We start from the raw sequence: 144,179 nt of genomic DNA on the forward strand, positions 1-144,179 counted from the left end.
ACATCAGTTGTGCTACCAGTACATCGTGAAGAAGAAATTCTGGGAATCGTTCAATCTGTTCTTGGGCGGAATGGAAGAGTCCTGGCCTAGGCAAGTTGGAAGTTGTTTGATATCTCTTTTTCACTTGAAGGAAAACTTGAGACGTATGGGAGTCCTAGATGAGTGGCCTACCTGGACTAATTTGCAAGATACTCTCTAGCATTATCATATCACTTGTGTTGCAAACATCTTTTTGGGCTCAATAAAAGAATTGAGGCAAAGAAAATGCACCTTTCAAATTCGAATCCAATCTGACTTTTCAGATTTCTCCGAAAAAACTTGAATGTCAGGAAAGCTGATAACATCTTCAAATTGGTCACTGGACCTCTCCCGTTGACTTATACCTGAACTCGGCAGGTTTAAAGGTAGAACAACACGACCAATCTCAATAAGTTTTCGGCGGATCCGACGCGATTCGCCAAAATGTGACATAATATAAGTTAAATAATAGCAATGTTGGATGGTGTCGCAGCGTTCAGCCGACACGACACTGACAGTCGTCTCGGATGAATGCTGCGACAAGATGCAACATTTGTATTTCTTACCTTATTTTCCGTTGCATCCGATTTGACGCCTGCGTTTTGGCACAGCACGTCGGATTCGCCGAAAACGCATTGAAATCAGCCATGTTGTTCTGCCCTAAGGTGGTGAATAGTCAAATTCGAATTATTCCCAGGGTATAGTTTTGATAAATCTCAAAAGATCTAATTAAAATTCAAATCGAGTTTGGATAATTCACAATCTAAATTTGAGAGTGTAGATAGCTTGGGTGCCTGGATCTGCATGCATCTGCATTCAGCAGTGGCCTAAAAGGGAAGCCTGCATGGAGCCCCACCAGGGGTGTAACTACAGAGGAAGCAGACCCTGCAGCATACCTACCAACTGTCCTGTTTTTTGGTGGGACAGTCCCGATTTTGAGAGCTCAACCTGCAGTCCTGGGTTTGTAACTGAAATGTCCCGGTTTGCTAAACAGCCAGAAAAAGATACAAAGTTTGTAACTTAATTGGCAGAGCCCAGAACAGATACTTAGACACTTTTGTAACAGATAAGAAGGTCTCTTGGGAGAACTTAAGGCCCCTATACACCGGCTGATAAAAGTTGCCGACAGACCGAGTTGGCAGCTTATTGGCCTGTGTGTGGGGCCCTCCGACGGGCTTCCCTGATCGATATCTGGCCGAAAGTCAGCCAGATGTCAGCCAGGGTCTATAAATAGAGGGTCAGCAGCGGGGCCGGGTGCGGATTCGGAGGGGACGGTTAGGGTCAGGTGCGGTTTGATAAATTCTCGACCTGCCCATCACTACTCCCTATGTATGGTTACTTTTAGACTCACAGCTTAAAGGGCAATTCACCTTCATTAGCAACAGAATTCACCTTCATTTCAACAGAAATGTGTTCAAACTTTCATAACCTGTCAAATTTTGTAAATGGTAATTAGGGGGTACGGCCACAAAAAACAGGCGTGGTCTAAATATATTGCCGCACTCCGCTCTGCAAAACTTTTTGTCCCGCTTTCTATTTCCAGAATGTTGGGAGGTATGCTGCAGTTGCAGAGGTAGCCCTGGAGGTATAGATAGGGTTGCCACCTGCCTGGTATTTTCCCGGTAAAAATGATGGCTGATCCCAATGTTATTAATAGGGGGAAAAAGATAAATATATAGGGAGAAAAGGTGGCAACCCTAGGTATGTAGGGTTGCCACCTTTTAATAAAAGTTCCACCGGTCGGTGGAGGGGGCGGAAACAAAGGGGCGGGCCGTGACATCAAAAGGGGCAGCAGAGGGGCACCAGAAAAGGTGGCAACCCTAGGTATAGGGGGCCCCATGAGGCCATAATTAATGAGCAATTTAATAGATATTGGTAAACAGGACAACCTCTGGATTTTTGGGGGACCGTACAATTAATTTGCTGTTATGCCACTGGGCCCCACGTCATTAATGTGTCACTGTTGCTGCTGAGAGCAGGATTTATATACAACGATGTCTGTGTGTTGATGATGCAGATCTCTGTGTGAGATCATTACTGTAACCAAAATAATATTCAATAAACGTGGACCAAACAAACGAATGCTGACAACTTCACTTGGCCCTGGTTTGCACAAATGCTCTTTCCATTTCTGTGGGCCTTCAATGATTCTAGAGGGAATTGAAAACAGAGGGCATGGCGGGAAATCTCTATCGTTTCTGTTCGCTTGTGAAGTGAACTCCCGCGACCTTTTAGCCGCTTCCAACTTGTGTGACGCTGATTTACGTCATGTCGTCATCCCCACCAAGCCGCTGTGTGATGCGTCACCCCGCTCACGTGTAGTAGTGACGCCAATCTCGCGTGATTAGACTTGTGTGGCATTTGGGATTGTAAGGGGAAAAGAACATGCAGGCATCCTAGCAACTGCCCTCCCTTCTGAAGGCTGCGGCTCAATGACAGCTGGGGCTCCGACAATCCAAGTAAGTGCAGGACAGACGGGCACAGCCAAAAACCCACCGGGCCCGGGACGACTGTCCCCCCCTGATGGCGGCCCTGGGTACAGCAGGTTGTGCAGAAGAGAATGATGGGGAGACATAGCAGAGAACAATGGGTGAGGACCAGTAGGGCACCTATAGTCATGTCTTCAGCTTATTACAGCAGGCTGAATGTTTCATTGGGCAGGACAGGGCCTAAGAGCTGAGTGACAAAGAGGCCACAGTGTTGTAGCAGCAGGAGCATTGGTAGAGCAGTGATATCTGTTCTCTCTCTAGTGTTGCTCATGAGGTGTGTGTAGAAGACAACCCTGAGGCACAAGTCAGTGTGGGTCGGTGTTCTACTCTGGATTCTTACAAATCTTCCCATTGGCAGCATTATTTTCAGCATTCTTATCAGTATTCTTATCTGTATAGACCGTTCTGTAGTCGTTGGCAGCTGCTGTATACGGAGTGCCCTTACAACCCCTTGTAAATCTGCTTATTTTTCTTAGAAAACATTTACAGGGCTAGAGGGATCCGTATGCCAGTCCAGTGGGCAATAGAGTCCCTGGATCTTAACCCCCATCCCAAAGGCACAATAAACTAGTAATTAACTATAATTGAACAAAAAATGTATTAGATATTAAACGTTTTACATCCTGACCCCCTGAAGACCCACCTTACGCGTTTCATACCCTTTGGCACAGACACCTATGACGAGGTACTACCGGAGGCTACGAAATGCGTAAGGTGGGTCTTCAGTCTGTAAACCTTTTTAAATATGAGAATCTAATACATTTTTAATTTTATAGTAGGGATGCACCGAATCCAGGATTCAGTTCGGGATTCGGCCAGGCAACCCAGCCAACCGTGTTGCCCCCTCCACCGCGTGCTGATCGACCCATCACCCCCTTCCGGTATGCTCTCCTCCTCCCCTCCTGTACACACACTCATACAAACAGTACGCAGGACTGAAGAGGAGAGGAGCGCACTCAGCCGGACTAGGGGTAGGAAGCGGAGAAAGGTACGTGCCTGGCACCCTCCAAGCTTTGCGCCCTAGACACGTGCCTACTCTGCCTACCACTAGTTCCGGCCCTGCGGGCAGGATTCGGGCTTTTTCAGTAGGATTCGGCCGAATCCTTCCGCCAGGTCGAACCGGATCCGAATTTGCATATGCAAATTAGGGGTGGGGAAGGAAATCACGTGACTTTTTGTCACAAAACAAGGAAGTAAAAAACTTTTTCCCCTTCCCACCCCTAATTTGCATATGCAAATTAGGATTCAGTTCAGTATTTGGCCGAATCTTTCACAAAGGATTCAAGGGGGGTCGGCCGAATCCAAAATAGTGGATTCGGTGCATCCCAATTTTATAGACTTTGAGATACAGGATATTTTTTATTATTCGTCTATTTCTATATTTTCTGTAACTTATTAGTTCTATTTTTTTCACTGAAAATGGAATGATATCCCCTTGAAATGTGGAAAAACTCCATGGCGTTGATGTAATATTATGGAGATTGTTTTACAAGACTATAGTCTTCTATATCAGTTGGTGAAATAAAAGGTATTGATACTGGTCCACTTCTTGTCATAGGGCATTGGGCAGCTTTGAGTGCTAAAAGCGTAACATTTTTTTTTTTTATTGTTTCTGTGAAGCACATAGTCTGGAATCTAAATGATTTCTCCATATAGCTTGGTCATTCTTTTCTGTGTGGGTATGTTTACTGTACAGTAATCCATCGCATATACAGGTTATGGGATCAGTTATACGGTAGCCCATTATCCTGAAAGCTCAGAATAGACTCCGTTTTAATCAAATAATTCACATTTTTACAAATAATATTCTTTTTCTTTGTAAAAATAAACAGTAGGGAGCCCATTTACGAAGGGTTGCAGTGAATTATCGAATTGAAAAACTTTGAATTTCGAAGTAATTTTTGGGTACTTCGACCATCGAATAGGCCAAAATTAGATTCGAATTGGAAATACTTCACAAATTAGACCATTCGAAAATCGAAGTACTGTCTCTTTAAAAAACTTCAAATTCGACACCGCCACCTTAAACCTGCCGAATTGCGGTATAGGGGGACCTCCTATAACCTTTCTGAGTGTTTGGCTAAGTTTTGAGTAGTCAAAGTATTTTTTTGTAAAATCGTTCGAAAACGGACGTTTTCGATCGAAAAAATACTTCGACTATCGAAGTGTCAAATTCGATGGTCGAATTTAGAAGTTTTTTAACTTCGAAATTGAACCCTTAGTAAATGTGCCCCCAGGGGTAATTTATAAAGTTCGTGCAGCACACATTTATTTGCAAATGCTTGTTTTGCCCATGCTTTTTCCTGAACGCTAAAATATTGCACTGCTGTGCCCGTCTTTCCGGTTTTTGCGAATTCGCGCTGTGATTAAATTTTTCCGCGAATGAGACAGGTCTTTGCATGAGTACAGCCACTGTGCGGGGTTTTTGTGTGCAAAACTTAAACAAGAACTTAAATTCGCAATTCGCACGATTCACAATTTTCAATTTTTGTCATATTTAAAAAGCTCTTATAGACATTCGCAGTGTGAAAAACAAGTTTGCAAATCTGTATGCACACTTTTATTCAGCAGGGCAAATATATTCACTGTGTGATCCAATCTGCACCGCGCAGAGTTTATAAATGAGCCCCAGTACCTTTTACTTGATCCTGACTAAGATATAATAAATCTTTATGGGATGCAAAACAATCCTGTTAGGTTTATTTCATGTTTAAGTGGGCAGAGTTCTGCTAGTTTGGCAAACTTAAACAACAATTATCTTCGGCGTATGGTCATCTTAAGTGTCTTCTTGTCAACCATGAAGATTCTGAATCATCAGCCAAGGAAGATAATGTCAATAATGTAGAATCTATGGGGAAAAAGTGTGATTCCTACAATTCACTGTCCACAAGCCATCAGGGAAAGAGCTGCGACTGCAGATGAAATTGCAGTTTTTTTCTGTTGGCTGGGGTCATTTACCAGCCAGTAGTTAAATGTTGGTTCATCACTTAATTTACTTTTAGTATTATGTAGACATTACATAATAACATATGCAGTTGTTTTTCATTTTTTAACTGGTTGCTAGGGTCCAGTTTATCACCTTTCAGTTCTGTTATAGAATGGCCAATTCTAAGCAACTTTTCAATTGGTCTTTTTATAGTTTTTAAATGATTTGCCTTTTTCTTCTGACTCTTTCCAGCTTTCATAGGTAGGACATTTACCCCAATTAAAAAACAAAGGCTCTGTAAGGCTACAGATGTATTGTTATTGCTACTTTTTATTCCTCCTGTTTCTGTTCAGTGCCCTCTCCCCTATTCATATTCCAGTCTCTAATTCAAATCAGTGCATGGTTGCTAGGGTCATTTAGCCTCCAGATTGCTGAAATCGCAATTTGGAGAGCTGCTGCACAAAAAGCTAAATCAATCGAAAAATAATAGAAAATGAAAACCAATTACAAATTGTCTTTCTCAGAATATCACTCTCTACATCATACTAAGGGTCCGATTCACTAACTTCGAGCGAAGGATTCGAAGTAAAAAACTTTGAATTTCGAAGTGTTTTTTGGGCTACTTCGACCATCGAATGGGCTACTTCTACCTTCGATTACGACTTCAACTTCGAATCGAAGGATTCGAACTAAAAATCGTTCGACTATTCGACCATTCGATAGTCGAAGTACTGTCTCTTTAAGAATAAACTTCGACCCCCTAGTTGGCCATCTAAAAGCTACCGAACTCAATGTTAGCCTATGGGGAAGGTCCCCATAGGCTTTCCTAAGTTTTTTTGATCGAAGGATATTCCTTCGATCGTTGGATTGAAATCCTTCGAATTGAACGATTCGAAGGATTTAAGCGTTCGATCGAAGGAACAATCCTTCGATTGTTCGATCGAACTATTTGCGCTAAAATCCATCGACTTCGATATTCGAAGTCAAAGGATTTTAATTCCCAGTCGAATATCGAGATTTTTTTTAATTAACCCTCGATATTCGACCCTTGGTGAATCGGCCCCAACAAGTTAACTCAAAGGGGAACAACCCCTTCAAAGGAGAGACTCAAAGATGAAAAGGAGAGGGCCTGATTATAAAGATAAGTAATAAAGGGTAACAAGGAAATTGTAGACTCACAGTAATAGCTTTATAGCAGCCGGGGTCATTTTGACAGCTGGGAAAGACCTATAATTCAAAAACAATAGAAAATAAATACCATTTGGGAAGTTTTTATGAATAAGACATTCTATAACATACTAAAAGTGATCAAGCTCTTTCAGTGGTGCTGTTTTGTCAGCGACTCTTTCCTGCTGGAGGGCAGTGGTCAGAATCTGCCATGTATGGGACCAGTTATCTGGAAACCCATTATCCAGAAAGCTCCAAATTACGAAAAGTCCTTCTCCCATAGACTCCATTTTATCTAAATAATCCACATTTTAAAAAATGATTTCCCATTTCTCTGTAATAATAAAACAGTAGCTTGTACTTGATCCCAACTAAGATATAATTGATCCTTATTGGAAGCAAAACCAGCCTATGGGGTTTATTTAATGTTAATATGATTTTCAAGTAGACTTAAAGTATGAAGATCCAAATTACGGAAAGACTCGTTATCCGGATAACCGGTCCTATGCCTGTCCTTGTGAACTACATACGTTTCTTCATCACAAGATGGATATTGGTAAAACCTAAGCAATTTTGTTTGTTTCCCCTTTAGTCCATTAAAATTGCTGATCATATTCACTTCTCTTTTATTTCTGCAAGTTGCATGACTAGTCACTGATCCTTACCCTGAATACTGTGAAGCACATGCATACAAAGCACTTTCCTGGAGTCACGTATATGTAAGAGCACAATGCATCAATTCAGCACTCTAACAATTAACAATAACTAGTGCTAATGTGTCTAAACAACTTATATTATCACATGGTTTGTAGTTGATGGGTATATGTTTAATTCTAAAGGAGTGAATTAATTATAAAGTCGTTGCCTTGCCAGATGTTGTCAGATGTTGGGATATGTTAACTGTTTCATTGATTTTCCATGCAGTTTTTTTCCACCTTCTGCTTTAAAAGGGGTGGTTCAACTATAAGATATCGTTTAGTATGTTATAGAATGGTCAGTTCTAAACAATGTTTCAATTGGTCTTTATTATTTATTTTGTATCGTTTTTGAACTACTTGCCTCCTCTAACTCTTTCCAGCTTTCAAATGAGGGTCACTGATCGCATCTAAAAACCAAATGTTCAGTAAGGCTACAATATTGTTATTGCTACTTTTTATTAATCATATTTCAATCCAGGCCTCTCCTATTCATACTCTAGTCTCTTATTCAAATCATTGCATGGTTGCTAGGTTCATTTGGATGCTAGCAACCAGATTGCTAGAAATTGCAAACTGGAGAGTTGCTGAATAAAATGCCAAATAACTAAAAAAAACACAAATAATAAAAAATTAAAACCAATTGCAAATTGTCTTAGAATATCACTCTCTACACATACTAAAAATTAACGCTGAGGTGAATCACCCCTTAACTGCATTAAATGTATTTTTTACAAATAATTTTCTTCTACAAGTGTATTCTCAAATAAAATACATTTTTAAAGCAAATTTAGTACATTAGCAAAAAATAAAAAAACATGTCATGTTGACAGTATACCTTCTACATGCTCTGGAGTACACAGACAAAAATCCAGAATATAAAACCTAGGAATTAAAGAGTAAACCGCTAGCACAAAATTATTCAGTATCAAAAACACATGTTCTCTATAAAACCCAGAGTGTATGTAGTGCAAATACATTTTCATGGCTGATCCCTTCAAGCAAAACTCACATTCCTTGTGTATAATGTGTCATCATAACAGCTCCTAAAACAAAATTTAAACCAAAATACCATATCGTTTTGGAAACGCACAGATTATAAATTCAAAATAGGTAACTATGCTTCTTCCAAAAAATACACTATACAGGTATGGGACCTGTTATCTAGAGTGCTCGGGACCTGGGGTTTTCCAGATAATGGATCTGTAATTTGGATCTTCATAACTTAAGTCTACAAGAAAATCATGTATCATTTTATGATATATATATATATATATATATATATATATATATATATATATATATATATATATATATATATATTATACAAAAATTAGGAGCACACCGGGCACATTGGGAGAAGTTAAAAAAACATAATTCTATGACATAAAATAAGGTTTTTTTTTTTAAATATTTCAAAAATTCTTGGTGTGCTCCTAAGTTTTTTTGAGCGCATCAAGGAAGCACCTGGGTCCTTAATGGATATATATATATATATATATATATATATATATATATATATATATATATACACACACATAAATGTAAAAAACATTGTACATAAGAATATTCCAGGTTGATACTCCAACAACTGCCCTCAAAACACAACTCCTATCCCTAACAGTAAATTAAATTGTAATAACACCCACAGTGCCTTCCATTCATGTCTGTGAGAAAGAAGCTTTTTTTTTTTTTAAATATTTATTTTTAGCTGTGGCCAGGTTTTTGTGAATCGTCCCCATTTAAGGGTTACTGTAGTCAAGAAGTGTTTATTCATGCCAGAAACAACGTGTGATGTGTTTCTCTTCTCTTGGATAAAGTTATTCTAGCATTTAGTGCTTGTGTGTTTCTTGGTCAGAGCTGTCCAGCCATTCACATTCTTATAGTGGTGTGAGCAGAACCTGATGTGCTTGCCTGTAACTTGCCTTGGCTGGGCTTTCCAGGGTTGCAGACAAACACATAGAGGAAATAGTCATAAGTGGTTAATGCCTTCGCCTGGTATGCCTGTGAAATTGTTGCTGGCAAAAAAAAAAAGCATAACAGACACGAGCAAGGCCAGCCCAAGGCAACCGCAGTAAAGATCTGTGTCTCCAAAGATGCCCCAGTAGCTCCCCATCTTCTTTTCTGCTGATTCACTGCACATGCTCTGTGCTGCTGTCACTTACTGAGCTTAGGGACCCACTCACAATATACAGTACACATAGAATATAAATGTCACAATATAAGGCTGATTAGTAATTAATACAGATAATTACTACATGGCAGCACAGAAACCAGTGCAATTAGCAACAGAATTTAGTAATCAGCCCTTTAGCATCATCTTATATTACAGACAAACCTCATTTTCTGCTGGATAATTAGTGACGAGCCCTAAGCTTAGCTTCTCAACAGCTGCTCAGAGCCCACTGAGCATGTGAGTGTCGCAGACACTTTCCAAGATGGTGACCCCCTGTGACAAGTTTGAAGTCCTGGATCATTGCTGCTATTGACAAGCTGAAACTTTAGGCTGGTGCAAAATGTTGAGTATATAAAACATGTTATTTTTAGTTATATTCATTTTTAGGGTTTAGCTCTCCTTTAATTCTTTAGAGTTTTGTTTATCATTGGCTGAGCTTTTAATATATAACATGCCTTATGGAAACAGTAGTATTTCAGCAGTGAAGTTTATTGGATTAACAGAAAATATGCAATTTGCATCATAACAAAATTAGACTGGTGCATATATTTGGGCACCCCAAAAGAGATATTACATCAATACAAAGCAGATTGTTTATGTAAACTTTAGTAGAGTTTATGCAGCAAACACATTACTTTTACCAGTGCAGAGAAACAGTACATTATATCTTAATTACTTTGGTGTTATTGTTCCTTTAAAGAGGAGTCGGGGGTACCATAAACTGAGGAGTCGGACTCGAAGGATTTATTTCTTCACAGCCCTTGCATAAAACCTATTTGGTTGCTGAAGCACAATGGCATCATATGAAATTCATTTTAAATCTGAAAAAAAAAAAGAATTGATGCAACTTTCTCCCTCTCCCTCTGGATCCTTCTCTCCTGATACAGACAGTTTGTTCTTTGGGGCTTCCTTTGTATGGCCTTGACTTCTGTAATGCATATTTTTGTTGTCCTTAACCCATTCCCTGTAATAGGCCAAGAAATCATGTCACACCAAACTGTCATTTAAAGCTATTGAATTACATTTGCAAGGAAAGAAATACTCTCTGCAAAGGGTTAGACATAATTACCTGCAAACCCCTCGGCCCATGTAAATATTTACTCATTGGAGGGCATGTTAGTAGTGTGCAGATCTTTATATTAAGGGGCATATTTATCAAAGGGTGACGTTATAAATCACGCCTTTAAAACTGCTATAGAAATTAATGGAGAGTAGTAGAATTTCACGCTAGTGGACTGTGGTGATTTCTAACTTCAATCTTTGATTAATATTATTGTTAACATGTTTTTATAGCACCGACATATTGGCAGCGCTGTAAAGTAAATGTGTTTATACAACAAAATCACATACATAGAACATATGGAGTTACATACATCACAACCTATACTGGTACAAAAGGTGAGGAAGGCCCTGTGCAAAAGAGCTTACAATCTAATGGGAATACGACACAAGGTGTGGGAAGTGGGCAAGATCAGAAGGAAGTGGGTGAGAGATGTAGTACTGTAAGTGGTGTTGCATTTGGTAGTTAAGCAGAGTGAGGGTAGGCTTCTCTAAATAGGTGCGTTTTAACAGATTTCTTGAAAGCAGAAAGGTTGGGAGAAAGTCGGACAGACCGTGGGAGAGAGTTCCAGAGGAGGGGTGCAGCCCTTGCAAAGTCTTGAATGCGAGCATGTGAGGAGGTAATGAGAGAAGAGTTGAGTAGCAGGTCAGTAGAGGAGCGTAGTAAGCGGTTGGGTGAGAATATAGAGATGAGTTCAGAGATGTAGGGATGGGCAGAGTTATGAAGTGCTTTAAAAGTCAGTGTCATTAATTTGAATTTGATTCTGAAAGGTAGCGGAAGCCAGTGCAGGGATTGACAGAATGGCGAGGCAGAGGAGGAGCGGTTGCTGAGGTGTATGAGCCTCGCGGCAGTGTTCATTATGGACTGGAGAGGTGACAGTCTCTGGCAGGGAAGGCCAATTAATAGAGAGTTACAGTAGTCTAGACGTGATATGAGAGAGTGAATAAGAATTTTGGCAGCATTTTGGGTGATAAATGATGGTATTTTGTATATGTTCCTTAGATGGAAGTGACTGATGATTTAATAAGTGACTGGATATGAGGATTGAAGGACAGGGCAGAATCTAGGATAACCCCAAGGGACAGGGCCTGGGGAGACAGGGTGATAGTGGAATTGTTAATTATGATAGATACTTCTGGGATGTTACTGATGTTAGTTGGAGGAAAGAGAACTATGCCCTAAAGGAAAAAACTAATTATAAGAAAGAAGTAGGCTAAAAATGCTACACAGTATGTTTTGGGTTTCTTTTCGAGCCCAAAGTGACCACAGCTCTTTAGTTCTGAATATGGTGACCAGTAGATACCCTTCTTCTTTTATTTTATATACATAATATATTAAATGCCTATTATTTTGCTCAAACATGAAAACGAAGATTAAGATATTTAAAGGAGAAGTTCACTTTTAAGTTTACTTTTTTTGTTATAGAATGGTCAGTTATAAGCAACTTTTCCATTGGTTGTATAGTTTTTAAATTATTTTCCTTCTTCTTCTGACTCTTTCCAGCTTTCAAATGGATGTCGCTGACCCCATTTAAAAACAAATGCTTTGTAAGGCTAAACATTTATTGTTATTGCTACTTTTTATTACTCATCTTTCTATTCAGTCCCCCTCCTATTCATATTCCAGTCTCTTATTCAAATTAATGCATGGTTGCTAGGATCATTTGGGCCCTAGCAACCAGATTGCGGAAATTGCAAACTGGAGAGCTGCTGAATAAAAAGCTAAATAACTCAAAACCCACAAATAATAAAAAATGAAAACCAATTGCAAATTGTCTCAGAATATCACTCTCTATCTACAGCATACTGAAAGTAAACTGAAAGGTGAACAACCCTTTAAACAGATATTTTTTGTGTGATGATAAAGAGCCCAGAATATTTTAACCTGGTTTGGTTTTAAATAGTTTGTTGAGCTAAGGGTTGACACACGGGCAGATTTGGGGAGATTTAGTTGCCTGGCAACTAATCGCCTCTTCTTCTGGGCGACAATCTCCCCGAACTGCCTTCCCGTGTCTTCCCGCCGCTATAATGAAAAGTCACCTGCGCTAAAGCACACGCACCACTTCGTTTTCAGAAGTCGTGTGCCGCGTGTGCTTTAGCGCAGGTGACTTTTCATTATAGCGGCGGGAACATACGCGAAGGCAGTTCGGGGTGATTGTCACCCCCCCCCAGCAGCCTAACAAAAGAACAATGGGAAGGTAACCAGATAGCAGCTTCCTAACAGCTGTCTGGTAGATCTAAAAACAACACTCAATAGTAAAAGCCAAGTCCCACTGAGACTGATTACAGTTACAAGTAGGTGAAAAAAACAGCCTGCCAGAAAGTAGTTCCATCCTAAAGTGCTGGCACAAGTCACATGACTGGGGCAGCTGGGAAACTGACAATATGTCTAGCCCCGTGTCAGATTTCAAAATTGAATATTAAAATAAAAATCTGTTTGCTCTTTTGAGAATTGAATTTCAGTGCAGAATTCTGCTCGGGCAGCACTATTAACTTTGAAGAAAACATGTTTTCCCATGACAGTATTCCTTTAAAGGAATTGTTCAGTGTAAAAATAAAAACTGGGTAAATAGATAGGCTGTGCAAAATAAAAAATGTTTCTAATATAGTTAGTTAGTCAAAAATGTAATGTATAAAGGCTGGAGTGATTTGATGTATAACTTGTCAGTCTGAACACTACTTCCTGCTTTTCAGCTCTCTTGGTTTACACTGACTGGTTACCCTGGCTACCAGGCAGTAACCAATCAGAGACTTGAGGGGGGGGGGCCACATGGGTCATATCTGTTGCTTTTGAATCTGAACTGAATGCTGAGGATCAATTGCAAACTCACTGAACAGAAATGTACCATGTGGCCCCCCTTCAAGTCGCTGACTAACTCAGAGTTATAGAGCTGAAAAGCAGGAAGTTGGATTCTGGCTGTTTTATTAGACATCTGTTCACTCCAGCCTTTATACATTACATTTTTGCCTAACTAACTATATTAGAAACATTTTTATTTTGCACAGCCTATGTATTTATCCAGTTTTTCTTTTCACACTGAACTATTCCTGTAAGCTGGCAGAATTGAGACTTGATAGGTTTATATAAGATGTGTTGCAGTACCGAGCTGTTCCTGTGGGTGTCAGCGTGACATCCCCCTCTGTCCAGCCTACAGTGACGTTTCTATTTGAAGGTCTGTGGCTGGCTCTTATGCAATGCTGCAGCTTCTTCCGCACACCACGTTAAATAAGCATGCTGTGCCATTGTATAATCAGCCAGACGGGCTGGAAGGGATCACAGACAAGGAGAAACCATCAAAGGAGACACAAGTGCCGGAGTTGAGCAAGCGAACACTACATAGGTGAGAACCAGCTCAAGCTCAGCACCTCCACTCTCCTTCTGCCTTTCATTCTTTCATAAGGAATTCTTTATAGTCGGATCTCATTGATTATTGAGTTAGTCATCCACTCTGGTTTACTACACGGCACCATTCTGTAAAGGCATGCTTCCCACAATCCATTGATAGATCTCCTGTGTGTACTTTGTGCCTCATTTATCTCTGTCTGTTATCTGTGTGTTCTTTTTTTCACGGGGCTCCAGGCAAACGGACTTCCTCTGACACTCTTTCTATGAATTGTCATTTTTGTTTTTGTGTAGCGATACAGTCGCCTAAACTGTCACGGGGGGGGGGGATCTGTATAGGGTTTGTATGTAACATAGTAACTAGGTTAGGTTGAAAAAAGACACACGTCCATCAAGTTCAACCTTTTAACTCTATTTTAACCTGCCTAACTGCCAGTTGATCCAGAAGAAGGCATAAAAACCTCTCCAATTCGCCTCAGAGGGTGAAAAAAAAATCCTTCCTGACTCCAAAATGACCAGTCCCTGGATGTGTTGTCCTTTGTGTGGAAAACGGGAGCTGACAATTTTTTTTCTCCCCCCCACGTATTTATTGTAATAGCTCCCCAAAGCTGTTCCTGCCTAGTGACAATCTTAGAGGAAATATTTATTTATTGTATGTTCCTATGGAAACTCTAAAATGCGGCTATGTGGACCTTTGAAGAACGGGAAGGAAAGTGGGTGTTTGTTTTGTTTTTTTCCCCTTAACTTATGGTATGAAGCATCAAGGAAGGAAAATGTGTTTTATTTATTGTGCTTTAGTAGCAGCGATGAAGTAAAGCAGTGTTTTACTTTATAGACATGGAAGTGAGCTAATAGGAAATCCTGAGCTAACTAGTGTAGTCCCTTCCAGCCAGGGAATATTATTCAGTAGAGATTTTTTTTTTTTTTTTTTTTTTGGTCGAATAGGTCCGTTTTCGATTGAATAGGTCCATAGTCGACTCAATTCAAATCGTATGAATCAAAAGAATAGCGCATTTGATCTAATTCTATTTGATTTTTCAAAGTCCAGCAATTGACTCCAGATCGGTTCTAGGAGGTCCCCCATAGGCTAAAACAGCAATTCAGCAGGTTTTAGATGGCGAATGGTTTTAAAGTCGAATTTTTAAAGAGACAGTACATGGTAAATTTAGATATTCGAATTTTTGAATTTTTTTTAAATTCGAATCGAATTTGGACTATTCCCTATGAATCTGCCCCTTAATCTATGAATGTCCAAATTACGGCAGTGACGGAACTAGGCGGGGGCGGGCCGTGCAGCCGGGCCCCGCCCCCACCATCATCCGTGCGGCTGCAGCCGAAAACGGTGGCGCCCGCAGCCGAAAACAGTGGCGCGCGTGACTGCCGGGGGGCCCTGCGGGGGTGCGGGCCCTGGCCCAATTGCACCCCCTGCTCCCCCGGTAGTTACGCCAATGAATTACGGAAAGATCCGTTACCTGGAAACCCCCAGGTCCCGAGCATTCTGGATAACCGGTCCCATACCTGCATTTGGTTAAAATTTAGTCTATAGGAGATGACCTTCCCATAATTTGGAGCTTTCTGGATAACAAATCCCATACCTATACTCCCGGGAATCCAGTTTAAAGGAGAAGGATTAAAACTAATCAGAAAGGTCTATATAAATACACCAGTAAACCCTCAGTAATGCTGCTCTGAGTCCTCTGTCAAAAGAAACACAGAATGTCTTTACTTTTATTGTGTAAACAGTGGCTTCTGTATCAGACCGGTTTACATCTTAAACCTCCAGGGCTAGGGCTTGAGCATGCTCAGTTTGCTCCTCCCCTCACAGCAGTAATCTGAGCCCAAAGCTATGAGCCAGCAAGGAGAGACTCAGGCAGGAAGTACATTACACCAAGCTAATATGGCAGCTGCTATCCTTACAAACTGAGAACTTCTAGAGCTGTTTACTCAGGTATGGTAAAGCATACTACAGAATAAATATAATCGTATAGCTTGCACTATTGTGGCTAATCTATTGGCAATAAACTGCCTTGGTAGCTTTCCTTCTCCTTTAATCAGGGGAATTGCCTGGTTTTGCATTTAATAGCTATAGTTACATAGTTAGTTACATAGTAAAATTGGGTTGAAAAAAGACAGTCCATCAAGTTCAACCCCTCCAAATGAAAACCCAGCATCCATATAGGGCTACTCTGGATAAAATCAGAGGGTAGTCTATTACCTGAAAAGGGTTTATATAAGGTAGTTAAAGATACGTTTACCGAAAAAGGACAAATGTAGTGTCTGGGCCATTTGGGGCATGTCGGCATAATAACACAAAAGTGTCGATTTTCATAACAAAATCCAGCCCAGCGTATTGGTTTTGTTCCCTTGTGTAAGTACACCAGGAAATGCAATGTGTGAAATAGCCCTTAGGGAGTTGCGTTTTAAACCCACATAATTGCTATCAATTAGTCTAATGCGCTTTTTGTTTTTTGTTGACTCATCATGGCAGGAGTTGATAGAACTGTCGGTAGGGAAGGTAAGAGGTGTGTATTTTCCCTGCCCTGGGGTTGTTGTACTTATAAGCATGTACAGCAGTTCCCCTGCATAATATATGTAAATACAGTGTCTATACTTTATCACATGGCTTTCAAGACGTAAAGTCTCAATTCCTGATTTCATTACATTCAGTTGCATCAATGACGGCTGATTTCACAATAGGTGTGAGCTTCCTTAAGAGCATGGCGTAACTGCCTGGAAGACTGGGATGGTTCAGCCTGATTTGCCTTCTGTAATAATGGCTTAAAGGGGTGGTTCACCTTTAAGTTAATTTTTAGTATGTGATAGAATAGCCAATGCTAAGCAACATTCCAATTGGCCTTCATTATTTATTTTTTAATTTCTTTTAAATTCTGTGTTGTTTTCTTCTGATTCTTTCCAGCTTTCAAATGGTCACCGGCCCCTATCTAAAAACAAATGCTCTGAAAGGCTACAAATGTAGTGTTAAAGGACCAGTAACATAAACATTTTTTTTTTTAAAAAAAAACCACCAAGACACTTTTAACTATAAATTCACAAAGTTTTTATTAAGAAATAACTTACAGATTCTCCGATTGCGCTCCTCTTCAGAAACGGCGACTGCCCTACGATTCATCGTGTGGCGCTCGTTTTCTCCTCCATGGCTATCTCCTATAGAAGGCAGGGAGGAGAAATCGAATGCTGCAAGATGGATCGTCGGCCTGTCGCCGTTTCTGAAGAGGAGAATCTGTAAGTTATTTCTTAATAGAAATTTTGCGATTTTAAAGTTAAATTTGTCTTGGTGGGATTTTTTTTGTTATGTAGAAACAAATTTTTTTTTTTATGTTACATTTAATGCTACTTTTTTATTACACTTCTTCCTATTCAGGCCTCTCCTCTCCTATTCATATTCCAGTCTCTTGTTCAAATCAGTGCATGGTTGCTAGGGTCATTTGGACTCTAGCATCCAGATTGCTGAAATTGCAAATTGAAGAGCTGCTGAATAAAAAGCTAAATCACTCAAAAACCACAAATAATAAAAAAAAAAACACAAATAATAAAAAAAAAACACAAAAAAAAAATTAACAACAATTGCAAATCTCTTGACATCATACTAAAAGTTAACTCCTTTAACTGTGTAAGCGACTGGGACAATATATATATATATATATATATATATATATACACATACATGTATAGGACCTGTTATCCAGAATGCTTGGGACCTGGTGTTTCCCGTATAATAGAGCTTTCTGTTATTTGGATCTTCATACCTTCAAGTCTACTAGAAAATCATGTAAACAATAAATAAACCCAATAGGCTGGTTTTGCTTCCAATAAATAAATAAAATGGAGTCTATGGGAAACGGCCTTTCCGTAATTCGGAGTTTTCTGGATAATGGGTTTCTGGATAACTGATCCCATACCTGTATAGATAGTACATTTAGTGCTCAGCCTTGACAGAGGTAATCAATTGATCTACTGAAGGAGACTATCCTGCCTGTCTTGGCTGTATCTATATATATATATATATATATATATATATATATATATATATATATATATATATATATATATATATATATATATATATATATATATATATATAGTTCTTTAGCTGAAGAAAAAAACTTTACCCCCATCAAGGTCATTTATGCACTTACTAATAATTCCTTTTATGTTGGCTCAGAATTCCTTCTTGGTTCCAAACTGGCAGGGAGATTTTACTTTGGATTAACATTCCTACATAACATAAATGCAATGTCTGTGCAATATGTTTTTTGCCAGTGTTATCCATAAGAAGTAGTACAAGGGGACTGCAATTTCTGCATTACTGGATGTTGTTGCTTCTGCGAGCAACAACATGGCTGTATGTGGCCCTGCAATATTTAGTGGTATTGCTGATCTTTACTACACCTTCCTTAAAGGGGTTGTTCACCTTTAAAGGACAAGGAAAGTTAAACTAAAGAAGTAGCTAGAAATGTTGTACATTATGTTTTGTGCTTCTTTACCAGCCCAAGGCAACCACAGCTCTTTAGCAGTAAAGATCTCTATGCTCTGTGCTGCTGTCACTTACTGAGCTTAGGGACCCACTCACAATATACAGTACACATAGAATAGAAATGTCACAATATAAGGCTGATTAGTAATTAATACAGATAATTACTACATGGTAGCACAGAAACCAGTGCAATTAGCATCAGAATTTAATAGTCAGCCCTGTAGCATCAGCTTATATTACAGGCCAAACTCATTTTCTGCTTGATAATTTGCGACGACCCCTAAGCTTAGCTTCTCAACAGCTGCTCAGAGCCCACTGAGCATGTGAGTGTCACAGACACTTTCCAAGATGGTGACCCCCAGTGACAAGTTTGAAGTCCTGGATCATTGCTGCTATTGACAAGCTGAAACTTTAGGCTGGTGCAATACGTTCAGTATATAAAACATGACATTTTTAGACCTATTCATTTTTAGGATTTAGTTCTCCTTTAAATGAACTTTTATTATGATGTTGAGAGTGATATTCTGAGTTGCAATTGGGTTTCCTTTTTTATTATAGTTATTTAGCTTTTTATTCAGCGGCTCTCCAGTTTGCATTTTCAGTAGTCTGGTTGCTAGGGTCCAAATTACCCTAGCAACCATGCATTGGTTTGAATAAGAGGATGGAATATGAATAGGAGAGGCCTGGATAGAAAGATTAGTAATAAAAAGTAATAATAGCAATAAATGTGTAGCCTTACAGAGCATTTGTTTTTTTTAGATAGGGTAATTGACCCCCATTTGAAAGCTCAAAAGAAGGCGAATAATTCAGAAACTATAAAAAAGAGGGCCAGCTGAAAGGTTGCTTGGAATTAGTCATTCTGTAACATGTTAAACATTATTGTAAAGGTGTTTTCAGCTAGCCAACTTGGTGAGATGGGTCAGTGCTTAGCAACCTGTGGTATTGGTGTGGGACGCTGCCTTGTAGTTGGCCTGCCTCGTGTACAGACGCCAGTTGCAAACATTGACATACATAAGAGATGAATCAGAGTTGGGAAGATCAGCACCAAGGAGAACAAGTCTATAAAATGCATTTTTCTGGAATTTCCAAGGTTTCTCTCAAACACTGCGAATTTAACAGCCCTGAACTGGTGACATGCAGAATGAGGAAAGGCTCGAATTTAAGCATAAAGCCAACGCGCTGTTTCCAAAGAGAAATACGTGATTTATTAGCAGAACTAAAAGCAGGTATTTCATGTTACACTCGCACAAATATGTGAACAATTCTCCAGCTGAGTAAATGAAAGTCAAATGTGGCTAATGATGACTTTACAAAGGGGCTTGCGAATTCATATCTGAAGCGTTTTTACGAAGAACTCGGTAACCCTCCTAGGAGTGCCCTTTGTTTCCTGGGCTATTCACAAGAGCCATTGTTGTTACATGAGGAGAACAATGCAGCCTTCTGAGTTTTTGTTAAAAATGTCTCAATCTTATCATGAGAGAGAAACGGAATCATCGGTGTCTAGAGTAGCCCCATGAGGGTGAAAAAAGCTCTCTTGTAAAGCTGCATGTGCTCATACTGATAAAAAAAAAATTATGAAACAAAATGTTGTATATTTTTTAGTGCCTGTATAGTAACCCAATAACCTGACTGCATGAAGACCAATTGAAAAGTTGCCTAGAATTGGACATTTTATAACATACTAAAAGTTAATTTAAAGGTGAATCACCCATTTAAACCCCCTGAATGCTTTAGCCGATTAGAGCTTTCATGGGCCTAATCCCGAGTATCATGTGTTATCATTGTGAATTTAGGGAAAATGGAAGGCTGGGAATTACAATAGGGTTGCCATCTGTCTAGATTTCACCCAGACAGCCCGGTTTTTGGAAGGACTCTCCGGGTGAAAAGTGCCTGTCCGTATTTCCAAATTAGGAAATCCGAACTGGAGATTGAAGTTAATGAAGTGGCAATCAGCCAATTGCTGATCGCTATGTCATCAGTCCCGCCCCTGAGGTCATCAGTCCCGCCCCTGAGGTCATCAGTGCCGCCCCTGAGGTCATCAGCCCGCCGCCCTGCCCGTTTTCACCGAATGGCGATTATGATCACAGATAAAGTGTTGTGTGATATCGGCATTGGAAAACTGTGGACTCTAAAAGGGTAAGGAATAAAAGGGCACAGGAAACAACCCTGCTTCTAAAACTTTGGACCATATGTTTGACGGGGCAGTATGTTCCCGCGTGCCCCCCTTCCCTGGCTGCAGCCTACTAGGCTGTGAGATAAGGAGCAGCTCATTGTACAGAGGCCTGCTTAGAGGACTGAGGATTTGGTTTATTTGTACACGCATATTTTCTTGTTTTTCGGGAGCTTTTGCGAAGATCAGCAAAATTGACACTTGCACTTCTGTGGAATATTTATGTGTTGGCTCTGTTTGCCAGTTTTTGTTATCTCTGCTGCAGAACACGCATCCTGCTTATAGTGGCCCTGAACTTTATATCTAAATGTGCCGTTCAGTAGAGCCCATGCTATTTACTCTGCTGTGCTCATAGTCTGATCTGAAGAGCTTCAGCAAGGACTGTTTTGTCATCTTTATAGACGTATATACATGAACTGATCGCAGAGCAGCTTAGGAGTAGCTTTGCCTCTGGATAGTTACCTTTTATATGTCTTTGCTGAGCTGCCAAAAAAGCAGAACAAGAGCACCATCAACTATTTAGGCTGTGTCTCTGCTACCAAATTAACATAAGTCAAATCTCAAAATTGTAGACCTGCCGACAGGACCGTAACTATAGAGGAAGCAGACCCTGCGGCTGCAGGGGGCCTAGAAAGCGAGTCCTGGGAGGAACCTATTTGTTAAACCCGACTCGCAGCCAGTGGCGTAACTAGTTGTTACTGGGCCCCATAGCAAATTCAATTTAGGGCCCCAAAATATTTATAAGTTGGCCTATTTTACCAAGATATATTAAAATTGCTAATTAATTAGGGTCTCACTGGGCCCCCTACACTCCTGGGCCCCCCTGCAACCGCAGGGTCTGCTTCCTCTATAGTTACACCCCTGCTCGCAGCCCTAGCCCGCATACTTACCCGCTACCTGATCCGCAAGTACCTTATCCGCAACCCGATCCGCGACCCGCTGACTATCAAGAATCAGGAAGTGCTGACATTGTAAACCGGAAGTGACATCATTAGAAGTTGGCATGATCATAAAAAAAGGAGTAAAACCCGCTATTGATAAGACCCGCAAACCCGGAGAACCCAGTAATATCTATTTATGCCACTGCCTGCCGACTCCTTCCTTCTACTGTAAAGGTGGCCCCTTGACTTTTTAAAAGATCTTTTCTTTATAGTAGGACCAAGCTTATCTTGAAACGATTGTCCATCAACAAAAAAAGCCTATTTAAAGCGATATCGTCTAGTTGAAGCTAGGAAAACTGTGGGTAACTGCCTGCTTGGCGCAGCCAATAATTGAACAATGGATAAATTTCACTGTGACTGATAAAATTTTTTCTAACCTTTCTGTCCAATGTCGGACGAAAAATCGTTAGCTGCACGATTGTTCGGTGCCCACTAACCTTGAGATAATTTGATGGGTTTATTGGATTGCGCTAAAATCGGTTATTATGGAAAGGAACATCTTAATGTCTATGGCCGACCTTTAATAGGCTGCGTTTTCTGGCATTCCCCTTCCAATAATGTCATATAGCAGCACAAACCTGAGGGCCATGCAGACAGCCCAGCACCATGAGCTATGATTGCAGCTTATTAGGGCTACTACAATACATGAGAAACTGGACAGCTGTCTCATGCACTGAGATAGACATTCCAAATATTTTTGGTGCTTTAGATTTCCTTTCAATAGATGTATTTAAAAGTATCCCATAAGTGAAGGCACCCAATAAAATCCATTAGCCTGGGGTGCTTTATTGCAGTCTTGCAACTGAAGATGCTAAAGAGCATTGCAGACCATCCATGGATGAAAAAAAAAAAAATTAAATAAATATATATATTTATATTTAATGAATATGTAAATGAATATGTAAATATAGATTTAAGGTATGGAGATCCAAATTACGGAAAGACCCTCTATCCTGAAAACACCAGGTTCTTAGCATTCTGGATAACCGGTCACATACAGTACCTGTACTCTTCTCTATGTATGTGTTTGTGAATATGAGTATCATTCAGTTGGGGGAAAGGGAGAGTGTTTTTCTTATGGCTGTCTGTCCCTTTGCTTATCACTCGTCATACAAACTGAAAGGATTCTACATGCTCCTCTCCTGATAAGAGTTAGGCTCCAAACAGGCACGCATTTTAAGGGCAAATAGATTTAGTCAAATAGTAAAAAAACAAACCCACCAAGTATGTGACTCCGTTGACATGAACGACTGTAGACAATAGTGATAATTGGCTTTACTAAGACACTACATGCATTTTAGCAGAGGCAATTCTGTCTATGCAGGGTATTTTGTAGCCACAAAAATAGCTGCTACTAGTAGCTCTGTGTGTCTTGACCTTATGTATGGCATATGTTTTGGTCTTTGCTGCTTTTGTCCAATACTTGTCCTGAATTGCATCCATGAACTGGTGTGTAGGCTCTGTGTACCATTGTCCTGAGAGGCAAATAAAGGGGACAAAAAGCTTTGGGGCAGTGGCCAACAGGGAGATATATTGACTGCGATTATTTACGCACAACATCGGTCGACAGATCCCCCAGAAAATGCGTCTCCATTGGAAATAACTGATATTGCTGGTGGTAAAACCAACATCGTGAAGTTGCCCGAAGTTTCCTCCCAAGGCGACTTCGGAAGAACGAATCGATGCGTTGGTTTCACCGACAGCGATTTCAGTTTTTTCCAAGGGAGATGCATTTTCGGAATATTTTTCTCCTCGTTGGCCACTGCCCTAAAGTACATTGGGACCTGTTTCAGGCTGGAAGGGTCATACGGATTGTATAAGACTTGAAACTGGATCTGTTATCCATCTCAAGGAGCTTATTCCTATTTTAGCATAAATCTTTGGAGTAGTCCAGATTTCGAGATTCTGTAAATTCCTTTCAAAGGGGATTTGAGAGTGTGCCTAAGCTGTTTGCGCTACATTTGCTTTAATTATGTTGGTTGCTAGCTCAGTTCAGATGTTAATGGGATACCAGCATGAATTATTAGGCTAATAACACATGTTGTGGTTTCTCTGCCAGCAGCGAAAACTGTGTATGCACCAAGAGAAATTAAATCTGACAGTCACTTGGCACGCAGGGTAGATTCTGCCCTGAAAAAAATACACATTTCAGCACTTTGTGCATACAAGGGTGGATTTGGGCTCCAATCACAGGTGGATTCCAGGCCACCATCTTGGAAAGTGTCTGTGACACTCACATGCTCAGTGGGCTCTGAGCAGCTGTTGAGAAGCTAAGCTTAGGGTTCGTCGCAAATTATCAAACAGAAAATGAGGGTAGTCTGTAATATAAGCTGATGCTACAGGGCTGATTATCAAATTCTAAGGGCTAGTCCACACAAGGAGATTCGGGGAGATTTTGTCGTCTGGCGACTAATCGCCACGTCTTTTGCGTGACTATCTCCCCAAACTGCCTCAGCGTTTTTCCCCATAGGCTACAACGCAAAGTCGCCTGCGCTAATGCACACACGGCGATGCGTTTTCAATAGTCGCCCAAAGTTGCCTCTGAGGCAACTTCGGACGACTGTAGAAAATGCATCGCCGCGTGTGCATTAGCGCAGGCGACTTTGCGTTGTAGCCTATGGTGAAAAACGCAGAGGCAGTTCGGGGATATAGTCACGCAAAAGACGTGGCGATAAGTCGCCAGGCGATAGAATCTCCTCGTGTAGCCTTACCCTAATGCTAATTGCACTGGTTTCTGTGCTGCCATGTAGTAGTTATCTGTATTAATTACTAATCAGCCTTATATTGTGACATTTCTATTCTATGTGTACTGTATATTGTGAGTGGGTCCCTAAGCTCAGTAAGTGACAGCAGCACAGAGCATGTGCAGTGAATCAGCAGATAAGAAGATGGGGAGCTACTGGGGCATCTTTGGAGACACAGATCTTTACTGCTAAAGTAGATGCCTTGGGCTGGTACAGAAGCACAAAACATAATGTACAACATTTCTAGCCTACTTCTTTTGTTAAACTTTAGTTCTCCTTTAAAATCACCAGACATCATGTCTCCCTAATGCAGGATTTGTGCAAAAGGCAGTTATTTTGTTAGATTTTGTTTCTACTGGAATCCGTAATTTGAGTGAGCAATACATCTGCTAGGAAAGGAACCCCCCCATAAGATATATTGAATCTATCTGTCAATGATTATCTGACACCCAACTGTTGCATGGAGACAGAATGAAGAGAAACAGATGCTGAGAGAGGAATAGTGAAGATAAACTTGATTCTTTCAGAAACTAGACAGAATTTTTAATTGATTATATTTAGAAGGTTTCTTACTTCAGTATGAGGAAGCTTATATTAAATTTTAATATAATAGTTCCCCTTTGACTATGTCCTATGCTTCAACACTATCAAGCCGGGATGATTCACTTTCTGGCATTCTGTGATGTCATCGTTGCAGCTATCCTGATAGCCTGGGACTTCGGGAGGGAGCAATAGAACAAAAAGGGCTTTCCATATAGTTTAGTTGCAGAGGGAAATTCCTAGTAGGGAGCAGCACATCCTCGACTTCTCCAGGTGAGTCATAAGGAGCTCTTCGTATGATGTCAGTGAATGAAAGGTCACACAGGGTAGTGCAAATAAAGAGTTTTTGCTGTGTCATCTGTGTTATAACCAGCTTTAGCGATGCGCTTCCTCTATTGTACGTTTATTTCAACAGAGAGAAAAAGAAATATTTGCAGTAGCCGAGCGTGAAAGCATTTTACGAGTACACAGAATGCTGCAGATGGCAACGCACACACTATCCGAAGCAACAAAGTTAGATACTGTGCCATTTAGCTACACGGGACATGTGTCGTCAGTCTTTAGGGTTATCAGTCATTTGAAAAGTACAAAGGGGAAGTTGACTGAGTGTTCCCTTTATAAAGATTATGGGATAAGAGAATCCCTGGTGATACCTCCTGCAGACACGGTTTTGTTAAACCCTTCAAAAGTATTGCCTTAGGCATTGGCATTCATCTTGGTTTGCTGCATTGTCTTCATTCCTGCTTTTTTTTTTTTTTCTTAGAGAACAGCTTTTAATTTTGTGTTAATTAGATCTTTTTTTTCTGTCTCAACCCCCATCCATCTCTTAAGGCAGAGCTGTGGAGTTGCCCTTTAAAACTCTCCAGTCTGGAAGCCCAGCTCAGCACAGTCCTCATTCTGAGTTGTGACGGTGAGTTTGCCAAGAAGCTGCGGAGTGTCTTTGCCAGGCTCAGCCAAGGCACGTCAAGTAGCGACCCCAGCACCAGAGATGGGCATTGGACGGAACCCGTCATCCAAGGCAATGGAATCCACAGACTCAACAGATGGGAAATATGAGGAGGAATCCAAGCATGCTGCTTTTTTTGCCCTGCCAGTAAGTGTCCGAACTCTTTTTTTTTTTTCCCTATGAACAAACCATATGGGCAGGATTTGTAGGCACCAGGGATGCACTGGAGGCATTACAAACCACATAAACAATGGAGACGTAAGTGTAGTAATCACTGGGGCACATTTCTTTGGACAGCAGGAAGGAAAGCATTTTATTTTTTTTGATTTTGTAGACGTTCTATTGTCTAAACAATAAACACGGTTATTTGGGAAACAAGAATAATGTATATACACATATATATACTGTGAGTAAACAATGCAGTGTGGCTTTTACAGTAACGTGCAGAATATTTGACATAGAAACCTCTCTTAAGACCCCCATACATGCGCAGATATAACCTGTCCACAGATTAAGTAAACAGATTATTGGGCAGTGTATGGGGCCCTCTGAGGGGCTTCCCTGATCCATATCTGGCCCAAAGTCGGCCAGATGTCGATTGGGCGGGTTTTTATAAATTCTGTCAGATCAAGGAACGCATTGGTTCATTGATGTGGCCCTCGATCCTCCCTCAGTATTATCCTAGGGCCCACGTTCGGATCAGCCCGATATCGCCCGCCTCAAGGTGGGCATTTTGCGCAGAGATCTGCTCATTTGGGGACGTCGCCAAACAAGCAGATCTCCCTATGGGGCAGATTTACTAAAGGGCGAAGTGACTACTGCTGTCGATGATTTGCCAGTGTTACTGCTTTCAGGCACTTTGCCGATTTACGGGCACAGGCGTAACTTCGCTAGCGAAAGAGACACTAGCGTCATTCACATTCTATCGCCGGGCGAATTTTCGCTCTGGGGAATGGACGTTAAGCAAATTCACTAAGATGCAGATTTTACTGAACGTTACCTCTTTCCCCAGACTTGCCTTCACCAGCTCAGACCAGGCAAAGTGCATTGGAGTACATAGATCATTCTCATTCTTCTGTTACTAACATCATAATTTTAGTGGAAAAAGTTTTTAAGTCCCAAAAAAGTGTCTTTCCCTTTTTTCAGAGTGAGCCTACAAAAGTCTTTAAAATTTTTTGGGTAACCGGGTTCCACCATACATTTTCTAACATATGGAACATAAACTATTCAGTGGGCTCATATATAGGGCAATATAACAACTCTATTTTCTTTATTAAGGTTCCCTGGGAACATATACGTCCTTTCAACTTTATAATTTCCCGTCGTATGCAAATTAGCCTGAGCTAAGACCTCTAACAAAGTTGCGCTAGGCATAATTGAATGCTAGCGTATCTTGATTGCAGAAGTAACGCTATCGAAAAATTTGCCAGTGTCCGTGCCCTGGACGCATCTTCGCATTTTAGTAAATTGCCGATGTCTCCACGAATTTTCGCCCCTCTAAGTGTTGCAATGGCTGTGAAGCTGTCGATGGCGAATTTTCGCTGCTTAGTGAATTTACCCCTATGTATTACCAGATTTACAGTGAATAGAGATTGCACTGAACATGTGTAGTACAGGAAAGCTCCTGATTAGGGGAAGGCCATCTCCCATAAACTCCATATTAATCAAATAATTCACATTTTAAAAAATGATTTCCTTTTTATCTGTAGTAATAAAACAGGAGCTTGTACTTGATCCCAACTAAGATATAATTAATCCTTATTGGAAGCAAAACCAGCCCGTCGGGTGTATTTAATGCTTACAATCCCTTTTCCAGAAAATCCCAGGTCCTGAGTATTCTGGATAACAGGTCTCATACTTGTACCTAGAACTTCTGCTATCACTGGTAAGTTAGTTTTGTGTGTGCAGATGTCTTAAATATTAAATGGGTTGGAATTTACAGTCATTTGTAAAATGACAATTTTTTTGCCGTTAGAGACAACAAATGCTCAGGGTAATGGGACCTGATATGCATTGTTACCTACATGAATCTCCACAAATTGTTCGAAAATACATTTCCATTGATGTCACTGTTAATCACCACCAGCAAAATGTTTAAATATAGTAACCGCATGGAAATGACATTTGATTGAAATGTTTTACTGGCGGCAATTCAAGCTCAGCACAAATGGAACGGTATATTGGGACGTTTTGCTGCTCGCGTTAGTGTACGGTAGATTAAAGGGGTTTTCATTTTATATTATTAGTGGTTTTTGATTTATTTAGCTTTTTATTCAGCAGCTCTCCAGTTTGGAATTTCAGCAATCTGGTTGGCAGGGTCCAAATTACCCTAGCAACCATGAATTGAAGAAGAGACTGGGATAGGAATAGGAAAGATGAGTAAGAAAAAGTAGCAATAACAATACATTTGTAGCCTTACAGAGCATTTGCTATTTAGATGGAGTCAGTGACCCCCATTTGAAAGCTGGAAAGAGTCAGAAGAAGAAGGTAAATAATTCAAAAACTATATTTATAACTAATTTAAAAGATACTTAGAATTAGCCATTCTATAACATACTAAAAGTTAACTTAAATGTGAACCACCCCATTGAGCATGGTTGACAAAACATACCATGTGATAATAAGCTAAAAGTTTATACACATACAGCTATGTTCTAACAGAAATCCCTTCCCCCATATGTTTTTTTTTTGGTCTTTCTGCAATCTTGTCCACTTTAATTGTTTTTTGCTACTTCACTGACCCTACACAGTGTTGCCATATGAATGCACTATGCTATGGTTTTGGTTTTTTTTGTAACTTGGATTTTTATTGAAAAAATTTTTTTTCCACAGGTAAAGAATGAAAACACAAATAATAAAGTGAATAGATACAAAAAAAAAATACAAAGATAGAAAAATAAATCATAGTTTAAAAAAAAATGAAAAAGTTTGTATGATGTCTGTGAATAGAATAAAGAAGTGCAATTATGGGAGGCTCACTATGCTATGGTTTTAAGCAATATACTCCCCAAGTTTACTTTCTAGCAACCTCTACAATCTGTTTCTCCTCCCTGTGCCAGAGGGTTGAAAATATTCAGCTTTTGCCCAATGCCAGCTTATTAAGTAATGCGCCTGAAGAATAGGGAAAAGTTGTGCATCTTAATGGGTTTGAACCCTTTTGATTACCTTTTAGTATGATGTAGAGAGGGACTTTCTGAATATGAATAGGGCATTCTATAACATAGATATGTACTAGTTTTAGTTTCTGTAATTTACTAAAGTTTACTTAAAATTAACCTTTAAATTAACTTTTAGTATGATGAATAGAGCGATATTCTGAGACAATTTGCAGTTGGTCTTCATTTTTTATTATCTATGGTTTTTGAATTTAGCTTTTAAGGTGGCCATACACGGGCCGATAAAAACTGCAGACAGACTGAGCCGGCAACTTATTGGCCCGTGTGTGTGGACCTCCGACAGGGCTCCCCTATCGATATCTGGCCAAGAGTCAGCCAGATGTTGATCGGGCAGGGGTAAAAATCCTGTCGGTTCGGGGACTGCATCAGCCCAATATCGACTGAGCGGAGAGATCCGCTCGTATGGCGAATCGCTAAGCGAGCGGATCTCTGTTTATGGCCACCTTTATTCAGCAGCTCTCCAGTTTGCAATTTCAGCAGCTATCTGGTTGGTAGGGGGCAATTTCCCCTAGCAATCAGGCAGGGGTTTGAATGAAAGTCTGGAGATGGTCTGGATAGAAAGAGAAGTAATTAAAAATTAAAAAAAAAAGAAACAACATTAAAATTGCAGCCTCAGAGAGCAAAAGCTTTTTGGCAGCTGGAGTCAGTGACCACCATTTAAAAGCAGAAAGAGTCAAATAATTTAATAATAATTTGAAAACTATAAAACAAAAATGCCCATTCTATAACTTACTTAACGTTTAAAGGTGGGCTACCCCTTCAAACAACAAGTTGTTTTCAAATAGATCACCAGAAATAACGACTTTTTCCAATTACTTTCTATTTTCCGTTTTTCTAATAATGAAGTTGAACGTGTAATTTTTCACCTTCTAAAGCAGCTCTGGGAGGGGGGGTCGCTGACCCTGCAAACTGTTCTAAATTGATACATTTAGTTGATACATTTCTTATCTTTGTCCCTGCTGAGAAGAATCTCTTGGTTTCATACAGGCAGCTGTTAGAATTAATACAATAGTTGCTGATACTCCAGAGATGATGCTGAGAAATGAATCAACTAAATGTTGCAAAATTGTTTCGAGTCTGCCCCTGAATTACTGAGCTGCCAGACTGAAACACCAGAGACACGAACATTCAACTTAAAACTTAGATTTAGAAAAAAAAATTAAAAATAAATAGTGGAAAGTAATTGAAAGAAATCTGAAAAAGGCTGAACTGAAAAAAGTGTTTGGAAGGTGAGCAACCCCTTTAAGGTACAGAAGTAGAGAAAAGCTTTTGGAAACAGCTGTAAACGGACGATAACACAAAAGCCTTGAGTGATGCGTTGTTACAAAAATATAGAATAAATGGAGGGCACTCCAACTAACACAACAACAAAGGAGCAAACGTTTTATACGAGGTGCAAACAACCCAAGGGTACCCCCACATTTAGTAACCCAAAACTCAATATGGGGTATATTGGGAATGCACACTCAAAATTATCCGCGAAACATTGTTTACCCATAGAAACATAAAGGGAATGGCAGAGGGCCAAGGATATAATTGGACCTGAATGAAAAGGAGCGGCTGGATAAGTAGTAAGCCTTAAACAAATAAAAACAGGGTCATTTAGCAGCCGCAAAGATATGCTTTAATGCGATCAACTTTTTCTCATGATGAGACATAGCCAAGAGAATGGGAATGAAGAGAGACTTATGAGAATGTCTGTGGTTTCTGGTCACACTCACTATAAGGTTTGCCATGTGAGTACTGGAAGCATTTGGGAAGAGAGAGAACAGATTTGCACTTATCTGCACAGACTGGGAAAGGATGGAAGAGCCGGAGACTGGTTCAGTAGGGTGCCATTTTGTTCAGAAAAGGAACAAAGTGATTCAAGTGGAAAATGATTGGGTACATGAGAAAAGGGGTGTATATGGGACAAAAAAACAGGGGACAGCACTTATTTGATAAAGTAGATTAGAGATGTGTTTCTATGTAATGGGATTCCAGAGTCATTTTAATCATGGACCTTTCTGAATGAATACAAGTGTAAGTTAGTATCAAAGGGCTGAGTGTGTGAGGCAACAAAAAGTATTCTGTAGAGCTCTTCTCACTAAATACAAGAAGGGTCTTTTTCTGAGAAATGCTCTGTTCCAAAGTTATTCCATTTCCAACATAAATGCCTTACCCACATGTAAAATCAGCTCTATTGCTGCTGTTCTCTCTGAACCCGTGAAACCGAACTACAAGAAGAAGAAAATAACTTTTCAGGTGAAAAAGGAGAATGTGTCTGTATAGATAGAATTTTTTTTTTCTAAATTCCTTGTAAACAATAGGAAGACAAATTGAGCAATGTTTGCTCTTTTCCTCTTGGTAATGTCTGGAAGAGCTTACTGCCATTAAAATGAGCCGACTTTAAAGAGTTTCCAGTTCACACCCAGTCAGAGTGTCATAGATGCGGCATGTACACTTGTAAAAAAAAGGACATTTGTCTCTTTTATAAGCTGCTTTGTGTGTTGTAATAAACTGTGAAAACAGAGGTTGTTTTGTGGAAAGGCATATAAAATCCTTTGAGTGAGGCGTGAAGAAGGAGAGAGGCTGTAACAGGTTATATAGTGAATAAAGTATCCCCTGTTGTAAAATATAAGGATATTATCAGTTAAAAAGGAGTTTCATGACCATATTTTATACAGGTCATGGAACTCCGAGGTAACTTCTAATATCCATATATTTTGCAACTGGGGGTACTTTATTTATTATGATACACACGTTTCAGTGAGTCATGTGACAGAAATGACATCAGAACTCACCGTTTATAAGTATATAATTTACAAGATATTCATGGCTTTTGTGTATTATATAGTGAATAAAGTACCCCCTCTTGTAAAATATAAGAATATTGAAAGTTACCAAGGATATTATAAGGAGGAGTTCCATGACCATATAAAAGTATGAGTGCTAAGGCCAAGCGTTTTTATACAGGTCATGGAAAACCAAGGTTAACGTATAATATACACATATTTTACAACAGGGGGTACTTTATTTATTATAATACGCAAGTTTCAGTGAGTCATGTGACAGAAATGACATCACTACGCTCCGATTATAACCAATGACAGCACTAAGCACCGTTTATAAGGATATCATTTACAGGATATTTATGGCTCTTGTGTATTAAATCTGATTATAATAAACAAGAGCCATGAATATCTTGTAAATGATATCCTTATAAATGGTGAGTTCTCATGTCATTTCTGTCACATGAATCACTGAAATTTGTGTATTATAATAAATAAAGTACCCCCATTTGCAAAATATGAGGTTATTGGAAGTTACCTCTGAGTTCCATGACCTGTATGAAAACACTCTGCCTTCGGCCTCGTGTTTTTATATGGTCATGAAACTCCTCTGTAACTTATAATATCCTTATAATTTACAAGAGGGGGTACTTTATTCACTATATATCTATTGTCAGTATTTGCACTGTCATGATTTCTGATATACAGTGGGGCTGATTTACTAACATAGGTGCTAAATTTCTCTTAAAGGGCACCTGTTGGGCAAAAATATTATCCCCAACCAAAGGTGCCCGCCGCCAGCGCTAGGATACTTCACCAAGAGGGAGCTCCCGATGTGAGGAGTCATGTTGTACATAGCACACGCACATAATGTGCTTCAGACGTCACACACATGCACATAATTAGCAAGTTGCAGCATTCGCTCATTATATGCATGCGTCTGCCCCAACATGGCCACTCGTTTCAGGAGCTCCCTCCCGGTGCGGGTGGACTAGTGCTGGTGACAGTTTAAATAAAAAACTGTTACCCCCAACTGTTTTAGACCGCACCTTTGGTTGGGGATACTATTTTTGCCAAACAAGTGCCCTTTAACAACCAGATACAGGTATGCGATCCGTTCTCTGGAAACCTGTTATCCAGAAAGTTCTGAATTACGGAAAGGCTGCCTCCCATACACTCCATTTTTTCCAAATAATCCAAAGTTTTAAAAATGATTTCTCTGTAATAATAAAACAGTATGTTGTACTTGATCCCAACTAAGGATATAATTAATCCTTATTGAAAACAAAACCAGCCTATTGGGTTTATTTAATGTTTACAGTATATGATTTTATAGTAGACTTAAGGTATGAAGATCCAAATTATGGAAAGATCTGTAGCATTCTGCATAATAGATCCCATACCTGTATTTGCATTAATTTTTCTGTCACTCCCTTTTTCACAGCGATCCTCCCACTGTCTCAGTCTTTGGAGAGGTCAATGCCCTCCTTTTATTGTTGCTATGATAAGTGGCTTTTTTTTTTTTATTTTTAGAACTGTTATCTCTCATATTTGATATATATCTGTTATCTCATATATCTCATATTTCATTGGTGCTAGTCCTTTAAAGTCCAAGTGTACAGATACCTTTAAGAGTGATTAGCAGTTAGTAGTTTACAATTGCTATTACAGTGACTGTGATTATATTTATATAGGGAATTGTGCAATAGTAGCTCCTGGAATTCTCACACCTGGGGCAAAGATCACTGTGCGAGAGAGACCAACGTAGCCTGCTCTGAACAATGCAGCCTATTCTACGCCATTTATAACCACACCGGTTATCTTACCTGATACCCGATTAAAGATGCCGCTCACTGTTACCTGTTACACATGCTTGGTCACTGATTGACTTCCATTGATTGATTTCATTTTCTTTTTTTTTTTCTTGTGGCCTGTGGTAAATTAGCTTTTTATTCAGCAGCTCTTCAGTTTGCAATTTCAGCAATTTGGTTGCTAGGTTCAAAATTACCCTAGCAACCACACTCTGATTTGAATAAGAGACTGGAATATGAATAGTTGAGGGCCTGAACAGAGGCGAGTAATAAAAAGTAGCCATAAGAAAACACATGTAGTCTTACAGAGATTTTTTTTTTATATAGGGTCAGTGACCCCCCTATTTGAAAGCTGGAAAGAGTCAATGGCCAATTCTATGCAAATAATTAAAAAAAACTATAAAAAGGTCAACTGATAAGTTGCATAGAATTGGCCATTCTATAACATACTAACCCTCATTTGTAATAAAGGCACTAAGGGGCAAATTTACTTACCTCCGAAATTGCGACAGCTTCGCTGACATCATAACACTTCGCCAGGCGTAGATTCACCAGGACAACGCTAATTCAAGAAAATCCGAAGTTGCGTCCAGGGTTCCGAACGCTTGCGAAGTTGCGCTAGCGATAATAAGATAAGCAATTCGAAGTTACGCTATCGATGCCTAATTTGCATACAGCGTGAAGTTAAAGTACAATGGACGTATATGTTGCAGCAAATACATTACACTACACAAGCCCAGGGAACCTTAATAAAATAAAATAGAGGTGTTATATTGCCCTACACATGAGCCCATTGTATAGTTTATGTGCCATATGTTAGGAAATGTAGGGGGGAAGGAGGGAACCCCAAAAAAAAGTTACGCTCTTTTTCAGCCTATCACCCTGTAAAAAGTAAGACGCCAGCATTTTTAGAAAATTTTTCAACTTTTTTTTTTTGAGGAACTCCTATCTACTCTATTGCACTTCGCCTGGTCTGAGGTGGCGAAGGCAAGTCTGGCGCAAGAGGTAACGTTCAGTAAAATCCGCCTATTAGTGAATTTTCGTAGTTACGTCCATTCGCCAGAGAGTCAATTCACCTGGCGTTAGAGTGCAAAGTAACGCTAGAGTCTATCGCCTTTGCTATCGAATTGGTTGCTATTGGTTACTGCTCCCAGGCAAATTTAAGGTGGCCATACACGGGCCGATAAAAGCTGCAGACAGACTGAGTCAGCAGCTTATTGGTCCGTGTATGGCCCGAAAGTCGGCCAGATGTCGATCGGACGGGACTAAAAAAACCCGTCGGATCGTGGCCGCATCTGTTTGTTGATGCGATCCGACCGCCCGTTACCCATCGTTAGGATCCAATTGTTGGGCCCTAGGGCCCATGATCGGATCAGCCCGATATTGCCCACCTCAAGGTGGGCATATCTGGGAGAGATCCGCTCGTTTGTCGACATCGCCAAACGAGCGGATCTCTCCGTGTATGGCCACCTTTAGTGCCTTCTATTGCATAACCCCCTAAGCAAAGGTGAATAGTCACGGATTGAACACTTGCATAACATTCTCATGTCGTTACCATTCCACTGAAACATGTAGTCATTTGACAAGTGACCGTTTTCCATCTGTGCACCCTTGACCCACTAACAGCGGGACTTTCTGAACCCACCAATTCAAGGGTGATCAGTATAAAAAGCAGAAACAGCAATAAAATGAGATTTTATTTCACTGCTTCCTTTTTCTCTTTAATAGTGTTAATTAACTGCAGCTCGTCCTAGATTTATTTCTTTTATCCGAACGTCGGGTTGCTATAGAAACCTCCTCCTTGCTGTTCATTAAAGTAGTATTAATCTCCGTATAGGGAGAAAATGACACCCTGCTCCCCCCCCCCCACACATCTACTGCTCCCATTTTTACACGCTGGAGATTAAAGAGGTACTCTCATCAGAACATCAATGCTGGAGAAGGAGAAACAGATTTGCTGCCATTTTATCTGGCCGTTTCTCGCCTCGGCTCTCTTGTGAGTAGGAAAGGGTTACTGCACTGTATAAACTGCTGAGTCATGTCATGAAGTCACCAAAAGCAATGGGAAGGGAGTGTGACATCGGCTGCTAGCTGGTGACGCCGAGATCTTATGACACTGTTTGGTTAGATTAAGCCAGTGCCACTTATCAACCTCTTTACACCTTTTCCCCCACTAAGGATTCTTGAGCAAAGCAGACTCTGACATACAGGCTTTACCAGCAGATAAGGAAAGCTTGTTTTGCCCTTCCCACACTTATTTGCCAAGATTATTAAGATTACGAAGCATTTCCGACACCCCACTTCTCTTTTCTGTTTTGAGGACATGACTTTGCGCTTACAATCTGTGCTTAGTACAGAGGCTGACATCTCTTATTATGATCAGAGAAAATGTATGTCTGACCCTGTGATTTTATACCACATCCTCTGTGGGCTTCTAGGCCACGCCCCTTCATCTTTCTTTTTTTAAATTAAATTAAAAATGTTTAAAGGCGTGGTACACCTTTACGTTGAATTTTAGTAAGTTATAGAATGGCCGATTCTAACAAACTTTCAATTGGTCTTCATGATTTATTTTTCTAGTTTTTGAATTATTTACCTTCTTCTGACTCTAAACCGGCAAATAAAGAGACGCGAAAATGGCGAAGCTCAGCCCAATCTGTCAGCCTCACCTCTTCCGCCGCAGCTATCATGGGATTTCGGCAACTTCAAACAATAGTTTAACCGCTATCAGCGTTGGCCAACATATCACCGGGAGGCAACAGTAATAATATCAAGGCGGCTTTATTGTGGCATACTTAGTGGTAAATTCTGTAGTGGGTATGCAAAAACGAACGCGTCTTATTTAAATCAGTGCATGGTTGCTAGGGTAATTTGAACCCTAGCAACTGGATTGCAGAAATTGCTAACTGGAGAGCTGTTGAATGAAAATCTAAACTACACAAACACCACAGATATTTAAAAATGAAAACCAATTGCAAATTGTCTCAGAAAATTACTTTCTACATCTTACTAAAAGTTAATTTAAAAGTGAACAACCCCTTTAAAGGAACAGTACCACCAAAAACTAAAAGTGTATCAAAGTAATTAAAGGGATACTGTCAAAATTTTTCAAAATGAATCAGTTAATAGTGCTGCTCCAGTTATGGCCTTTAGATAAAGTTCAGCGACAAAAATAGTAAGGTGAAAGAGGAAGTATACTCTTTGTTCAATACAGCTTCAATGAATAAAGCTTGTGCCGAACATCCTTTTTTTGTGCTTATTATAATATACTGTACTAATGCCTTATTTCATTGGATCTCTGTCTACAGTAGGGATGCACCGAATCCAGGATTTGGTTCGGGATACAGCCTTTTTCTGCAGGATTCAGATTCAGCCGAATCTGAATCCTAATTTGCTTATGCAAATTGGGGGCGGGAAGGGAAATCGCATAACTTTTTGACACTAAACAAGGACGTAAAATGTTTTTTTTTCCCCACTTTTTCCATTCCCGTTCCTAATTTGCATATGCAAATTTGTTTCGGGGATTTGGCAGAATCCCAAATAGTGACTTTGGTGCATCCCTAGTCTACAGGGTGTCATAAAACATAATTCATCTACCAAAAGGCCGCTATGCCTTCATTTAGAAGTTTCCTTAGTATGTATCCAGTGAGAAAAATATATTGATAATAACTGGTATTGGATCCATTATCCAGAAAGCTCTGAATTACAGGAATGCATCTCTCATAGGCTCCATTTTAATAAAAATATTCAAATTAATTTTAAAAAGTTACTTTTTCTCTGTAATAATAAAACAGTAGCTTGTACTTGATCCCAACTAAGATAATTAATCCTTATTGGAAGCAAAACCAGCCTATTGGTTTTCTGTGGCATGGAAAATCGTGCACAGGAAAATCATGCACAGGAATATGTTAGTCATTTCTTTGAAATAATGTGCAGACCCCGCTGTGCTAATGTTATAAAGAAGAGAAAAATGTGCTTTTTATTTAGTGCTAAATATCATGGCCCACCCCTGGGTGGGAGGTAGTCTGTGCCCAAGGCAGTGCTTAGAAGTATACAAATAGAAACAGATGCACAGCAAATGAAACTAACCCACTGTGCCTCTGTTTTTCAGGCGGTGATAAATGGAGGTGCTGCTTCCAGTGGTGATCAGGACACTGAAGATACAGAACTAATGGCTATTTATACCACTGAGAGTGGCATTGCCGAGAAGGTGTGTACATGCTGTAACATGGCACAGTGCTGAAGTGGCTCATCAGGCTGTGGCCCTGAGCAGGAATTAATAAAAAAAAAATCTGTAAAATAGCTGTTCTCAGAAAATAATCCTACATTTGCACTTAAAGGTTGGGGAGGTGCAGATTATAGACTGTGAGGTATTGTATTGTCATAGTAAGCATGCAACTCAGTGCCAAAACAGGATTTTTGCCCTTTGCACAACATTATAATTCATGTTTGTTTAATTCTTTATAAATAATCGTACAGCTAAGATTACAGGGTATGTACAGTTCTGCTGGCGCCACAGTTATACAAGGTGTTAATGGAAAGAGATCAGCACCTGACGAACGCGGTTTTGCCAGATATTCCCAACAAAGTGCTATAAAGGAGATAGGATGGCTTTGCTCTTCAGGGGAGGGTTCCAGCTGTCTATTGACATTGCTAGTACTTATGTATTTAATTATCGTCATAAGTTTTATTTCTTTGGACTTTCCTCCTGTTTGTGTTTACGCTTTTTAAAACACTGTGTACATTGTTAATAGTTGCATACGTTGTGTCCCACGCTCACATAAGTTATGGTGCATTGGTGACACACATTTCTAGGGGTGGCACAATTAAGTGTAGGGTACAATAGTGCTCCCTAAATTACAGTTCTGAAGCACAGCAGAGGTAAGGAGAGGGAGCAAGGGCATCAGGTCTGTAGCGATACAGCCAGAAATGTCCAATTCATATCATAACCTAGTGCATTGTGGGACCACCTTTAACTAATCCTTTGCCTATAAACAGCTTTGTGTGCCATTAGCCTTTAAGTCGTGGTTCACCTTTAGGGTCTGCCACACGAGCCGTTTCGGGGAGATTAGTCACCCCAGCGACTAATCTCCTCTTCTTCGGGGCGACAATATCCTCGATCTGCCTTCCCTCTGCCGGCTAAAATGAAAATCGCCTGTGTGAAGGCACACGCGGCGCTTTGTTTTCCAAAGTCGCACAAAGTTTCCTCGTGAGGCAACTTCAGAAAAAACTTTTTCGGAAAACGAAGTTCCGCGTGTGCCTTCCCCCAGGCGATTTTCATCTTAGCTTGCTGAGGGCAGGGGGAAGGCAATTTGGGGAGATTGTCGTCCCGAAGAAGAGGAGATTTGTCTCTGGGGTGACTAATCTCCCCGAATCTGCTCGTGTGGCCAGACCCTTAAGTGAACTTTTAATTTGTTACAGAATGGTTTTCAAATGGGGGTCCCCATCTAAAAAAAAACAAATGCTCTGCAAGGCTACAAATGTATTGTTATTGCTACTTTTTATTACATCTTTCTATTCAGACCTCTCCTATTCACATTCCAGTCTCTTATTCAAATCTGTGCATGGTTGCTAATTGCTAGGGTAATTTGGACCCTAGTGACCAGATTGCTGAAATTGCATACTGGAGAGCTGCCGAATAACTCAAAAAACACAAATAATAAAATATGAAAACAAATTGGAAATTGTCTCAGAATATACCCCTCTACATCCTACTAAAGGTGTACAACCCCTTTAAAAAGAAATACTTTAGACTGTCTATTTCAGTGAAGATTCCCTTTGCCATACAGTGCTTTCCTCACAACTTGAAGAAGATTTTGCTTTGACTTCTTGTCAGTTAAACTCAGAGGTGTTCAAACCCCCAGTGATTTAGGCCAAACATTTTCACGGTTGCCTGAGGCACGGAGATGTTCAAAAGCCAGAAATCACAAACGTTCGAATGAGACGTTCATCAAAGGGATCTGATCTCTTCTGCTTCATAGAGCTGCCAGAAATTGTTTTCCTTCAGTTTGGTCTTGCCTCTCCACAGAAACCCAACATGAGTCGAGTAATGAGCCCTGTTTAGTTTAAAGGCCTCCCTGTATATGGAGAAGAGCATGTGTGGTGATAGGGATTTGCCAAAATTTGACCGGCAGTCTGTTCTATAGTTTCCATTGTTTCATGTTTTGTTTTTTTCCAGCTGATGAATCTTTAGACCTTGATATATCTGATGCCCTTTCCCTGCAGGGAAAATTTCTGTGACTAAATTATCATAAGACTTGGACAGATGTCTTATTGCTGACCAACAAAAACAAGGAAGCATGCAAAACAACATATTTTTTTATCAACGACATAGATCTAACTTTGCATATTGAGGAAATGGCTACGGGATTGCTTCCATACCAGAGATGATTAATGTAGTAAAAAAAAAATCCCAATTCCTAGTGTGGCCTTCTCCTCTGTAAAGAGATAAACAATGGCCTCTGCCTCATAGAACTGCATGAATAGTGTGTTTTCTCCAAAAAGAAATACTACCTGCTGTTGGTTACAGTGGATTTTACAAGACCTTTCGGGTAATGTTATAAAAGGTATAAAATTTGCTAGTAATCAATCACGTGTGTTTTCAGATAGCTCTCACTGTCCTCCAGGCCCCGACTGGCAATCTGTTAGATTCTGGCAAATGCCAGAGGAGCTGCTGTAAGATGCCATAGTAGACCATCACTATTTATTGGGCTATTTTTACTACAAATTGCCATAATGTAGCACTCCAACTTTTATCAAAGGGATTCTGTCATTTACTTGCAAAGTGCATCCGTTAATAGCACTCCTCCAACAGAGGCCTGCATTGAAATCCATTTTTCAAATGGATTAAATAGATTAAATTATATTTAATTTTGAAAACTGACATGGGGCTAGACATGTTCTTCATTTGCCAGGTGCCCCCAGCCATGTAACATCTACTCACCTATTGGTAGGTATTAGAATAGCACTCAGTAGTAAAACACCCAGCCATGACTCTTTCAGTTACACTGAGTAGGGAAACAGCTTGTCTGAAAGCGGTTCCATTGTACAGTGTTCTTTCTTAAAGCACAGAATCAGGCAAAAATGTCCTGAGATGAAATTATGCAGAATTTATTTTATGTGTTGACCAGTATCCAACTGTTTTTGAGTTACAATCCCCCAGCAGTTTGTATTGACTTTTATGTATATGCATAACTAGGTTGAACAACTTATCAAATCAAGAAGCCTGCTGTTTCTAGTTTAAACATTTTAGTAACTAAAATATAGTTGCATGGCTCTAGATGAAAACTCCCAGCATTTCTCTGGAAATAGCATGTAAAGTATAGGGCACAAAGATTTTCCATTGTGCAGCATCTGGCACATCATATCTTTCCCCCTCTGGTCACAGGGAACACTATTGTCTGTCTCTGTACAAAGTCAATTAACCACTGAAATTGTAAAAGGAAAACTATACCCCCATAACAATGTAGGTCTCTATAAAAAGATATTGCATAAAACAGCTCATGTGTAAAACCCTGCTTCATGTAAATAAACCATTTTCATAATAATATACTTTTTTTTAGTAGTATGTGCAATTGGGTAATCCTAAATAGAAAATTGGCATTTTAAAAAATAAGGGCCGCCCCCGGGATCGTATGATTCACGTTGCAACCAAACAAACCATACTTGTTAGGTCACATGAACCAATTAACAGACAGAGTTCTGTCTTTTGCTTCCACACTTCTTCCTGTTACCGTTAGAGCTGTAGTATTTCTGGTCAGGTGATCTCTGAGGCAGCACAGACCATCACGAAATGGTGGTTCAAGGCAAGAGAAGTAAAAGGGCAATTTACTTAAATATATATTCACGTTTGGTAAGATTCTTTAATATGCCACTTAACTTGATATAACCCATATGTTGCTTAGTATTCATTTTGGGGGTATAGTTTTCCTTTAATGGCACTATGAAAAAAAATTGTAAGTTGTAAAACATTCAAAATGTTGTGCATGAATAAGATCAAAAGGGGCGGGGGGAAGCTTAAAGGAATAAGGTTATTAGTCATATTGTAGGAAGACGAATACTGAAATTGTGTCCTTTCCACTTATAGTGATGGTGGGAATGCAGCAGTTTGTGGAACAGTACTCCATAAATGCCTATGAATGCCAGTGTACAGTAGGCTTATCCAAGATTAGAGCGTTAACCGATCTGGGAACATTCTTGTTCATTTGCAGTCATGGTACATTACTGTGTTCACTTTAGTAGCAGGTACCTGCTGAATATGCCGATTATTATTTATCATCATTTATCTATATAGCACCAAAGATGGGTCTAACAGGGGAATTTAACCCTGAACCAGCTGCCTGTTGTCTTGTGCCACATTTTCCATTGTGTGTAAAGATTCTCTGCAAGGATGGTTTTCTAAAAGCAGACAAAGGCATTGTAGGGTGCTGGCACAGGATAAAGGTGCCAGAGTAGGGCATGGCTGCATGACTATGCGTGATAAAAAACAAGGATCCTACTAATACATTTTTTAGGCAAAACATTTCCCTACAGGTTTGGTTACAGCAGGATCCCAAATTTTATGAAACGTTAATCTGATGATGATGAGGGAGTATTTATTATGGAGTGGAGAAGGATCCCTTCAGCAGAACACTTGGTGGAACTACTTAGATTTTATATATGTGGAATAAGCAAGACTTAAGGTGCCCATAGACGTAACAATTACGATCTTTCTTGGAAAAGATCTTTCCAAGAAACATCGTTCGTTTCAACAAACACACGTAGAGCTGAATCATCAGATATGCAGGTAGATATTCAGGTAGAAACAATAGGATTCTACCTGTATCTGACGATTCAGCACTAACAATGAACGATGTTTGGGTGCCTTCAAAGGCACCCGATCAAAATTTTCCATCCGTACTGATCAATGAGCCGACCGATATCCAAGTCTTCTGACTATATCTGTCGGCTCTTTTCCTACCATACACGCACCAAATATCGTAAGAAAATTAGTTTTGTACGATATTATCTGTGCGTCTATGGCCACCTTTAGTCCTTGTACACATGAGACGTGATTGCCAATATGAAGGTGACCATACAGAATAAACATAGGTTGCCAAACGAGAGAATCTTTCCCCGATATGCTGATGCAGTCCTCGATCGAGTGGGAAAATCAAACCTGCCCCATCGAGATCAGGATGATTTTTGCCCAGTTATCGGTCTGGAAGGCCTGTTGGAGGGTCTCATGCATTTGCAGATAAGCTGCCAAATTAATGCAGACACGCTGCTGTTTTGGGAGATTAGTCGCCCAGCGACAAAACGCTTCTTCTTCGGACGACTAATCTCCCTGAACTGCCTTCTCATCGGCTAGATTGCAAATCGCTGGCGAGATGGTACTCCGATCGATTCGTCTTTTCAAAGTCGCCTGAAGTTTCCTCGTGAGGCAACTTCAGGCTACTTTGGAAAACAAAGTGCTCCGAGTGCCATCCCGCCGGCGATTTACATTCTAGCCGACGGGAAGGCAGTTCGGGGAGATTAGTCACCCGAAGAAGAAGCAGTTTGTCGATGGGCGATTAATCTCCTGAAATAGCAGCGTGTGTCTCTGCACTAAAGGACCCGAATCTTAAATCGTCCCAGGTATATCCAACTTTATGTTGTCTTTGGCTTTCTCTTCTTTAGATCTGTAGCTGCTTCGGTGGCTAGGAATGTGCTTTTTCTCAGATGGCATAGAATGAAGGTCTTGAGTAAAGTATTAGTGGAGGTATATTTGGAATAATGGGTAGTTCAGCTGAGTTTGCAAAATATTTTGAAGTCTGAGCAATATAAAGAGTGTTGAACAGTATTTGGTCCATCAGTTTGGAACCCTTTCCTTGCTTGTTTTGCTGGCTAGCTACAATTTTACACTTCATGTGTTTGTGTCACTTCATGCCTCTGTGGGTCCACTCAGAACAAGTCAGGATCAAGTGCACTTTTGTGATCTGGCAAGAATGCAGTTCCTTTGACAAAAGCAAATATTTTTATAGAGCTGTACAAACTTTGATCAGGTTGCTGATTTTAAGGTCTTAGCTTGGCAGCAGATCCAACCCCAGAATCCTCTGCTGGATTGTTGTCACTGTAAGTTTGGCATGACAAATACAAAAAGGAGACTTTAATTCCTTTTTTTGCAATTGAAATAGTTTTTAAAATAAGATGTTCAGGTTGCAGAGTGTTTGCTTATAAAACATTGCACTTCAGTACTGATACCGCAAGTTCTGATATTACTGATGTTTTGGAGGCCAGAGGGTCAGAAAATGTATTGGAGGGCAGTATCTGCAATGTAAGATTGTAAGCCCTGCACAAGCAGATATTTGGGTCATTTTCCCTTCAGGCAGCCTATGATTAAGTGTCCTAGTGACACGAAACGCGTCAGGCGAGAGATGACTATATAAATAAAGCTTTCATTTTTTTATTTACTACATTTGGTCTGATCAATACGTGAGTTTACCAGTGTGCCCTGCACCAACATTTATGCTTCATTTTCTCTTCATAACTGTATTGAAGTCATTATTTTATTGAATAACTGATCAGCTCTGCATGAAAATCATTTTGGATCCAAGCAACTGAAACAGAGAATCATTAGACTGATAAGCAAAGCACTAAGTACCTATAAAGTGTTCCAGCCTTGGGTAATAGATAACATTTCCAGATGCCTTGATGGGAAACAATGGACGACAACCTTAGATTGCGTATTAAGTGGCATTCACATGCGGTCACGGCGCCTTCTGAAGCTAACGTTTATGTCAGAGCAATGGAACATGTTAAATGCACTCACGTAGAATAAGACGGTACAGGTAAGGAATCTATTATCCGGAAACGTGTTATCCAGGAAACTCTGAATTACAGGAAAGCCATTTCCAATAGCCTGTTACATTTTTAAAATGAGTTTCCTTTTCCCTGTTATAAGAAGATAGTACTTGATCCCAACTGAGATGTAGTTAATCCTTATTGGGAGCAAAATAATCCTGTTGAGTTTTATTTTTGTTCAAATGATTTTTAGTAGATGCTTCAGTGTAGAGATCCAAGTTATAGAAAGATCCCTTCTCCGTAAACCCCCAGTTCACGTGCATGCTGGATAAAATTGGTGAATCGGAAACCCATTATCCAGAAAGCTCCAAATTAAGGCTGTCATCCAATTAATCCAAACTTTGAAAAATGATTTCCTTTTTGTTTGTAATAATAAAAGTACATTGTTCTTGATCCCAACTAAGATATAATTAATCCTGCCTATTGGGTTTATTTAATGTTAACATGGTTTTCTAGTAGACTTAAGGTATGAAGATCCAAATTACAGAAAGATCTGTTATCCGGAAAACCCTAGGTCCCCAGCATACTGGAAAACAGGTCCCATACCTGTATTATTTCTTTGACGTGGAAATACAGCATTTAATGTTTGACTCTGAAAGGCCAGCCAAAGGATCATATTTATCATTCGGAAACAAAAAAGAGGCTGAAAGAAAGGTTCTGTATGTGCCATATTTTAAACCCAAAGTATTAATTAAAGGTATTGTTTTCCCGAGTTACTTCCAGCTTTACTGGTTGCATTTATTTGTGTAGAAGATTATACTGGTGGGAACGAACGTTGAGAATTTGGAGTTGAACACAAAACCTTTATGTTTCAGCTGTAGACAAGTTAAAGCATTTCCCTTGTTACAGGATAAAGGCAACATATTTGTATAGCGGTTATTGTAACTTTCCCTTGGATATCACTCACTTTCTGCTCTTTCTCTACCCCATGCAGAACTCGTTGACAGAGACACTGGATAACACTGACAGTTTCGATCGGCAGCGGCTTGATATGATATACACGGTGGAGGACGTCCCTCCCTGGTACCTCTGCATCTTTCTGGGTTTACAGGTATGTACAGCTCTTTGTGAGTTCCAAAGGCATCCAGCTGGTAGTATCATGCCACTCCTTCCTAAATAAAACTGGGCTGCTGTAATAATTATTGTCCAAGTTATACTTTAACAAACCATGATAAAGTTTTACCCTTTCTTGTCAGTAATAGTTTTTAAACTATAGCAAAGTAACGAATTATAGCGGCCCCCCACACGTTACCAAACACATTGTATAGTGAATAGCGTACCCCCTCTTGTAAAATATAAGGATATTATAAGTTACCAAGGAGTTCCATAACCATATAGAAGCGCAACTGTTCTGATCATGGAACGCTGAGGTAACTTCTAATGTCCTCCTATTTTGCAACAGAAGGTACTTTTTATACACAAGTTTCAGTGAGTCATGTGACAGAAATGACATCACTAAGATCCAATTATAGCCGATCACATTAATAAGCACCGGTTATGAGGATATAATTTAAAGGATATTCATGGCTCTTGTGTATTGTATATATATTGTGTTCATATATTTAACTTCAAATTATCCAAGTGGCTCGGATACGGCTAAGCCCACTCCACCCCATGTGTTTCTGACTGCAAGTGGATATATTCACTGCTATAGTCTAGTGTGTAGAACTATGTAGCACTAATTGTGTCACTGAGTTCCTAATGAACGTTGGCAGGCAGCTATATAAATACTCTCTCTGTAGGTGCACAGAAACATGAGGTCTGGTCAGAAAGACAAAGTAAAACAACAACAAACTTTTGTGCAAGAAAAACCTGAAAAGAAGTTGTCATCGTGTTTGTTTTGTTGTGCAATGTTTGTGCGTCTAGTTATTTTAAAAACCACATATTGGTTTTACATAGAATTATACAAATAAAGTACGTAATAATGAAACAGGTAGACGTCTCCTTTCATTTCTCCCCATATTTTTGCACGTGATCAGCCCTGGAGGGAGATGGGTGGGGGGATATAACAGCCACTTATAGTTGTTGCATTCTGACAAATCCTTTGCCCAAGTGTTTCCCAAATACAAAGACAAGTCACTTGTTTTAAATATGGCCATAACGGTGAGCCAGTGGCTGTTTGTGGGAGACTAATTACCAAGCTGTTTTCTGTTGGGCTTTCGTTGGGGGCATTCCTCGGCTTCTGTAGTGGGTCATTACTTAAGGTTGGCGTTGACACAATGGATCTTTTGTTTGCCAGTGGCATTTGTAGGACAGTTAAATGCATCCAGGAGGTGCCATCCTTGCAGGAGGATCTTGGCAATCTGGCATTTTGGGCAGCTAAGTGGCAGATGAGCTGCAATACAAACATATACACTTGGATTTTAAAAATATGCAAGCTACTTGTACCCTTAATGGTCAAACATCCTTTAAGAGCTTCTGTGAATAGCTTGTTCCCGGAAATTGGCCTTTTGGGGTGTAGATTCTAGCACGGCCAAATCTCTCTAAAATGGAAGAATTGTTGTTAAAGGGCATGTCAAGTCTAAAATAGAATAAGGCTAGAAATGCTGTATTTTGTATATTAAATATAAACATGAACTTACTGCACCACAAGCCTAATCAAACAAATAATTTATGCTTTCAAAGTTGGCTACAGGGGGTCACCATCTTGTAACTTTGTTAAACATCTTTGCAAGACTAAGACTGTGCACATGCTCAGTGTGGTCTGGGCTGCTTAGGGATCGTCATAAACAAAGCTGCTTGAGTTCTGCATGGCTGGAAAGTAAGGCGGGGGCTCCCCCTGCTGTTCATAAGTATGATTGTTTCCCTGCTCAGCAGTTAGGGACCATCTGACAATTCCTATCCACAGCAGTAAATGAAGGGAGAATTTCCCTGCATACAGTCAGGTTTCTTATAAAAACAGTACACATTTTTTACTTAAAGTATATTGGAGATAGGTTTCTATTTGTGCTCCATGGATTTCGGCTGGTAGTTAACATGAAAACTAGCGATTTCTGAATGGGAATTAATTCCACTTTCTTGTCAGGGTTGTCAGTAAAATATTTATATTCTGTTTATATTCTGCATTAAGAGTCTCGTTCAGCTGCATATTTGTATTTATTAAACTAAAAATTCACCCCACCCTGTGCAACTTACGGTAACTGTATTTGTAAAAGTCCTGTAAAACCTGTTGGCACATGTTTTTTTTGTCCACAGAGCCTTATTTATCTGCAATTATTTAAAATTAGAATTTCTGGAGAGTAACTTGATGGTTCTTTGTTCTTCATTAGTGCAGCTAGTTAAATGATGCCCATAGATTCTAGCAGGGTCGAATCTCCCTAAAATGGAAGAATTATTGTTAGGGTCCCTAAGCAAAAAGAATTATCGATTAGTATAAAGTCTGTTTAATATACATGGGAGCTGCTATATTTCAGTGAAGCATTGACCCAGTGGCCAAATGTTATTCCCAGAATACTCCTGTGTTACTCAGCAAGAAAGAACACACATGGCTTCTATTATTTCTCCAATTCATAGTCACTAGGTATAATGTCATCTTTTGTTACTAATCAAACAGTTACATCATGAAAGAGCATAAGCATACAGCAAAAGGTAAAAGTATTGTATAACCCTTTCGTGCTAGAGCAGCTATTCCAGCAATGCAAATTCTATTTAATTTCACAATAAAAGAAAATGCCACACCCTTCGAATGTGAATGACAGCACCTATTACTCTCCTATTGCTATTACCCTTGTATTTGTGACTGTAAGTTATCTACAAGGCAGGGCACAGACACCTTTCCCCCCTTATATAATGCTACACAGGGCTGATTATCTGTCGCATCAGCTTTCTTATGCAGCTGCACACGGAGCCGCAACTTTGACGGTTTTTGGCTCTGAAATGCATGAATATTCATTTTTGCACCAAAATCCTCTCCGTGTGCTTGCACCCAGCCCAACACAGTGACTCCAGGTGCAGGCATTGTGTTTATGCACAGGCTGAGAATGGCATTGTATATGTTTTCATTGGTTATGTTGCCAAACAAGGGCTGGGTGATGTGCCCTTTAGCACCATATTTGATGGGCAGGATACCCAGAGAAGAGCTGCATTTAGCATAGGGCAATCCATTGTCTGGTTACTAATACCTACTGTGTTATTTTCTCCCGCAGCACTACCTGACATGCTTCAGTGGGACAGTAGCCGTTCCGTTCCTGCTGGCAGAAGCCATGTGCGTAGGATTTGATCAATTGGCCACCAGCCAACTCATTGGGACCATTTTTTTCTGTGTAGGAATCACTACTTTGTTTCAGACAACTTTCGGGTGCAGGTGAGAAAACATTTGCATTTGCAGACGTTCAGAGTCGGTGTGATTGGAGCAGCCGCAGCCATTGATGAATCTTTACGGTGGCATCTAAGAGCTTTTAAGACCATGGTCAGACTGCAATGTGTTATCCGCTCTATATAGCTGCACTGACAGGCACAGCTTCCGTCTGAGTGAAGCTATATGGTGTGGAGATCAGCCTGATAATGCCTGCTTTTGTGTTTTGAGGAGGAGAGCAGTAGAGCACTTAGTTCTTGTAGAGCCCCTGCTGTGCAAGGAGACTTCCCCCTGGAAAGGCCCACTCCCTGAAATGAATTAGCCATTTTAATTTTTGTCCTAATTATTATTATTAACGTTCCTTTCGTGATGTTTTTGCAAGTCAGCATCTTATTGACCTGTACCTTTCCATCTGCTTTGTTAACCAATACATGCATCTATTTAGCAGGTTTGAAAACCCTGTCAGGTGAGGACCACATCAGCATGTTGATGCTGTCCTCTCTCTACAGGTCTCACTAGGACAGGGGTGTCCAAAAGTTAGATCAGGATCTACCATTAGCCCTTAAGCAGGTGATCGATAGATCTCAAGACACTGTCAACAAACAGCTTGTCTAAATCACCCTCCTATTTCATGCTTTTCATTCTGATATATATACTACGTTAAAGTTACATAAGAAGTCAATGTTTAAATATGACAAACATTTTCTCATAAATCAATATTTAATACTTTCCACGTAATGAAAATGCTTTTATGGATGTAGATCATAATGGGCCAATATTGCTAAAAGTAGACCTCGCATTAGTAATGTATGGGCACTCCAGCACTAGGATCATCCCAATTTGGCCAAGCCTGTTGGTGGCCTAATTCAGTAAAGATCTGCCACATTCAGATGCAAATATTTCCAGCTCTCACCTGCCTTGTCATTACTGCATCCCCTGAACTTGCTCTCTTGCTATTTCAGGTTACCGTTGTTCCAGGCAAGTGCATTTGCCTTCCTAGCCCCAGCCCGTGCCATTCTATCCCTTGAGAAGTGGAAATGTAATACTACAGGTAAGATTTCAGGCATCATTCATATCTTTATTATGTCTTTGGTTGCAATTGTGCACTTAGTGTGTGAGTTGTATGCAAGGTACACGACACACAGCATTATTCCTCTTGTTGGTACCTGTACTGCTAATCCTTTGTACGCCCTGTGGGGTGTGGGAAGAACACACATAACCTCAGCCTTGGAGCATTCTGGGATTAATCATATGATCTGAGGAAACCCAGTACACCTATTGTGTTAAAAACCATAGCTGCATTTAAGGGATTTATTTTAAAAGCCTATAAATAGAGAGGCTCCTGAAACCTTAGAGGGGCACTTCACTTTTAAAACTTATCAAAATTGAATATTAGAAATAAAGCTTTTTTTTGTTTACAAATTGTTGTTCATTAATTAAGTTTAAAACTCCTGCTAATTGTATTTTCTAAGTGCCTGTTTCTGCTTCTGCTGACGGCCATGTCTCTGGCAGTCTAAAGTATACTGGCACTCCCTGTGTGTGAGCATTTTTCTCCCATGTTGGCTTCACTTGCAGAGTGCACAAATAAAAGCATGAATATGCTGTCGAGCACAGCTGCCTGATTTTTTCATGTTTTGTAACTGAAGAAATTTGCTTTGAATTAGACACATTTTTATTTTTGGGTTTATAATACAGCTGTGCACACAGGGCATATGCACTTTCTGCAATATCAATAAAATGTGGCATGTCATAATTTTATGCAAAAATGGCAAAAGGTAAAATCAGTTTGTAATCCAAAGAGATATCTTGTATAGGAAAAAAGGGCAGAACAGGCAAGTTTCGTAGGTACATTTCCTTATTTTTATGTATCAAGTGTGGGAACTCCCTCAAACGACAGCGACAATACCAAAGGTAGAGACCGCAACACCCTGGGCAACTACAAGCAGGTAATTTGCCTGTGGTTAATTCACAGCAGGGTTTAATATGCATATTTCAATTCACACAACAGACACCTGATACCAGAACAGACTGATCCGCTGGCAGCCTCAAAAGTCTGCATTTTAATAGTGCCACTATTAGGGGCACTAAATCATTGAATATTACATATATAATATTTACAGTCTTACCTACTATCTAGGAGTATTTTCCGCTCCTGAAACTGCACAAGCTCATCCTTTGCTTCCTGGACAGAGAGCTCATAGCCCCACCTGTTTATCACAGACGATGACCCATTTAATCTGTCTTGAGTAAACACAGGTCATATTATTCTCACATCTATGCTGTTTTATAGAGCATTCTGGGAGAGAGATGCCCCCTTGCCCTAGAGCAGGTGTCCCCAACCTTTTTCCACCCGTGAGCAACATTCAGATGTAAAATGAGTTGGGGAGCAACACAAGCATGAAAAATGTTCCTGGGTGGTGCCAAATAAGGGTGATGATTGACTATTAGTAGCCCCTTTGTGGAATGGCAGCCTACAGGAGACTCTGCTTGGCGCTATACTTAGTTTTTATGCAAATAAAACTTGGGAATTCAAAAGTAATCACCTGCTTTGAGGCCACGGAGAGCAACATCCAAGGAGTTGGGGAGCAACATGTTGCTCACGAGCTACTGGTTGGGGATCACTGCCCTAGAGTGTTCCCAGCCGCTGTGCTACACTTGATAATGACAAATGGTCTAGCCATGAAAAATGTCAGTGGATGTGCCTAATAAACACAGAGATTCCTTGGGAGTCTTTCATAGAAATTCATTATGCATTTATGTAGTTGGTTACAGCCTGGGTTAAGCAAACATGGCCCATATTAATGGAAAAAATGCCATGCCATATAAATATATATAGGGGTTATCTATTATGCTTTCTTATGCAATAGTGACATTACTATATTAAGCACACTGAGATTCCTACTCAGCATATTTCCATGGCAAGGAGAAGCCATGTTGGTTTTTTCAGCCGAATGCAGTAGCATAGACAATACAGTCTAAAGCACCATTTATTTATGGCCAATAAAGTCAGCCTGCTAACATAATATATAGATTCTTTAGCCCCAACATATTCACTCAGTCTTTAGGCTAGAACTGAGAGTAGCCAAGCAATACTCATCATTGTGAGCATAATGGCTGTAGTGTCTGCATATGGATGGTAAAATTAAAGGACAAAGATGTGTGAGCTTCTACAACAGGAGTGCCCATACTTTACTAATGTGTGGTCTTCTTTTAGTGATGTTGTCCAATTATGATCTACATCCATAATAGCATTGTTAGAATTTTGTATTGCTTAAATATTATATTGATTTATGGGTAAAGTTATATTGCTATATTTAAGACTGATATTATTTATTATGTATTATTACTATATTATTATATTATTATTAGAATAATAATTATTATTATTAACTATTCCTTATGTAACCATAACACAATAAATATCTGAATTAAAAAGAAGAGTGATTTAGACAAGCTGTACATCTTAAGACTAGACAGTGTCTTGAGATCTACTGATCATCAGCTAAAGGTCTACTGGTAGATCCCGTTCTACCTTTTGGGCACCCCTGTTCTACAAGATTATTGGGTGGAATGGGGGAAAGGGGACAAACATCACAACCCTAACTAGGTTCCCATTCGGTCTTAATCCAGTCCATAATCCGTGTGATACACTGCATATACATAGAATTGGGTCAAACTCCTTTCCTTTAGCCGCAAGAAGACTAAATCTAACCTCAGTGTCCCACTACTGTTTCCTATAACATGTTAGAGCTCCCGGCGTGTCATTTCTCCAGTACACACATGAAATGAAATTGTAATAAAATGAACACTATTAAGAAATAGAGTAAAATATTTAATGTGAAAGAGAGGGAAGCAATAATAAGATATAACATAGTTGGACCAGCAAAGCAAAAAGCCGTTGCTATGGATACAGAGGTCAGCAGCAGAGATAAAATTAAGTTTTTTCCTGGGGGAAAATAAAGAAGCTGCACAACAGAAATATACTGATCATTTCTATTATGCTCTTATTTGCTTCTATATGGGTTTTGCACACTGAGCAGTAGCAGATTAATCTCGCATGCCTTAGTGGAGTGTATACTTGCATAAATGGGATTATGTAAGCAACACCAGATTTATATTTTGCACTCATCCCAATGAATTATCCTCAAACTCTTATATCCTGGGTTTCTCGGCAGCTTACGTTTCCTTGTGGTAACTTGCAAATTTTGCCCCAGGTCTTGTAACCCATAGTCAGAAATTTGCTTTCATGCAGGTTTTAATTCCATTGCCCCCATTTTGTTTGTGAGCTCATGGTGACCATCTCTCTGCTTTGTCTTTTTCAGATTTATCCATCACCAATGGAACCGAGCTGCTCCATACGGAACATATCTGGCACCCAAGGATACGTGAGGTACAGTTGCTAACGTGTTAACAGCTAACCTTTTATTAACCCTCCTCCAGCCACATTCTTTATTCATTTGTCAGATTGGAGGGGATAGAGTACTTTGACTGTTGCTGAAGGATGACGCCTAGAACCCCTCCAGCATCATTAAGGTGGCCATAGACGCACCGATAATATCGTTCAAAACTAATTTTCGTACGATATTCGGATTGTGTATGGCTGGAGACTAGGCAACTGATATTGGCAGAAGATATTGGTTGGCTTAACGATCGGGCAGGCCAGAAAATTTTGATTGGGCGCCTTTGAAGGCACCTGAACATCAGCTACTGTATTACTTGTGTTGAGAGTTTTAGTCGGACAGCTAAAGACACATTGTTTGGACAGTTCAGCTGTATATAAATAATGGCACTCCTCAAAGTCTGTTTTTGTCAGGGCCCCACCAATAATGAGCAGCAAGGCTCCAATTGTTTGAGACTGTAGGTAAAATGTACAATTAAATTTGCGTTGTTTAAAAACAGCACTCTGATCTCTAGGCTGAAATTACATCATTCAGTTGAAATTACCGGTATACAAATTTATAAAATTATAGTTTACATTCCAGTATATATTGTGGAGACCATAATGTTGCATTAAAGATGCCTCATAGAAAAGGGACTAAATCCAGTGTCTGATAATACCACCATATCTGTTATATTGTTTTTCTATACTAATAATTAATTTGGTTCCTTACTTAATGCCACTAATGTAAATTTTTATGTTTCCATTACAGATCCAAGGAGCTATCATTATGTCTTCACTGATTGAAGTTGTAATTGGCTTTCTTGGGCTCCCTGGAGCATTACTGAAATATATCGGTCCACTAACCATCACTCCTACTGTGTCCCTCATTGGTCTATCTGGATTTCAGGCTGCCGGGGAGAGAGCCGGAAAACACTGGGGCATTGCAATGCTGTAAGTTTATGCACATCTACTGACTGCATTGGTATATAAAACTAGACTGGTAAGCCTAGATTATTTGGTTTTTGAGTTATTCAGCTTTTTATTCAGCAGCTCTCCAGTTTGCAGTTTCAGCAATCTGGTTGCTAGGCTTTAAATTACCTTAGCAAGCATGCATTAATTTGAACATGAGACTAAAGCTGGCCATAGACGCACAGATCCTATCGTACGAATCGAGGATTCGTACGATTTTCGGATCGTGTGCGGAGAGTGGAGACATCTTTCGTCCAACGTAGATCGGTCGTTTGGTCGATCGGACAGGTTTGATTTTGACCCGACCGATCCCACTGGAGCCCATTGCACATAGTAATCGGATCGTTCGACCATATAGTCATGCTCGTTAATGGCATATCAGGGGAAAGATCCGCTCGTTTGACAATGTGGCCAAATGAGCGTATCTTTGCGTCTATTGCCACTTTAATATGAATAGGAGAGGCCTCAATAGAAAGATGAGTAATAAAAAGTAGCAATAACAATGTAGCCTTTTAGAGCATTTGTTTTTCAAAGACTATAAAAAACAAATAATGAAGATGTATTGAAAAGTTGCTTAGAATTGGCCATTCTATAACATACTAAAAGTTAACTCAAAGGCGAACCACCCCTTTAAGCTAAGTTAGCCTAGGCTTTCATTCAGTCTCCGTTATGAAAGCTAAAATCATGTACATGGGTCATACAAAAACTTCCGTAGTTTTAGTTAGGCATATTATTTTAGTTTATATCCAGATGCATTGCTGCAACATCATTTGCCTCTACTTGCTCAATTTGTACCTATGTGTTACATGGAATACAACTTCATAGAATTTACAGAAATAAAAGGAAAAAAAAAAGGGAACAGTAAGTGAATAGGGTAGCATATTCATAGCAAGTGGGAAATCCCAGTTTACAGAAAGTAGCCTAACATTGTAATATCGACTAAGCTGCAGTTCTTCCAGAGTGGCTCTCCTCATTAGGGTGGATTTAGCATTGAGTTTCTAGATTTCCTTTAAGAAAACGGGTGGGTATCAGACCAATTGTTTTGCTTTTTATCAAAGCCCAAGCACATGAAATATTATTGGATTACATTCTTATTTATTTCTCTTGAATGCCTTTTTGTCCTGATGTCTGATTTAATTTTCAAAGATAAATGAAATAATCAGATTTTACTGGTAACAAGGGTTTCTATAAGGGCAATGGTCCACCAAAGAGATTAATTGCCAGCGATAAATCTCCTCTTCTGCGGGTGACTTATCTCATGTAAATCCTTTCCCACCAGTGATAAAGTAAATTGCCGGTGGTAAAAAATATGTGTGGTTTCAGTCTTATGAAGTTTCCTCTTGAGTCAACCTTCTTTAAAACCTGCAACATTGCTGCAACATTCCTTAAAGGAACAGTTTATGGTAAAAAATAAAAACTGGGTAAATAGACAGGCTGTGCAAAATAAAAAAAAATTCTAATATAGTTAGTTAGCCAAAAATGTAATGTATAAAGACTGGAGTGACTGGATGTCTAGTTTGCCATTGATCCTTAGCATTCAGCTTAGATTCAAAAGCAACAGTTATTTGCCCCCCACCTCAAGTCACTGAGGGGCCAGAGAGGGGCGGGGTTCTGCCTTTTTGGGGGGTGGGGTTATGTCATTTTGGCCCAGGGGCAGAACAATAGGGATTACAAATTTACCGGCTAATACACTGACGGTAAATTTGTTATACCAGCCCGGCCTTGGCTGGTATTTTACTGGCTACCCTATTTCCAACTGATTGACCTACAGCTCCTCATATTAGGTCCAGATACCGCTTTCAGTTTTCTTAGATCAATTGTTATCAAAACTGATCAATGGCATGCATGCCCAGACAGGGCAAATATGGTTAAAGTCTATCCTACTGCCTGACAGAATCTGAGATCATGTACTACTCTCTGTCTATTCCTGGACACATGGCTCCCTTTCTCAACTGAACAAACAAAAGTTGAATATTTACTTTCACTAACTGAGCCCCTTGACATAGGGTCCAATAACATATAGTACAAAAATACATAGCATACAAGGTGGCTCAATTCACGTGTTTATTAGTGCAAAATAATCACAACATTAAAGACATTGTACAGGTATGGGATCTGGAAACCCAGTACCAAAAAGGTCCAAATTACGGAAAGTCCATCTCCCATAGACTCTATTTTATCCAAATAATCAACATTTTTTTTTTTTTTTTAGAAAAAATGATTCCCTTTTCTCTGTATAGTACCTTGTACTTGATCCCAACTAAGATATAATTGATCATTATTGGAAGCAAACCCAGTCTATTGGGTTTAATGAATGTTTACATGATTTTCTAGTATGAAGATCCAGATTACAGAAAGATCCGTTATCCGGATAACCCCAGGTCCCGGGCATTCTGGATAACCGGTACCATACTTATTAAAACGTACCACAAAGCAGTGTCCTCCCTCTGTCTGCATACCTCATATCAGCTCTCTCATGACGCGTTTTGCGCCGTTGGGCACTTCATCAGAGGAGCTCCCTTTTACAACAACTTTGGGAGGATGTACCTAGTTCATCTGACTGATCATAATGCAATTATGGAGCGGAGATGGGCCTAAAATTTAGACGGGTAGCGTGGTGGTGGTGCAGTGTTTAGAACTACCACCTTACAGTACTGAGATACCAGATTTGTTTGCAGCCGGGGCTGAAATCTGTATGTTCTCCATGTGTCTGTGTAGATTTCTCCATATTCTCCCAGTTTCCTCCCACATGGAAACAGGGACTGATAATCTCTGTAAAGTGCTTTAGAATATGTCATAATAATAAACAGCGTGAGGTTCGGCTGTCTGTATCCCTACACATTCGTCATGCAATGGAAGATGAACCAAAGTTTATTGTGTCGATTGAAGCCAGAGGTAGATCCACAGGTCAAACTTTCCTAATTATAAATCTGTGAAAACAGCAACTCTCAGGACCTTTATCACAGTTAGAGGGATGATGAGTTAGTTAGGGAGGTTAAGGCCTATATTCAAGGTTAGAGAGACAAAAATAATCTCCATATCATCCTCCTTCAAGGTTAGAGGGAAGGAAAGGCTCCTGCTGTGGATTAATTGCACCAGATAACAAGTGTGTGACACACAGTGGAAATGAGCAAGCCATGAATTCCTCACCCGACTCATAGAATTTTTCAGTTTACAAATTAAATCTTTATTCTTTCATTCCGTATACTAGTGGGAGGCACAGACAGGCAATAGGCTCCTCGGTGTCCCTTAACCTCTTGTATACATGTCTACAATGAAGAAAGACAGAACCTCTATGACATAAATAATAGTAATAGTTAAAAAAAGAACATCTATCATTTGTGGTTAATGAATGTATTTCCTTTTTTTTTTTTTTCCCTTTTCTTAAATGGAAAAGAGTCTAATGTGCTCGAGTGGATAAAAACCAAATGCTACAGCCTCATTAAACGTGGCTATTGCCCGTTGCATGTTGTTTATATGTCAGCAGTATCTTGTATTTGGGGTGTAAAGCTTTTCCCTTCTGCATTACTGCTGATAATTACCGTATGGCATTAAGGGATATTTTTCCCTTTAAAGTAGAGCTAAATCCTATAAATGAATATGGCTAAAATGCGATATTTTATATACTGAATGTATTGCACCAGCCTAAAGTTTCAGCTTGTCAATAGCAGCAATGATCCAGGACTTCAAACTTGTCACAGGGGGTCACCATCTTGGAAAGTGTCTGTGACACTCACATGCTCAGTGGGCTCTGAGCAGCTGTTGAGAAGCTAAGCTTAGGGGTCGTAGCAAATTATCAAGCAGAAAATGAGGTTGGCCTGTAATATAAGCTGATGCTACAGGGCTAGTTATTAAATTCTGATGCTAGTTGCACTGGTTTCTGTGCTGTCATGTAGTAATTATCTGTATTAATTACTAATCAGCCTTATATTGTGACATTTATATTCTATGTGTACCGTATATTGTGAGTGGGCCCTTAAGCTCAGTAAGTGACAGCAGCACAGAGCATGTGCAGTGAATCAGCAGAAAAGAAGATGGGGAGCTACTGGGGCATCTTTGGAGACACAGATCTTCCCTGCTAAAAGGCTGTGTTGCCTTGGGCTGGTACAGAAGCACATGTACAACATTTCTAGCTACTTCTTTAGTTCAGTTTTAGTTCTCCTTTTACACCTTAAGAAACAAGCCCCCAAAATGTGCACCAATACACAAAGAATATAAATGTCAAAATATAAGGCTGATTAGTAATTAATACAGATAATTACTACATGACAGAACATAAACCAGTGCAATTAGCATCAGAATTTAATAATCAGCCCTGTAGCATCAGCTTATATTACAGGCCAACCTCATTGTCTGCTTGATAATTTACAACGACCCCTTAGCTTAGCTTCTCAACAGCTGCTCAGAGCCCACTGAGCATGTGAGTGTCACAGACACTTTCCAAGATGGTGACCCCCTGTGACAAGTTTGAAGTCCTGGATCATTGCTGCTATTGACAAGCTGAAACTTTAGGCTGGTGCAATAAGTTCAGTATATAAAATATGGCATTTTTAGCCACCTTCATTTTTAGGGTTTAGTTCTCCTCTAAATAAGCACTTTTTCTGTGCACTGTAAAGAGAGCAAAGCTTTTAAAGTCCACCAGAATATAAAATTCAACAAAAAGGAAAGCAAGCAGGCACTGGACCATTTCATAAATAGTTGAAATGTATCTACTGAACTGACCTAGAGATGTTAAACTAAAAGTCTATACATTTCCAGCCACTAGTATTAAGCAACATCAGAGAGGGTGGGTGACAGTTTGAGCAATATCCGCTGTTTGTTTCAGTCCTAAGTGCTTTCTCAGTACACAGCACTTTGCCTGCACTCACAGACCAGAAAAACAGCCTTGCCTTCACATGATTTTTATATTCCTGTTATAGTTTCTAAATTATTTGCACTTCCTCTACTGCCTCTTTTCATTGTAAAATGCAATCTGTTTGTCAGGGGGGTCACTGACCCCAGCAACAAAAATCACTGTGGCTTTATGAGGCTACAGTTTTACTGTGACTTTCTATGCGGCGATGGATCTATTCATTTTGCAATCAGTTCTGCCTGGTTGCTATGCTAAATAGAACTCAAGCAACCAGATTGCTGAAATTCCAGACTGGAGAGCTGTTGAACAAGAAAGCGAAAAATAAAAAAAAAGACAAAATTGCACATTGTTTCAGAGTATGGCAGCCAGTGTTAACTTTTATAAAGTCAATTTAAAACTGAACTACCCATCCATTAAGTTTATCCTTATAGAAGAATAGATTTGAGCAAAGGTGCTGCAGGTGCCCTTGTCATTTCAATTGTATCATGAATTTTGGGGCTTTGGCCTCTTTACATTTAACCTCTCCTGTTGTTTCCTTTCCCTCAGCACCATTTTCCTTGTCCTGCTCTTCTCCCAGTACGCGAGGAACGTCAAACTGCCGTTGCCCATCTACAAATCCAAAAAAGGATGGACTGCGTACAAGCTGCAGCTGTTTAAAATGTTTCCCGTGAGTAGCACCATAACAACATGTTCCTACCTGTATGTGCAGCTGATATTTATAATAATTGAGTAACATGTTCTGATGAGTTTTGTATCTTATCCATGTTCTTAAGTGCCTCCGTTATTTCATAACCGTTTAATAATGGGACAGTGTAGCCCAGAGAAGCACATTAGGGGGTCCACTTGGAGTGAGTGTAAATTGCTTAAATGGGACCTGTCACCCAGACATATGTAATAAAAGTCCTTTTCAAATTAAACATGAAATCCATATTCGTTCTTTTTATTAAAGAATGTTTGTAAACTTGTTTAAAAATCTCAGCTGTCAATCAATCAAATATTTCCTGCTCCTCCTTTATGCCTTAGGCATAGAGGCGGGGCAGACAATTACTTTCACTTTCCATTCAGCACTTCTTAGATGTCACTGCTTTCCCCATATCCCCCTTTCTCTTCACCGTTTAATTGTGTAGCCAGGACATGGGGATAGACATTGGGTCCCTCATTCTGCTGCACAAACAAGATCTTGAGATAATGCAACGCTTGCCTTAATAATAGTGTCCACAAAATGGCTCCTGCCTGCTTGTTATAATTATGAATTCCCAGACTGAAGGAAACAGGATTCAAATTATTTATATAGTGTAATTAAAGTTTATGACTAATGTTATAAAATAGGATTTGGAATATGTTTTTGGAGCGACAGCTCTGCTTTAATATGTTCTTTCTCTCGGTTACAGATTATTATGGCAATACTTGTGTCCTGGCTCCTCTGCTTCATCTTTACTGTGACAGATGTTTTCCCTCCAGATAGCAGCAAATACGGCTTCTATGCCCGCACTGATGCCAGGCAAGGGGTCCTGAATGTGGCCCCATGGTTTAAGGTTCCCTACCCATGTAAGTATATATATATATATTTCTGTCCAAAGTCAGAACAATCTTTCAGCCTTTCCTATAATTGCCTTGCAGGATTACGTAAATACCAGCAGCAACCTACTTTGTAAAGGTTAAAGGAAGAATATAACATTGTTCTTTCCTTAAAGGGGAATTATTGCGAAAATGAGATTTGAATATACTCTTCAGCGTACTGAAATAATAACATTTCTAAATACAATCAATTAAAATTTCTGTACTGTTCCTGAAATAATCAAGTTTATCAACACTTTTCCTCTCTCAGCATCTGTTTCTCCTCCTTCTGTCTTCATGCAGCAGTTGGGTGTCAGATGAATGATCCAATATATCTTATAGGGGGGCTCCTTTTGCCTAGAAGATGTATTAGAGCTCACTCTATTAAAACCACCAGAAATCCTGTCTCTCTACATGCAGGATTTGTGCAAAAGGCAGTTATTTTGTTAGATTTTGTTTGTACTGGAATCAGTTATTTGAATGAGCTCTAATACATCTGCTAGGAAAGGAAGCCCCCCTATAAGATATATTGGATCCTTCATCTGACACCCAACTGCTGCATGAAGACAGAATGAAGAGAAGCAGATGCTGAGAGAGGGATAGTGGAGATAAACTTGATTATTTCAGAAATATTCAGAAAAGTATAGAAATTTTAATTGATTGTATTTAGCAAGTTTCTTAATTCCGTATGAGGAAGCTTATATTAAATTTTCATTTTCACAATAAGTTCCTATTTAAAAAAACAAATATCGGATGGCTTATTTAGTACATTTTGCAGTTTGGACTTTTGTTGCCCTGCTGGTTCATTATCTATAGTGTTTAGTAGAACTGCACCAGTAACTAAGTAACAAGGACTTCTAAAGTGAATAAGTGAGACATAAGTTAAAAATGTTTGTGTGCTTTCTTGGGCAAGCTATGTCGCACCTCTACAGAAATATTCAAGCTGTAGCTCCGTTCCCCTCCCCTCCATATGCCCCTGAAGTATTAAACTGGAGAAAGTCCTGTGACAATTTCATATTTTCCTATGAATAACTATGAGCCCGGTGATGTGCCTCAGGAATTCTGCTTCATCGTTGCTTTGATCCTCCGTAGCTTTAGTTAGCAGCAGGGCGTCCATGTTGTATCTTTGAGGCTGTGCCCTCTGTGTACACTGCTCTGGCGCACTTAACCCTTTGAGGCTAATGGGCCTGGCAAGACGTGTTCCATGCTCCACTGCTAATGACGATTTGGCGGGTTTGGACCTTGGAAAATCACCTTGTACCTTTCCCGTTTCAGTGTTAATGTCTCCCCAAGTGGCGCAGGATTGTCATGCCGCCCTTTTCCTCCATTAGAGCAGTGTACACAGGGAGCCGCGTGTTTCTCTTTTGCTAGGACGCTCCATTCTAGGAAAAGAATTTCTGTAGGAATCAAGGTAACACTGCACCTTTCCTCAGTGTGTCTGTTACATAAATTGTCTCTTTTCATAAAGGCGCAGTCCCATCATCAGCGTCAAAGATAAGCCACATATTCATTCAGCTGTGAGCTGTTTGGGCCTTGCCCCTCACACAGACCATGCTGGCTAAAGGGTTGCTGGGGGAGGTGTTACTTAGTAACCATTCAGCTAAATCAAATCTTTAGACAAAATATTTAAAATCCAATGTATAAAATGTACCATTTAACATTACAAACTGCTTTAATAGAATATCAGTATAAGTTACAAACCTCCAAGATATATATATAAAAAGATAAAACCCTTTAAAGGCAGACTAAACCCCCAGATAAAAAAAAAACACCTAATTTTTAAAACCATTAGGCGGGGGTGCAATGAGGTTGCTATGAGGCTGTGACCACAAAATACATATAGACAAATACAAGAGTCCTCTGCACTCAACCCATTATCAATATATTTAGGACATTGTGACATTGTGTGCCTTAAGCTACTAAAAAATGTTAACCCTATAAACAAAATAGGGATATATATATATATATATATATATATATATATATATATATATATATATATATATACTGAAGTATCTTTATTGCATGTCTGTGTGAAGGGAGAACAATTTTCTGAGAAGCCCAATAGTAAATCTGCATCAAATTGCCTCACAATGGACTGCTCCTTTACATACATATATATATTCTTTTCAGAATCATTTGGTTTCTCTAACAGTTCCCACTTGACTTTCCCTCTGCAGTTCAATGGGGCCTGCCTACAGTGTCCGCTGCCGGTGTTATTGGGATGCTGAGTGCGGTGGTATCAAGTATTATAGAATCCATTGGGGATTACTATGCCTGCGCACGTCTCTCCTGTGCTCCCCCTCCTCCAATCCATGCCATCAACAGGTGAGATATCCTCAATTACTAGCTGCCATTAAGAGGTTGATTTTATCTGTTTTGCAGTGTACATTCACATCTGCCTGTCCTTTTATATTCTCTGTTCTGCTTGTCCCGACTACATGAACTATCGAAAATATAAAGCTGTAGTCAATTCTCCATGTGCAAAGATTAGATTCCCATAATGCATTGCGTGTTCTGTTATTGACAGTCTTGGCTACGGTAGAACTGACTATTGCTAAGAGGTTCAAATGGGGAAAGTAATTATGACAAGCAGGTGAAGGGGTAGTAAGGGACAGCAGATATGACTTTCTATAGTAATTACATTTACACATTATTATTGCAATACTCTGTTATTTTCTTTGACAGAGGGATTTTTATTGAGGGTCTGTCCTGTGTCCTTGACGGGGTGTTTGGTACTGGAAATGGATCCACCTCATCCAGTCCCAATATTGGTGTTCTTGGCATCACTAAGGTAAGGAGCCATGACTTAGACCACTTATTCAGATCAGTTATAACTAGAGTTTGCACTGTAGATATGTTTATAAAGTATATTTTTTATGTCACATATCAGAGTTCTTTCATACAGAATAGTCTGGATCCCATAATCAAAACAGAGCAGAGTCCTCGTCGCCATCTAGTGGCAGTTGATTTGTTTGCAAGCAGAAAAGAGCAGGCATTGCCAGGCCCAACTAAGTAGGAGTGCCCCGTGTGTCAAATAGTCTCTAAGTTTCTCTCTAATCGTTTAATGATTTGTATCTGTTGATGGAATAAGTCCATAATCTGTGATACTGTGAACGGTTTCCTGTTATAGAATAAATCTATCACTTTTGCTGCAACCTATGAAGTCATTAAAGCCCCAACCAGTCACTTTAGGGGTCATATTGTAACTTCTGTAACCTAATTACACCACATAGTAAAGCTGAAGGAGCTGTAGCTGTAGTAGAACAATAGTGTTCTCCAGTAGGCAGGAACATAATGTACCTGAAAGGTTGATAAGCCACATCCACTTTCCTTACAGAATTCCTTGTAAAACTTGTATATTAGTGTTACGGGGCCAGCAGAAGTACTCAAAAGGCAGTTGCACTTTCATGCTGCAGGCTGGCAGTACTGGTGCAGGGGTCCGATCCTTTGGTAGATAGGACGGTTTCAGTGCTTGGGCAACTTCATATTTTTAACTTTAAAGTGAAGATCAGTGTGTCTGTAGCATGTTACATTATTGTATAGAGAGGTAGGTCTCTGCCTTTCCATTCCCACTACTTGCTCATTTGCTGTGTAACGTGCAGGTTGCCAGTCGGAGAGTTATCCAGTATGGTGCTGCGTTCATGCTGCTGCTGGGGATGGTTGGAAAATTCAGTGCCCTCTTCGCCTCTCTCCCTGATCCTGTTCTTGGGGCTCTGTTCTGCACCCTTTTTGGTAAGCTGATCTCAGACTGATGGAGTCCTACTCTATGCATATTCACTATACAGAATATAAAGTTGACAGTCAACAGTATAATGTAGCCGAGTGAGACAACGCATATAAGGAGATGCTCTTATGCCATTTCATTACTTTAGCTGGTCATTCACCTAATGATACACCCGTCTGGTGAGGTCACCAAATAAGCAGAGATTTCTCTAATGTGAGCTGGGTGATATGGGACTGTGTCAGCAGATTTTATCATCATAACATGAAGTGCACCATAGATTTGCTGGGCCTAACCAGTGTTTCCGGTTCCCAGGATTGGACAAGTTTTACATAGTTAGTTAAATCGGGTTGAAAAAAGACAGTCCATCAAGTTCAACCCCTCCAAATGAAAACCCAGCATCCATACACACACCCCTCCCTACTTTCACATAAATTATATATACCCATATCTATATTGTATATAACTATAGAGTTTAGTATCACAATAGCCTTTGATATTATGTCTGTCCAAAAAATCATCCAAGCCATTCTTATAGTCATTAACTGAATCAGTATCACAACATCACCCGGCAGTGCATTCCACAACCTCACTGTCTTGACTGTGAAGAACCCCCTACGTTGCTTCAAATGAAAGTTCTTTTCTTCTAATCTAAAGGGGTGACCTCTGGTACGGTGATCCACTTTATGAGTAAAAAGGTCCCCTGCTATTTGTCTATAATGTCCTCTAATGTACTTGTAAAGTGTAATCATGTCCCCTCGCAAGCGCCTTTTTTCCAGAGAAAACAATCCCAACCTTGACAGTCTACCCTCATAATTTGTCTTCCGTCCATCTAACCAGTTTAGTTGCACTAAGTCTCTGCACCCTCTCCAGCTCATTTATATCCCTCTTAAGGACTGGAGTCCAAAACTGAACTGCATACTCCAGATGAGGCCTCACCAGGGACCTATAAAGAGGCATAATTATGTTTTCATCCCTTGAGTTAATGCCCTTTTTATGCAAGATATACTTTAGTAGCCATAGAATGACACTGCCCAGAATTAGAAAACCTATAGTTCTGCACAATTTAGTATCCTCTGCAAAAATAGAAACGGTACTTTCAATGCCCACCTCCAGGTCATTAACAAACAAGTTGAAAAGCAAGGGACTTAGTACAGAGCCCTGTGGTACTCCACTAACAACACTTGTCCAATTAGAAAATGTTCCATTTACCACCACTCTTTGTAGTCTATCTTTTAGCCAGTTCTTTATCCAGGTACAAATACTATGTTCCAGGCCAACATTCCAAACTCATAAGCTTCATGTCTTTCAGGAATGATCACTGCCGTGGGGCTCTCCAACCTGCAGTTTGTGGATCTCAACTCATCCCGAAACCTCTTTGTCCTGGGATTCTCTATCTTCTTTGGGCTCATGCTTCCCAGTTATTTAAAGGAGAATCCATTGGTCACAGGTAAGTGCACAGTCCAGAATCAATCAGGAAGTAGATTCTCCATCACCCCCCTTGGATTTAAGATTGGAGAGGGAATGGGCAGAAGCAGTACAGGTGTTTGATATACTCAGTTCTTCTCTTTTTCCCATTAGGTATAGAAGAGATTGATCAAGTGCTAAATGTCCTTTTGACGACGGCCATGTTTGTTGGAGGTTGTACGGCTTTTATTTTGGACAACACTATTCCAGGTAAGGTGCAAGGGAGGAATCTGGTTTGGGTGATTTTTAGTAAAGTGAAAAGTGCTTGACCCAGAATCCTTTACTTGCACAGGCACAGCCGAGGAGAGGGGAATCCGCAAGTGGAAGCAGGGTGTGGGCAAAAGTACCTCCGCCATGGAAGGAATGGAGTCTTACGACCTGCCGTTTGGAATGAGCTTTCTGCGGAGATACAAGTGTTTCAGTTACCTTCCCATCAGCCCCACATTTGCCGGCTACCAATGGCAGGCTCTGCGGAAATGCAGCAATAGTTTGAGAGCCAAGGAGGAACCTGAGCCAGTGGTATAACCCTGGGCCCCCAGTTTGCTCTTATTGTGCAGTGCAAACTTTTACCAGGTTTACCATGCCTTCAACCAGATGTGTTTTTTTTTTTTGTATATTTACGTATAATTCCAGGGCTGAGACCCAGGGTGCAGTATGGGCTTTATTAACACATTCTTCATATATATATATATGTTGTTCTGCTAATGCAGTAAGTTGATTTATGAACTTATTGTACTTCTCCTGACCCTTTCCAGTCCAATTCTGCACACTCTCTCTTTCTTCTACCTTCCTTCTCTGGCTTAGCATGGTGAGCTCCTAAATTGTCTAAGGGTTTATCCGAACACTGGCTGGTTAAACGGGTATTCGTGCCCATCAAAGGGTACACAGTTGCCCTCTGTCTCAGCTCGGGAATGTTTTAATTTATTGCAGTCCTGTCTCCCTATTGTTTATCCCCCCACCCACAATTATGTGGGCCCTTGTTGTGTAAATAGCACCTTTCTCCGATCCCTTAAATGGTGTGCTTTTATATAGAAACTGTAAACCAGTTTTCACCTTTTTCCGCAAAAGACATTTGGCACGTAATATATTTTGAATGCCGTGATGCTTTTGGGCAAACCATGGTGGGCAAGAGATGCCTATGGCAGGTGCTACAGGTAGGGAAAGGGTATCACAGTTCTCCCAAAGAACCCAGCAGCTCTCAGTATCATGTACCACAGGCCTTCATTCTGTAGAGCAGCTGACAGTTAGACATGTTTGACTGCCTTCTACTCGTACAAGATTATATATGTGTTTTGTTTTCTCCTCAATACTCGCAGTTTTCAACAAAACAGGAAGTGATAATCTGAGAAAAGTTGCGCTTGGGCTTGATTTTTTTTTTTCCTTCCAACTGAGAATTGTAACTGCCTAAGGGTTGCTGGGTTAAGGATGCTAGTAACCAGAAAGGAGAATGGAAACAAGGGTGGGTTTTTATTTTTATGTATTTATTGATTACCCTTCTCTGGTCCCCCTCAACCTACTCATCTGCCATGCAGACCACAGACTTGCTGCTACATTAAGTTATTCCAGCATTTTGGAAGTAAAAATGGCATTTAATACAAAATTACATCGGATGAAAACAAGTTGTGGGTTTTTTCTCAAGATTACCACTTTCTGATTAATTCCTAGTTGATTATAAGGCAGACCGATGCCTCATTACTTAAAGGAGAAGGAAAGCTACCGAAGCAGTTTATCGCCACTAGATTAGCCACAATAGTGCAAACTATAACACTATATTTATTCTACAGAATGCTTTACCATACCTGAGTAAACAGCTCTAGAAGCTCTCACTGTTTGTTTAGGATAGCAGCTGCCATATTCGATTTGTGTGACATCACTTCCTGCCTGAGTCTCTCTCTGCTCACTCATAGCTTTGGGCTCAGATTACAGCAGGGAGGGGAGGAGCAAACTGAGCATGCCCAAGCCCTGGAAGGTTAAGATGAAAACAGGAAGTCTGATACAGAAGCCCATGTGTACACAATAGAAGGAAAGAAATGCTGTGTTTCTTTTGACAGACGACTCAGAGCAGCATTACTTGAGGGTTTACTGGTGTATTTATTTAGACCTTTCTGATAAAGCTTACTTTGTTTTTGCCTTTCCTTCTCCTTTAAGTGCTTGTTTGTAGTAGGATATGTAAGGCTACTACCAATTGCCCAGCTCATGTGCAGCACAAGTCAAGCTGGTGCTGTATCTTGGGAGGAATCAACCCAGACACTGAGCTGGAAGGCACTGCAGGTTTGTCTGCATAGTGCTGCTGTTTATGGCAATCTGTACTGCAAACCCTGTTTATTAGTACTGCCTCTTTAAGAATATACTGAACAAACCCTTTCCCAGGTATTGGATTCCTAATTGCACACACCTATGTTTCCCATATCTCTATCAGAAAACGGTAAAGCAAATGGACTCCATGTAGTTTCAAATCAGTGGGAAAGTATAGTTGACCCTGTCTAAAACCATGTTACATGTGTGCACAAGTAGAGCAACATTTGGAATTGTATTTTATAAGGGGGTTTATAAGGCATTGAATTCATCAGCCCCTGTTTTGGAGAACAACAAGCTGCTCCTCTCCTTCATTATAATAAAACACGGGCATTACTATGAGGCATTGTAAACATACCAGACTATTCCAATCTCAGATAGTTAAAAATCAAATTTAGAACTCTGCTTAAGAGTAATTATAATCACAATCACAACAAAATATTGCAGCTAGTTGTCTTGTAGCTGCTTGTACTTCCCAGAATCCTCAGCAGAATCCTCCGTTCTAGCCTGCTTTTACTATTAACTTACGCAGGATGATACAGGCTCCTCATTACATTGTTATGTGTGTATTGGCTTGCTTAATACTTGCACTGTCTCAATACTAACTCGTACTAAAAACTTCCTCAATTGGATGGAACCAAACTGAATACTAACAGATCAAAGTTCCCTTAATTTAAGATACGTATATGCATACAAATAACTTGTTCTTTATCAGTAACACTATTTGTGACTGTGGGATAGCAGGTATAGTAGAAAGAGATGGTGCCTATAGTAACAGTGGGATAATAGTCTCTGGGAAGGGAGTGTGACTGTGAGATATCAGGTATAGTAGGGAGAGATGGTGTCTATAGTAACAGTGGGATAATAGTCTCTGGGAAGGGAGTGTGACTGTGAGATATCAGGTATAGTAGGGAGAGATGGTGTCTATAGTAACAGTGGGATAATAGTCTCTGGGAAGGGAGTGTGACTGTGGGATAGCAGGTATAGTAGGGAGAGATGGTGTCTATAGTAACAGTGGATAATAGTCTCTGGGAAGGGAGTGTGACTGTGGGATAGCAGGTATAGTAGGGAAAGATGGTGTCTATAGTAACAGTGGGATAATAGTCTCTGGGAAGGGAGTGTGACTGTGGGATAGCAGGTATAGTAGGGAAAGATGGTGCCTATAGTAACTGTGGATAATAGTCTCTGGGAAGGGAGAGTGGCTGTGGGATATCGGGTATAGTAGGGAGAGATGGTGCCTATAGTAACAGTGGGATAATAGTCTCTGGGAAGGGAGTGTGACTGTGGGATAGCAGGTATAGTAGGGAGAGATGGTGCCCATAGTAACAGTGGGATAATAGTCTCTGGGAAGGGAGTGTGACTGTGGGATAGCAGGTATAGTAGGGAGAGATGGCGCCTATAGTAACAGTGGGATAATAGTCTCTGGGAAGGGAGTGTGACTGTGGGATAGCAGGTATAGTAGGGAGAGATGGCGCCTATAGTAACAGTGGGATAATAGTCTCTGGGAAGGGAGTGTGACTGTGGGATAGCAGGTATAGTAGGGAGAGATGGTGCCTATAGTAACAGTAGGATAATAGTCTCTGGGAAGGGAGTGTGACTGTGGGATAGCAGGTATAGTAGGGAGAGATGGTGCCTATAGTAACAGTGGGATAATAGTCTCTGGGAAGGGAGTGTGACTGTGGGATAGCAGGTATAGTAGGGAGAGATGGTGCCTATAGTAACAGTGGGATAATAGTCTCTGGGAAGGGAGTGTGACTGTGGGATAGCAGGTATAGTAGGGAGAGATGGTGCCTATAGTAACAGTGGGATAATAGTCTCTGGGAAGGGAGTGTGACTGTGGGATAGCAGGTATAGTAGGGAGAGATGGTGCCTATAGTAATGTGGGATAATAGTCTCTGGGAAGGGATTGTGGCATAGCAATTACAGTAGGATTGCATGGCAGGAACAAGGATTCCAAGTTGCCCAACTTGCAGACTTCAGTTGTTGTTGAACTGCAACTCCCAGAGCCCCCTGACAGATGAAGGCTGTTGGATGTTGTAGTCAACCAGCTAACAATAAACATAAATTGGACAGTCTTACCAGGCCCAAATCTTTTTTTTAACAATATACCTCTTAAAGGTGCACAACATTAATAGTGATTGTTCAGTCTGACCTAGTGACCCCCCCCTCTCCCCATTGCGGCCATTTGTGATGTTCAGCAGCTGAGGATCATGGGAATTACAGTGACTAGGTTGGCTGCATAGTTATTGATGGAAGTGCATATTCAGATTAGAGGAGCAGCTTGGCAGTCTGTAGCAGGGTCTCTTGCTGAGTTTAAGGGAAAGGAGAAAGGTGCAGTTCTACAGTTTACACATATCTCAGTATTTTCATAAAAGAAAAAAAAAACAAAAAACATTTCACATCCCCATTGGGGGTGGAGAGTAACTCAATATTCTCATGACAGTGTCATGTGTGACTAGAATTCTCCTGTGTATGTGTACATGTACAAAATATACATATATATATCTGTATCTCTATCGATGTGTAGTCTGTCTGACATTGTTCTCTCCCTGATATACTCTCAGTGGAAAATATTTGTACTCTGGGCTGGTGCTACCAACATTTCTGGCCGCAGGTAATGAGCAGAATCAGTCGGGCCCAGAGTCTTGATATTAAAGGAGAACTAAACCCTAAAAATGAATATGTATCAAAAAAATACATGTTTTATATACTGAACTTAATGCACCAGCCTAAAGTTTCAGCTTGTCAATAGCAGCAATGATCCAGGACTTCAAACTTGTCACAGGGGGTCACCATCTTGGAAAGTGTCTGTGACACTCGCATGCTCAGTGGGCTCTGAGCAGCTGTTGAGAAGCTAAGCTTAGGGATCATCACTAATTATCAAGCAGAAAATGAAGTTGGTGTAATATAAGCTGATGCTACAGGGCTGATTATTAAATTCTGATGTTAATTGCACTGGTTTCTGTGCTGCCATGTAGTAATTATCTGTATTAATTACTAATCAGCCTTATATTGTGACATTTCTATTCTATGTATACTGTATATTGTGAGTGGGTCCCTTAAGCTCAGTAAGTGACAGCAGCACAGAGCATGTGCAGTGAATCAGCAGAAAAGAAGATGGGGAGCTACAGGGGCATCTTTGGAGACACAGATCTTTAAAGTGCTCTAAAAGGCTGTGGTTGCCTTAGGTGGGTACAGAAGCCGAAAACATAATGTACAACATTTCTAGCTACTTCTTTAGTTAGGCTTTAGTTCTCCTTTAAAGCCGTGCCTGCAGAATACAGGGTCTGTGCATGTGCCACTGACTCTACAGAGGAGCAAGCGACAGTTGCTGTCTCAGGCAGTATGGCAGCAATCTAGGGGGTGCCAGTAGACTAATGCCACGCCGAGCATCATTCCTTACATTCAGAACTTGCCTGTGATTGGCTGCTGGTGAGCGGACAGCGGAAGTTACAAGCATTTAGGCTCATGAGTGAGTACTTAAAGGGGTGGTTCACCTTTACCGTTTAGTATGTTATAAAATGGACAGTTCTAAGCAGCTTTTTGATTGGCCTTCATTATTTATTTTTTTTATAGTTTTTTGTTTTTTTAATTATTTGCCTTCTTCTGAGACTTTCCAGCTTTTAAATGGGGGTCATTGACCCCATGTAAAAAACAAATGCTCTGTAAGGCTACACACATTTATTGTTATTGTTACATTTTATTACTCATCTTTCTATTCATTTGCCAGTCTCTTATTCAAATCGACGCATGGTTGCTAGCGTCATTTGGACCTTAGCAACCAAATGGCTGAAATTGCAACTGGAGAGCTGCTGAATAAAAAGCTAAAAAACTACAAATAAATAAAATGAAAACCAATTGCAAATTGTCTCAGAATATCACTCTGGATCATACCCAACTTTGCACTACAACCTTATGATTTAGGAGCAGCTCTGTCTTCTACCTGCTCAATGTTAGGCAGAGCCAATCCTGAAGAAGAGCCTAACGCTCAAAACATGTTGTATTAATGTAAGCAAATATTGCAGTGCTGCACTGTTATGTACCTTTGTCCTGAGATCTACTGTTCTGCTATTTATATAGTGAATAAAGTACCCCCTCTTGTATGGAACTCTCATAATATCCTCTTATAATATCCTCATATTTTACAATTGGGGGTACTTTATTTATTATAATACACAAATTTTAGTGAGTCATGTGACAGAAATTACATCACTACTCACCGTTTATAACTGATGACATCACTACTCACCATTTATAAGGATATCATTTACAAGATATTCATGGCTTTTGTGTATATATATATAGATATAGATATATATTGATTGAGAATAAATCTTTGTTTTTTCACCTTCTACCAATGTCTAACTTTGGCATAGCCAACCTGTGGCTGCAGGAAGTCCAACATTGTTAGTATTAAAGGAGAAGTTAAGTCGTTTCACAGTTGGGGTGCCAAATGTTAGGCACCCCCAAGTGATTGTATTGACTTACCTGAAACCCCGGGCTGGTGCTCCTATCAGCAGAAAACTGCACCTGCCCGGGGTTATACCAGTGATCTTCCTGCTTCCTCTTTCTTCTCGCGACTGCGCATGCACATTAGAGCGAAAAGTGTTGCTCACTGGAGTAACCCCAGGCCGGTGCAGTTTTCTGCTGGTAGGAGCACTGGCCGGGGGGTTTCAGGTAAGTCAAGACATTCACTTGGGGTTCCTAACATTTGGCACCTCCAATGCTAAACGACTTTCCTTCTCCTTTAAAAGGGTGGGTTCACCTTTCAGTTCACTTTTAGCATGTTTTAGCATAGAATGGCAAATTCTAAGCAACTTTTCAATTCGTCGTCATGATTTTTTTTATAGCTTTATAATTATTTGCCTTCTGACTCTTTCCAGCTTTCAAATGGGGGTCACCGACCCCCATCTAAAAACAAAATGCTCTGTAAGGCTACACATGTATTGTTATTGTTACTTTTGATCATTCAACTTTTTGTTCAGTCCCTCTCCTATTCATATTTCAGTCTCTCATACAAATCAGTGCATGGTTGCTAGGGTCATTTGGAACCTAGCAAACAGATTGCTGAAATTGCAAACTGGAGAGCTGCTGGATAAAAAGCTAAATAACTCATTAAACACAAATAATAACAAATGAAAACCGATTACAAATTGTCTCAGTATATCACTCTCTACATCATACTACAAGTTAACTCAAAGGTGAACAACCCCTTTAAGCAGGATTGTGTGTACATAGCCACAACCAATAGTGCAGCTTACACCCAGATCCACTGCAAATGATATTGTGTCCCGGCCATTTAAACACTAACCTTGTGTAGCCTTGTTTACTGGAGTGTGTGTGACAGTTCTGAGAAGGTGTACGGCTGCATCCGGGAGCATTTATGGCAATGAGATCTGTTTATTTGTTGCTTCTGATCCTTTTGCTTTTCTTCCCTCAGCAATTTCCTGCCATCAGCCTTACCCATTACTACTCTTTTATGCCTCCGGGCCCTGTAAATGCCACTCGGCATCTCTTTAGTCATTTCCAGGGCTATGGCAGGTGGGAATTTTAATACCGGCACCATGTCCCGACTTTCTCTTTGATCTCCTGCACTGAACCGCCAGTAAAAGATACAAAGTTTCTAGAACTTTTTGGCAGAGAGACCAGAGTATGTGCAGGTGCATTGGGATACTTTTGTAACAATTTAAAGGGATGGTTCACCTTTAAGGTAACTTTTAGTATGTTACAGAACAACCAATTATAAGCAACTTTTCAATTGGTCTTCAATATTTATTTTTTATAGTTATTTGTCTTTTTCTTTGGACTCTTTGCAGCTTTCAAATGGGAGTCGCTGACCCCTTCTAAAAAAACAAACAAATGCCGTGTAAGGCTACACATGTAGTGTTATTGCTACTTTTTATTACTGATCCTTCTATTCAGGCCTCTTCTATTCATATTCCAGTCTCTTATTCAAATCAGTGCATGGTTGCTAGGGTCATTTGGACCCTAGTTACCAGATTCAGCAAATTGTAGAGCTGCTGAATAAAAAGCTAAATAACTCAAAAGCCTTCAATAACAAAAAATGAAAACCAATGGCAACTTATCTCCGAATATCCCTCTCTACATCATACTAAAAGTTATCTCGAAGGTGAACAACCCCTTTAAGATGAGCAGGCCTCTTGGAAAAACGGTGACTGGCAGCTTAAATGACAATTCAACTGTTTGATTTGAGCACCCGCCTCCCATGATGTTAATCATTGCCCCCATATGAACAGCTCCTGTATCAGAGATCAAATGTTACATCATCATGATGATGTCATGGGGGATCGATGATGATGGAGCTTTACTTGATTTGTTCATTGCCTAATTCGGGAGGTGGCTGAATAAACCTTTGAAGCCTTTTTTTTAACCATTTCATATCATTCCTCTCCCCCCTATTGTAAGAGTTGATAGTGATTACAACTGACACAAAACAGTCACTAGTGTTTCCTTGTGTTCGGCCAATGTCTATCGCTAACAGAAGCTTTATCTTATCTGCATATAATGAAGGTGCTTTTTATTTTTTGTACCCCTCTCCTCGACTTCGGGAAGGAAAAGCTTGCGATTTTATAGCCTTCCTGGAGTTCAAGGGTTAATGGCTGGACAAGTTTTGTTTGCTTGTAACATACAAAGTTTATTCTGTTCTTGATGTTTTTATCTGAGATGTAATTTGTTACAATTTGTTTTTTAATTAGTGTTTGGTTTTTTTTTCCTCCAACTGCTTTCATGTATCATTTAAATATATTTAAAAAAAAAAAAAAAGAGAGAGATGTAATATTGGACCAGATGTGAATAATAGTAGAAGATAAAACCTATTTTATTCTGTATTTTTAAAGCTGTTAAATATATTAAAATGGATATACCTGCCGCAGCTGTCTGTTTTTGGTTTCAGAAGCAAAATTCTTCAAAAGACAAGAAATTGCTATTTTAACACAGCATGTACCAGATGTATTGATTGTATTGATTGTGTGCAGAGACGGCCCCGCCCATGAGGAACTCGGAGGTGTCACTGAAGCCAGAGGCAAAAGTCTCCAAGACTTGTTGTTCTGTTCAGCATTGAGCTATAGTCAGGTGATCCCACTGGTGGCCAATAAAAGGGCAACCAAGTTTTACTTATATTGTAAAATATAAGGATGTGAAGTCACAGAGGAGTACAAGTTTTAGTGAGTCATGTGACAAAAATGACATCGCTAGGCTCCGTTTATAACTGATGACATCACTAAGAGCCATTTATAAGGATGTAATTTACAGGAGATTCATGGCTCATGTGTATTATATATCCTTCTAACAATAAATCTACTGCCAGAAATGCATCAGGTTGGACCTCCAGTTGTCCCCATTCACAGGTCAGAAAGCTTCCAGCTTGGTGTGGACGGGCAGAGTTGGCAGCTGTTAACCTATGTATGGCCAGCTTTAGACCAGGTGTGGTGGGATTTTGGACCAGTCCTTAAAGGGCATGTAAAGTGTAAAATAGAATAAGGCTAGAAATGCTGTATTTTGTATACTAAATATAAACATGAACTTACTGCACCACAAGCCTAATCAAACAAATAATTTATGCTTTCAAAGTTGGCTACAGGGGGTCACCATCTTGTAACTTTGTTATACATCTTTGCAAGACTAAGACTGTGCACATGCTCAGTGTGGTCTGGGCTGCTTAGGGATCGTCATAAACAAAGCTGCTTGAGTTCTGCATGGCTGGGAAGTAAGGCAGGGGCTCCCCCTGCTGTTCATTAGTATGATTGTTTCCCTGCTCAGCAGTTAGGGATCATCTGACAATTCCTATCCACAGCAGTAAATGAAGGGAGAATTTCACTGCATACAGTCAGGTTTCTTATAAAAACAGTACACATTTTTTAATTAAAGTATATTGGAGATAGGTTTCATTTCATTTTATTTTTTTTGCCTTTACATGCTCGTTAAGAAGAAAGACCTCTTGTTCCTTGAGGCATGAAGTCTTGATTATGTATAGTATACGACCATGAATAGCAATCACTAGACCAAACGAGTCCTACAAGTTGGCCACTGGTACCATTATGGATCCACCACCATAATAATAGACATTGTTGTTTAAAGGGAACCATCACCTTTCTCCAAATGTAGAAATGCCTGAGTGTTTAGAGTGTTTGGCCAAACTGTGTCAGGGAGGAAAGCAGATCCATGTTTCTCTAGTTCAGTCCCATGCGCAACTACAACCAGGATTCCAGGTCTAATTTTCAAAACCAGCCAAGAGTCACTTCAAAAGTAGCCCAAAAATAGCACAATATGTGCAGTGAAAATAAATAAATAAATCATTATATGTGAAAATACGCCTTTTTCAAATTTTACTGATTTGCAAATTGGTCCATGAAGCAATATGGGACAGATTTGCCCATCACCAGAAGCGTAACTACAGCGGGGAGCCCCAGGAGGTATAGGGACCCCACAAGGCCCTAATACATATACAATTTTAATAAATATTGGTAATACAGCTTAACCTCTAGACATTTTGGTAGCCAGCAGATTTTTGTCCCAAAATTGTCTGAAATATATATATATATATATATTCTTCAAATGCCTCTGTACTGATGTAAGTAACCCGTGGATCATTTGTCTCTGACAAATAAAAGTTTAATCTGTTTGACTGCAAGAACTTCCTGGCGCCCATTTCTTTATTGGTTAAAGCACAGCTGCCAGTGGGAGTTGTAGTTGCACTACATCGCACCTTCGGTACTTCCTTTTGTGAAGGCCCTGTCTTAATTGATAGAGACCCGTGTAACCCACGCTCTAGTATACTAGCTGGTTGTTAACCCCGTTGTCCTGGATAGTCCAAAGATGTGTTACACTAATCACAGTTGTCACTCAAATCTCGGAGCCGTCAGATCACAGACTAAGGCCAGGTTTTGCAAATCATTGCTGCTATTTCCCAGCATAATAGTGCAGCAGGTCCAGAATGGGGTTATATAGAAGCACATTGGACTTGGACAGTAAGTAGATACGTTGCCAACAATGAAATAATTATATCCACCACTCAAAATAGTTACAGCAGAAATGTACACAATTACTGATTGTATCACAAATAGTGTACATACCCATGATATAAAGTAGGGAGAGATGGTGTCTATAGTAACAGTGGGATAATAGTCTCTGGGAAGGGAGTGTGACTGTGGGATAGCAGGTATAGTAGGGAGAGATGGTGCCTATAGTAACAGTGGGATAATAGTCTCTGGGAAGGGAGTGTGACTGTGGGATAGCAGGTATAGTAGGGAGAGGTGGTGCCTATAGTAACAGTGGATAATAGTCTCTTGGAAAGGAAGTGTGACTGTGGGATAGCAGGTATAGTAGGGAGTGATGGTGCCTATAGTAACAGTGGGATAATAGTCTCTGGGAAGGGGTTGTGACTGTGGGATAGCAGGTATAGTAGGGAGAGATGGTGCCTATAGTAACAGTGGGATAATAGTCTCTGGGAAGGGAGTGTGACTGTGGGATAACAGGTATAGTAGGGAGAGATGGTGCCTATAGTAACAGTGGGATAATAGTCTCTGGGAAGGGAGTGTGACTGTGGGATAGCAGGTATAGTAGGGAGAGATGGTGCCTATAGTAACAGTGGATAATAGTCTCTGGGAAGGGAGTGTGACTGTGGGATAGCAGGTATAGTAGGGAGAGATGGTGCCTATAGTAACAGTGGGATAATAGTCTCTGGGAAGGGAGTGTGACTGTGGGATAGCAGGTAAAGTAGAGAGAGATGGTGCCTATAGTAACAGTGGGATAATAGTCTCTGGGAAGGGAGTGTGACTGTGGGATAGCAGGTATAGTAGGGAGAGATGGTGCCTATAGTAACAGTGGATAATAGTCTCTGGGAAGGGAGTGTGACTGTGGGATAGCAGGTATAGTAGGGAGAGATGGTGCCTATAGTAACAGTGGGATAATAATCTCTGGGAAGGGAGTGTGGCTGTGGGATAGCAGGTATAGTAGGGAGAGATGGTGTCTATAGTAACAGTGGGATAATAGTCTCTGGGAAGGGAGTGTGACTGTGGGATAGCAGGTATAGTAGGGAGAGATGGTGTCTATAGTAACAGTGGGATAATAGTCTCTGGGAAGGGACTGTGGCTGTGGGATAGCAGGTATAGTAGGGAGAGATGGTGCCTATAGTAACAGTGGATAATAGTCTCTGGGAAGGTAGTGTGACTGTGGGATAGCAGGTATAGTAGGGAGAGATGGTGTCTATAGTAACAGTGGGATAATAGTCTCTGGGAAAGAACTCTAAATAATCAGCATAAGTGGTCACTGGATTCATCCAAAATATAAAATTCAAATAGAATAGTGTACACACACACAATATATATTGTATCAATGTTTAGCGAAACATCTCCATTGCTAAATAAATATTCAGCAAATGAGAGTCTGAATATTTCTGTGTATTTTCTCTATGGTTAAATCTCAGATTTTCCATATAAACCATTCTGACAGTTGGAAAGGGAAGGAGGAGTTAATTTTATGAGATATCATATTTAGACTCAAACTCCCCTCCCATGAAGTTCATAAGCCTTTTATTCCCATCATTAGTGGTGATTAATGAACAGACCATCAACTGCACAACAGGTAAGTCTGTTCCTTTCTCTGTGCCCATATTCCATTATGTATCTGTAGACTTGTGTTTGGGCAGCCTCTGTAACACCCAGGGTGCAGCTAATATCCAATGAGAATTAAAGTGTTTATTACAGGGGTAACGGCTGTGCATTTAAAGGGGAATTCAAGTACTTTTTGAACCTGCGCCTGGAAAACGATCCATACATTTGTGCTTCTGTGTTATGTTTTGTATATTTTGTATGATTTAAGCCATAGTGATCATTGTATGATGATAGAGAAACATCCACAAATTATTTTATTTAAAAAGCAGGTGCAAATCAGTGGCTTAGACAAAAGGGACCACAGGCAATGATGGATAGCTGGAACCAATTCTGTGGTTGTTGGAGGATGTTGGGAATTGTAGAAGAGAGAGAACTGGGCAAACTGGAAATGAACACAAACATGTATAGCCGGGATACAATATAAATACAGAGAGAGAGAGAGAGAGAGAGAGAGAGAGAGAGAGAGAGAGAGAGAGAGAGAGAGAGAGAGAGAGAGAGAGAGAGAGAGAGAGAGAGAGAGAGAGAGAGAGAGAGAGAGAGAGAGAGAGTTTTATGGGTTGAATTTTTCCTGACCTGCACATCTCCATTATTCCTGTATTCTCTCTCATATGTTGAGCAGAAATCATCAACTCAACAGCCTAGAAGAGTAAACTAGAATGTTTCCGATATGCTATAATTGTTCAACCGCAATATTCAGAAATACCAGTGTCTGAAGGAGAGAGACCCCTGGTGGATTGAAAAGGGATCAGCTATAAAAAAAAATGGATATTAGAAAATATATAACATTATTTGGACATTTATTGTACAGAGCTGCAGAATACACTGGTGAATAAAAATAATGGGTTGTTCACCTTTAAATTAACTTTTGGTATGTTGTAGAAATTGGCAATTGGTTTTCATTTTTTATTATTTGTGGTTTTTCAGTTATTTCGCTTTTTGTTCAGTTTGGAATTTGAACAATCTGGGTGCTAGCTTCCAAATTACCCTAGCAACCATGCACTGATTTGAATCAGAGACTGGAATATGAATAGGAGAGGCCTGAATAGAAAGACGAGTAATAACAATATATTTGTAGCCTTACAGAGCATTTATTTTTTAAATGGGGGTCAGAGACCCCCATTGGAAAGCTGAAAAGAATAAGAGGAAAAAGGCAAATAATTAAACGATAAACAAGTAAATAATGAAGACCAATTGAAATATTGCTTAGAATTGGCCACTCTATAACATACTTAAAGTTAACTTAAAGGTGAACCTCCCGTTTAATGTACGATTTACCCTTAAAGGTATACTGTCATGGGAAAAAATTTTTTTTCCCATGACAGGATCCCTTTAACTCTAGCTACATCCTCATTCATAGGAACCCCGTCCTGACTTGGCCTTATGCCACTAGGGGCTCCTATAACTGACTCTGGAATTCTCTATCACCTTCCTCTGGTTGTAATACTAGGAAATGTATATGACCCTTCCTTCCTTTCTTTTTATAAATGATAATTGGATCAAATCTAGCTCTGCTACACTTCTACCACAAGTACTCATTATACTGACCAATGGGTTCTCCTGCCATTCGATGGGGGTTAACATAAATATGTATGAATGGATATACAGATCTTCTTCATCATTGTTTTTGCCTCTATGTCACCCATTTGTGACCCCACGTGTTACAGCCTGTTCTTTGGGGTGGACATTCAGACAGCTGGCAATACACATGGGAATGTCAGAAGAGAAGCACTGAGGACATGACAGTTGAGAGTCTAGTCATACACAGTATAATGGGTTGCACCAAAACTTTTATGATACCTCCTAGAATAAGAAAGTAACTTTAGGCACAGGCTGCTAGTACCTATAGTTGAAAACAGATGGGTCATTGGACCATCTGTCTCTAACAAATCATTAGTGTGTGCATTAAAGGGGTTGTTCACCTGTAAATGTACTTTTAGTATGACATAGAAAGTGATATTCTGAGACAATTTGCAATTGCTTTTCATTTTGTTATTATTTGTGACTTTTGAGCTTTTTATTCAGCAGCTCTCCAGTTTGCAATTTCAGCAATCTGATTGCTGGGGTCTGTAACCACGTTTTTGGCCACTGCCCTGTGCCAAAGGTTATACATCACATATTTCACATGTTTCTTACCACTTCAGGTCCCAAGTCCCCTTTGCTAAGTGAAAGGGTACTGGAAATTACCTCTATGGCAGTGCCTCCACCTAACAGGATCCAGGAATACACCTGCGAGTGGCTCCATTAGGAAAACATTCAAAAACACACAGTGCTGTATAACAAATAGAGCTGTATACAAAATTAAAGGCAAAGTAAAATATGCATTTACATCCTATTTATGACCCACTACCCTGGGGAACATGTTGCAATCCAATCCTGGCATCTCCTTGCCAAGCAAAGTCCACATTCCACTCCGGGTGGACAAATAGTCTCATTCCCTTTTCCCCCAAAGAGCTTGTACTTTTCCCAGGTAGCGCTACCTGCCCAAATACCTCTCCTGCTTGACAGAGGTGATTTGCTCCCACGTGGCAGGCACAGCAACAAAGCCTGTTTCACAAACAGGAGACACCCTGGATCCTTTCTCTCTCTACCCTCCCACAGGCAAATTCAGCCAGGGGCTCACATAGAGCTGGAACAGGCATCCACAACAATGAAATCCTCAGAGGCTCCAAGCTCTCCTAGCCGAGCACATAACTTGCTTTATACTCTTCTGCTGAACTATAGCTCCCAGCACTCTCCATAGTTCGAGCATGTAAAAGTCCAGTTTTGCATTTAGGAGCTCTAGACCCTCCTGGTCTAGCTCCCAGGCTTGGGGCTGCCACAACCCAGCCATCCAGGGGCTCCTCCAGCTTTTGTCCCTATATTTTATATTTGCAGCCAGATCTTATTCCACACTTTACTCAGTGAAGTGGGAAACAGCAATGGTTGTGAGCACATGGCTCTGCCTATATCCAATCAGTTGCGCAGCAGTGACACCTTGTGACACCCTCCGGTATCTGCCAGACACACTGCACAGGGACAATGGATCCTGCCCCTCCATCACTCTAAGTTCAACCTGTAGCTGTACAGGCAGGGTATTTCCCAACATGTGGTTTTAAGGAACAGAGGGGAACTAACTCTCTGTATCCCTACAGGTCCAAATAATTCTAGCAACTATGCATTTAAATAAGAGACTGGAATATGAATAGGAGAGGCCTGAATAGAAAGATGAGTAATACAAAGTAGCAATAACAATATATTTGTAGCCTTTCAGAGCATTTGTTTTATAAATGGGGTCAGTGACCCCTATTTGAAAGCTGGAAAGAGTCAGAAGAAGAAGGCAATTAATTTAAAGCAGAAGAAAAGGCTTGGTGACTTGGGGTGCCGAATTTTAGGCACCCCCAAGTGATTGTATTGACTTACCTGAAACCCTGGGCCGGTGCTCCTATCAGCAGAAAACTGCACCGGCCCGTGGTTATACCAGTGAGCACCACAGAGCAATCCTCTTCAAAATCCCTTTAAAATATTGGGCTGTCCAGGTCAAAAGTATGAACAATTGAGGTGACCTGTATAAAAGCCGATACCTCTAGACTCTCCAGAATTGGCACCTTACTGGACCATGTATGAGAGACTCAACGCACAAACCTATATACAAAAATATAAAGATACTTGTGGATAGTGGATAGGAAGTAACTAAAGGCAGAAGTGGTTGGGGGTAAGAAGGAAAATGTGTCTCAGAATATCTTTGTTACACTTTTTAAATAGGGGAAGCTGCACCTCCTGCTCTTCCCACAGGTTCTTGTTTCAGTGGTATAATGCAAACTCATAACAAACAACAATATAATACAGATATTACAAACCATTATTCATTGTCATCTCTCTCTTTCGTAGGTGGTGACAGAATGGGAAGGCAGAACGTATTCTCCTGCCTGATTCTTCTTGTGCTGATATTATATTGTGGTCTCTCTTGTCCGAGAAGATCGGGAAGTGACGGTAAAAAAATATGGCAAAACCAGCGACTTGAGCAGGGGAGCCAAAAAAAAGGCCAAAAGTGACCCATTCTCCTGTCCTTGGACACCTATTCTTCAGAAGTAAGGAGCTCGATGTGAACTTTAACTTCACAGAGGAATATGAGCTTTATACAGTGAATATGAACAGGATAACTACCCACGTCCCTCCCAGCTGAATGATACTGCCGGCACGGAAGAGTTTATAAACGCGTGCCTTAAAGGAAAAGTAAACCCAAAAGTTAAAAACCCCTACCCTACATAGACACCCCCCCCCCAGTGTGTTACCCTGGGCAAATGCCCCTAACTTTTTACTTACCCCTCGGTGCAGATTCAGGCATCGGAGTTCACGGGTGCCATCTTCAGCCAATTTGGTAATCTTTGGAATGAGACCGGCGCGTGCGCAGTTGTCGCGAAACAGAAAAGTGCTCCAACTGCGCATTCGCCGTTACGCTGGTCTCATTCTGAAGAGAATAAGATGGCGCCCGTGAACTCCGCTGGACAGAATCTGCATGGAGGGGTAACTGAAAGACTTAGGGGCATTTGCATGGGGTAACACTTAGGCTGGGGGGAGGAGGGAGGGGTCTATGTAGGCTAGGGTTTTTTTAACTTTTGGGTTTGCTTCTCCTTTAGCACCACCGTAGAGAGAAACAAGGTCTGGAACTCTGGACTGGAAGAAGAAGACGAAGAGGAAACCTTCCTACAGTTTCTGTGTTATGAAAACTATGTAAAGCCTACCAATGGGGCAGTGACCTGCACAGGAGGACTGTGAGTCTTCATAGGTGTCATTCACCTCTAGGGATGTCGCGGACTGTTCGCCGGCGAACTTGTTCGCGCGAACATCGGCTGTTCGCGTCCGCCGCAAGTTCGCGAACGTCGCGCGACGTTCGCCATTTTGGGTTCGCCTTACCTGGCGCTTTTTTTTGACCTCTCACCCCAGACCAGCAGATACATGGCAGCCAATCAGGAAGCTCTCCCTCCTGGACCACCCCCACACCCCCTGGACCACTCCCCTTCCATATATAAACTGAAGCCCTGCAGCGTTTTTTCATTCTGCCTGTGTGTGCTTGGAAGAGCTAGTGTAGGGAGAGAGCTGCTAGTGATTTCACTGATTTGAGGGACAGTTGATAGTAAGTTTGCTGGCTAGTAATCTACTTGATACTGCTCTGTATTGGAGGGACAGAAGTCTGCAGGGATTTGAGGGACATTTTAGGGTAGCTTTGCTGGCTAGTAATCTACCTTCTACTGCAGTGCTCTGTATGTAGCTGCCTGCTGTGGGCACTGATCTCTTCTGATCTCATCTGCTGACTGCTGTAATAACCCAATAGTCCTTGTAAGGACTGCTTTTATTTTCTTTTTTGTTGTTTTACTTTGCTACTTTAACAGCCAAGTGCTATTAGTCTAGCAGTGTTGGGGAGTGGGACTGGTGTGCTACTGTGCTGCTCCTAGTAGTTCAGCAGCACCAACCCGAGAATATTTTTTTTTTTAATATACATATAATTTTTTTTTTATTTTACTTATCTTACTGTTCTTTAAGGTGTCCAGTGCTGTTTGCTGTTCTTCATAGTAGTGCACCAATAGTAGTGCACTTGCAGGCATTATTTGCCCAGTGGCCATCTAGCTGTGTGAGCTTGTTCCCATTCTGTCTAAATATCAATAATAATACCGTCTCCAGAAACACCACCTGAGTGACGTTTTTCAAGCAGCAATAATATATTCCGTATCCACCACTGCTGTAGTGTATACGTTGACCTTGTAGGCATTATTTGCCCAGTGTGTTCTTCATTTTCAAACCACTGCCACTTAGCTGTGTGAGCTTGTTCACATTCTGTCTAAATATCAATAATAATACCGTCTCCAGAAACACCACCTGAGTGACGTTTTTCAAGCAGCAATAATATATTCCGTATCCACCACTGCTGTAGTGTATACGTTGACCTTGTAGGCATTATTTGCCCAGTGTGTTCTTCATTTTCAAACCACTGCCATCTAGCTGTGTGAGCTTGTTCACATTCTGTCTAAATATCAATAATAATACCGTCTCCAGAAACACCACCCGAGTGACGTTTTTCAGGCAGCAATAATATATTCCGTATCCACTGCTGTAGTAGTGTATACGTTGACCTTGTAGGCCTTGTTTGCCCAGTGTGTTCTTCTTCTTCTTCATTTTCAAACAACTCCCATCTAGCTCTGTGAGCTTGTTCACATTCTGTCTAAATATCAATAATAATACCGTCTCTAGAAACACCACCCGAGTGACGTTTTTCAGGCAGCAATAATATATTCCGTATCCACTGCTGTAGTAGTGTATACGTTGACCTTGTAGGCCTTGTTTGCCCAGTGTGTTCTTCTTCTTCTTCATTTTCAAACCACTGCCACTTAGCTGTGTGAGCTTGTTCACATTTTGTCTAAATATCAATAATAATACCGTCTCTAGAAACACCACCCGAGTGACGTTTTTCAGGCAGCAATAATATATTCCGTATCCACTGCTGTAGTAGTGTATACGTTGACCTTGTAGGCCTTGTTTGCCCAGTGTGTTCTTCTTCTTCTTCATTTTCAAACCACTGCCACTTAGCTGTGTGAGCTTGTTCACATTTTGTCTAAATATCAATAATAATACCGTCTCTAGAAACACCACCCGAGTGACGTTTTTCAGGCAGCAATAATATATTCCGTATCCACTGCTGTAGTAGTGTATACGTTGACCTTGTAGGCCTTGTTTGCCCAGTGTGTTCTTCTTCTTCTTCATTTTCAAACAACTCCCATCTAGCTCTGTGAGCTTGTTCACATTCTGTCTAAATATCAATAATAATACCGTCTCCAGAAACACCACCTGAGTTGTTGTTGTTTTTGTTTTAAAAATAATGCCAGGCAAAGGCAGGCCGCCACGCAGAGGCACTAGGGGCCGTGCTGCTATGCTATCCTGTGGCCCTAGGAAATTGCCCAGTTTTAAAAAGGCAATGACCCTGAACTCCCAAAATGCTGAAGAGGTAGTTGACTGGCTTACACAGCACACCCCATCCTCTACCGTTTCTAACTTTACCACAACATCCTCATCCTCCACTGCTATGGGCACCCCACGTAACACTTCCTCCACCACCGGCGCCCCTTCTTCACTGGAGTCAGAGGAGTTATTTTCACATGAGTTTCTTGAACTGAGTGATGCGCAACCATTATTGGCAGAAGAAGATGAAGGAGATGAGGACGTTACACCAGATTTAATTCTGGCAGAGAACACAACAGAGATGGACATAATGAGTGATGACGAGGAGGTCCCCGCTGCTGCTTCCTTCTGTGAGCTGTTAGAAGAAATTGATGCATCTGAGGAGAATGATGATGAGGAGATTGATGTTTTGTGGGTGCCCAGTAGAAGAGAGCAAGAGGAGGATAGTTCAGATGGAGAGACGGAGAGTCAGAGAGGCAGGAGGAGAATAAGACTTAGAAGAAGCAGGTGTCAGGGAGCCGGGAGCTCCTTCCAGGGAGGTTGTCTGGATCAAGGAGGAAGCCCTCTTGAGGGAACAAGGTCGCGGTATCCAAAGGGTTAAACGGAGAATAGTCAGGATCAGGCAAGAGTTCACAGGCAGGCAGAATACAATCAAAGTCCAAAGTCCAGGCAAAGGGTCAGGATACAAGGCAGGAACAATATTAGGCAATAAGGCACACAGGAAACCCAGGATATGCTTCAGGAAAGTAATCCTATTCTTGGGCGCCATTCTGGCGTCTAGTTGGAGTTTTTATTTTCAAATTTGGCGCCATTCTGACGTCATTGACGCTCTTGCGCCGACGTCGGCGCGCTGACGTCATCGCCCGGCGCCGCTACCCACGTGGCGGCCATGGGCGCCGCCATTTTGGGAGCGACGCCGGCGAAGATGGACGCACCGCCCGGAGCTCCTGGGCCTGCTCCGGGCGGCGATCGTTACAGTACCCCCCCCTTAAGGGGGACCTCTGGACCACCAGGACTTGGCTTCTGGGGAAACTTGGAATGGAACTCCCTCACCAGACGAGGAGCGTGAACATCACGGTGTCCTTCCCAGGAGCATTCTTCAGGGCCAAAGCCCTTCCACTGAATGAGGTACTGAAGGGACCCTCTGGAGATTCTGGAGTCTAGGATTTTCTCCACCTCGTACTCGAGTTGACCCTCCACTGAGATGGCAGGAGGAGGAGACTGACCGCCAGAGAACCGGTTGGTGATGGCGGGTTTCACCAGAGACACGTGGAACACGTTGGGGATTCTCATCTCTGGTGGAAGCTGGAGTCTGACAGCCACAGGGTTGATTATCTCCAAGATGGGAAATGGTCCCACGAATTTTGGACCCAACTTGGGAGATGGTATCTTCAACCGGATATTCCTGGAAGAGAGCCAGACATTATCACCCACCTTGTAGAGAGGAGAGGATCTTCGACGACGATCCGCGAAAGTCTTATGAACAAGAGCACTCTTCTCTAGGTTCAACTTGGTCGCAGCCCAAATAGCAGACATATGGGCTGCGGAGTCGTCAGCAGCTGGGACGTCAGATAGCACAAAGTCTTGGGGAAAAGCTTGAGGATGCTGACCATACACCGACATGAACGGAGACCTTCCTGTAGAGGAATGACAAGCATTATTATGAGCGAATTCCGCCCATGGGAGGAGATCAGACCAGTCATCCTGGCAGAGGGATACGTGGTTCCTCAGGAACTGCTCCAGGGCTTGGTTGACACGTTCAGCTGCCCCATTCGTTTGCGGGTGGTATGCAGATGAAAACTGAAGAACAATTCCCAGGTCTTTGCATAAGGAACGCCAGAACTTGGCAGTAAACTGGGTGCCTCTATCGGAGACGATCTCCACCGGGAAACCATGCAGGCGGAAGATGTACTGGATAAAAAGCTGGGACAACTCCACCGCAGAGGGCAACTTCTTCAGAGGGATGAAATGGGCCATTTTGGAGAAGCGATCAATAACAACCCAGATCACAGTATTCCCACCGGAGGGAGGAAGTTCGACAATAAAGTCCATAGAGAGGTGCGTCCATGGACGAGAGGGTACCGGCAAAGGCTGTAACAACCCACTGGGGCGGGAATGGCTAGGCTTAGAAGTGGCGCAGACATTACAAGCAGCCACAAAGTCCTTTACATCCTTGCGGATATCAGGCCACCAGACTAGGCGCCTCAAGAGTTCAAGGGTCTTAGCCGAACCAGGATGTCCAGCTTGCCTGGAGCAGTGGGTTTGTTGCAGGATGGCCAGGCGAAGTTCTGGAGGGACGAAGGCCATGCCAATCGGAGTATCTTGAGGAGCCGAGGACTGCCCAGCCAGAATCTGGTCGGCAAATTGGGGATACAGAGAGGCAATGATCTTGACTGGTGGAATGATTGGTTCCTGTCTCTCAGGGTCACGGTCCACCGGAGTGAAGCTACGAGACAAGGCGTCGGCCTTCAGATTTTTGGAACCTGGGCGATAAGTCAAAACAAAGTTAAATCGGGAAAAGAAAAGGGCCCACCTGGCTTGTCTGGGATTTAGCCTCTTGAGGGACTGTATGAACTCCAGATTCTTGTGATCAGTGAAAATCTGGACAGGAATTTCAGAACCCTCCAGGAGGTGACGCCATTCTTCAAGGGCAAGCTTGACTGCCAAGAGTTCTCGATTCCCGACGTCATAGTTCTGCTCTGCGGATGAGAACTTCTTGGAGAAAAACGCACAGGGGTGCAATTTTCCATCAGAGGAATGTCTCTGAGACAGGATAGCTCCGGCTCCGACTTCAGAAGCATCAACTTCGATGCAGAAGGGTAGTGCAGGATTGGGATGTCGAAGAACAGGAGCGGACGTGAAGGCCTCTTTCAAGGACTGAAAGGCTTCTATAGCAGATGGAGGCCACAGGCTGGGTTTACCCCCTTTTCGGATGAGGGCCAGGATAGGTGCAATGCGGGAAGAGAACCCCCGGATGAACTGTCGATAATAATTAGCAAATCCGATGAATCTCTGGATTGCTTTGGTACTCAGTGGGAGAGGCCACTCCTGGATGGCCGACACTTTCACGGGGTCCATCTCAAATCCCTCTGGAGAGATAATGTATCCTAGGAAGGGGATCTTGGATACCTCGAAAACACACTTCTCCAACTTGGCGAAGAGAGAGTTCTTCCTCAGACGAGAGAGTACCTCCTTCACCTGGGAGCGATGACTTTCAAGGTCCTTGGAAAAGATCAGGATGTCGTCCAAGTATACGACTACGAACCTTCCTAGGAGATCTCGGAACACATCATTCACAAACTCCTGGAAGACGGCAGGGGCATTGCATAGGCCGAAGGGCATAACGAGATATTCATAGTGCCCATCCCGAGTGTTGAATGCCGTCTTCCATTCGTCACCCTCCCGGATGCGAATGAGGTTGTAGGCCCCCCGGAGATCCAACTTGGAGAAAATCTTGGCCCCTTTCAGCTGGTCAAAGAGCTCGGCAATCAGGGGCAGAGGGTATCTGTTTTTCACGGTGATCTTATTCAGACCCCGATAGTCTATACAAGGCCGAAGGCCTCCGTCCTTCTTCTCCACGAAGAAGAACCCAGCCCCTGCAGGAGAGGTAGAAGGGCGGATAAACCCCCGCTGGAGATTTTCTTGGATGTACTCCTTCATAGCGGTAGTCTCTGCAGGAGAGAGAGGGTAGGTGCGCCCTCTGGGGGGCATAGCTCCAGGCAGGAGTTCAACCGGACAGTCGTAGGAGCGATGTGGGGGAAGGAACTCTGCAGACTTTTTACAAAACACATCGGAAAATCCCTTGTAAGTGGAGGGCAAAGTCTTTAATTCCGCAGAGGAGACATTCACCTTCTCGAGGGGTTTTGGCGGAAGGCAATGTTGCAGGCAAAATAAACTCCAACGAGAGATCTGCCCAGTGGACCAGTCTATGGTGGGGTTATGCAGACGTAACCATGGAAGACCCAATATCACTGGAGTAGAAGGACAGGGGATGATGAAGAATGAAAGTTTTTCTTGATGCAGCGCCACAACTTGTACAGATAGTTCCGCCGTGAACTTTGTGACGAATTCAAACTCCAGGGGTTTGTCATCTATGGCAGTAATTCGCAGGGGAGAAGACAATGGAAGCAGAGGAATCTTCATGCGTTCGGCAAAAAAGGCATCCATGAAATTGCCATCCGCTCCGGAGTCGAGGAAGGCCCTTTCGAAGATAGACTTACTTGCCAGGTGAATCTGCAAAGGAAGGAGAAGCCTGCGTGAATTTTCTTGATACTTCTCCAGAGAACCTCGAGTGATGCCCCCTACATAAGAAACCTGAGACATACCTCGGGGTACAAAACTCTTGGCTTTGGCAGGACAGGCGTTGGCAAAATGGGAATGCCCACCACAGTATAAACAGAGACCTGCCATACGTCTTCGGAGTCTTTCCTGCTCGGAGAGGCGAGTCTTTCCTACTTGCATGGGTTCCTCCAAGGGAGACGTCGACACATGGGTCACAGGAACAGCGGGTGTTTGCAGAATCGGCCCTTTGAAAGCGAGGGGCCAACATGGGAGAAAATCGTCTACTGCGCTCTCTCTCCACCTGGTGCTCTCTGAGACGAGTGTCCACCTTAATGGATAGAGCGATCAACCCTTCCAGGGTGTCAGGAGTCTCTCTGGAGACGAGATCATCTTTGATGCGGATGGATAGGCCTTGGTAGTATACAGCCTTGTAAGCGTCATCACACCAGGAAGTCTCCGCCATCAGTGTTCGGAAGTCTATAGCATACTCATTGACACTGCGGCTTCCTTGCCGGAGCTGCAAGAGACGGGCAGGGGCGTTCGTAACCCGACCTGGAGCATCAAAGACTATACGAAAAGCTTGGAGAAAGTCTTTAACATCAAAAGTCAGCGGGGAATTCTTCTCCCAAAGAGACGTTGCCCACTCCAGTGGCTTGCCTTCCAATCGAGACATCACATACCCCACCTTGGAACGCTCGCTTGGAAACTGTGTGGGTTGGAACTCAAATTGAATTTGGCATTGCGTGGCAAATCCCCTGCAGGCTTGTGGGTCCCCACTGAAACGAGGGGGAGGTGGAATGCGAGGCTCACCTGTCGGGTAGCTTGTGTTCGTGGGGGCTGCCGCCATGGGGGGATCCCCAGTAGGTGGAGCAGTGGAGGACGCAGAAGGCACTTGAGCCAGCAGGACATCGAGTGCTTGCCCAATGCGAACCTGCTGGTTTTCGTAGTCCTCCATGCGGGATGCCAGTCCGCGGAGCGCTCGTCCGACATGAGGTGTGGCTTCCTCAGAAGGATCCATGGCCCAAGAATAATGTCAGGGAGCCGGGAGCTCCCTCCAGGGAGGTTGTCTGGATCAAGGAGGAAGCCCTCTTGAGGGAACAAGGTCGCGGTATCCAAAGGGTTAAACGGAGAATAGTCAGGATCAGGCAAGAGTTCACAGGCAGGCAGAATACAATCAAAGTCCAAAGTCCAGGCAAAGGGTCAGGATAAAAGGCAGGAACAATATTAGGCAATAAGGCACACAGGAAACCCAGGATATGCTTCAGGAAAGTAATCCTATTCTTGGGCGCCATTCTGGCGTCTAGTTGGAGTTTTTATTTTCAAATTTGGCGCCATTCTGACGTCATTGACGCTCTTGCGCCGACGTCGGCGCGCTGACGTCATCGCCCGGCGCCGCTACCCACGTGGCGGCCATGGGCGCCGCCATTTTGGGAGCGACGCCGGCGAAGATGGACGCGCCGCCCGGAGCTCCTGGGCCTGCTCCGGGCGGCGATCGTTACAGCAGGGAGGACAGCTCGCAGGGAACAGTAGGGCAACAACATGTATCGGCACCTGTGGTCAGCCGGCCAACGCACCCGCCATTGCTGCCAACGCCGCCGACTTCTACTTTTACCCCCAGATTGCCAGCCTCAAAAAGGTCAGCAGTGTGGGATTTTTTTAATGTGTGTGCCTCTGACAAAAGCGTTGTAATTTGCAATGAGTGCAGTCAGAAACTGAGTCTTGGGAAGCCCAACAGCCACATAGGTACAACTTCTATGCGAAGGCACATGAACGGCAAGCACAAAGCACTTTGGGAGCAACACCTCAAAGACAACAGGCAAACTAAAAGCCACCCTCCTTCTGGTCCAGCATCTACTGCTCTACCTCTGCTGTCCTTGACCCGTCTGAACCACCCTCCACTCCGCCTTCCACCTTGACCACCAGTTCCCATTCCCAGTCATCTGCCCCCAGCCAAGTTTCTGTGAGGGCCATGTTTGAGCGTAAGAAGCCAATGTCTGCGAGTCACCCCCTTGCCCGGCGTCTGACAGCTGGCTTGTCTGCACTCTTAGCCCGCCAGCTTTTACCATACCAGCTGGTGGACTCTGAGGCCTTCCGCAAATTTGTAGCAATTGGGACACCGCAGTGGAAGGTACCCAGCCGCAATTTTTTTTCAAAAAAGGGAATACCACACCTGTACCACCATGTGCAGAGCCAAGTCACCGCATCTCTGTCACTTAGTGTTGGGCCAAAGGTCCATATGACTACTGACGCATGGTCCTCCAAGCATGGTCAGGGCAGGTATGTCACCTACACTGCCCACTGGGTGAACTTGGTCATGGCTGGGAAGCAGGAAATGTGTGGCTCAACAACGACAGTGGAGTTGGTGTCACCGCCACGGATTGCACGCGGTTCTGCCACCACCTCTACTCCTCCTTCGCTCTCTACCTCGTCTTCTTCCTCTTCTTCGTCCTCTGCTGCTGGGTCCTCCTCCTCCTCCACACCTGTGCACCCCCAGCTCCCCCTAGGCTATTCGACGTGCCAGGTACGCCGTTGTCATGCTGTCTTGGGGATGACGTGCCTGGAAAGCAAAACCATACCGGATCTGTACTCCTGTCATCTCTGCAGTCACAGGCCGATCGGTGGCTGACCCCACACCAACTGAAGATCGGAAAAGTGGTGTGTGACAATGGAAGCAATCTGTTGGCAGCACTGAGACTGGGCAATTTAACACATGTGCCCTGCATGGCACATGTTCTGAATTTAATAGTACAACGTTTTGTCTCAAAGTACCCAGGATTCCAGGACGTTCTCAGGCAGTCCAGGAAGGTGTCGGCCCATTTCAGACGTTCCTATACAGCCATGGCACGCCTTGCTGACATTCAGCAGCGGTACAACATGCCAGTCAGGCGTTTGATTTGCGACAGCCAGACTCGCTGGAATTCAACGCTCCTCATGTTGGAACGTCTGCTGCAACAACAAAGAGCCGTCAACGAATACCTGTTTGAACTGGGTGGTAGGACTGGATCTGCAGAGCTGGGGATTTTTTCCCCCGTTACTGGGTGCTTATGCGCGATGCCTGCAGGCTCATGCGCCCTTTTGAAGAGGTTACAAATATGGTCAGTCGCACCGAAGGCACCATCAGCGACCTAATACCCTTTGCTTTCTTCCTGGAGCGTGCCGTGCGACGAGTGACAGATGAGGCTGTAGACCAGCGTGACGAGGAGCAGGAAGCGCACGATTTCTGGTCGGAATCACCAGAACGAACCCAGGCACCTGCTGCAACGCAGGGAGAGGTGTCAGAAGTGGAGTCAGAGGAGGAAGGTGGCTTTGTGGAGGAGGAGGACCAACAGGAGCAGGCTTCCCAGGGGGCTGGTGGTGACCTTTTGGGGACCCCTGGTCTTGTACGTGGCTGGGGGGAGGAGACCGTGGATGATGCAGTCCTTGATAACGAGGAAGCGGAGATGGATACCTCTGCATCCAACCTTGTGAGAATGGGGTCTTTCATGCTGTCATGCCTGTTGAAGGACCCCCGTATTAAGAGGCTTAAGGAGAAGGACCTGTACTGGGTCGCGACTCTACTAGACCCTCGGTACAAGCATAAAGTGGCAGAAATGTTACCAACATACCACAAGTCTGAAAGGATGCTGCATTTACAAACCAGCCTGCAAAACATGTTGTACAATGCTTTTAAGGGTGATGTCACTTCAGGAACTCATCAACATTCCAGGGGCAGAGGTGCCAGTAATCCTGCCACGAGCGCACCTGCAAGGACAAAGCACTTTGGCCACTCTGTAACGTCAGACATGCAAATGTTTTCAGCCCAAGGCAGCGGCAGAACCCTTCGGGATCCACCCTCAAAGAACGCCTCGACCGGCAGGTAGCGGACTACCTGGCATTAACTGCAGATATCGACACTCTGAGGAGCGATGAACCCCTGGACTACTGGGTGCGCAGGCTTGATCTGTGGCCAGAGCTGTCACAATTTGCCATGAACCTCTTGTCTTGCCCCGCCTCAAGTGTCCTCTCAGAAAGGACCTTCAGTGCAGCAGGAGGGATAGTAACTGAGAAGAGAACTCGCCTAGGTCACAAAAGTGTGGATTACCTGACCTTTATTAAAATGAATGAGGGGTGGATCTCGGAGGGTTACTGCACGCCGGAAGACTTGTTCTGAGTTTCTGATTCTGACTCCCCATGCAGCTGTCCTTCTCTGCACGCCTCATGACTCCACATACAGCTGTCCTTTAGCGTCCTCCTCCCTCCACCACCGTTACAAACTAGGGTGCAAACCCTACTGGTTTAATTTGAATCCAGGTAAATCCTGAGTTTTTCTGGCCTCTGTGCTTCAGTGGCTGCGACCAAAAAAAACAGAATATTTTCAGCATTTATATGGCATATTTTTTCTGGCCTCTGTGCTTCAGTGGCTGCGACCAAAAAAAACAGAATATTTTCAGCATTTATATGGCATATTTTTTCTGGCCTCTGTGCTTCAGTGGCTGTGACAAAAAAATGAATATTTTCAGCATTTATATGGCATATTTTTTCTGGCCTCTGTGCTTCAGTGGCTGCGACTAAAAAAAACAGAATATTTTCAGCATTTATATGGCATATTTTTCCTGGCCTCTGTGCTTCAGTGGCTGCGACCAAAAAAATTTAATATTTTCAGCATTTATATGGCATATTTTTTCTGGCCTCTGTGCTTCAGTGGCTGCGACTAAAAAAAACAGAATATTTTCAGCATTTATATGGCATATTTTTTCTGGCCTCTGTGCTGCAGTGGCTGCGACCAAAAAAACCAGAATATTTTCAGCATTTATATGGCATATTTTTTCTGGCCTCTGTGCTTCAGTGGCTGCGACAAAAATTTTTTATATTGTTAGCATTTATATGGCATATTTTTCCTGGCCTCTGTGCTGCAGTGGCTGCGACCAAAAAAAAATTAATATTGTTTGCATTTATATGGCATATTTTTTCTGGCCTCTGTGCTGCAGTGGCTGCCACAAAAAAAATTAATATTTTCAGCATTTATATGGCATATTGTTTCTGGACTTCTGGTTCAGTGGCTGCGACAAAAAAACCATAATTTTTCAGGAAAGTACACATGCCTAATTTTTCAGGGTTCTGCAACAGTGGCAAAATCGCATCTTTTATGGTCACCGCAGGTGATCAATAAAGTAGACCAAAACTGGGCCCACACTGCAGAATCAGTGTTTTTTGGTTCACTTCACTGTACATTGAATTACCTCTGCCTGACCGTGCACGTGCGCACAAGCATGGTGACTGCTAAACACACCACTACAGAAATATTGCCACCAACAGGACGAACATCCTGGAGGTGACAAGCAACTAGTAATTAAAAACTATTATTTGCTCACTTGACGGTATCATTCATTAAAGCTCTTTGCGTCTTTTTGCGTTGCAGTAAGCACCGCGTTTCGTCTTTGCGTGTGAACAGGCTGTAACTTTTACACGACTTGATTGGCATGTAGACGCCGGACGTTTTAAAGCATTTTATTACACAGGTTTAGAAATGTAGTGTGATTTCTGCCCTTTACAGCACAAAACGCAGCGCTGTGTCAACAATGGATTTTTTAGAAACATTTTTGCCCTTGATCCCCCTCTGGCATGGCACTGTCCAGGTCGTTGCACCCTTTAAACAACTTTAAAATCATTTTTCTGGCCAGAAATGTCTTTTCTAGCTTTTAAAATTCGCCTTCCCATTGAAGTCTATGGGGTTCGCGAACTTTTTTTCCGACGTTCGCTACATCCCTATTCACCTCCTTTTTTTTACTCAGAAAGGGAGTTAATGGGAACTAAAGCCTGAATTCTGTATTTCATATATTCAACTAAATGTACCCGCCCAGAGGTTCAGTAGCCCTATAAAAGTAAAGGTCCATGGCCTTTGAACTTGTCCACAGCAGCTCCCCATATTGGGCCATCTTTTGAGGGTCAGGGGCACTGCACATGCTCAGTGTGCTCTAGCACACTGACAAATAAGTGTGCTCTGACAAATAAGATTTAGGGTCCTGCTTAAACATTAACAAAAAGTTAGGTTTTATGCCATAGAATGCAAAATGCACTATGCAGGAAACTGAAAATGTACTCGATCAGACAGGAATATAAGCACCCTACAAATAGTTTAGCCTTTTAGAGATCACCAAAGTGTGATCTACTGGACTGGTATTGCTAGTACATAGAGGCCAAGCAGCCCCCACCAGCCCACTCTATAGTGACTTTCTATGGCATCTTGCAGCAGCCCCTCTGGCATTTGCCAGAACTCACAGATTGCCAGTCCGGCCAGATCTTTATACAAACACAAGCCGTTCAACCGGGACTGATTGTGACTTCTTATAAATGACAACAGGATGCACATTATGTTCTGCATTATATACACATCAGCAGGAATTATGGGAAATGACTGCCGTTTTGCACACACGACAGTTGGAGGTTTGGTCACTGCTTGTTTTCTCCTTATTATAATTGTTAAACTATAACTGATGAAACAAAAATCAAGTTACACTGGATTGTATTTCCCATCAACATTTATCTTATTGGAAAATAAAAGGAGACATATACCCCAACTAGGACAACCTGAAATTTCCCAGAGTGCAATTTATATTGTGTTTTCTATGCAAACAATCCCTGTTTTGTTTAAAGGGGAGGGCATTTTTTTAGTAGCTGAAAGCACAAAATGTCTCAGCGTCCTTAAAAGGGAACTATTGTGACAATTTAATATAAGCTTCCTCATACTGAAGTAAGAAACTTTCGAAATACAATCATTTAAATGTATTGCTAAGGCTGCCATCTTTTTTTAAAAAAAATTTGTATGGGCTGTGATGCAAAAAGGGGCGGGGCCACAGGGGGTCGTGCTGCAAAAGGGGCAGGGCCACATCATGGAGAAAAGGTTTCCACCAAAGGGCAAGGGCTATAGTTTAGGGTATTAGAAATTGTTAGTAAATGTGTAATTCCGGCCCTGGCAGGGGTGGCAACCCTATGTTCTGCTAGTTTGTGAAATAATCAAGTTTATCTCCACTATCCCTCTCTCTGCATCTGTTTCTCTTCATTCACGAGTTGGGTGTCACTGTTACAAGTGAATTCTATATTGCAGGGCCCATTCTATAACAGACCAGTGACCAATCCTATACAGTGGGGCCCATTCTATAACAGACCAGTCCTATACAGTGGGGCCCATTCTATAACAGACCAGTCCTATACAGTGGGGCCTATGCTTGCAGCATGTCAACGACGTATGTAAAACTTTCCCACGTCCCATAGAGGTTACAAAGCCTCTCCCCCTCAGCAGAATTAGGAAGAAGCCGCTCTGTCAGACAGATGCTGGGAAGACAGATCCCCCCTCCCCGTGTGAGTAGTATTGTCCGTCTGAGGCTCTCAATAGGGGCCAATCAGATTCTGGCTCCACACAGCATCGCGCGCTGCCATTGGTCAGAGGGGAGGGCTGGCGAGGCAGAGCTGCTCTATGCGCGGGGCACACACTACTGATAGGGAGACGGTTGTCAGCCCAGTCAAGTGGCAATAGCAGCGTCCTGCTGTGCGGATCTATACGGGCACTGTCCTCCCTGACACAGGGACAGGGTGAGTACATGCCCCCCTTTCCATCCCTCATATATATATGTGTCACTCGCATGTCCCCCCTGTATTCCACTTCTTATTGATCATCTCTGACTCCAGCAACAATGCCCAACCTCTAGCTCTTCCAACGCACAGCCGGGGATGCTGGGAGTTGTAGTTGCAGCAATAGCAGGAGGGCGTCCGGTTGGAGCATCGTGCAGGCAGAATGGATGTGAATGAAGCCCATTGTGATGCGCTGGACACATGACTATTTGCTCACTGACCTGCAGGGCAGCTAAAGGGTTACAGGTGCTGCTCAGATCAACTCATATTTGTCTAAATACATAACCAATGGAATCTGAGCGATGAAACCAAATGAGATTTACTGAGGGGAGTCACAAGGCAGAAGAGGGGGAGTGTAGTGTTGGGAGCAACCCAGAAAGCCCAGAAAACCACAGCAAACTATAATACAAGTGACTAGAGATCTTAGGGGTCTCCTCATTCAGTGACCCTATTGCTTTTATAAGTGGGACATTTGGGGAGAGAAATTAAAATGAGACTATACCAAACTTTTTCATTTTTTCTGTGGGTTCAGTTGCCCTTTTAAAAAGCATTAAAAGGACGGTCAGTAACAGATTTATGTAGCAAAGTCAAGGGAGGTGTCAGACTGTTTAAAATTAGGGTTCAATGAATGTAACCCATGTTGTTTAAGTTTAATCCCCTTTTACCACGTCAGTGTTTACAGCTAATTAAATAAACGTACATAAAGTAAATTCCTGGTTTAGTGGAATTGGCACCATACGGCCCATGTGCCCTAACAGGTGAGGGGTCGGTAAGATGCAATGAGTCGACTGTAGGTCACAGACTTCAGCTCTTGAGCGATTGTGAGAGGTGTAGTTCAGAAAATAAATGGGCGCACTTTGGCTAGAACTTCATTGACAATATGGTGCCATAGTTTACTGGCTTCTTAGTGGTTATATACTGTAATAGAAGATATTTTCTGTTACAAACAGAATTATAGACAGAGGGCAATTTTCATGTTTGAGGAGGATAATTAAAGGGCGCCTATCACCTTTAAATTAGGCATATCTATAACTGACTGGGCCTCTCCATGACAAAATGTTCAGGGGAGCTTGGCTGCATTCTTATCCACACACCCCAGTCCCGGTTTGGCTTCTGGTAAAGCTAAAGGCCACCTAGAAACTTCCCTCACAGTAAAAAATGTCAGATACAGATTAAAATTTCTTAATGTGAACTCAACATAAAATACAGGAAAACATGATCAAGACAGTAACTCCCCTGTATAGAAGTGCTCAGCCTTTATGTTGCTTTGATACGTGGGCTGATGTATAATGGCGGGCTAGGTTTGTCTTCAAATACAATGTGTCGTCTTCTAAACCCACCCACCTCTCCGAACTGACAGTTGCACCCGTATCAGCAGCCAGGAGAGGAAATTCTGTGACTATAGGAAGGAAGCGAGTGTCACACGCCTCACTGCCGGCCAGTATCTAAAGCAACGTGTGAGCAAACAGGAAGCGAAAATTGTATTCTATTTCATTTTACAAAAACAGTTTTGGGCATCTGTATTGTGAGGACACTGAATATTTGTGGGACCTGCCAGGGACACTTGAAGAAAGGAGAGAAAGAGGATTATATAGTTTTGTACAGGTAGGAGAGCTAGTGTTAGGGCGGGGCTCATATAACTGTACTGATAGGTATGTAGTGTTTTGTGTAGTTGCTATTTTATTTTAACAAGAGTGTTTGTATCTGATATAAGCAAAATGGAAGGGTGCCCTGGGACATACCAAATGTGGCTCTAGAGAACAACATTTGCAGTTAGTTTACCTCTTGACTATGCAGGCAGTGCTCCTAGTAATAGTAAAGAATCTCTGGGAAGGGAGTGTGACTATGGGATAACAGGTATAGTAAGAAGAGATGGTGCCTATAGTAACAGTGGGATAATAGTCTCTGGGAAGGGAGTGTGACTGTGGGATAGCAGGTATAGTAGGGAGAGATGGTGCCTATAGTAACAGTGGGATAATAGTCTCTGGGAAGGGAGTGTGACTGTGGGATAGCAGGTATATTAGGGAGAGATGGTGCCTATAGTAACAGTGGGATAATAGTCTCTGGGAAGGGAGTGTGACTGTGGGATAGCAGGTATAGTAGGGAGAGATGGTGCCTATAGTAACAGTGGGATAATAGTCTCTGGGAAGGGACTGTGCCCTGGGACATACCAAATGTGGCTCTAGAGAACAACATTTGCAGTTAGTTTACCTCTTGACTATGCAGGCAGTGCTCCTAGTAATAGTAAAGAATCTCTGGGAAGGGAGTGTGACTATGGGATAACAGGTATAGTAAGAAGAGATGGTGCCTATAGTAACAGTGGGATAATAGTCTCTGGGAAGGGAGTGTGACTGTGGGATAGCAGGTATAGTAGGGAGAGATGGTGTCTATAGTAACAGTGGATAATAGTCTCTGGGAAGGGAGTGTGGCTGTGGGATAGCAGGTATAGTAGGGAGAGATGGTGTCTATAGTAACAGTGGATAATAGTCTCTGGGAAGGGAGTGTGACTGTGGGATAGCAGGTATAGTAGGGAGAGATGGTGCCTATAGTAACAGTGGATAATAATCTCTGGGAAGGGAGTGTGACTGTGGGATAGCAGGTATAGTAGGGAGAGATGGTGCCTATAGTAACAGTGGGATAATAATCTCTGGGAAGGGAGTATAGTAGGTATAGTAGGGAGAGATGGTGCCTATAGTAACAGTGGGATAATAGTCTCTGGGAAGGGACTGTGACTGTGGGATAGCAGGTATAGTAGGGAGAGATGGTTCCTATAGTAACAGTGGGATAATAATCTCTGGGAAGGGAGTGTGACTGTAGGATAGCAGGTATAGTAGGCAGAGATAGTAGCTATTGTAGCAGTGGGATAGCAGGTGTCGTAGACACATATTGTGACTATTTATGATGCAGTTAGTAACTGTGGTCCCTGTATTTTCTGATAGACGAAGGCTGTTACTGGGAGTTATAGATCTACAACAGCTGAGGGGCCATAGGTTGGGAAGCTGTATAAAGATCCAGACACCACATTTGTATTTCTTCATTATAGTATAGTGACTTGCAGTCCATAGACTGAGCATAGAAGTGACTGGTCCTGGCTGAATGTTTATGCCTTGGGGTGGATCAAAGGGGAAAGGGAAATGATTCCCAGGCGGCAGTAGTTAAATCCTTTCCCTTCTGTGTGACTGCCGTTAATCCCCATCTGGTCCTGTTCTCATTTCAGGTCGTCCCTCTCATGGACAGTGGGATGAACACATGGAGCCCTCACTGGAGACCTCATTAGTTCCCTGCGGGAAAGACAAGTATATTTCCAAGTGAGTTTTTCCTATTGGTGTCTTCCTGCTTCTTAGGGTCACCTCCATAAATCTTCCTGGCCGTTAGCTGTCTTCTGTCCTCCTGCTGTGTCCTGCATGGAGATGGGAGACTGAATAAAGGACAGACACCGCACTCTCCATAGCAGCCAAATAACATGGCAGGAATGTGTTGCCCCCTAGATTGCCTCTCACTTACGTGGGCCTATTTCACCCTGTGCAAAAACTGCACCCATGTAATATTAGCCAGTCTATAGAGCATGTTCAGTGTTTAAACAAGTAGTTCTCATTAATTATTTACTCTTTCATCACCATAGGGGAATCCAACCGTTCAAGCCTAAAAAAATGGAACAAAAGCAGCTTATGATGGGGGGAAGGGATTCAATGGATCGGGCTTTAATAATTTAGGACAAGCAAACCTACTTAACTATGTTTACGATATTATTTTTTTTTCTAAAGGGGGGAACAATTCGATATGACCAGTTCAGATGCCTTGTTACTGTGTTGTTGTGTGTAGAACTGCATCACAACTGGCAGCTGAATGAAGCCACCTTATCATTAATTATGAATGGGGGGTTTGTGCAGTGAGTGCAGGAATCTAAGGCAAAAGCGGGGTGTTAGAGATATTCATATGCATCGTCCTGAAGGGGGTCCTTGCTTTACTTTGTATGTTCTCCCTGTGACTGCCTGGGGTTCCTCCCATGCTCCAAAAACACACAGGAGAGGGTAATTGGCTCCTGATAAAACTGACCATAGTGTGAATGTGATAGGGACCTTAGATTGTAAACTCCATTGGGACAGGAACGGATATGAATGATGTATAATCTGTAAAGCTCTATGGAATATGTCAGGATTAAAATACAGAATAAAAGTGCAAATTGAACGTGCTTAGCGAACCATCGGGGTACTGCTGATACATTAAAGGGATACTGTCGGATACGGCGGAGATCGGTCGATCCCGCAGGAGCCCATTGGGCATCGTAATCGGATCGTTCGGCCATACGCCCGAACGTTCAGATTACCCCCCGATATAGCCATGCTCGTTAATGGCATATTGGGGAAAGATCCGCTCGTTTGGCGATGTCGCCAAACCAGTGGATCTTTGTGTATATGGCCAGCTTTAGGGTCTGGCCACACGAGCAGATTCGGGGAGATTAGTCGCCCCAACGAAAAATCTCCTCTTCTTCGGGGCGACACTCCCCGAACTGCCTGCCCTCTGCTGGATGAAATGAAAATCGCCTGTGGGAAGGCACACGCGGTGCTTCGTTTTCCAAAGTCGCCCGAAGTTGCCCCACGAGGAAACTTCGGACGACTTCGGAAAACGAAGCGCCGCGTGTACCTTCCCCCAGGCGATTTTAATTTTAGCCGGCGGAGGGCAGGGGGAAGGCAGTTAGGGGAGATTGTCGCCCCGAAGAAGACGAGATTTGTTGCTAGGGCGACTAATCTCCCTGAATCTGCTCGTGTGGCCAGACCCTTAATAGTAAAATTCAGGTCCAACTGAGACACATTCAGTTACATTGAGTAGGAGAAACAACAGTCTGCCAGAAAGCAATTCCATCCTAAAGTGCTGGCTCTTTCTGAAAGCACATGACCAGGCAAAATGACCTGAGATGGCGCTTAAACACCAATATTACAACACAAAAAATACACTTGCTGGTTCAGGAATGAAATTTTATATTGTAGAGTGAATTATTCGCAGTGTAAACAGTGTCATTTAGAAATAAAAACGACATCATAAAAATCACGACAGAATCCCTTTAACTTCAGCTTTTGAAAGGTTAAATGGGTGTTCCGGTTGCAACACAGTGTGGCTTCACTTCCCTTTATGACACCTCTAGGACATGTTTGGTATGTGTGCACATTCAGGATACTCAAATGATTCTTAAATGTGACTGCTTGTGAGAGCCAGTTATTATTATTACTAACATGTATTTTTATAGCGCCAACATATTGCACAGCGCTGTAGTTATGTCGCCTGGATGTGCCAGTCACACTCATTTTGGCTTCCTTCTGTAACAGAGATTATTGCTTTATATGTGATACGCCATGAACCATGCCAAATTTCCCCTTGACAGACTGGGGTGTGCAAAACTATGACTGCTACCCCAGGGCCCCCCACACCACCTCTGGGACCCGTGCTGCTCACCCACTGCCAGCCCCTTCCCCCCCATACGTACCTTAAAGGGGAACTATGGCGAAAATGTAATATAAGCTTCATCATTCTGAAATAAGAAAGTTTATAAATACAATAATTTAAATATTCTGTACTGTTTCTAAAATAATTACGTTTATCTTCACTATTCCTCTGTTTCTCTTCATTTTCTCTTCATGTTGGGTGTCAGACATTCATTGACAGTTAGATCCAATATATCTTATAGGGGGGTTCCTTTTGCCTAGAAGATGTATTAGAGCACACGCTATTAAAATCAGCAGACATCATGTCTCTCTACATGCAGGATTTGTGCAAAATGCAGTTATTTTGTTTGTACTGGAATCAGTTATTTTAGTGAGCTCTAATACATCTGCTTGGAAAGGGAGCCCTCCTATAAGATATATTGGATCTAACTGTCAATGAATATCTGACACTCAACTGCTGCATGAAGACAGAATGCGGAGAAACAGATGCTGAGAGAGGAATAACTCGATAAAACTTGATTATTTCAGAAACAATGAATAATATTTAATTGATTGTATTTACCAAGTTTCTTATTTCAGTATGAGGAAGCTTGTACAGTTCCCCTTTAACTTACTTGTGCCGAAATCAGGGTAGGACAGCAGAAAAGCAAGGCTAGTCAGAAGACTGACAGCAGAGGGCAGGCAGGGAAGAGATGGCGGAGGGCAAGTGGGGATCAGGACTTGGTTGGCACAGGGTTGTGTCCCAGTCCAACCCTGCACTCGGGCTAGGTAGATGTAGAACACATCTTTGCATAGTACATGTTTATGCACTATTCACTATAATATATGTGTATAAACCACTCACCTCAATATCTTCACATATGCGGGCAATCATTCTGTATTTACCGATCACTCTAGTCTGGGTGTGGGCAGTGTACATCTGTGGCAGTTAATTCCATTTGTACCTCTCCTGCTCTGTGTGTGGGCAGACATCCTACAGCCATGTGCATAGTTTTGCCATTTTGTCTGACTAAACTGCATCTGGGCTAATGTTGTGGGCAGCAACATTATTGAAAGACAATCACGGTGGCTCTGTTGGGGGCAATAACTCCAAGAGTGCCATGTTGTTGTCTTGGAACAGCAGAAAAACTTCTTCTAGACTCTGCAGAATTAAAAAAAAGCAGACTGTGGCACATATTGTTACTATGCCTGAATCCAGTGCATGCCAAACTCCATGTTGCTAAGCCTATGTACTGCCGTGAGATTTTGTGAGCCTAAACTGGCAGATAAGAGACAAGTATCTGGCACTTTAGAATAATATTACATAACACAGGAAATGTCTCTTGTGATTTGAGAACAGTCACAATTAAACTTCATACCAGACAAATGCATTTCTAATCATGTATACACTAGTCAGTAGAAACATATACAGTCCAGTCACAGACATGCACTTACTTACAGAGGTGTACTTACAGACATGCACTTACTTACAGACATGCACTTACTTACAGAGATGCACTTACTTACAGACATGCACTTACTTACAGAGCTGTACTTGCTTACAGAGCTGTACTTGCTTACAGAGCTGTACTTGCTTACAGAGCTGTACTTGCTTACAGAGCTGTACTTACTTACAGAGCTGTACTTACTTACAGAGCTGTACTTACTTACAGAGCTGTACTTACTTACAGAGCTGTACTTACTTACAGAGCTGTACTTACTTACAGAGCTGTACTTACTTAAAAGAGCTGTACTTACTTACAGAGCTGTACTTACTTACAGAGATGCACTTACTTACAGAGATGCACTTACTTACAGAGATGCACTTACTTACAGAGATGCACTTACTTACAGAGATGCACTTACTTACAGAGATGCACTTACAGACATGCACTTACTTACAGAGATGTACTTACTTACAGAGATGCACTTATACAGATGCACTTACTTACAGACATGCACTTACTTACAGACATGCACTTACTTACAGACATGCACTTACTTACAGACATGCACTTACTTACAGACATGCACTTACTTACAGACATGCACTTACTTACAGACATGCACTTACTTACAGACATGCACTTACTTACAGACATGCACTTACTTACAGAGGTATACTTACTAACAGACATGTACTCCTATTCTGTGCTTTGCAGGAATGAGCTGCTGTCACATCTGAAAAATTACAACCTGTATTATGAAGGACAGAACCTTCAGCTACGGCACAGAGAGGTAAAGAAGTGAGAATTTACTCTCCAGCCATTTTACTTGGTTCTCTTTTGCTTTGTTACATCTGTAGGGTTCTTATTTGTCTTGTGGCATCCCTGGGGGTCAGACATAAACCAATGTAAAATGCATATTTTTTTCTCAGAATGAATTCTTAGAATAACCCATTAATGACTGTAGTGTGTGTGTCCATGCAGGAGGAGGAGGAGCTGATTGTGGAAGGATTGCTTAACATCTTTTGGGGCTTAAGGCGCCCTATCCGGCTTCAGATGCAGGATGACAACGAGAGAATTCGCCCACCTCCTTCCTCTACATCCTGGCATTCAGGGTGCAACCTACTAACTCAACGGTCAGTGGTGGGTGGAGACGCTATAGTATTTTGGAGCTGTATACTGAGGATTGTTCCTCATCAGAAGTATAACTAACCCAATAACTATACATGCAGTTGTGTGTCAATTATTGCAAGTATCCATGTATTGCAGCCAATACTCACTATTAAAGGAACAGTTAGGCTGTGCAAAATAAAATATGTTTCTAATATAGTTAGTTAGCCAAAAATGCAATGTAAAAACGCTGGAGTGACTGGATGTGTAAAATAATAGCCAGAATTGCAATTGATCCTTAGCATTCAGACTCAAAAGCAAACAGTTATGGCCCATGTGGCCCTCCCTCAAGTCACTGATTGGTTACTGCCTGATAACCAATCCATGGAAACCAAGAGAGCTGAAAAGCAGGAAGTAGTGTTTTGGCTATTATGTTAGACATCCAGTAACTCCAGCCTTTATACATTATATATTTGGCTAACTAACTATATTAGAAACAGTTTTTATTTTGCATGGGCTATCTATTTAACCAGTTTTTATTTTCATACTGAACAATTCCTTTAATATTCAATGAGAGTCCAAAGTGCTAGCTTGATACATCCCTCAAGCTGATACAGATACGGGGCAGAGGGCATTGAATTGGGAGATTTCTTCCCTCCGGGGTCAGACTGAGCCATAGGGGTACAGAGAAATAACCCGGTGGACCCTGGCAGCTCAGACCCAATACCTACCAGTAGGTACTGCTGCTCCCCCCCCCCACTGCCTTCCCTCCCCCGATTGACGATGTCGAGGAGCGGTGACATGAGGCTGGCAGGGGGAGCGAGTGGCAAGGAGCTGGCGGGGGAGGAGCAGTATAAGGCTGGCAGGTGGAGCGAGTGGCATGGGGCTGGCAGGGGGAGCCAGTGGCATGTGGCTGATGGGGGGAGGAGCAGTAAGGGGCCGGCAGGATCCCCAGTAGGGGTGTGTGGGCCCCTGGGGCAGAAGCCCCGGTGAGCCTGGGACACCAGGTCCGACACTGCTTCCATCCTCTCCCTCTGCCCTGCTGTAGAAAGACCATCCGTATTCTACTGCTCCATAAGTCTTGAGTTGAACACAACTGCTCAGTTCTCATGAAGGCAGGTTCATTTGTCATAAAGCAGCATGTGAACTGGCAGATATACAGGAACTCCAGATCAAGTGCTAAAGGCCATGCGTTTAACCCCATTGATGCCAATGGATTATATCAGAATGAAAAAAAAAAACAAAGTGTGGGCCCCATTTCAGTGGGAAGTGGGAAGGCTGATGCTGAACCCTTAGTACTATTGTCTGTATGTACATTTTGTTCTTGGCTTGCGAGATTCTCCACAAAGAAGGTCTCCAGATCAGCAGTGAGAGTAAATGGGATTCACCAAGCTTGAGCGTTTGTTCTTATTTGGCACAAATATCCCTGAATTTCATGTGTGTCATCCAAGCACAACACAGAGAAATATTCTAGCAAAGGATATGGGAAAATCATCTGGGCAGCACTCCCTCCGTGTTTGTTCCATTGCTGGAGAACTGAGCATTTGGTTTCATTTAACAGAGCAGCAACTTGTTGTTGTGGATCACAGCACAAAGGGCTGTTGAGATGTAAACATTTTTTACATAATGTGCTTGTATTCATATTAACTTGTTTTCCACTCATAAACAAACGTCATTCTTTGCCCCTCTGCTTCCTGTGCACCCAGCCCCTGCTCATTCCATACAGTGAAGTTACGTAATTTCATATTTTATGACTTATTTATTTATTCTGCCTCTTTCCAGGTTTCAAATGGGGGTCACTGACCCTGGCAGCCAAAATCTGTTGCTCTGCTTGGCTACAATTTGATGTGCTTAGTATTAACGTATCTTTTTATTCGCTTCCTCTCAGCCTCTCATTCAAATCCCTGCCTGGTTGCTAGAGTAAATTACACCCTAGCAACCAGATAACTGGTAAAATTCCAAACTGCTGAACAAAAAGCGAAAAAGTTCAACAAACACAAAATAATTTAAACTAATCGCAAATTTTCAGAATAGTCTCAGACAGCATGAGAAAATTCAGTTTATTGCAGTTGAGGGTGGGCCCTGGACAAATGCCCAATTACCCTCACTGTTCTAACAGTATACCTTATATTAAAGGGGTAGTTCACCTTTAAGTTAACTTTTAGAATGGGTAATTCTAAGCAGCTTTTCAGTTGGTCTTGATTTTTTTTTATAGTTTTTGAATTATTTGCTGCCTTCTTCTGACTTTCCAGCTTTTACGTGGGGGTCAGTGACCCCTTCTAAAAACAAATGCTCTGTAAAGCTGCTGATTTATTATTATTTCTGCTTTTTATTACTCATCTTTCTATTCAGGCCCTCTCCTATTCATATTCTAGTCTCTTATTCAATTCACCGCAGGGTTGCTAGGGATAATGTGGACCCTAGCAACCAGGTTGCTGAAATTGCAAGCTGGAGAGCTGCTGAATAAAAAGCTAAATACCGCAAAAACCACAAATAATAAAAAATGAAAACCAATTGCAAATTGTCTCAGAATTTCACTCTTTACATCATACTGAAAGTTAACTCAAATGTGAACAACCACTTTTAAGTGATAATTGTTTTAAGTTAACGTCCTAGAGCAGCTCCAGGTGAATTCCAAGTGCCAGTGTATGATCCAGCAGGGCAAAGGAACCATATTCCGAAATGAGAGAAACCTCAGCCAAACGGCACTGTTTTAATTAGATCTTGCAGCCCCCAGGGAGAATGTAAAGTCTTGTGATTCCGCACCTGTTCTTTTGTTCCCCTCTGGTGGGGATGTTTCTGCTGACATAGATTCATACGTCTGCCCAGAGACTCATCATGTGCAACACAGAGCCTAATTATACTGCTGTTCTGTGGGACTTTAGCAATTAGAAACAGATCCCCAGACCGAATGTTACTCAGCCCTGTTTATATACACCAATGGCCGCATTTATTCTTACTAAAGTGGGCTCATTGAACTACACGGCTAGCATCTTTATTTATCAGTGAATATATAATCTGCGTTGGCACATGCATTTCGTTTACTATAGGCTCTGGCTACTCCGATCTAGCACCCTGTATCTTTCCCATTGTATAAATCCAGTTAGAAATGGCCCTTTTATTAACGGGATGGGGATAGACAGACAGTTAATAGCTATCCCATGCCTGTGGGAATTCTTATACCGATTTATTCCCAACGGACATAGACAGTAGTAATTGTACCAGCGGTTGTCGGCATATATCCCTAAGCCTTCTGGGTAATAGATCAGCACCAGGCCTGATGGTGAAAGTTTTGTTTCCTACAAGCTGTACATAATATTATGTTTCCCCCACTTTATAATCGGGTGTGCCAAATATGTCTGTTTGTGTATACATTAAGACACTCCGTAACACGTGGGAATGGTGGAAGTTTTTATATTTGTATTTGTCACGTCAAAGCCTCGAGAGCTGTCACTATGGCAACGTGTCTGTGTGCTCACTATTCTGTGTTCGGCTTTTCTCGTGTTTCTGCCCAGATAACAACTGACAGATATTTCGTTACTGTCACAAAAATGAAAGCAACATTTTCTTTTATTGTCCAGGCCTGTGGCTAAACCCGCCACCATCCCTGACATACAGATCACAGAAGCTGAAGATAATCCCACCATTACGGGTAAGTCTCTGCCTTTATCTCTCTCTCATGGAGGTGCAACCAGCGGCCTTACAATTCCATACCATGTTAGCGAATTGAACCAGACGCTGTGAGGGAAACAAGTCCGTGTGGATCTTATGCCTCCATTTTGTTGCATGGCGAAAGTACAAATAAATGAGCACTAAAGTATAACAAAATATATATTTTACTTGTGTGGAATGTATGAGGTAAAATATTAGGGAAATGTGGTTTTCTGTTCTCCTAAACCGACCTTATTTTTACCTCAGCAACCAACTAACCAAAGATTGCGTAGTCTGCAGCCACGGGGGTCACATGGCTGCTACAAGTCACATGATCTACTCTCCATCACTGGGTTATGAAATCATGAAGTTCCTTCTAGAATTGCACCACTTTTTGGAACCCAGGGGAGGAAAGGGAACACCCTACTGAGATTAATCATAGAAGAAATGTGCCTCTCAGTACTGAGCATGCTTTAGAGAGACACATTAAGTGCTCCTGAGCTGCCTGCAACTAGAGCTGGTTAATCCAGGTCAGAAGGTTAGGGTGCACATTGCCACACTGTAAGGTGGTTCCCCCCAATGAATTATACATGCTACCAGCTGATGCCAGCTTGGGTACCTTAATAATTCATCTTCCTTTCCACTTCATGATCTTCTTGCCTGCAGGCAGTAGACATGTGACACCCATTATCCCTAAGAAGTAGCAGATAAAGTGCAATATACTGTCAGTCTGCTGCCAATCTTACCCGCCTACTGCCATGTACATATATTGTTCTATGTTAGGAGTCTCTGCTGTGCAGGTATAGTGCAACACAGAACAGCAAATTAATTAAACTAGAGTATTCTCTGTAAAGCAGGGCTTTCTAGACCTGTCCTATGGCAGCTGAGGGTCAGTGATAAAGGTAGGGCTCTCCGTTTTAGCCTAAGGCAAACGATAAATGACCTATGTATGGTGCTATCTTGTATGCCAGTCTGAGGGGTCATTAAATTACATATGCAGGTCCAGTGTGGGATTTAAAATAGGGCAGTCTATCTCTCTTATAAACTGCAAGCGGGGGTGGATTGCACCAATGCTGAGTGTGTAGGTAGGGTTGCCACCTTTTCAGAAATTTTTTACCGGCTGGTGGTGGGGGGGACAGAAACAAATGGGGTGGGCCGTGATGGAAAAGGGGCGGATCATGACATAAAAGGGGGTGGAGCCACGTTGCACGATGGCCAGAAAGCAGAGAAAAAGTAAGTTTCGAGCAGAGGTCCAAGGGCTTTTGTTAAGGGTATTATAAATACAAACACTGTCAAACAGCACTTCTCAAGGAAGCTCAGGAGAAGACAGCAAGAAAGAATAAAAACATGTATTCCAAATAGGGATGCACCGAATCCACTAATTTGTATTCGGCCAAACATCCGAATCCTAATTTGCATATGCAAATTAGGGGTGGGAAGGGGAAAACATTTTTTACTTCCTTGTTTTGTGACAAAAAGTCACTCCCCACCCCTAATTTGCATATGCAAATTAGGATTCGGTTCGACCGAATCCTGCTGAAAAGGTCCGAATCCTGGATTCGGTGCATCCCTAATTTCAAATGTGTAGTACCGTACATGGTATTTATCCTTTTTTTGCTGTCTTTTCCTGAGGTTCCTTGAGAATCGCTTTTTCACAGTGTTTGAATTTATAAGAAGAAAGAATAAAAACGTATTCCAAATATGGTGTAGTACATGTTTTATTCTTTCTTGCTGTCTTCTCCTGAGCTTCCTTGAGAAGCGCTCTTTCACAGTGTTTGGATTTATAAGATTAATACCGGTTGGAGAACAGATAAGAAACGGCCACAGGAGTGAACTTCCAGAATCCTTTTGAATTTTCTTCTTTTGTTAAGGGTATTACAAATATACCGGCAGCTACATTGCCGTTAAATTTGTAATACCGGCCTTTGCAGGTGTTTTACCGGCTACAACCCTAGGTGTAGGCAATCTCTCTCACTTTTAAAAGCTAATGGCGGTGGAGGACTAAGCCCTCCCGAGTGAAACCAATGCCCAGGTCAGGAGACACTTATCCCAAGAAATGCTACCATGCAGGGAGGTGCCAGCCTTTGAATACTATGACCGGAGGTAAATAGTTAGGGACCACCGTATGGGGTTTACCTTGACGTGGTATGATGGCTTACCAATTTCATGAGCATAACTTTGTAACTAAAATCCCCTGTTTTTGTAAATACATGAATTTTAATAGATATTGGATTACTTATGAGACAGGGGACCAGAGCATGTGCATTGATCTATCCCCCTTCTTTGTCTCTAGGATGTAAAATAGGCCCTAGCATTTCAGGTACCCAGAGTACCCAAATAGGCCCCCACCAGCCCACTAAATAGTAACTGTCATCTTAGAGCAGCCCTCTCGCACTTACCACAGATTGCCAGTCTGGGCCTGAACGTAGGTACTGTACTAAATTTACGAGAGATGTGCCGGTTGCAATACATAGATTAGAGTTTTATGACAGGTCAGACCTATATCTCGGGTTGGCAGTGCCACATGGCCTGCTACAACTCACACACTTTATATTGCTAATAGTGCAAGTGGGTCTGCAGGGCCACCATGTTATATGAGCTCCACATGAATTATTTTAATTGGGGGTCATGTGCAATCAGATAGATGCAAGTGCCACAGTGATGTCACGACCTGTTTACCCCAATTTAAATTGTGTTAATACATGTTTGAAGCTGTTGGACAGTCCTGTGAGCCATAAAAAATTCTAGGAAAGCTGTATTTATGGATATATTTAGCCACAGCAGACTGCCCGTCACTATCTGTTCAGCATGGGATATTTGTGTTGTCCCTCAGATGAGGAGGAATCAAAAACCACTGAAGAGGACACCCCGCAGCTGATGCGTACCAGGAGTGACGCTGGCGTGCGGAGAAGGGGGACCCAGCGTACACCAGGGGAGCAGAGACGCCTTAAACGCCATCGCTTCTCCATTAATGGGCACTTCTACAACCACAAGGTATGAAATGAGGGATGTAATTAGTTTCTGCATTTCGCTAGGTCCAGAACAACTGATAACGAGGACAGAATCAATATCATTAAATCGAGAATTCTCGAGCCCTGCACAGAATAAGCAGTCTTTGCTCAGAGCCCTTGATGCACTGGCAGAATCATATATTATGGGGAAGTGTAAACTGCAAGAAATCTGTTCAGCAGAGGGGACATTTACAGTTCTCCAGGGCTCAAATGCTACAGCACTAAGGAAGTGCCCCTTTGTGCTCAATTAACAAGTTCGGGGGGAATGCTGCACTCTGCATCTTAAGACCATGTATGAATGCAAGTATATTGATTTTTTGAATAGAATGTAGAAACATGATTTTGCACATTGCACTTGCTAGTTGAAGCTTTTTCATACATAGTTCAGCATAGTTTGTATTTTGCTCAGAATATATATGACTGATATGATATCATTTTACCGCTCACTGCCTCCTCCAGCTAGCTGTTTACAAATTTCTGGAAGTCAGTATTTCATTTTCCACCTTTATATGCAATTACTGCTTATGTAAAAGCAGCTGACATATATACAAAGTACTTTCTTGTGATATTTGATCCACAATGTGCTGCCCAATAAATATGCAGGAGTGGACTGAAATGTTTCTCTGACCGTTACTTTTGTAGACATCAGTATTTACGCCAACGTATGGCTCCGTCACCAACGTACGGATAAACAGCACAATGTCCACTCCCCAGGTCCTGAAATTGCTTCTCAACAAGTTTAAGGTATGTACCAAGGAGACAATCCCTCAGAAGCAACACACACACACATATGTTCATTAATTTCACGTAATGAATCCATCCTCTTTAGACTGAGCCAAATACCGAATCCGCCTCAGAGATTTGGTCGAAACAAAAACCAAATTTGTATTAACAAAAAACTGCTGCTGTTGGTTGTCCAGAGCTTCACAGTCACAGTGTCCACGTTCAGTTCGAGTAGGCACTCAGGATTTGGATGAATCCAATTTCTGCAAAAAAGTGCAGAAGAACCCTTTATCTCTACATGTTTATCAGGACAATATGGAACTGTGGTGCCCCATACACCTGCCTGACCATGCCCCTAATCAACATGAACCCTGCCCATTTTGCAGCAAACCTTGTCCTGTTTTATGGCAGTACAGGCCCCTGTTTCCTCCAGGCCCCAGACAGATGTCCTGCCTGCACCCCCGCCTATGCAAACAGAACTATGTAGAAATATAACAAATTCTAATATGAAACAATATCACACCTAATTTCAGTCTTCCTAAACTCTTTGTAACTCTATATATGTGTTATTTATTGCAGTGTTTGTGCCCTCCTGTCTGTGTTTATTAATGTAACAAAGTACAACACTAGCACTATATACATACACCAGTTAATCAGATAGGGCTAACTACCAGTTAACCACAAAATCCATTCACCCCATTTACACCGAAAATGCTTGCTACTGATTTACTGGGCATACTGATGACATCTACTTCCCTTTTCTAATTTCAGATTGAGAATCCGGCCTCAGAGTTTTCTCTGTACATGGTGCACACCAGCGGAGGTGAGAGCTGAAGTTGAACATTATAATATACACAGTCCTAAACATGCTTTCTATTCTGATATGATGAACTCATGGGCTGGTAGAGGAAGCTTAAATATTACCCTTATATTATTGTCATCCACAATGTTTGTCCACTCACCCCAAATGAATGGAACAATTTCTTTTATTGCCAATTGGTCAGATATGGTGCGAGGTGGGCCGTGTATGGTTAGCTTTAGACTTACAAACACAATAGGCCTTCCAAAGCAAGTTTTTTATAAATTGCATGCAACTGATTCAGTTTTGTGTCTAATTAGTTATCAGGGAACTGCAACTGCATTGGTGCAACTTTGCACTATGTTATTATGTGGCTAAGTATTGTTATTTTATCATGTGTAAATGCGTCTGGACTTCTACAAATGGTCTTTCAACTACTTTACTTGCAACTAGGAGGAAGGTTTATCAAAATGTGAGATGAGAGCTCACCACAGAAAAATCCACTCACTTTCTATTCATTCCTATGGGATTTTTAGCAGCGTATGTATCAAATGGTGAGCTTTCATCCATTTGATAAGTATGCTTCTAAAAAATCCAATAGGAATGAATAGAAAGTGAGTGGATTTTTCTGTGGGGAGCTCTCATCTCACATTTTGATAAAGCTGCCCCTAGAATCCAGGATTCCTTCTTTTTTAACAGGATTCGGATTTGGACAAATCGAAGTGCCTTGGCTGTACTGCATCAAAATCCTTAATCATGTGACGTTTCAGTTTTTTTAACCCCTAGGGGCAGATTTATCAAGGGTCGAATTTCGAGGGGTTAAATCCCTTGAATTTCGACTGGGGAATAGAATTGAATAGGGAATTCGGGCAAATTTACGCACTGGCGAATAGTCGAATGGGCGAATGGGCCCGGCAAATAGTCGAGCGATCGAATATTCGATCTAAGGATTTTAATACAATCGAATGCCTTTTTATTCGATCAAAAACTTAGAAAAAAAGCCTATGGGACTTTCCCATAGGCTTTTAAAGCAATTCGGTAGGTTTTATCTGGCGATGTAGGCACTCGAATGATTTTTAAAAGAGACAGTACTTTGACTATCGAATGGGCGAATAGTCGCAGCGTTTTTTCGCTCGATCTATTCGAATCATTCTACTCAGGCGAATTTACGCCAATTCGATAGTCGAAGAGCACATAAAACTCCTCGAAATTCAAGTTTTTTTTCCCCTCTATTCATTCACCCGAGCTTAGTAAATGTGCCCCCTAGAGTTAGGATTGGGTTTGGAATTCAGCCAAATCCTAAATCAGTGATCCCCAACCAGTGGCTCGGGCACAACATGTTGCTCATCAATCCCTTGGATGTTGCTCCCAATGGCCTCAAAGCAGGTGCTTATTTTTGAATTCCTGGTTTGGAGACAAGTTTTGTTTGCATAAAAAACAGGTGTACTGCCAAACAAAGCCTCCTGTAGACTGCCAGTCCACATAGGGACTACCAAATAGCCAATCACAGACCTTATTTAGCACCCCAGGAACTTTTTGCACGCTTGTGTTGCTCCCCAACTTTTATTTACATTTGAATATGGCTCACAGGTAAGAAAGGTTGGGGACAATGGTCCTAGATGGAAGATTTGGCCGAATCCCAAAATAGTGGATCCAATTCATCCATTCTTACTACTATATTTATTGTTAACACACATACTGTCCAAGGTACTAAACAGTATGTTAATTGGATGCCAGGTCACCTGATAGACAGGTGAATGCAGGAGGTCACATACTGGTTATATTTAACACCCAGGCCTCACCCCTCAATCAACAGTCAATACTAAAATTACAATATAGGATTATAGGGGAGTGCAAACAATATCAACATTTTTGATTGCCTCCAAAAATAAATATAAATGGTAATGAGGCAGTCGTTGTCAGTTGGTAGGAAATTGTATGCAATGTTGTTCCTTTCAATCTCTCTTCCTTTCCACTCTACACAGAGAAGAGAAAGCTGAAGGAAACTGATTATCCTCTAATCGCACGGATTCTGCATGGGCCTTGTGAGCAGGTGTCTAAGGTTTTCCTTATGGAGAAGGACCAGGTGGAAGAAGTCACTTATGATGTGAGAGTCCTTTCTGAATGATTCCGTTTCCCGCCTAGTTCCTGTCTCTTTTATATCTGTTACATCTTTGTTTCCTTCCTTTAAAAAATGTCTCCAATTTCCTGTCTTATCATGTATTATTTTTGTATCAGGCAATATGAAGCTTCTTGCTATGTAAAACCTTCTTTCTCTGTGTGTATTGGCATTGTCTAAATTCTTTGTGACCTCAGAAATATTTCTATGTTCCACAAACCATATGGTCTCACTGAAATTCTGACTCTAAAATAGGGATGCACCGAATCCAGGATTTGGGTCGGTATTCGGCCGAATCTCTCGCGAAGGATTCGGGGGTTCAGCTGAATCCAAAATAGCATCCCTACTCTAAAAGAGTGCTGCCAAATGGAGAGCCTGAAATTAGCAGTCTAAAAAGGAATATTGTAAATTCCAAAAGTGCTCAAAGAAGCATTTTGAGTACACTGACATCAGATTGTTTTGAGGTTTTGTTCCCCTTTAAGTGTTAAGCTTAGAGACTGAATGCTATAAATACAGGTGTAAATGTTTATATGGATAAAGCATATAATGTGTATGAAAGTAAACATATTGGGTTTTTTTTTACTCTTAATTCATTAAAAGATATATAAAAAACCTTCCTGTTTATGTCCTGTGTATCTTTGTTTTTATATGGGCTTTATAGTATATCTCTTTATTCCCTTTAGGTGGCCCAGTACATCAAATTTGAAATGCCTGTTCTGAGCAGTTTCATCGAGAAACTCAAGGAGGAAGAGGATAGAGAGGTCGACAAACTAATGAGGAGGTACAGAAAAAGGGGCTTGAGTGAAGAACTGCCTGTGCTGTTATATGGCAGTGCTGGGTGAAACAGAGGCTTGGAGTGCAAACCTGCCTCACTATCAAGTCATTGTGCTGAGTGAGCTGTGCCAACTTGTCCTGACTGTCACCTGATAGAAAGATGAAAGCTTGGTGTGCAGATCTACCTGTATTGTCATGTGATAATGATGGTTAAGAGAGAGGCTTGGATGCTGGCCTGTGTCACATGACTGTTCTAGGTTAAACAAATGGAGACTGCACTTCTATTAGGCAAGGTGCTTTCTGTGCTGCCATGTAGTAATTATCTGTATTATTAATTACTAATCAGCTTTATATTGTGACGGTTATATTCTGTGAGTACTGTATATTATAAGTGGGTCCCTAAGCTCAGTAAGTGACAGCAGCACAGAGCATGTGCAGTGAATCATCAGAAAAGAAGATGGGGAGCTACTGGGGCATCTTTTGAGACACAGATCTTTACTGCGAAAGAGTTGTGGTTGCCTTGGGCTGATACAGAAGCCCAAAACATAATGTAAAACACTTCTAGCTACTTCTTTAGTTAGACTTCAGTTTTCCTTTCAAACTCTCTGGATCAAATATATATATATATATATATATATATATATATATATATATATATATATATATATATATATATATATATATATATATATATATATATATATATATATATATATATATATATATATATATATATATATATATATATATATATATATATATATAAAGTAAGTCCGACCTGGTGCACTCACAACTGTTTAACACATTGCCTAGGTGCTGGTCAAAATAATCATTCAAAGTATCAAAAACAGACCGCACTCCAAGGGCTTTTCAAGTGTGAAAAAACTTGTATTTTAGACGGGCCGAGTTATGGCTACTTGAAAAGCCCTTGTAGTGCGGTCTGTTTTTGATACTTATATATATATATATATATATATATATATAAATACACAAAAGGCATGAATATCTTGTAAATCATATCCTTATAAACGGTGAGTTCTGATGTCATGAGTTATAAACGGTGAGTTCTGATGTCATTTCTGTCACATGACTCACTGAAATTTGTGTATTATAATTAATAAAGTACCCCCAGTTGCAAAATATGAGGATATTAGAAGTCACCTCGGAGTTCCATGACCTGTATAAAAACACTTGGCCTTCGGCCTCATGTTTTTATATGGTCATGAAACTCCTCGTTAACTTATAATATCGTTATAATTTACAACAGGGGGTACTTTATTCACTATATAGCCTGCCTAACTGCTGATCCAGAGACTTTTAATTACATTAAATAGTATACTATAGTACTATCTAGAAATGCACCAAATCCACTATTTTGGATTCGGCTAAACCCCTGAATCCTTCAGGACATATTTGGCTGAATACCGAATACTAATTTGCATATGCGAATTAGGGGTGGAAAGGGGGAAAACATTTTTTACTTCCTTGTTTTGTGACAAAAGTCACGCAATTTCCCTCCTCACCCCTAATTTGCATATGCAAATTGGATTTGGTTCGGCTGGGCAGATGGATTTGGCCAAATCCAAATCCTGCTGAAAAAGGCTGAATCCCGAACTGAATCCTGGATTTGGTGCATCCCTAGTACTATCAGATGTGTGTTTTTAAACATTTGATCAGTAAATTCTCCCCGCTAATTGGCTGTTTATGACAAGTAATAAGCTTTAGAATGTTGATTACATTATCCTATATGTTTGCTGAGCTGCAAAAACCCATAGCAGCCACTCAGCAGGTATTTGACTCCCTTCAGTCTTATCAGTAATTGCTGTAGATGTCACTGGAACAATAAGCTGACCATGCTCCTGGCTGCCATACAGTAACACTCGCTCTCTCCTTTGCAGGTACACCTCCTTGCGAATGTTAATTCAGGACCGTTTACAAGACCTGGCAAGATGTCATGCCACCATGTAGGCTCTCAATGAGTCTTTCCTGTTTCCAGAAGCATTTCCCTTCTTGTGGGACTGGGGTCTGGTTGGGGGGGGGGGTTGCAACTTTTTATTGGATCACATATTGCAAAACCCCCTTTTCTGCAGGATGGTATGGCTTTATTGCAGCACATCCAATTCAAAATAATGCTTCTTGGCACCATAACAATAGGTCATCGTTTTGCTTCTTAATACTGTATTGAATTTAGTACCTGTTGCAATGTGTTCCTGTTACATTCTGATAGCAGCTTCCAGCTTTAGTTGGACTTTTAGCGCACTAGGTGCCTACAAGTCAATAAATGCACTAACATCACCCTTTTCTTCATCCCAATAGGGAACGTGTGCTTTTCCTGATATTTTGTTTAAAGGGCATGTAAAGGCAAAAAAAATAAAATCCCATTTTTACTTTCTTTAATGAAAAAGAAACCTATCTCCAATATACTTTAATTAAAAAATGTGTACCATTTTTATAAGAAACCTGACTGTATGCAGTGAAATTCTCCCTTCATTTACTGCTGTGGATAGGAATTGTCAGATGGTCCCTAACTGCTGAGCAGGGAAACAATCATACTTATGAACAGCAGGGGGAGCCCCCACCTTACTTCCCAGCCATGCAGAACTTGTTTATGACGATCCCTAAGCAGCCCAGACCACACTGAGCATGTGCACAGTCTTAGTCTTGCAAAGATGTTAACAAAGTTACAAGATGGTGACCCCCTGTAGCCAACTTTGAAAGCATAAATTATTTGTTTGATTAGGCTTGTGGTGCAGTAAGTTCATGTTTATATTTAGTGTACAAAATACAGCATTTCTGGCTTTATTCTATTTTAGACTTTACATGCCCTTTAAAGATGATCTGAGCAAGGCAGCTCATGGATATAGTCACCAGTAGGAAGTTATCTAGCAAACAGGCAGTATTTAGGTAAAGAAGCAGATGCCTTATAGAGGAGCCCCAGGGAAGTAGGTGCCATTTTGGCTTAAAAAGCAGCAATTTTGCAAAGAATCATGACTGTAGCAGAAGATTATGGGCAATTGAAAAAGGTACAAGTTTGGAGGATTTGCTTCATCTGCAAGAGGTGCAAGTGCAAAGCACAAGGAATTGGAAGATTCCACAGCACAATTTATAAGCTTTTTTTGAATGTCCAGTATCTTTACAGCAGGGAATACTGAATGATTGACATTTAACAGGGTCCCACTAGCTTGCATTGCTAATGGATTAGAAGGGAATTAACCTAAGAACATGAACTGTTCCTTGGCATTGTTACAGGGACAGGGCCCAGCACAGCAATACTTACGGCATAGGAGTCTATTTTGTACCTTTTTGCTTTTTTTTTTTTCATTTTTAACATGAGCTTCTGATCTCTGTGTAAAGTTTTGTCTTTTCTATCTTAACAGAAAATGTGAATTTTACAGTGAAAATGCTGAATTTATGGCACATCATTCTCAATAAAGCACTTTGCAGAATGCGCTTTGTATTGTTTATTGGTGGCGCAGAATGATATTCTCGCTGTTGACATAGATGAATGGATATATGTACAGCGAGCAACATAGATACAGCCATTTTATCATACTGCCTCTTTGCATTCTGGGTATACACTGGGTAAATTGAATTCACTATTATATAAGTGCACCTGTCTACTGCTGTGGTTTATATTTGGGGTTATCTGTCATAAATAAAGAGAGAGCCCAATATTCTCCCGTGTGACTCGTATCAATAGCAGGCAGTTTGATTAATAGTCAATTTGGATTCCTGACAAGGCAGAAGCCGAGCACAAGCCAAGGAGCCAGAGCCTGACAGTTACTGCACACGGGAAAAGCTGATTGTAAGGCAGCAGGAATCAGTCACACGTGGTGGTTAGACTGGGCCTAAAGGAACCCTGGGATGGGCTCATCTATAATACAAATGTTTCTGTTGTACTAATAATAAATATTAGGTGAGGGGGAGATGAAAAGAAACAAAGAGGTTCATTTCGTAACATGAGCAATGTTTCCCAGTAACCCATAGCAATCAATAAACCCCATCCATGCTGTTGTTCTTGCTCTACTAGACCAGAGACACTAACTGCTGATTGGTTGCTATGGGTTACTGGATCATGGCAAGTCATCTCTGTAAATGCATACCCCCCCATAAAGTATATACAAGAGTCACAAGAGCTTATAGCAATAAAGGGAAAGTTGTGATCAATTTTAAACCATTAGGCTGTGAACACAAAATTCATCCAGACAAAGAAAAGAGGTTCTCTGCTCTCACCCAGTATTGATATATTAAGGACACTGAGGGGCCCATTCACTAAGTTCGAGTGAAGGAATAGAGGAAAAATTGTTCGAATTTCGAATGTTTTTTTTGGCTACTTCGACCTTCGACTACGACCTTTGACTTCGAATCGAACGATTCGAACTAAAAATCGTTCGAATATTCGACCATTCGATAATCGAAATACTGTCTCTTTAAAAATTTCGTCGACCCCCTAGTTTGCCGCCTAAAACCTACCGAGGCCAATGTTAGCCTATGGGGAAGGTCCCCATAGGCTTGCCAACAATTTTCTGATCGAAGGATAATCCTTCGATCGATGGATTAAAATCCTTCGAATCGTTCGATGCGAAGGATTTAATCCTTCGATCGAACGATAATTCGAACGAATTGCACAAAATCCTTCGATTTTGATATTCGAAGTTGAAGGATTTTAATTCGGCAGTCGAATATCGAGGCTTAATTAACCCTCGATATTCGACCCTTGATACATCTGCCCCTGAGACATTTTGTGCTTTAAGCTACTAAAAAATGCCTTACCCTTTAAACAAAACAGGGATTGTTCTCTTCTGTTGCATAGAGCACACTGAAACACACAATATATAAATTGCAAAAGTGCTCAGCAGAGCTCTTTGGGAAATTTCAGGTTGTCATAGTTGGGGTATATGTCTCCTTTCATTTTCCAATAAGATAAATGTTGATGGGAAATAAAATTTAGTTTAATTTGATTTTTATTTCATCATTTATATTTTAACATTTATAATAAGGAGAAACCTCCAACTGTCGTGTGTGCTAAACAGCAGTCATTTCCCATAATTCCTGCTGATGTGTATATAATGCAGAACATAATGTGCATCCTGTTGTCTTTTATAAGGCTATTAGAAGTCACAATCAGTCCCAGCTGAAGGGCTTGTGTTTGTAGTAGGGTAGGACTACATGGACGTTTTCGGCGCAATCCAATGCGCTGCAACAAAACGCCAGTGTCGAATCTAATGCAACGGAAATAAGGTAAGTTGATGCATTGTTGGATGGTGTCGCAGTGTTGATCCAATGCAACACGACTGTTGGATGCAGACACTGCACGCTGCGTCTGCATCCGACAGTTGCGTTGCGTCGGATCAACGCTGCAACTTCATCCAGCATCCTAAAGGTTATGGAACACTTTGGTGATCTCTAAAAGGCTAAACTATTTGTAGGGTGCTTATATTCCTGTCTGTTCGAGTACATTTTCAGCCTCCTTCAAGTGCATTTTGCATTCTATGGCATAAAACCTACATTTTTGTTAATGTTTTTTACCCTCAAAAGAAGGCCTTAGACCTTTACTTTTATAGAGCTGCTGAACCCCTGGGCGAGTATATTTAGTTGAATATATGAAATACAGAATTCAGGCTTTAGTTCCCATTAACTCCCTTTCTGAGTAAAAAAAAGGAGGTGAATGACACCTATGAAGACTCACAGTCCTCCTGTGCAGGTCACTGCCCCATTGGTAGACTTTACATAGTTTTCATAACACAGAAACTGTAGGACCTGCATGCCTACACTCATATAGGTTTCCCCTTCGTCCTCTTCTTCCATTCCAGAGATCCAGACCTTGTTTCTCTCTACGGTGGTGTTAAGGCACCCGTTCATAAACTCCTCCGTGCCGGCAGTATCATTCAGCTGGGAGCGCCATGGGTAGTAAAGTCCGTCCGGGAATCTGTACAGATTCTCTGTATAAAGCTCATATTCCTCGGTGAAGTTAAAGTTCACATCGAGCTCCTTACTTCTGAAGAATAGGTGTCCGAGGACAGGAGAATGGGTCACTTTTGACCTTTTTTTGGCTCCCCTGCTCAAGTCGCTGATTTTGAAATATTTTTTAATGCCACTTCCCGATCTTCTCGGACAAGAGAGACCACAATATAATATCAGCACAAGAAGAATCAGGCAGGAGAATACGTTCTGCCTTTCCATTCTGTCACCACCTACGAAAGAGAGAGATGACAATGAATAATGGTTTGTAATATCTGTATTATATTGTTGTTTGTTAGGAGTTTGCATTATACCACTGAAACAAGAATCTGTGGGAAGAGCAGGAGGTGCAGTTTCTCTTATTTTAAAAGTGTAACAAAGATATTCTGAGACACATTTTCCTTCTTACCCCCAACCACTTCTGCCTTTAGTTACTTCCTATCCACTATCCACAAGTATCTTTATATTTTTGTATATAGGTTTGTGTGTTGAGTCTCTCATACATGGGCCAGTAAGGTGCCCATAAAACCATCTCAGGTCCGTGTGACTCCTGCATTCTCTGTAGATATGTCCCTGCCTCATATGACACCCCAAGAGTAAAGTGCATGCCATTTTGTTGGAACACCAGCTGCACAACTGTGAAGATATGTATCTACATGTAATTGGTATGTAATAGGGTAAAGGTTTTTCTATGCCCAGGGATTGAGTTGGCCAGATAGGTTGGGTCCTTTTTCCCAGAGGGGAGGGGGAGTAGATCCCCAGAGGTTATAAAAGGGGATGCCCACATGGGCTCTGTCTCTTTTCTAGTACACCCACTAGCTGGGGGAAGTGGGTGCCGCTGCTAGGGCCTGAGGTGGAGGTAGGCCTCAGTATAGAAGACGCAAGTTCCAGGTTAGAAACTGTAATAGGTCACTATAGGAGTGACAGTCAGGATTAGAAAAATTAGTGAGCAGCTAGGGCTCCAACGAGAAGTTTAGTGAGGGATTAGTACCCTGCGGCACCTCTGCTGCCATTATAGGGACCCGAGCAGTTAGGCTCAGAATTAGGTAGATCCTGGAGTAAGTCACCTCTGCGGGCTTTGCCTAGGGATGGGGAGTTGGTGGCCACAAGGCAGGCAATGCAACCCAGTGAGAAAGCTGACTATCAAGGATCAGAAATGATCTGTAAGTGCTGTATCTGTATAAATGTCCTGCTGCCACTACTTGTTCATGGAATTTATCATCTGAGCACACATCTTGCATATTGGAAGTAATTGGCATCCTGAATGTTTACCAACTGTTTATTACATTGTTCTGTTGTTTTAAAGAACCACTGACACCCAAAGTTATTTGATAAAGAGTGATTGCTGTTTGCTTATACCAGAATGGTATCCCTTTCTCCATTTCATAAGTGGGGCCCCATCTGAAGATATAGAGTCTACTTGTATTGTGCCTACCGGGAGTTGCTGGGAGTTGAACCCTTTACCCGGGTTCTGGAACCAGTATATAAAAACCAGTGGCATAACTAGAGTGCGCCGGGCCCCCCTGCAAAAAAATCTTCAGAAGGGTCCAGGGCACTCTGATTACCATCCTCCCGCCCACTTCCCACCTCTGTCCACTTCCCAGGGGGTTCTGGGTACAGCAAGGCCCAGGGAAGCAATGTGCTCTAGAGGGACCAATACCTCTGGAGAGAAAAGTCGGAGAGAAAGGGACCCCGTGAATGAGGCTAATGAGTGTCAGGAATATAATGTTATAGACTCTCTAGGAGAGTAAGACAGTGAGGGAAGAAAGAAAGAGCAGCTTTGTGCTCCATCAAGGAGGTGTAGCAGGGAGTAGCTTTCCAGGCTGTAAGATTTGCCTACAGTGAAGGGACACAGTGGATAGGATGTCAGGCTTTAGGTTCTCCTCCCTGACCCCTACACTTGGTGAGATCCAGACCACGTGTGAGGTATTTCTGCCTGGAGGCGCTGTACTGCCTTGACTACATCCACAGATCATGCACCTGCATCTACCTCTGAAGCTCTATGTGAGCCATGTGTGTGCCTATATATTCTGCAAATGCCTCTGTACTGATGTAAGTAACCTGTGGATCATTTGTCTCTGACAAATAAAAGTTTATTCTGTTTGACTGCAAGAACCTCCCAGAACCCATTCTTTTCCTGTTGTATAGCACAGTAGCCTGTGAGACTTGTAGTTGCATTATACCACACTTGTATTCTTCCACTTAGCAAAGGCCCTAGCCTGGGGTGTTAGAGTCACATGTAACCCATGCTCTAAGCAGTAGCTGAACATTAACCCCATTGGCCTGTATAGCCCAAGTTAGCGCTACAGAATGTCCAAATCTAAGCAACTGTTATATTCTTATTATTTTAAGGTTTCCAATTAGGGTCACTGATCCCCATCTTATAAACAAATGCTCTGTAAGGCTACAAATGTATTGTTATTGCTACTTTTTATTACTCATCTTTCTATTCAGGCCTCTCCTATTCATATTCCAGTCTCTTATTCAAAGCAATGCATGGTTGCTAGGGGAATGTGGAGCCTAGCAACCAAACTGCTGAAATTGCAAACTGGAGAGCTGCTGAATAAAAAGCTAAATAACACAAAAACTGAAAATAATAAAATGTCAAAACCAATTGCAATTTGTCTCAGAATATCACTCTCTACATCATACTTCAAGTTAATTTAAAGGTGAACAACCCATTTAAGTTTCTCTATGAGTAAAAACTAGAAGAGCACTTAGTGAGGTTTTGATGAGGAGTGTAAGATTAGTTAGGTTAGTATATTAGGTGAGTTGGGTGCACCCATTTAGGCTCCCAGGTGCTTATAATGGAAGTAGAGGTTCTCCCCAGTACTCTGCTAGAGAGGTGCTGATGGTGCCCCAGTACAGTAGTGCACAGAGAATGTATGTGTGATATTTTGCTATGGAACTCATACAGATTCTACTGTTTTATACACTGGTAACTTTTCAAGAAACCACTGTGCCAATTCTGAATTAACATGTATTTTAATCACCAGTGTATTGCGCAGCTCTGTACAATTAATGGCCAAATAATGTTATATATTTTCATTATTCATTTAAGCTCTCATATCCTTTTATTATAGCTGATCCCTTTTCAATCCACCAGGGGTCTCTCTCCTTCAGACACTGGCATTTGTGAATATTGCGGTTGAACATTTATAGCCTATTGGAATATAACCCCCTTAGGGTAGGACTACACGGGCGACTTAGATGCGCTTCAGTCGGTTTTGACGCTGGGCGACAAAACGCACGCGTCAAGTTGGATGCGACAGGAACAAGGTAAGTAATATAAAGTCGGATGGTGTCGCAACTGTGATCCGACGTGACATGACTGTCGGATGCAAATGCTGCAAGTTGCACCGTTGCGACACCATCCGACTTAATATTACTTACCTTGTTCCTGTCGCATCCGACTTGATGCGTGCGTTTTCTAGCCCCGCGTCAGATCTGACGGAAACGCATCTAAGTCGCCTGTGTAGTCCTATCCTAAGACTCTGCTCTTGCTTCAGTCTATTTTAAAACAGCTTTGTCGGGCACTAGTAAAAGACATTTAATATATCCATTTCATTAAAAAAAAAATTCCATGACGTGGGGGGGGGATATGTAATGCTCAATAGTACAGTTATAGAGATTATAGGGATCATTTCTTGTGCATTGGGGCAGGGTGCAAAGTGCAAATAGGTGCGGGTCTTTAAGCCTGGGAATACATTGCTGCCTGTGTTCATTAGCATTGTATTTATGAGAGGTGTGCACCTCACATTTGATACTTGGCTGCCTATAATGTAAAATCCATAGAAGGCTGCTGGAGGTGCAGGGACTAGATTGACATTTGTTTTTTGCCCGAGCACTGCTTCTGTTTGGCCTGGATATATAATAACTGCATCTATCCCCCATGTAAGTCATTTATTCATCCATGTGTTCAATGTCGGACTGGCCCACAGGGATACCAGGAAAAGTCCCGGTGGGCCAAGGAGTCAGTGGACCCTCCTGCTGCTAAACATTTGGCCTATTTCATGGTCATTACCAATTTCTATGAGAACAAAGAGGCTAAATAGATGGAATAATAGATTATAATATGAGGAAGAATAATAGTACTGATAGTGGGCCTCTGGTCTAAGGTCTTTGGGTGGGCCCCTGGTGTCCCAGTCCGACACTGTGTGGGGGCCCCCGAGGTAACAGTCCCAGTGGGGCCCAGGACCCCCAGTCCGACACTGCATGTGTTACATGTATGTTGATTTTTTATTGTGCTAAGATGAATGGCTAGTTTACAGGCAGAGCGCAACAGAGAATCCCCAGTCTCAGAGGAACCACTTACATGAAAAAGTTAAATGGTATTTATATTGTATCCCGTCTATACATGTTTGTGTTAATTTCCAGTTTGCCCAGTTCTCTCTCTTCTGCAATTCCCAACATCCTCCAACAACCACAGAATTGGTTCCAGCTATCCATCATTGCCTGTGGTCCCTTTTGTCTAAGCCACTGATTTGCACCTGCTTTTTTAAGAAAAGAATTTGTGGATGTTTCTCTATCATCCTTTTTACAAATATCAGATATTGCAATGGCCATTATGCCTCTAAAGTATACAAAATATACAAAAGATCACACAGAAGCACAAATGTACGGATCATCTTCCAGGTTCAAAAAGTACTTGAATTCCCCTTTAAATGCACAGCCGTTACCCCTGTAATAAACACTTTAATTCTAATTGGATATTAGCTGCACCCTGGGTGTTACAGAGGCTGCCCAAACACAAGTCTACAGATACATAATGGAATATGGACACAGAGAAAGGAACAGACTTACCTGTTGTGCAGTTGATGGTCTGTTCATTAATCACCACTAATGATGGGAATAAAAGGCTTATGAACTTCATGGGAGGGGAGTTTGAGTCTAAATATGATATCTCATAAAATTAACTCCCCCTTCCCTTTCCAACTGTCAGAATGGTTTATATGGAAAATAATTTAATAATTTATCCATAGAGAAAATATACAGAAATATTCAGACTCTCATTTGTTGAATATTTAGTTAACATTGGAGATTGTTGCTAAAAATTGATCCAATATGGTATATTGCGTGTGTGTACACTATTCTCTATTCATTTTATATTTTGGATGAATCCAGTGACCACCCATACAGACTTTTTAGAGTTCTATAATTTATACATAAATTATACTATGGGCACCATCTCTCCCTACTATACCTGATATCTCACAGTCACACTCCCTTCCCAGAGACTATTATCCCACTGTTACTATAGACACCATCTCTCCCTACTATACCTGCTATCCCACAGTCACACTCCCTTCCCAGAGACTATTATCCCACTGTTACTATAGACACCATCTCTCCCTACTATACCTGCTATCCCACAGTCACACTCCCTTCCCAGAGACTATTATCCCACTGTTACTATAGACACCATCTCTCCCTACTATACCTGCTATCCCACAGTCACACTCCCTTCCCAGAGACTATTATCCCACTGTTACTATACACACCATCTCTCCCTACTATACCTGCTATCCCACAGTCACACTCCCTTCCCAGAGACTATTATCCCACTGTTACTATAGGCACATCTCTCCCTACTATCCCACAGTCACACTCCCTTCCCAGAGACTATTATCCCACTGTTACTATAGACACCATCTCTCCCTACTATACCTGCTATCCCACAGTCACACTCCCTTCCCAGAGACTATTATCCCACTGTTACTATAGGCACCATCTCTCCCTACTATACCTGCTATCCCACAGTCACACTCCCTTCCCAGAGACTATTATCCCACTGTTACTATAGGCACCATCTCTCCCTACTATACCTGCTATCCCACAGCCACACTCCCTTCCCAGAGACTATTATCCACTGTTACTATAGACACCATCTCTCCCTACTATACCTGCTATCCCACAGTCACACTCCCTTCCCAGAGACTATTATCCACTGTTACTATAGGCACCATCTCTTTCTACTATACCTGATATCCCACAGTCACACTCCCTTCCCAGAGACTATTATCCCACTGTTACTATACACACCATCTCTCCCTACTATACCTGCTATCCCACAGTCACACTCCCTTCCCAGAGACTATTATCCCACTGTTACTATAGGCACATCTCTCCCTACTATACCTGCTATCCCACAGTCACACTCCCTTCCCAGAGACTATTATCCCACTGTTACTATAGGCACATCTCTCCCTACTATCCCACAGTCACACTCCCTTCCCAGAGACTATTATCCCACTGTTACTATAGACACCATCTCTCCCTACTATACCTGCTATCCCACAGTCACACTCCCTTCCCAGAGACTATTATCCCACTGTTACTATAGGCACCATCTCTCCCTACTATACCTGCTATCCCACAGTCACACTCCCTTCCCAGAGACTATTATCCCACTGTTACTATAGGCACCATCTCTCCCTACTATACCTGCTATCCCACAGCCACACTCCCTTCCCAGAGACTATTATCCACTGTTACTATAGACACCATCTCTCCCTACTATACCTGCTATCCCACAGTCACACTCCCTTCCCAGAGACTATTATCCACTGTTACTATAGGCACCATCTCTTTCTACTATACCTGATATCCCACAGTCACACTCCCTTCCCAGAGACTATTATCCCACTGTTACTATACACACCATCTCTCCCTACTATACCTGCTATCCCACAGTCACACTCCCTTCCCAGAGACTATTATCCCACTGTTACTATAGGCACATCTCTCCCTACTATACCTGCTATCCCACAGTCACACTCCCTTCCCAGAGACTATTATCCCACTGTTACTATAGACACCATCTCTCCCTACTATACCTGCTATCCCACAGTCACACTCCCTTCCCAGAGACTATTATCCCACTGTTACTATATGCGTGCAAATTTTCATCATCTGGACTGGAGCAATGGGGAATGGCGCATGGGAAATTTAAAAAATTATTGCATATCCAGCGTAACCCCTGTGTTTTTTTAACCAATGTGGGTGTGGTTGAGCAGCATGCCGCCCCCCTAAAGTCCTGCTGCCCTAGTGCCGGGCCTAGGTGGCCTTTCCACAAATCTGGGCCTGACTATCTCTCCCTACTATATCTCTTGTATGTATGTACACTATTTGTGATACAATCAGTAAATGTGAATTTCTGCTGTCATTATTTTGAGTGGTTGATATAATTATTGCATTGTTGGCAACCTACCTACTTACTGTCCAAGTCCAATGTGCTTCTATATAACCCCATTCTGGACCTGCTGCACTATTATGCTGGGAAATAGCAGCAATGATTTGCAAAACCTGGCCCTAGTCTGTGATCTGACGGCTCCGAGATTTGAGTGACAACTGTGAATAGTATTTCATTGTGACAGGAAAACAAGCGTCCATTAGATCAAACAATGTTATTTAATGTTTAAGGTCCTTCACTGGCTGAAAGATGAAGAGTTTTCAAGCAGTAAATTTACATTTACTCGTGAAAAACAAAGCTGCTTTTTATCCGATTTTTGGTCACTTCAGAACGGGAAAAAAAACTTTTCGGATATTTCCATGTTTTTCCTTTTGGTATCTTTAACAAAAAGGGAACAACTTGCACACTCAGAATAATAACATTATAGCCCATATTATATTTCCAAAAAATAAACCTACCAGTGACCTTGTTGGCGGAATGCCAGCTTTTTCAAGCTTTCTCGTGTTTTTTTTCCTTTAATAAATTCAGACTATTTGAGGTTTCTGAAAATACTTTTTTTTCTGTATCTAAGAAAACTGAGAAAAACTCCAACTCGATTTTTCATAAATCCTGCCTATAGTGTGGCACCAGGTGGTATTAATCCCAGGTACTAAACAAGCTCAGCACTTTAATTGCCTGTCAACGTTGGGGTTGTTCTCTCTGGAGAAATTATGTTTGCGAGAGAACATGATTAATCTTTATACATAAGAGGTCATTATAGACAGATGGCAGGAATCTATATTTCAATAAAGTGGATCACCGTACCAGAGACCACCCCTTTAGACTAGAGGAAAAGAACTTTCATTTGAAGCAACGTAGGGGGTTCTTCACAGTCAAGACAGTGAGGTTGTGGAATGCACTGCCGGGTGATGTTGTGATGGCTGATTCAGTTAATGCCTATAAGAATGGCTTGGATGATTTCTTGGACAGACATAATATCCAAGGCTATTGTGATACTAATATGTACAATGAGTAAAGATATTGGAATATATAGTTTATCTATGTGAGAGTGTGAGTTTTCTGAATAATGGATCTTTCTGTAATTTGGGTCTTCATACCTTAAGTCTACTAGAAAATCATTTAAACATTAAATAAACCCAATAGGCTGGTTTTATTTCCAATAACGATTAATTATATCTTTGTTTTGGATCAAGTACAAGGAACTCTTGAGGGTACATTATTTTTTAGAGTCATGTGAAGCAAATTATATCACTTAGCAGCGATTATAACCCATGACATCACTAAGCAACATTAATAAGCATAGAATTTGCAGGATATTCACGGCTCTAACATTATCTGTCTTGTCATTTCAGTATTTTCAGAATCTTTACTCTACTATTCAACTTATTCAACTCATTTCAACGTTCCAAGAACTCACAACAAAGTCCAAAAGAGCCAGACATAGAGAGCAATGCAATACATGAAGAGATTAATTATGAGCAGAAGGAAGAGAAGAAGACTCCCCGTCAGATCTCCTATCAACGTGCCGTGTTGATGGTCGCATTATATGCCTACCTGAACTTTGTAGACTTTGTGGACCAGTTTATATTCATGGGTAAGCAGTTCAACCAAGTTAGTGCTCAGTGTGTGCGGTGTAACTGCATTGGGACAAATATTTTGGCCTAAGTAGGTTTTATTAATAAAGCATATTCAGGGGTATTTATACCATAAGACAAAGCTATAAGAGTGAGATTTCCAAGGGTAGCAAAAGGCCGTCTGCAGGAAGATTTGGAGGGCAAGTCATTTTATAGATGAACATCCCATTTGTTTAACATTAATATTTAATATAGGAGAGCATAATTGGACTATCTATAGTTATGATGGTAGTGGGGAATCCGAATAATTGCCTTAGGTGCCGTCAGCATTTGTATTAAAAATGTCTTCTTTTTTTCATCTTATAGCTGTTCTACCTATTATTATAAAAGACTTTCATGCCGTGGACATCACAGCAGAATTCATAACTTTAGGTATGACAAAACTTTTCATTTTATTGTCTATGTCTGTCTTTAAGTCCAATCACTATGATGTTTTTTCTTTCAACTCATATCACCATATGTATAAAAGGCACAACGTTTGCCCAGATGACCAGTAAATGCTACTAGTAGATTGGTTGCTATAGGTGAACTGTTACAAGCATTGCACTTATATTACATAACTAGTGATGGGCGAATTTACTCTGCAGGCCATGGATTTGTGGCGAATTATAGCATTTCGCAGACTGGAAATGTTTTGCAAAATGGCAGCGAAAATCCGCCCTGGAAAATTGCCGCGTGTCAAAATTGTTTGGACATCCATTGACTTTAATGCATTTGGACAAAAGAGTCTTGCATAAAAAATTGTTGCTTGTGTCAAAATTGTTGCGCATCAAAATGATTTTGATGCCTATTGACTTCAATGCCTTTTTGCAAACTTTTTGCCGTTTCGCAAATTTTTTGGAGAAGCGAAACGGGACAGATTCGCCCATCACTATACAGTACATAACCCCTATAATATCAGTACATGAATCCTTTTAGGGGTGGCCCATATTTATGCATCTGTTGTCTCAGCCAGTATACTGTTCTCTCACAATGTTCTTTTTGCCCCCACAGCGTTTCTCTGCACCAAAGTGATCCTTTCACCATCTTTAAGCTATGCCACATCTCGCTATAATCAGAAGATGGTAATGTGCATTGGACTATTCTTCTATTCCTCGTTCTCCTTCGGATGCACATTTATTCCCAAGCAGGTAACTGTGTGCTTATTTGTTATTCATTCAACCCATTTTATTTACTCTATTTAGATAGTTTTACAAATTAGTTCTCCTCCGGTAACTTTATTTTGACAAATCCTTCTCATTGGCTTCAGTTTATTTAGTTTAGAAAGGGAAATTTAACTTTCTCCAAATCAATTTTGGAGGGAAAGACAAAATATCTGCTGCCTCGACATGAGGATGGCCAGAAGCCCCCCCCCACTAATTGAGCCATTCAATAGCAGAATTAGATAATGCAAATGAAGGTTTAGCTGGATTTTACACATAATCTCTCCATTGCATCCCTGTAAAATCCCTTTTTGGTATTCGTTCTGAATCTTAATAAAGTGTTGCATTTGTTTGTGCCTTTCCCAACTCTAGGGGTTCTGGCTGTTCCTGCTTGCACGACTGTTTGTGGCTTCAATGGCGGAATGCTGCTTCAGCGCAGCTCCTATAGTGTTTGTCGATATTTTTTATCCTGACCAGAGAACTCGGGTGCTAGGATTTTACACTTGCATTAAGACAGTTTGCTGGTAAGTACTAGATCATGCCTCATATTGGGTGTTTTTATGTGGCAAACTCATTTTACCATTTAATTCCCAAATGCTCCTCTGGGGGGCCCGGGGCCCACTGGGACTGCAGTCCAGGGCCCCCCTACAGGCCTCCCCTGTCCCCCTCGTCTCCCTACTTTGACGCTCCATGCAGCGTGCAAACGCATATGGGGCCCCTCGGCGCACCCACAGCGCTCCCTCGGCGCGCAAGAGCACAGGGCGCTGCACGTCGTGGAAATATTTTTTTAAAAAAAAGAGCATCGGGAGAGGGGGTCTGGCCCGACACTGGCTCCTCTCATGAATGCATGTGTAGGCCATAACCCAATCCACTACTGTAAATAATTGCAATATGCGGCTTTACTTATGTCTATTTTCATTTTCCTTCTATTACAGTATCCTTGCTTGCCTCTTTGGAATACCAGTAATCGACTTGGCATCTTCACACTGGCGTTATGCACTATGGGTAAGTAAAATAACTCTTTATAAAAATCATTGCTTTTTTGGGTCCTAAAGATTCACATATTCAAAGTAAGGAAACATTTAAATAGTATTTTTATATGCTATAATATGAATATTATATAATAGGTTTCAGTCTTGTACTATATTGATATATATTAGCTAAAAATAATTAAATGGAATATATTTTCTTGTGCCGGATATTAAAGTTAATTCCTCTACTAAAGACTATGGGGCAAATTCACTAAGCGCCGAAGCGCCTAACGCTAGCGTCAATTCGCTAGTGTTGGTCATTTTCGTTACTTCGCAAATTCACTAACGAACGCTGGCGTAAATTCGCTAGTGTTACTAAGTGTTACTTCGCACCCTTACGCCTGGCGAATTTTCACAACGGACGTAACTACGCAAATTCACTAGCGCGCGCAGTGTACTGAACGCTACCTTTTACGCTAGACTTCCTTCGCCACCTCAGACCAGGCGAAGCGCAATAGAGTAGATAGGGATTGCTTCAAAAAAAGTTCAAATTTTTTCTAAGTCCCAAAAAACGCTGGCATTTTTTCTATATTATGGGTGATAGGCTGAAAAAGATCAAAAATTTTTTTTGGGGCTCCCCTCCTTCCCCCCCTACATTTCCTAACTCATGGCAACTTAACTATACAGAGGGCACATGTGTAGGGCAAAAAAAATTTTTTATATGATGTTTTGAAGGTTTCCCAGGCATTTGTAGGGATTCTACGTATTCCTCCATTGAAATTTGAATTTGGAGCTGTATGCAAATTAACCATCGCTAGCGTAACTTCGCTTCGCTTAGCGAATCAACGCTAGCGCAACTTCGCAACCTTACGCTACCCCTGAGCGCAACTTCGGATTTTAGTGAATTTGCGGAGCGCTGGCGAAACTACGCCTGGCGAAGTGTGGCGAAGTTACGCCTGGCGCAACTACGAATCTTAGTGAATTTGCCCCTATGGATCAAACCAGAAATATTACATCTCTTCAGGACTGTTCTATTTGATGGGGGGTTATATAATATGACCCAAGCATAATAATTATGTTATTCTAGGTCAGATCAGTTAATATATACAAGGTGCTGTCACTAATAGCTATAATCTTAATTCTAATACAGACAACCCCTGGACTTGGCCTATTTGGTTTGGCGCTGGCAATAATAATTATGAAGAATCCTCAACGAGGAGGCATGGACGAAGAAGAGAATGAAAATGAAGAAGATAAATTACAATGTTCCTGCTTTTCTGGCCTGAAAGAACTGCTTACCAAGTGAGTGTGTCTTCTGTTTTTCTAGCTAAAAAAAAGAATAAGCATGGAGTTTCAATCCTTTGCATTTCCAACAGGATATATTTAGTTTAGAAAACCAATAAAAACAATACTAATTCGACAAAAGGGTCAATAATAAAAGCATAACACAAGCAATGGAAGGAAGGACAATATACTCTAAAGAGCTTATGAAGACTGTATGCTGGCTTTTATTTCCCCCCCACTGAAGCATTTTGTACATGAAACTGGATGTTATCTTTTTTAGAGCAGCTCATCCAACACATTGAAATAAGAATCAATACTTTAGCTTGATAAAAATAACTTTGCTTTTAGTATTATTGGTCCTTTAATGTGAGATAAATAGCCAGAGAAATGTAAAAAAAAAATGTTGGTCACTAACTTGAACTCTTTCCTCTTTCAGTTGTAGCTTTCTCACCTCCACAGCTGGCGCTCTATGCTATGCTTGTGTGTATGGTGCAAAGAATAGCTGGGTCTCCGGATTAATTGAACAAGCCCAGAAAGTGCTGCCTATTCAGTCACATTGTTTGACCACAGGCTGCAACTATGATAAGTAAGTTCTACTTTTATTAACGAAAGAAGTTTTAATGTGTATACCATTACCTACAGAGGGGCAAATTCACTAAGCGCTGAAGCGCCGAACGCTAGCGTTACTTCGCTAGCGTTTGGCATTTTCGTTACTGCGCAAATTCACTAACGAACGCTGGCGTAGTTTCGCTAGTGTTACTTCACACCCTTACGCCTGGCGAAGTTTCGCTAGCGACGTAACTACGCAAATTCACTAACGCGCGCAGTGTACTGAACGCTACCTTTTACGCTAGACTTCCTTCGCCACCTCAGACCAGGCGAAGCGCAATAGAGTAGATAGGGATTGCTTCAAAAAAGTCAAAAAATTTCTAAGTCCCAAAAAACGCTGGCGTGTTTTCTACATTATGGGTGATAGGCTGAAAAAGATCGAAAAAATTTTTGGGGCTCCCCTCCTTCCCCCCTACATTTCCTGACTCATGGCAACTTACCTAGACAGTGGGCACATGTGTAGGGCAAAATAAAATTTTTATTTGATGTTTTGAAGCTTTTCTAGTCATTTGTAGTGATTCTACGTATTCCTCCATTGAAATTTGAATTTGGCGGCGTATGCAAATTAGCCTTCGCTAGCGTAACTTCGCTTTACTTAGCGAATCAATGCTATCGCAACTTCGCAACCTTACGCTACCCCTGAGCGCAACTTCGGATTTTAGTGAATTTGCGAAGCGCTGGCGAAACTACGCCTGGCGAAGTGTAGCGAAGTGCGTCGAAGTTACGCCTGGCGCAACTACGAATCTTAGTGAATTTGCCCCAGAGACTTTAGTCCTACTCAGGTACAGACATAATATTTTTGCAGCCTATGCAGCAATACAGGGGCCCCTTATAGTCCAGGGAACATGACCTATCAGGTGTCTGCTAAATCCAACAAAGGGCCCTGTGTTAAATTTGTCTGCCACTGGTCCAATTCTTTCCTTCTCCCCAGAAAAATTACAAATGTATCTTAAATTATTGATTTTAGTGTTGTGTATGTTATATAGGATCTGATTTGCTCCTGATTCTATCAGATATTTGCCCAATAATGTTTAAACTCGCAGTACATTCTAAAATATGCAAAATAGATCCCATTCTCTTAGGATAGCTTTATTAGTAATGCAATGCAGATTTTCTAAAAAAACGTAATAATGACTGGTGGGTTTGGCCGGGTTGATAGAAGACTTTTAATAGCAGCTCCATTAAGTTCAGAACTGATACCTGATATCGATATGATAATTGACACAAGACAAACCTTCCTGTTTCTGCAGTTTCCATCTCACAGATACTTTTATTTTCACCGTTTGTCCAAAGATTTGGTTTCTGTCCTTTTTTCTTTCTGGGCCCTTTCTGATATGCTATTTCCATTCCTAGCCTGATCTACGGAATCATCAGATGTGCAGCTGATCTAATGGGACTTATTATCGGCATGGAATTGAGCAAGCGTTACAAGAAGGGGAATCCTGCTGTGGATGCAGTATTGTGTGGGATAGGGCTCATCGTCTGTGCCCCCTTCTTCATGCTCTTTATATTCTTCCCAGAGATAAACATGCCCATTGCTCATGTGAGTATTATCAGTCTGTTCTTTGTGCAGGTAGATTTACAGGTGATAATTCACATAGATTTCTTCTGTTATGAATGTTCTGCTATTTATGAGAAATTTGTTTATTTTAATTGTGAATGTTTCTATTTTACCAGGTTTTCATTGCCATCTCTGGAGTATGTCAAGCTATATGCCAAGTCCCGATGCTCAACATGAAACTGGTAGTGTAACCCTTCACTTTACTATGTGTCTTTTTGGCCTTAAAGGAAAACTATACCCCCAAAATGAATACCTACGCAACAGATTTATATCATATCAAGTGATATATTAAAACTGGACTATATTAGCAAACTGGAATATATATATTTAAGTAAATATTGCCATCTCTTGCCTTTAACCACCATTTCGTGATGGTCTGTGTGCTGCTTCAGAGATCCCCTGACCAGAAATACTACAACTCTAAGGGGCACATTTACTATGGGTCGAATATCGAGGGTTAATTAATTCGAGGGTTAATTATTCGACCATCAAAGTTAAATCCTTCGACTTGGAAGTCGAAGGATTTACCGGAATTCGTTCGATCGAACAATTGAAGAAAAAAACAATTCGAAGGATTTTAATCCATCGATCGAGCGATTTTCCTTCAATCAGAAATTGCTAGCAAAGCCTATGGGGACCTTCCCCATAGGCTAACATTTGTGCTCGGTAGGTTGTAGGTGGCGAAGTAGGTGGTCGAAGTTTTTTTTAAAGAGACAGTACTTCGACTATCGAATGGTCGAATAGTCGAACTATTTTTAGTTCGAATCGTTCGATTCGAAGACGTAGTCGAAGGTCGAAGTAGCCAATTCGACGGTCGAAGTAGCCAAAAAAAATACTTCGAAATTCGAAGTACTTTTTATTCTAATCCTTCACTCGAGCTTAGTAAATGTGCCCCTAACTGTAACAAGAAGAAGTGTTGAAGCAAAAGACACAACTCTGTCTGTTAATTGGCTCACGTGACCTAACATGTTTGGTATGTTTGTGTGCACAGTGAATCCTACGATCCCTGAGGGCGGCCCTTATTTTTTAAAATGGCAATTTTCTATTTATGATTACCCAATGGTGCATACTACTAGAAAAGTATATTATTATGAAAATGGTTTATTTACATGAAGTAGGGTTTTACATATGAGCTGTTTTATGCAATATCTTTTTATAAAGACCTACATTGTTTGGGGGGTATAGTTCTCCTAAGTGCCTTTAAGTACTTCTGAAAATAATCAGTGGTAGATGATGATTCGAACCCTTTACCTTCTTTCTCCAGAACTTAGTGAGACCAAAACTACGAGGAAAAGCCAATGTTATCCATCAGTACTTATCTAAGCTGTTAGCAAGTGTCGGCCACATATACTTTATTCCATTGGTAATAGTAGTATCTCTTATCCTTTTTATTGTTAAGCTTTAGTGAACTTTTACTTTCTACTGTTAGTTCTAATAAACCTATATCCTTTTAGTCTCAGGGGGGTTATATCTAAAAGTCACTAAGTTTTCCCAGAAGTAGTTACCTATAGCAACCAATCAGCAGGTAGCATTTACTGGTCACCCGTTTAAAAGCTGACATTTTATTGGTTGCTATGGGTTGCTGCTCCTGGCCAAACTGAAAGGGATACTGTCACGGAAAACTTTTTTTTTTTTTTTGTAAAAAAACTGCATCAGTTAATAGTGTTGGTTCTGCACAAAAACCCACTTTTTTAAAAAAAGATTTTTTTAAAATTTAATTTTGAACTTTGGCATGGGGCTAGACATTAAAATCCAAAGTTTAAAAGGTCAGCTCTAAATGAAGCTCAGGGGAAAAATAGGACGAAATGACTGTGAGATATCCTCTTGCTAGGAAAAGTTAAAGAGCGCAGAAATAGTGTAAAAACCTTTTTTATTCTATAACAATAAAAACCAATTGGTTACACTCACATTTTCGTGTTTAAAATCAGGCATAACTTGTCTCCATACTTAAGTCCAAATGTTCCAAGTGGCTTTAGTGGTTGGTGATTTGGGCTCCGACCCGCGGATTCTATCACTGTGTTTCCTGATGTTTCAGAGAATGAATCTGAGCTGCTATTGGTGCTAGACATATTGTCAGTTTCCAAGGTGCCCCCAGTCATGTGACTGGTGCTCTGAGAAACTTCAGTCACTCTTTACTGCTACACTGAAAGTTGGAGTGACAGTGTGACATCACCCCCTACCTTCCCTCCCCAGCAGCCCATCAGCAGCCTATCAACAGAACAATAGGCATCTAACCAGATAGCAGCTCCCTGACACCAGTGGTGTAACTTATCACCTGCGGGCCCAGGTGCAGGGTTTTCACTGGGCTACGGGCCCCACAATGTAAACAGTGTAATTTAGATATAAAAAGTAAATCATAAAAATCATGATACAATCCCTTTAATGTTTTTATTACACGTAGAACTGAATTTTAATCATCTGCAGTTAAATCTTATTTCTGCTTTTTGCTGTGTGTGACAGGTCTCTGCAGAAATGCTGAACAACAGCCCTGATGCCACTAATCTGAGGAATATGGAGTTTGCTCTGGCATTTTTTGCAGTAGTGGCAGTGATTGGAGGGAAATTCTTCTTTATTACAGCACATTGCATAAAGAAGAAACAGAACATGGAACAGAAGACAATTGTGGTGGTGTTCTCCTCTTGAATAGAACTGTGTGAAGTACTACAGCAAGTCCTCATAATACATCAGTCTTTAACTTCCACCAAGACCTCAATTCTGCTCAGAAGAGACTGTTTGGGAATTACGCATGCGAATAGAATTGAAGACAGATCATTATTATACTGTTATACTGATGAAGACAGTATTATGTATACTTTTCATATAATATAAATTTATTTTTTATATAAATATATGTATAGATTTGATGTGATATATATTTTTGTACATAAAATTGTATATAAATAAATATAACCTTAATAATTGCATATGTGTTTTTATTTTTATATTTTATATATTCTGGTTTAGATACACTTTTATTATATTTTAGTGCCCACAGGGCAGTTTTCCAATCCAAGAAATGTTTCTGTTATTATAGCATTTGAAACGGATTATTTAAAGGGAGCTATCACAAAACTAAAAAGTAAATTTTTTTAACTTTTTGTACCATTTTGTAAACAATACTTTTTTTTTATATGTTTATATTTTGTATATAAATAAACATAACCTTAATAATTGTATATGTGTTTTTATTTTTATATTTTATATATACTGGTTTAGATACACTTCTCTTACATTTTAGTGCCCACACTATTATATATTATAGCATTTGAAACTGATTATTTAAAGGGGAGCTATCACAAAACTAAAACAAATCTGATTGCTTTTTATGATGGGGTTAGTAAGAAGTTAGACAGTGGGGGAGCATTAGATGTGATATATTTGAATTTTGCCAATGCGTTTGATACAGTGCCCCACAGACAACTGATTTCTAAACTATGGTCTGAAAGTACAGGGCTCACAGACCCACGGGATCCCTTACATATTTAAAACAGGCTACTTTGTGTGTACCAGCAATTACACTAGGGGGCAGATTCACTAAGGGTCGAATATCGAAGTCGAAGGATTTAGCGCTAATCCTGCGATCGATCGTTTAAATCCTTCGAATCGAACGATTCGAACGATTTTAATCCAACGATCGAAGGAAAATCCTTTGATCAAAAAAAGGTTAGCAAACCTATGGGGACCTTCCCCATAGGCTAACATTGACTTCGGTAGGTTTTATCTGCCGAAGTAGGGGGTCGAAGTTTTTTTTAAAGGGAAAGTACTTCGACTATCGAATGGTCGAATAGTCGAACGATTTTTACTTCGATTCGTTCGATTTCGTTCGAATTCGAACGAATTTAACCAATTCGATGGTCGAAGTACCAAAAAAATACTTAGAAATTCGAATTTTTTTCATTCGAATCCTTCACTCGAAGTTAGTGAATCTGCCCCTAGAATTCTGTCAAATGAAACTACAATTTTGGTATGAACCATAACATAATCACACATTATAAGCTTATGTTTAGTTCATAATATATCTGTCTTCTAACTAATCATAGGCCAGTGTCATTGCACCAATCAGCCACCATAGTTTGGGCTGCTGGAAAGTACCGTAACTGCCTCCTGGTCTCCCATTTAACTGGGCAATGCAAGGAAAAGAAGGTGTGAGCACTATTTGAGCAGAGGGAGCCCTAATATCAAGCAGAGAACAAGAGATACGATTGTCCCATTGTCCAGGACCATGGACAGCAGCTTCCAAACTGACCTCAGTACCTCCATGTACCAGAGCCGCTTTTCCTGGTGCAGGGAGTTTAATACAAAGAATTCTCAGAAAACACCATATAAACTTTTTGTGGACTTTTATATAGAATAATTAGAGTATTTTTAAATTGATATTTAAAAAGCGCTGTAAGCTAGTAATTCACTACTATGATACCATTATTTGCAATATGTACTGCCAAAAGTTCAATTTAGATTTTAACTGATCCATTGAGCTCTATTTCTATATTTCTATACTAAGAGGCACATGACTTACTGATGCACTACCCCTTCTAATAAGTTGGACCAATGTTGTTGATACTATGGTTTATTTGCCATCTGCTGGAATGAAACAGGCTTCCAAGTCAAGAAGACCTTAGAGGTAGAGAAGACCTTAGTGCAGGCTTCCCCGAAATCCTGTCACCTGATTCAGCACATTTAGGAATGTGACTCGCTTACTAACCTATCAGATTCAACAAAAAGGATAGCCAATGCATATTTTCTATCTAACATGTCTAGTAACCCCTTAGTTATCAGATGGTACAGCAACTTGGATTACCTAACTTCTCAGTAATAATCCATAGCAATCAATCCAATATTAGCTCTCATTGGTCAAAAAATGAAAGAAAGCACATTTTTGATTGGTTCCCAGAGTTATTGATCCAATGTAAAGTTTTGTGAATTCCCCCTTGTCATCACAGTAGCCTATTTTTTATCCATTTGCTTTAAAAAATCCCCCCTGATTCCTGACTAAATTCCTTTTGGAATTAATTCATGATATATATATATATATATATATATATATATATATATATATACTGTATATATGTGTGTGTGGATTAGGGTCTGTGGATACACAGAGGATAGAGATCGTAGCAGAAACTGTCATGGGTATTTATAAGGCTTTCTCAAGATGCTTTGGAAAATTTTTCATGGAAGAATATAATCTGCACATTAGTTACTGACCTAATAATCTACATTACGTGATACACAAAAACATAGATAATGGGTTAGTTTCATGAGACTCAGCAAAGTGTATTATGTGCCATTAGTATCAAAGTGCCGTTATCAGATTCCATCTCATCCCACAGTTACAAATGTTCTGTCGAGCGTTGGCCAATGTGTTAGGCAGGAGTGAGAAGAACCACACGTGTGGCAAATTGCTCCCTATGGGGTATGTTACTATATTGATGATCAGTTATGGCATGCTATTTTCATGTATATCTATGTGTTCTGGACTGGTTGTATGAGAACAAGGAACATCTTGGTTCCAGTAATGAGCATCAAGTTTTGATTATTATGAGTAGCCTCTTGTTTCATCATAACAGATTTTATTATTTTTTCAATAAAATCAAAGGATTTCATTGATAAGAAACACAGAGGTCAAATAAATTCCCTGTCTATTCCAGTCATGGCATTTTAGTCTGGAAAGTGTCCCTTCCAAGCTTTAATTGAAATAGAACAAATCAGTTTAATCTGCAGTTAAATCTTATTTCTGCCTTTTGCTGTGCTGAACAACAGCCCTGATGCCACTAATATGAGGAATATGGAGTTTGCTGTGGCATTTTTCCAGTAGTGGCAGTGATTGGAGGGATATTCTTCTTTATTACGGCACATTGCATAAAGAAGAAACAGAACATTGAACAGAAGACAATTGTGGTGGGGTCCTCCTCTTGAATAGAACTGTGTGAGCTACTACAGTAAATCCTCATAATTCCTCAATCTTTAACTTCCACCAAATCCTCAATTCTGCTCAGAAGAGACTCTTTGGGAATTACACATGCGAATAGAATGGAAGACAGATCATTATTATACTGTTATACTAATGGGGACAGTATTATGTACACTTTTATATAATATAAATTTATTTTTTAGATAAATATATGTATGCTTTATATGTAATATCATTTTTTTACAATATTTTGTATATAAAATTGTATATAAATAAACAAAATCTTAATAATTGTATATGTGTTTTTATTTTTATATTTTATATACAGTATACTGGTTTAGATACACTTCTATTATATTTTAGTGCCCACACTATTATAGCATTTGAAACCGATTATTTAAAGGGGAGCTATCACAAAACTAAAAAAGTAAATTTTTCTGACTTTTTGTACCATTTTGTAAACAATACTTTATTTTTATGGTTTTGTCTCCTCCCCTTCCCTTGTAACTGGCAGCTTGATACATTCTGGGGAATATCATTATGAGTTGCAATCAGCATGGCTTTATGAAGGATAGGTCATGTCAGACAAATCTGATTGCTTTTTATGATGGAAGTTAGACAGTGGGGGAGCATTAGATGTGATCTAATTTGAATTTTGCCAATGCGTTCGATACAGTGCCCCACAGACAACTGATTTCTAAACTATGTTCTGAAAGTACAGGGCTCACAGACACACAGGATCCCTTACATGATTAAAACAGGCTACTCTGTGTGAACCAGCAATTACACTACTGCAATTTTGGTAAAAAACCATAACATAATCACATTATAAGCTTGTGTAGTTAATTCATAATATATCTGTCTTTTAACTAATCATAGGCCAATGTTATTGCACCAACCAGCCACCAACCCTGTCACTTGATTCAGCACATTTAGGAATGTGACTTGCTTACTAACCTCTCAGATTTAACAATAAGGATAGCCAAAGCATTTTTCTAAACTCTAATGACCCCTTAGTTATCAGATGGCACAGCAGCTTGGGCCACCTTACTTCTCAGTAATAATCCATGGCAATCAATCCAATATTAGCTCTCATTGATCAAATAAATGAAAGAAAGCACATTTATGATTGGTTCCCAGGGTTATTGGTCCAATGTAAAGTTTTGTGAATTCCCCCTTGTGATCACAGTAGCCTACAGTATTTTGTATCCATTTGCTTTTAAATACCTTTTGGAATTAATTCATGAGCATATACTGTATATGTGGATTAGGGTCTAGAGCAGTGATCCCCAACCAGTAGCTCGTGAGCAACATGTTGCTCTCCAACCCCTTGGATGTTGCTCTCAGGGTCCTCAAAGCAGGTGCTTACCTTTGAATTCCAAGCTTGAAAGCAAGTTTTAATTCCATAGTGACAAGTAGGGCCTCTTGTAGGCTGCCAGTCCACATGGGGCTACCAAATAGCCAATCACAGCCCTTATTTGACACCCCAAGGGACTATTTAATGCTTGTGTTGTTCCCCAACTCTTTTTACATTTGATTACACAGGTAAAAAAGGTTGCGGACCCCTGATCTAGAGTATGGAGAT

General features: G+C 41.2%; 3 protein-coding genes across 9 annotated transcripts; all 3 read left to right on the plus strand.

Annotated features, from left to right (window-relative positions):
* The first annotated feature begins 2,325 nt into the window (after positions 1–2,325).
* slc23a2.L (solute carrier family 23 (ascorbic acid transporter), member 2 L homeolog) lies at positions 2,326–67,199 on the plus strand. 6 transcript variants are annotated; one of them, XM_041586969.1, is made up of 17 exons: positions 2,328–2,477; positions 25,595–25,856; positions 27,526–27,594; positions 37,579–37,677; positions 45,223–45,339; positions 48,434–48,591; positions 49,545–49,633; positions 52,905–52,972; positions 53,733–53,914; positions 59,331–59,451; positions 60,176–60,332; positions 62,522–62,669; positions 63,030–63,135; positions 63,947–64,076; positions 65,378–65,515; positions 65,647–65,742; positions 65,825–67,199. In XM_041586969.1, exons 4-17 carry the CDS (start codon positions 37,639–37,641, stop codon positions 66,055–66,057), a joined length of 1,782 nt encoding a protein of 593 aa, XP_041442903.1. In that variant the 5' UTR covers positions 2,328–2,477; positions 25,595–25,856; positions 27,526–27,594; positions 37,579–37,638; the 3' UTR covers positions 66,058–67,199. The 6 variants fall into 6 exon arrangements, with proteins under 6 accessions (XP_018108911.1, XP_041442903.1, XP_018108907.1 ...); XM_018253418.2 differs by lacking the exon at positions 27,526–27,594; XM_018253420.2 differs by lacking the exons at positions 2,328–2,477; positions 27,526–27,594 and adding an exon at positions 2,484–2,608.
* A 29,983-nt stretch (positions 67,200–97,182) lies between these two features.
* Positions 97,183–119,775, plus strand: rassf2.L (Ras association domain family member 2 L homeolog). Of its 2 annotated transcripts, none has more exon segments than NM_001096747.1 (11): positions 97,183–97,238; positions 100,495–100,585; positions 104,860–104,935; positions 105,127–105,278; positions 108,834–108,904; positions 111,737–111,897; positions 112,557–112,658; positions 113,409–113,460; positions 115,422–115,543; positions 116,239–116,336; positions 118,228–119,775. In NM_001096747.1, coding segments are annotated over 10 exon segments (963 nt in total). In that variant the 5' UTR covers positions 97,183–97,238; positions 100,495–100,526; the 3' UTR covers positions 118,298–119,775.
* A 7,082-nt stretch (positions 119,776–126,857) lies between these two features.
* On the plus strand, positions 126,858–136,860 carry LOC108710315 (protein spinster homolog 1). The gene is made up of 9 exons (XM_041585584.1): positions 126,858–126,934; positions 130,835–131,076; positions 131,423–131,488; positions 132,110–132,246; positions 132,631–132,782; positions 133,194–133,263; positions 134,380–134,531; positions 134,950–135,099; positions 136,476–136,860. Exons 1-9 carry the CDS (start codon positions 126,858–126,860, stop codon positions 136,858–136,860), a joined length of 1,431 nt encoding a protein of 476 aa, XP_041441518.1.
* The last annotated feature ends 7,319 nt before the right edge of the window (positions 136,861–144,179 follow it).

The sequence above is a fragment of the Xenopus laevis genome, chromosome 3L, assembly GCF_017654675.1.
Source record: "Xenopus laevis strain J_2021 chromosome 3L, Xenopus_laevis_v10.1, whole genome shotgun sequence".
Lineage (NCBI taxonomy): Eukaryota > Metazoa > Chordata > Amphibia > Anura > Pipidae > Xenopus > Xenopus laevis.

Coding starts and splice junctions, on each gene's coding strand:
- rassf2.L (XM_041585285.1), top strand. CDS start 100,527: ATGGAGCCCTCACTGGAGACCTCATTAGTTCCCTGCGGGAAAGACAAG. Junction 108,905..111,736: donor AGATAATCCCACCATTACGG/GTAAGTCTCTGC, acceptor GTTGTCCCTCAG/ATGAGGAGGAATCAAAAACC. Junction 113,461..115,421: donor CATGGTGCACACCAGCGGAG/GTGAGAGCTGAA, acceptor CACTCTACACAG/AGAAGAGAAAGCTGAAGGAA.
- slc23a2.L (XM_018253418.2), top strand. CDS start 25,752: ATGGGCATTGGACGGAACCCGTCATCCAAGGCAATGGAATCCACAGAC. Junction 37,678..45,222: donor AGAGTGGCATTGCCGAGAAG/GTGTGTACATGC, acceptor TACCCCATGCAG/AACTCGTTGACAGAGACACT. Junction 53,915..59,330: donor CACTGGGGCATTGCAATGCT/GTAAGTTTATGC, acceptor CCTTTCCCTCAG/CACCATTTTCCTTGTCCTGC.
- LOC108710315 (XM_041585584.1), top strand. CDS start 126,858: ATGCCTCTAAAGTATACAAAATATACAAAAGATCACACAGAAGCACAA. Junction 132,247..132,630: donor GCACATTTATTCCCAAGCAG/GTAACTGTGTGC, acceptor TCCCAACTCTAG/GGGTTCTGGCTGTTCCTGCT. Junction 133,264..134,379: donor ACTGGCGTTATGCACTATGG/GTAAGTAAAATA, acceptor ATTCTAATACAG/ACAACCCCTGGACTTGGCCT.